Genomic DNA, 144,179 nt, shown 5'->3' with positions numbered 1-144,179 from the left:
AGTTGGTTCTGGTGGTGAGTAATCAGAAAAATGTAAGATGTGGCACAAAAAATATGAGTGAAACAGTTAATGAGATCCTAAATTTGACAGTCCAGACATCGACAAGTGCAAAAGCTTTTAGCAAAGCACATAAAAGTCATAATCATAAAGCCATTAATCTGACATAGCATGCAGAGTCTTGTCGATCCTCAGAGAATGACAAGGGTCTACAGCTCTGCAGCGTTATTACAGTTCAACTTGAAGTTAATTTTTTAGTGCAGATCTTGTGTCTAACCCTCAACATGTCTCACAGATAAATCTTTACACCAGAGCAGAGGAGACGGACAAGCTGATGTCCTGTAAACCAGCTCCAAAAGACTTGAACATCAGTCCGATCGCCTTTAACTCCAAAGGGCATCGCCTCTGATCAGCGCCCCTCCGAGACCACTTTGCCGTTGTCATCTGTCAAGTGTCAAGTGAACGCAGCGTAGAAGACCACATCCCTTTAAGACACTTGTGGAGAAAGAGCGAGAGCTTCAGGGGAACCTTTAAGGCGTTGGCAGGCTTTAGATCTCCAGAGATCCTGCAGAGATCCCTTAAAGGACCGTTCAGGCCTGAAGGAAGCACTTTCATAAAACACATATTTTCCATTTTCATGAATAAACTCTGACACATGTTGAGACCAGAACGTCCTCGTGTCAAACCCAGCTGTTATTTCTTCATGTTTTAGTCCAAGGTTTGTGCAGAAAATCGTTCCATAAAGACAAAATGCTTCATTCCTACAACCATCCCATTAAAACTTCAAAAACATCTTTGTGTTCGCACAATGCAAGCGCTGAAACTGGGGCTCCCTTAATTGGTAAAGTTAATGCCTAAAGTTTCCCCTCATTTGAAGGATTAGTGGAGAGGCTGCTTGAACAAAGCCTAAATGAAGTTCTTAAGAATTAAAGGAAGAGCAGAGTACAATAGACGGGTCTTTACACACTTCCTTTGTTTTAACAGAATTTTTTTTTTTTTTTTTTTTTTTAAGAATTTGTTCTCAGACTTTGTGGGACAGTGTTCTGTTTCTATCTTTGACTTTTCATTTTCAAATAGTGAAAAAAGACGTTAACAATGCATGGGCTTCGTCAGGAACCCGTACACATCCAGCTCCAGTCAGGTGAAACGTCGACGCAACACTCGACAGTATGTTCAACCTAAACATGCAACTCTTGAGCAATAAAGAGAATCTTAGATGGAGGAACAGGAGGTGGGTGAGTGGTGGGGGGGAGTTACCTTCCATGAATCTTTCAGCCTGGTGGAGCCAGAATCAGAGTCTGGTAACTCTCCACCTGGATAGAAAATACCTCTGCATCAACTGGATACTCCTCCAACCAGTAAGAGGCATTTTGTTGTAAACAAATTCAACTCCATGGCGTGGGAGGCTGGGAAGCTAGGGTCGGGTACTATTAGCCAGAAAGCTAGGAAGCTAGGATGAGGTATTTTTAGCCAGGAGTCTAGAAAGCTAGGAAGAGTTACTCTTCACTGTCAAGGCCAGGAAACTAGGAGCTGCTATTAGCTAGGATGCTAGGAAGCCATCAAGAGACATTCTTAGCTAGGAGGCAAGGGAGCTAGGAAAATATACTGTTAGCTGGGAAGCAAAGAAGCTAGGAAAAACTACTTTTAGCCAGGAGGCTAGGACTCTGTGAAGAGCTATTATTAGCTAAGATGGTAGGAAACCATCAACAGACACTCTTAGCTGGGAGGCTGGGAAGCTAGGATCAGGTACTATTAGCTAAGAGGCTAGTAAGCTAGGATGAGGTAGTTTTAGCCAGGAGTCTAGAAAGCTAGGAAGCGCTAGAAAGAGCTAAAACTAGCTAGGATGGTAGGAAGCCATCAAGAGCCATTCTTTGCTAGGAGGCAAGGGAGCTAGGATGAAATACTATTAGTTGTTGTTTACTTTCATAACTTCCTGGTTCTCTTAGCTGAACAGCCAATCAGAGCGTTGTCTCTAAACCGACTCCTTCCACTGCATCCAACATCTCGACTCCGTGTCACGACCCTGACATGAGCAGATACTGGATCATCAATAAGCGAAGAAATCCAGATGAACCACCATGTCGCTCCTCGCCCTCTACTGACCACAAAGGAAACACTAACGAGAGCGTTTAGCACGTTGAATCACGCAGCAGAAACATTTTGACCGTTTGCAACTTCCAGAAGTGTAACAGTACACCAGGATATTTCTGTACCACTCGATTTACATTCAGTCAACAGTGCAGCGGGTGTGCGAGTCAGAGTCACCATCATTGTTTCCCGACAATAGGTGAAACACAATACCCCTGCGACCCTTGAGGAAACCATGTACAGCCGGGAGAAAGTGCTGGCGAAGGTAATAAAGAGCTGAGGAGGAAATGTGGACGGAGTATTTTTACTCCAAGACAGGAACAAATTAGAGATTATTAGAGGCAGGACACGGGAGAAGGGCTGCATGACTCTGGGTTAAAGGGAGGCATGAAGCTTCTCTGCTGGATTTCTATCTGAACTTTCTTAAAACCTGAAAATATAAGTGTAGCAGTTTTATTTTTGTCTTTTTTTCCAGTCCAATCTTATCTTTGACACACTTATAAGTTCTACTTCACGACTTCTTGTGCAGCTTTAACTTCACTTCTGATAGCCCGGCCTGAGCAGGTGCTCTGTCCATATTTAGTAAAGCTCTGTGACAACCACACACTGTCCCCCTCCGCCTCCAAGCCCAGATTATTTTGGTGGCCAAAAATTTTCCAGACAGAAAAAAAACAAAAAAAAAACAGCTGCAACCAAGCGGGCGCCACGAGGCAAACACGGCAGCAGCAGCTATTTTGACTTTGTAACTGAATACGAGGGCGGAATTAAAACGCCGCCGCCGCTGCCTCTCGCTGGGTTATTTAGCCCAGATGGAAAATGTAAATACATCCTTGAAAGTGTTGAAATCCACATGTTCACACAAAAAAAACGGATTAATGACAGCCGACGGCACAAAGACCAAAGCGCTCCCGACGCTAGATTAGCAGACAACGGCGGCGGCGGCGGCAGGCGGAGAGCCATTATAATTAGATGATTGCTGCTCGTTGCGTGGCCTACATTGGAGGAGCAACTATTTGTAGCCTCATAAAGGAAACTGTGTATTTATCCATCTGGGCTTAAGTGTTTTTTTCTGCGACGGTGGAGGGGTTATTTCCTCAGGTAGTACTCTATCGCACACTTTAGTCCAGTTGTAGTTACTTGACAGATTCATATTTTTTAAACAATGCACTATAAAATACGCCAATCAGCCAAAGCTCTGAAGGTGTGGAGCTGTGGTATCTGGCTCCAAGATCCTTTAAATCCTGCTTTAAGTTGAGAGGTGGAGGACAAGTCAACACCTTGAACTCCAACCATTCCTGAAGCAGGGAGCATCATCCTGCAGAAAGCATCCATCAGGGAATCCTGTCTCCGTGAAAGGGTGGACATGGTGTGCAACAAAGCTTGGGTAGGTGCTATAGGTGGCACATTACTAAAAGTGATTTGCAGAAAGTAAGGGTTGCATTTAAAATGATTTCACCCACCGTTAATCAGTCGTGAATGTCGGCTTATGTCCTGTTGTCAGTTGGGACCAGGTGAGCGTTAGAAAAAGTTGTATATCTGGCGCGACTGAACTTACTACCAAGGTGCATGGAGGAGGAAAATGAATTGCAGAAAGGGCAAGACTCCAGCAGCAGTTGTAGCAAAGGGAACAACTTTATAGGACTGAGGCGTTTGAGCTTGTTGCCTTCAGGACGAGGAAGACCCTGATGAAGGGCACAAAGCTGAAACGTATCGGTCTAATAAATATTTAGTACAAGTGCTGCTGGAGCCTCAACCTGAGCATCAGAACTGCTGCACGACATTCATCTGACATCTGTCGTAGTTGATTGCAGATTGCAATTGCAGATTTGTATTACAGAATAGAGCCATAACATTGTGACCACCGACATGTGAAGTGAATAACACTGATTCTCCAGTAATCATGGCTTCAGTCAGTGGCTGGAACAAATTGGGGAACACGGTGAACACTTATTCCTCACTGCTGATGTTAAAAGGATTTGAGAGACTCTGACCAAAGAACAAAACTGTGAAGTCTAGATGACTGGGTCAGAATATTTCCAGAACTGCAGCTCTGATGGCTTGTTCTGGTCTGTAGTGGTCCAAAGAAGGAGAACAACCAGAGACAGCGTCATGGACCAAGGTCATTGATGCACTATGAGACAACGTGATGCTTTGGTCCATGTTCTACTTGGAGACCTCGGGTCCTTCCATTCATGTGGATGTTCCTTTGACTCGTAGCTCCTACCTCAGTATCGCTGCAGAGGCCATGTCCACGTGTTCAGGACCATGTTCAGGAATGGTTTGTGGAACAACAACAAGCAGTTCAAGGTGTTGACTTGTCCTCCAGATTTAACCAGATCTCAGTCCAATCCAGCATCTTGTTGGATGTTCAGGATAAAAACTGATCCATAGAGGCCTCCACCTCTCAACTTAAAGCAGGACTTAAAGAATCTGCTGCTATCGTCTTGTAATGTGCCAGTCTTGGTGACACGCCGTCAACATGCATTTAGGATATTAATGATTAATAACACAAATGTAGTAAAGCAAATTAAAAGGTCAAGACTCCCGCAGCACTTGTAGGCCACGAACGTTTTGGCCCGTGGCCTACAAGTGTTGATGGAGTCTTGACCTTTTCCTTTTCCCCCTTCATGCACCTTGGCAGTGACTTTGAGATCTGATTAGAAAGCATTCTTGTGTTTAAGTCTTTAAATGATCTGAACAGTACTTCAGCGGCTCTGTCATTTCAGAACCAAATATTTCCTCCAGTTTCTATTAACTCTTGGCGACACTTTAATGCATTAAACAGGTTGGATGACTGGTGCTAACTCAAGAGCAGATAAAAAAACAACAACTTGTGTGTCTGAGGTGGATGGGAGCGTTTTTAGACATCATAATTAAGCAGTCTGTTATATGAGCATCACAACCTCAGTCTCCAGCTCCACTAGTCCTCCTTTTTTTCCTTCTACTCAGCTCAAGAGAATCTCTGGCGCTCCAGCCGTCTCATTAGCGCAGCGTTTGACTGTGGGTTTTGACAGACCAAGAGTAAGCGCAGCGTGATATGTCTTTTTTTTTTCGTTTGGAGACGGAGTTTCATTTATTCAGAAGTGTGAAAATGAAAAGCGGCGGCGGCGGCGTAAAACGAGCGAGCGGCGACGTCTGCAAAGCGTGAAAAACCAAAGAGTGGCCCACGAGGAGTCCTGAGGCACTGGAGTGAGCAGCGTGATGAAAAACAAAGATGAGATAAAAGATGGCTTTTCTCAACCTGTCAACTAATTCTACATCACTGCAACCAAAGCACACGTTTGAACCTTCCCCCTACCTGGGAACATTACCGTAATGCACAGCAAAAACAGATTTTTAAGAAAGTAAAAAAAATGTTTTCTAGAAAATGTGTCCTATTTTTAGTCTAAAAAGAAGAAGAATCTTGCCAAGCATTTTCCACATAAGAAAAATAGTCTTATTTTAAGAAAATATACTGTATCTAACTTTTTCTTAATAAGATTTACCAGCTTATATCAAGCTCAATTCAGCTAGTAACAAGGTAAGGACATCTTTTGCAAATTATCCCAGCAAAGGAACAAGATTATGTTCCTTATTTTAAGATTTAGACCACTGGCGCAACTTCTCAATTTAAGAATCTTAAGAAATTACAGCAATATAAATAATCAGAATCAGAATCAGAATCAGAATGACAATACAGTTTGACTGATTTGGAAAAAGGTATTTAACAGTTCTGTGTTGCCCACTAAAATAACTTTTTGCCAAATTTCCATGACATGTAGATGTAGACGGCCAGGAGTAATGTGGTCAGGACAATAATCACAAATAATCTACAGACTGAAGCCCCCTGAGGTACAAACTGTAAAAACTATAACTGCAAGTGTCAAAGACATAAATCTCTGCGTATGTGAATCTAAGTAATTATTATTTACATGCACATTAACTCAGAATGTATGTGAGAATGACATGAGTTCAGCATTCAACAAATTCCTCTAAGCCGCTGTGGAGGACAGATCAGCAGTTACTGGAAATGTTGAGTTGCTGTTATTATTGCACAACTTATGGAAAACAATGATTTCAAAGGATTTATTTTAAACATTTAAATATTTTTTATACTCTTAACATATTTACTTTAATATAGTTTCTCTTGACTTATCTTATTCTATTTCTATTTTTGCATTTTGCACTGTTGTTGCATGCATCAGCAACTTCTTAATTTCCCCATGGGTAGAAATAAAGTCCTATCTTATCTTCTTGAATAAAAATATTGCAATAGAAGAATATTTCTGTTTCATTTGTTTGATTGGGTTCTCTTTGTCTACTTTCAGGACTTGTGTGAACATTTTTATTTATTTTTATGCAGAAACGTAGAAAAATCTGACACTAAAGTTGACTTAGAAGAGTTCCTTGCAAAAAAAAAAGATTTAAAGAACTGTATTGTCAATTCTCTGCACAGGACATACAGAAGAATAGAAAAAACGTTTCTTTCTCACCATAAAATAAACAGTTTAGATAAAAAATACACTAAAAAATATAGAAGTGGTAGTGCAGGATAATAGCAGCTTGTTGAACGTTCATAGACAGTAGTGCAAATGTTCAATACGGGTTAGGACAGATTACAGACTGTAGGAAAGTGGTGAACGTCCAACTATCTTGTGGGCAAATAGTAAAATAAAGTCTTTCAACATTATCCCCAGCCTCCAACTAGTATGTGACATGAAGCATTGATTATATATTTTGTATAATATGATTGTGTCGTGTATAACGGGACACTTAAATGAAATAACATGGTTGAATCATGTAAAATAACTGAGCCAGTACACCAAGGAGGATTCAGAACAAGGTGAGACGAGTGTTTCTTAAAATAAAAAGGCAGTAAACACAGAGCAGCAGCAGCAGCAGCAGCAGCACGACTCTTTCCACAGCCTGTCAAAACACAGAAATCCCACTCAGGATCACCGACGGGCAGAGAGCTGTAATTTCTTCTGATATCAAGCAAATGCAGACTGACGGAGCAGCTACTGGACATTTTGCCCCTGGCGAGGCGTTGCGAGCGACGCAGCAGGTGCCTGGAGGCGCCGCGGCAGTAAGTTATGTGGAATATGTAAACAGGAGGCAGGCGGAGGTAGCGGAGTCGTGTCGGCCTCTGCAGCCTCCAGCCTCCAGTCTCCAGCCGAGGCCAGAAACTCTCCTTCAGGCTCTGAGAAAATCGATACGAGACGGACTCTGTAGATATCCTGAACTCATTTCATTGCTGTTTGGCATGCAGAAAGACAGTCAGATGGAAAATGTTGGTAAAAACTCCCACGCACAGCTCAATAAATGAAGAAATCCTGCACAGTAAAAAACAATGGCTGAGAGGAGGAGGAGAGATGAGGAGGTCAAGAGTCTAACACTGTTACCGAACATCAAGGAGACCCAAAACTTTCTAAGTGAATGTTTGACTCATTTCAACAAAAACTCAACAACAGCTCATTCTAGGATTTACTCTAGAATAATCAGGAAAGAACTTACTGTAACTCTTCTTACCATTACACTATAGGTGTAAGGTATATTTTCCATTAGTCAATTAATCTAACGACTATTTCCAGACGAGTGGTTAATTATTTCTTTGGTTGTTGTACTTGTATGCTCATGTTCTGGTGCTCTGCGTCTCTCTGTCTTCAGGGTCTGTGATTAATTTGCTCACTTTCGACGTCTGGGCTCAGCTTTCAACATATTCCATGGAAAACAACATATTTGCATCCATAATCTGAAATGAATTGTGAATGTAGTTATTAATCATTTCCTTGGTGGTTTTGATTTGCAGAGTATTAATCAACTTTTCTTCAAACTGCATCACTATTTTTTCATCAAAGAACAACCGGCAACGAAGGTCGACTGTGTCCAGATTGTACACAGGTGATGTTTACATAACGTACAGGTGAGTTGTTAAGAGACTCTAGTCATGTGAGTCATGTGGACAACACCTACAGAGGTTATCATTTAAACCTCAACTCCTCCACTAGTCGTTTAAGACTTGATGAAACGTCTTAAAGGAAGCTGCAGACAGAGTTCACACTCTGTCGTAGCCTTTAATTAGAGAGCTTCAGAGGTGCTGTAGGTGGATTATGTTGCTTTATGTGCAGTTTTTAGACTTTATGCTAAGCTAACCGACTACTAGCCGTAGACACTGTACAAAGTGTGAGTGGTAATCCATCTTCTCGTTTAGAAGCATTAACACAGGTTTAGTGTCAGGAGGTGACACAGGATTTATCTCTGCTCTTTCTTCTGGAGACGCTAGTTTGAGTTTGTCAGAGTGAAAGCTCTCGCTGACTCTCCTCGCAGCATGTCAAGCCGCTTCCAGACGTGCCGATCGCTTCATTAACAGTCCAGTCACACTTATCGCTTCAAACTGACACAGCCGACGACAACAGGCACTCTTTCATGCATGCGAAATGTTTCGCATCAATCCGTCACAAGCTCCCGTCCTCAGACCTCAACAGAGTCTCGACTCTCTGGCTCCCTGACGGGGTTTTTCTTTTTTCTTTCTTCCCCCGCGGGACTAAGAGGAATTGATCTTTAGATTCAGGCTCCTGAGTTTCGGATAAATCATCAGTCACCCAGCGTCACTTTCCCTCTCCTGATGACCGCTCATTTTTCCTCGGCCCTGGAGAACGTGGCAATTTGTTTTGTGATTTCCAGAAAGAAAAAGTTAGCGGGCCGCACCTAGCTTTAAACCGAGCTCCACCTCAAACCCTGCAACATTTATTCTACCACAAAACACATTAAACATCATCTGACAAAACAAGATCCTTCGTCTTAACACGCTGCTCAACAGCTTTGTTGTCCGTCATTCCTCTTACAATATCTAGAAGTGGCAGCTCTCGACCCTTAAGAAATCCAAGCTCACATCAAGAAAAAAAGGAGCACTGAGGGGGTAAGGTCTCCCTTTCAACCTGAGCTGAAGAATAAATTGGGCCCTTCAGGAGAGCAGAACGGCCTTGAGTTCAAAAAGATTAAAAAAAATAAAATAAATGAAAGCGGGGAAATGTTCTCATCTGCCATGTGGTGAGGTCCAGGGAGGAAGAGGAGGAAGGTAGCTGTGCTTTATTCTGGCCTTATCTCACGTTGTTTGGCACCAAACTTCAATAAATCAGCAGCTCTGATGATTTTAAGCTTCAAGATCTGAGCGCTGGATGGAAACCAAGCGAGTGTGGTGGAGGCGATAGGACGGCAACTTTTAATCTCACTTTCGCTGGACCTCTGGACTTGTCTTCCAGACGTCAGACGGGTTCAGACAGACGAGACAGATTGACAGGACGGACGTTTGCTCTGACGGCAGGCTGCAGACAGCCGTGTGACAGCTCAGACCGATAAGAGACCCGTTAATTTTCCCCCCCAGCGCTCGTCTTTCTGCACTTTCAGGATGTCACTTTTTGGAGCAGATGCATCTCTGCTTTGAATCAGTGCACACCTTAAGGTCTGCAGGTCAGTGTCTTCTCTTTTGAGCATGAGCACCTTTTGCACAATCATCTCTTTTTACTATTTTCATGATCGACCGTCATTTGGATATCGCGACCACAGCTCCGTTTGCTGCCTCGTAGGTTTTATAACGCTGGCTGCAGAGTGGCAGCGTCTTAACATCGACTGTCTGCTCACTTATGTCGCGTTTGTTGCACCTGTAGTTCCTCTAACATCCCTGATCTAACCAGGTAATGATTTATTGACGTCAAAACGCTCAGAAGTGAAGGGAACTCCTCGACCTTCCCCCCCTCAGGTTCATCTGAGCACAACAAGAGGCTCCTGAGACAGGGAGGGGTGAGGGAAGGGAGGAAGAGGAGGACAGAATGTATAGACACATTTCTAGTAATCATTCCTGATGCTGTCTGTGAATCATAACCAGAGGTAGAACAAAGTGTTAAATAAGGTGCTTTATGCAAGATTTTGACTTCAATATGTACAGCAACAACTCCGACCTCAGCACTCCCCCCACCCCCCCACCACCACTACCACCACCCCCACAAAGCAGAGCACAGCAGAGAGTAGGCAGTGACCAAAATATCTTCTTCTCAAGGGAATGTCGGCTCAGAGCTCTTTAGATCCTGGATGAACAGGTGAGTAGAGTGGCAGCAGTCATGGAGCTGAGAACTGACGGCTTAAATACGCCGCTAAGAATGATGGATATGATGGATGTGTTGTTTGAAGGCTCCAGTACCAGTGATTAGGACCTGGGTGACCAGCTAATTCAAACTAGGAGGTAGAGCCTGAGTGAAGATGATGCTAAAGACAGATAGCAACCTGTAAGGACACGCACCTGTCACTTAAAGCTCTTCATTCTGCATTAATTTAAACTGTAGAGTTCTATAAACATTCTCCTGAAATTAGGGATGCACCAAAAATTTTCGGCCATGTTGTTTCGGCGATAAATGTCAGACCGAAAACAGCCCGAAAGTGCATTTTCAGTTTTTGGCCGAACATCTTTGGACTTTTATCGCTGAAACAACACATGCAACCAGCAACTGCAGCAACTATTAGCTGGGAGGCTAGGAAGAGCGACTACTAGCTAGGAGGATATGAAGCTAGGAAGAGCTACTATTAGCTGAAAGGCTATGAAGCTAGGAAGAGCTACTATTAGCTGAAAGGCTATGAAGCTAGGAAGAGCTACTATTAGCTGAAAGGCTAGGAAGCTAGGAGCATCCTGTTTCGGCCGTGTTATTTCGGCGGTAAATGTCCGACCGAAAACAGCCCGAAAGTGCATTTTCGGTTTTCGGACGAAAATTGTCGGACTTTTATTGCCGAAACAACACGTGGAACCAACAACCACAGCAATTTTCGGCCGAAATTGGCCTAAAAGTGCATTTTCGGTGCAAATTGTTGGTGCATCCCTACCTGAAATACAACTAAAGTACTACTGCAATGCATCTGAAAAGGCTAATGCTAACGCTAGGGGAGGAACTCTCCAAAACCTCTGGACAGCAGTCAGTTATCAACAAGGAGGCTGCACATCAACTATTTGATAAAGTTATTAGACCTTTAGCTGCAGTATCATCTAACAACATGCTGTGGAGTACTATTAAATGCCACTGATGGCGTTGAGGTGCTGCATGTTTTTATACAGGCTATACATATCTGCATTGCACAGTATCTAGCACATGAGCTGCCTGTTCTCAGCATATGGATTCAGGTCAAGAATACAGATTTCATTACTTTCTACTGGGTTTTTATTAGAGACGTCATCAGAGACTAGACTCTCATCACATAACAGTCGAATTTATAAAATGTGAAATCGTGCAAACCTCGGGCAGTAATTCGTTTTCTTTCCATAAATGAGTCATCCCAAAAACTGGAGAGAGAAAAAGCTTAAATGTCACTGCCGGTTGACTTTTGAATGACTTTAATTCTGCGCTGTGTGACAACAACTCACTGTCCTTCCCTCAGACATGGTTGACCTCCAAAGAACAAATAATTCCCAAGGCAACAGCTCGAACAGGCTCTTTGACTTGCTCTCATTGGTCAGGTCAAACATCTTATTTCATCTTCCTCCTCTCTCTCTATAGTTCCCAGACGCATCACACTTGAGGACACTTTCGGAAAATCCTCCCTGACAGGCACGGCGAGCGGCGAGAGTCAATCACACGCATCATTTCCTGTCGGACAGAGAGGCTGCCGCGGTGGCTTTGTCACATCTTACATTTTCTCTGCCAAATAGCGACCGTGACGACCTCTCCGTGGGCAGAGAGAGCAGGACAGACGGAGAGGAGCAGTGGGAGGAAGGAGGCACAAATCAGCTCCACGCCAGAGGCTACCTGACAGGTGACTGCAGCATGTTTCCCGGGCCCCGGGGTCCGCCGGGGGGATAAACAGACAGCAAGGAGGAAGAGCAGGAGGCATTCAAGTGACAGGCAGTTTAGAAGGGTTCTAGTTCAAGAGACACCTGGGACAAAAAGAGCAAACTTCCACCAAAGTTCCCTGAAGAAATGACAAACACGTAGTCAGAGGCTGATGAAATGCAACAAGTCAAACTGACCCAACTCTGCTCCAAACCATGAAATCTGCTCAGTAGAGGATATAAAATAAAATAAAAAATATTTAACATCATAACAATATGAGCAGCTGATGACTAGAAACCTGTGAAGACAACGGTCACTCAGACAGGGCAGCAGCAACTTGTCAACGTCAACCGTGACGTTCAAAGGACACAAAAGAGACTCTGCTCGTTGTCATCTTCAAAAACTGTAGACACCGATCGGCACGAATCAGGAGAGGACAACTCTGGATGATTGTTTGTAGCCATTCCTAGCATCCCAGCTAATAGTAGCTCTTAATAGCTTCCTAACCTACCAGCTAATAGTAGCTTTTTTCTAGCTTCATATCCTTCAAGCTAATAGTAGCTCCTCCTAGCTTCCTAGCCTTTCAGCTAATAGTAGCTCTTCCTAGCTTCATATCCTCCTAGCTAGTAGTAGCTCTTCCTAGCCTCCCAGCTAATAGTAGTTCCTCCTAGTGTCCTAGAATTCCAGCTAATAGTAGCTCTTCCTAGCTTCCTGGCCTCCCAGCTAATAGGGGCTCTTCCTAGCCTCCTAGCCTCCGTGCTAACAGTAGCTTTTTCTAGCTTCATAGCCTTCCAACTAATAGTAGCTTCCCCCAGCTTCCTAGCCTTCCAGCTAATGGTAGCTCTTATCCTCCTAGCTAGTAGTAGCTCTTCATAGCCTCCTAGCCTCCATGCTAATAGTAGCTCGTTCTTGTTTCATAGCCTCCCAGCTAATAGTAGGTCGTTCTTGCTTCCTAGTCCCGGTCCCTCATCAAGGAATTCAACGCCGATTTGTAACGTGATCAAGTTTCGGCTCCGATCCAACCGATCACCGGCCGCTCTTCTGTCTATTAGCAATTAGCAACATTAGAGAAGACAGTCGAAGAAAACTCTCTTTTTATTTCACCTTGTATGCGACGCACACTCTGGAGGACAATGGGATGTTTGCGGATGAGCTCCAACCAAAAAAAAAGAGAAATGAAAAGCGGAGCCATGAATGAGGTCTTTGTGCTCCATGACTCGTCCCGGCGCTTCCAAAGAGACCAAACAGCTTCCTAAACATGCTTTTGTCCGGCCTCATTTGTTCCCCTGTTGGCTTTAGACTGACTCCACTGTCCCCTTAAGAGGTTTACCACTGTCGGCCTTGCTCGTGGACCTGGAGCTGCTTTCAGCTTTATCAAAGCCCGACACCTTCACACACTTCCCCTCCATGCCTGCAAACACACACATGCAGCATAATGAAATTCAACGGTGGCTGATCCCAAGGCTCTGGCTTTGTTAGGAGGCTTTGAAGTTGCACTGATCGGCAGAAGGAATTCTCTTTTTTTTTTTTTTTTTGTTACCGCTGACAACACAGACGTGTCTTTGGAGTCAATTCCTTAGGTCCCATCTAAGCGGTCCATCAGTGACCTGGCTTTGATTTCGCTGCTTCACATCAAACGAGTGACATGCTCCCGTTGAAGGCCTCGGAGCTCGACACCGAATCCACATGTCGGAGGAAGCAAGAGGCCTAATTGGGCGATGAAATCAGGCTGTAATTACAGTGGTTATGTTGAATTATTGGCAGAGCTGCATGTCTTGTTCTTGGTTAATTAGATTTTGCGCTGATGGTGTTTGTATTTAAAGTACTAAATATTTTAATCTAAACACATTAATTTGCATATTGTCAAGGTGCTGCTGTGTGAAGCTGAACAAATCGTTTGATAAATAGATAATTAAATTGAAAATGAACAAATCGTGTTATCATGTTTCTTGTGCGTCCTGCACCTCAGTTGATTCAAAATGATGAACCTTCCTAGCTTGCTAGCTAGCTAATAGTAGCCCTTCTTAGCTTCCCAGCTGATATTAGCACCTAGCTTCCTGGCCTCACAGCTAATAGTAGGTCTCCTAGCTTCCTAGCTTCCCAGCTAATAGTAGCTCTTCCTGTTTCACCTTTTGAATGAATACTAGTCCTTATCTGTTGTAGGTATAATTCACATAGTGAGTGTACATAGCTATTTTTTATTTAAATCTACTTTAGCTTCAGTCTTCCTGACACAAATGGTTGTGGACCAAACAACCATCTGTGGAGGATCTTAGTTTGTTTTCAGCACACTGTGGAACGACATGTTTGTCCTTTCCTGAACACCTTCTCTGAATCCTCACCTTCTGGACAGCTTCAATTATTTCCCAAAACGTGGATATTATGCCGCTGGGATGAGGGCGGCAGCAGCAGGTTGCTGTTTGGCAGGGATACCCTGAATTTGTCCTAGGCATTGCCAGATGGAGGAGACTTTTGACCTTCGTCTTACAGATTTGCTGAGCCGCATAAGCCCTGTTCCACACTGACACTTATAGTCCGTTACAGGCGGTCATACCTGGCTGTCAGAGGCCAAATGGCCACCTGGAGCATTGGCAGGTTTTTTCTTCTGCGGTGAGAGCAGAAAACGTGGAGAGTAAGAAAAGAATGAAACGCCTCAAGCTGTTTTGGCAGAGTTAGTCCTCTAGTTTTCATCAGGGATCAGGGGAGGTCAGACTGTACGTGCACATATGCAGCCGCCACCACCACCACCACAGAAAACAGATTTTCTGCTTGGCTGACAGGTGTCAGAGTAAAATGCATGACAAAACACAAAGTGTATTAAATAATGGGTAGCGTTAGCTAGCCACGAGGTAAAAGCAAATACTCTTTACTCTGTACAGGACAGCAACAAAGTAGGAATACTACTGGGTTAGAAAGAAAAAAAACTTCAGGGAGGACTGACTGAGAGCTTTGAACGACAATTACCTGAAGCTCAATATCAGGAAAACCAATGAGTATGTGTTGGATAGCAGAGGAACAGAACAGCCCGAGAGACGGTTTAACATGAGTCTGAGGCTAGGAAGCTAGGAAGAGCCACTGTTAGCTGGAAGGCTAGGAAGCTAGGAAGAGCCACTGTTAGCTGGGAGGCTAGTAAGCTAGAAAGAGCTACTGCTAGCTGGGAGGCTAGGAAGCTAGGAAGAGCCACTGTTAGCTGGGAGGCTAGGAAGCTAGGAAGAGCTATTATTTGCATGGAGGCTAGGAAGTTAATGTAACCTATATTCGCATATATCCTTTAGCTCCTACAGCATTAAGAAGAGCTACTATTAGCTACGAGGACAGGGAGAGCTACTATTAGCTGGGAGGCTAACCCGAACCCTATGAAATAAAGAAATGAACTACAGAGGAGATAGGAATGGAGAAAAAATATACAAAATAACAAAAAGTAAAGATAAAACTGAAAGAAAAGGGAAAGAAAGGACGTCAGGATTTCATCTTGTTATGAAAATGAAACAGAAACAATTTGTTTAAAGAGCCAAAACCAACTGAAGGCGTCAGTGAGTGATGACTTTGTGTTTCCTTTAACCTTGAATCAGCTCCAGTTATCCTGATTTCACTCCTCTAGCTCATGTTCTGACCTATGAGCTCTAAAGACCGACTCCTTTGTGACTCACAACATATAAAATGTAAAATTTCCATCCATGACTTTCACTGTCAGCCATACTCTTCCTCCTCCTCCTCTTCTTCCTTCTCCTCCATTGATGTACAGCCCTGATGGAGCTCCATTGTTTCAGCCTGGCGTACTTACTGAAGGTCACTGCAGAGTTATTTAAGAGCTCCGCTAGTTTTAGCCTCCAGTCCCTGTCAGACAGCGACCGTCCTGCAGGGAGACGAGGAGACGAGGAGACGAAAAGCTCCACGGGGTTGTTCTTCTCTGGGACTCCTCCGACTGTAAACAGACCTCCATCACGGTCGTCCTCCTTCTGCGTCGCAGGGAAATCATTTGATCTGACAGCAAGACTCAAGAGTCACTTTGCAGAATCACAGCGCTCCACATTTCTTCTTCTTTCTACTCTTCCTTCTTTTCTGCTTCCCTCCATCCATCTCCTCACCCGTCACTCATTTGCGTCTCATTTTATTCTTAATTTCTCTTCTTCTTTCTTGTCCTTCTTGCTTCACTTCCTCAACTTTCCTTCTTTCTTTATTCCTCCAGTTTTCATTTTCCTCACTGCTTCTTCCTTTCCCTACTTGTCTTCTTACTTCCCTTCTTTTCTGTATTTCATTCCCTTTTGGCTTCCTACCTTCTTTCACATGTTGCCTTCCTTTCATCCTTAATTTTTCCTTCTTCTCTCCCCTTTGTGCTTTTCCTTCCTCGTCTTCCTACTTCCCTTCTTCCATTTAATCCTTTCCCCTTTGGCTTCCTATATTCGTCCTTTTTGTCTTTTCCTTCCTCCCTGCTACTCCTTCTTCCTTATTCCCTCCTTCGTGTCTTCCTACTTCTCTTCTAACGTTCATTTCTTTCCCTTTTGGCACCCTACACTCTTTCTTCCTTTCTTTCCTTTCCCCACGTTTCTAATTTCTCATTTCCTTCTTTCACATCCTTTCTATCTTCTGCTTCTTTGTCTTATTATTGTCCCTCTCTGTTTGTGCTCACAACACAAATAACACCACTGCTCTTTTTCCTTTTGTGTCGACCTCACTACAACAAGACAAACGGCGTTGTTACAAAAATAAAATAAAAGAGGCAATCTTAGGTAAGAGATGGAGGGAGCAGCGGAGTGTATGGAAGACTGATAAGGACGTAAAGGATGTGAGGGCTCTTTGGTTTGGCTCCTGTCATCCCAGACTTATTCAAACGTTTCTCCTGCCTCATTCACTTGACTTTAGACACACATAAAATACAGCTGAATGCCTCCGTCCCATCCTCCCCTCCATCCTCCCCTCCTTGGGGCTCAGGCCTGGTTGACTTCCCCTAATCCTTCCCTCTCTGAGTGGAGCTTTGGAGCAGAGAGAGTGAAAACCAATGAAGTGCTACCTTTGGCTTTAGACATGGTTCAGGTTCACAGCTTCATATCCTCCTTTTTTTACTCCTTCCTTTCCTTCCATCCGTCTTTGTTTCCTTCAGTCAGTCTAAGAAGTATGAAAACCCCCTCGCTCAGGTTCACGGCTCTCTAATAATAATTAATAATAATAATAATACAGCGATAATAATAATTAATTAGTTTGTTTTCAGGACATTAATAACTTTGAAGTATCTTTCTGCCGACTCCTCCAACTTTAATTAACACAGCCAGCGTCGACCAAAACAAAAACAAGTTCAGTTGATGAGCAGAGTTCCCGTCGGAGTGGGAAGTCACTGCAGCCCGCTCTTATTTACACCAAAGAGCTTCTGTGAGACAGGAGACAGATTGGCCCCCACCACTGACAAACTCGAAACTACAGCAGTGGCAATGAAATGAGCTAAGTTTTCAACGACAGTAGGGGACGTCCCTCAGGGGTCCCCAACTGACACAACAAAGTATAAACTACAGCAGTGGCAATGAAATGAGCTAAATTTTCAATGACAGTAAGGGACCTCCCTTAGCGGCCCCCACCTTACATGATAAACTTTGGACTACAGCAGTGGCAGTGACAGTAGGAGACCTCCCTCAGGGGCATGCAACTGACACAACAAACTGTAAACTACAGCAGTGGCAATGACAGAAGGAGACCTGCCTAAGGGGCCACCATCTGATGACTAACTTTAAACTACAACAGTGCTGATAGTAGGAAATCCTCTCTAAGGGGCCCCCACCTAACAAACTTTAACCTATAGCAGTGGCAATGAGCTAAGTTTTCAATGACAAGAGGAGACGTCCTTAAGGGGCCCCCACCTGACACGACAAACTTTAAACTCCAACTCCAGCATAAGAAACTCAGAGAGTTTTAGGGGTAATTTCTTAGCAGCCTACGCCTTAAGACTCATGTAGCTTTGGGCTCTCTGTAAATCTGACGCAGCTGCATAAATTTAGCTTCCTTCTTTCTTCTGTTCTTTTCTTGACGTCAGAAGACGCTCAGATCAAACAGCATGATCTTTAATGCGTTTATTTTTACTTTAGAAAGTAAATGGTTTGATTGAAGCTGCTGCAGAAAAACAAGCCAACGATGTGATACCGGTTCCACGGTTCAGCGTCTCAGAAATAAGAAGCCCACAAATATCAAGACTTTTAGTCCTCGTTACTGTGGCATCCTTTGTATGGGACTGGGCCCATTCGGGCACCTCGGCGCTCATTAAAGTCCCATCGACGTCAGGCGCTGCGGGGCAGGGAGGCTCCGGCTGCTCGGGGCCTCTTAAGGCTAATTTACAAGAGAAGCAGCAGCCTCAGGGTCATGTCTGACTCATCAGAGCATGCTCTATACTTTCTACTTTAAAACTTCCTGCCCTCTGGTGCTTTGATTCCCAGCGGAGAAGAGGACTTGGAACAGGGTACTGTGTAATTAAAGAGCCGGGAAGAAAACGCCTCCAGAGGATCAGTCGTCATAAAGAATCCGACACATGAAAAAAAAAACAAATGGTGGCGCACATCTTCAAGAGGATCGATTGATCTTCACATAAAGAGAGTGTAGGTTCAAAAGCTTTGTGCAGATGAAATTAGAGATCTGGCGTATTATACGAACGAGAGGAAAGATCCTTTTACTTTTTCAAACTTCTCAGTTTGGAGAGAAAACATGAATAATTCATAATGATCCTGTATTTCCACGCACTGCAGAGCTACAAAGACGAGGCCCTTTCTTCATCTTTCACATTTACATTTGATGGATACTCGTGTTCACAGAGACGTGACGTGTACGAGCCTCAGCTCCCAATAAACATGTTTTTCCACGATCTATCTTTTAAACACAGGCGATGACAAATCAAGTGGAAAGCCTCGTCTCGTGCATCCATGCTTAATCACGTCTTAAGACTGACATTCAAGAAATACTGCCAAGCGTGCATGAAAGAGGAACGTTTCAGTCCAAAGCAACACTGTTGCTGTTTAGACTCTATATTTCTAGACTGGTGGTGGTTTAAATGGCAACATCTGTGAGTGGTGTCCACCTGAAACTTCTCCAACAACCAGATACTCACCTGGCATTGGAGGGATTGTTCAGATACACCTGAATGGTGGTATGTGATGAAACAAGTAAAGAGTTCAGGGCCAGATTCTGCAAACAAGTATCTCTGACTTTAGGCGCCATGCTCTGAGTCAAAGTCTCAAAGTCTGTCCTTGCAAAAGATACGTATTTTATAGTTTGTGGTCACACCGCAGCCAAATAAACGTTGGCTAACAACCACAGTCCCTGACCTGGCAGCAGTGGGCCAACTCTTTTCTGGAGATAGTTTTGATGGCGTGGACCGGGGCCCAGATGCACGGAGCTGGCCTTCAAACTCTTCATGCATTGGATGTGGCTCTGGTTTAAGAAAGAGAGCAACGAGTTTCTTTCTAGATCCGGGGTGAGGTCAGGTTTGTCGCCACCGGGTTGGTGGGTGCAGAAAACATTGTGCATGTACTGTGTATTGATTAAAAACTCAGTTGGGTTTAGCAGAAGACGGAGATGAGATGGTCCCTGAGAGGGTTTGTGGCTGCATCTGAAATCACCTACATTTACTGATCACTCAGCGAAGCTTGCACCGTCAGAAGATCTTTATTAAGATGCATCTTAATGCTTATCCTCCAGAGCAGGGGCGCCCAATACATCGATGGCAATCGACCGGTAGATCGCACAAGTAGGTGCAATCTGAGATCCCTCCCTGTTTGCACGGAAGCTGCTGCAAAACTCTAGCCGGATAAGTAGTTAGCCTTCCGATTTGTAATGACTAAAGAAGGGCTATAAATGTGAGTGAGAGTGCTTAACCTAACGAGCATGTCTTTGGACGCTGGGAGGAAGAACTCATTGAACACCTTTGCAGGCACAGGATGAACATGCAAACTCCAGCCACTGAGTTTGGACCCAGAAATTGTAAAGTAATCACAGTCCACATGAAGTTGTTTGAACTTGTTTCCCACAGTGCATCCTAAATAGTAGTTTCCCATCAAGACAGTGAAGCAGCCGTAACAGAAACTGACACCTTTGTTCCTGCAAAAACAACAGAAGCAGTTTCCTCCTGTAACTAAGCCATTAAGGACCACCCTGCCCTCTGCAAACGTGGGGGTAAACACCTAATGACACCGGTCTCACCGTCACCTGCTGCACGAAGCCACTGCAACTCTTCACATCCACAGCTGAGTAATGCAAACTAAACAGGTTCATCTCCTTCTATAGATCATAATAATAACGACGCGGGAGGCGCGGAGCAATCAATACATGCTTGAATAACAGCGGTTCTTTATGACGGCTTTGATACGTCCTCCTTGCGCGCTCCATCGACACCGGATCAATACCTTATTAGGCCGAATCAGATGCACTGATGCTGGAAGTTAATGGGACACATGAGGAGTGCAGAGACTGGGGTTGAATAAGAAAAATACAAGCTCAGCCGTGATCCTGCTTTTGTTCCCGGGGGCGTCCGGGAATTTCTTAATTTTGCTCATCGGTGCATCACAGAGGCCAGTACGATGTCAGGAGACGTCTTGTTCGGTCTGTGCTTAGTGCAAAACTCATTTTTTGTCGCTTTGCAGTTTTCTTGGTGTTTATTTAATCTGCATACATAAATGTGACTACTAATGGTAAAATATGAGTCCTCCTCCAGCGCTGAGGAGCAGCTTCAGTGACGGACTGGTTCCCCGTCGCTGTGTGAAGGAAAGATTTAGATGGTCTTTCCTTCCTAACGCTCCTAATATGTGCAATATTATTACACCTCAAGGTTCTTTAATGCGTTTAAAGAAGAAGCAACACTACTATTTGTTATGTACAACTTCATAACCCAGTTACACCTGGTCCACTTGTGCTATATCTGACAATCACCTGTGCAATTCAAAACCCTGTATAGTCCATTGTACTTTTTGTATATGAGTATACACAAAAAGACTACAGTTTTGTATGCTGTTCTAAACTGAAATTTCCCCATTGTGGAACAAATAAAGGTGTTTTCTTAATCTTAATCACACTCTATAATGGTCTTCATCTGACCTTCAACCCCTCCTCTCTGTTCCTTCGCTAATCATTCCAATTTTCCATTGGTTTGGCCGAGTACGTGACAAACTGACACACTTACACCCCCCCTACCTTTAAGAGGCTTCGGGCCACAGCTTGGTCATCATAAGCGGACAGTTAAAGCATTACTGCTCTGTAACGAGAACCCAGCACCGTGAAAAGAAAACAAGGGGCCTGCCCCCCCTCCCTTCCTCCAATCTCCGTGTCGGTGGCTGCACTCAATAAAACCCAAAGCTGCCCCCATTTTCACCTGTTCCATTCAACTGGTCTTTTGTGTGAGGCGAACTGTGTCAACGCTGGCCTTTCCAGAGGTCACAGGGGGCAGCTTCTTTAACACGGCGGGGGCGTTTTAAAACCGAGGGCTGCGGTGCACAGCTGAAACGCGCCGCGAGAACCCGGGATTGATCCTCGCCTGACTTCCTTTGAGGAAATCTGTCTAGATCCAAGCATCCAAGCCATGAGCCGATCCCGTGGATGAATTATACTAATGATATTTACCGCCTGCAGATTTTTCTGCTTACACTTCACTTATGAACTAATCCCAGATCAGAATATCGGTGTTCGTTAATGCCCTGTGCAAGCACTCCGACACTAATAAGGATAAACCCTTATCAGGCGGAAGTCTCGAGAGCGGAGCTACAAAGATATCAAACAAAACAAAGATAAGCAATAAAAAAGTTAGAAATTGATTTTTATTGCCCGTCTTAAGAGGCCACTCAGAATAAAACAGGTAAAAGCACATTAAAATATCTGCCTATGAGGGCGAGTTTCAATTTAGAAAGATGACACGAAAGCATCACATTTTCTTTACTTTATGATCGTTACGGTAGAATCTCTCTCCTGAACCCTTAGGAGAAATAAAGACGTGAAGACAAGACGATATATGTCTGCACCTGTGCCACTGATAGAGGCTGATATTACCTTTTGTAAATGGATGCACTCCTGGACTGCTGATGGATTTTTTAGGATGTTTCTTCTTAACCATCCATAAGAGAATTGTAAAAACAAAAGAATGGTTGCTCTTAAAGAGGTGAGATACACATGAGAGATCATTTGAAGCTCTGCACATAAAACTCTTCAGCATTTCATGCAGTAGTCAGTCTCATTTGTAGTACCACTTTGACTGCTTTCTAAAAATGAAACAAGCCTTCAACCACGACACACGAGCATCTCAAGAGGAAACATCCGTTGGTTTACCAACCTCAAAACGACGATGCTAATGGTGATGCTAGCTAATAGCGGTGCAACTTTACACTCTGGATAAATTAGGGCCACAGATGCTCATCAGTCCTGGTTGCTCAGTGTGTCCCGAACCGTTGCCACTTGTCGGGACTTTTGTTGCCGGCTGTTTCTGACTGCCCAGCTGCTCAGCTTAGAGAAGCAGATCACCAGATGAGAAATGGTCGTAAAGAAAAGGACGAATCTCGACATTCAAATCCAAAAATATTTCCTCAACAACATGATGATCTAGAGCAGGGATGTCAAACTCATTTTAGTTCAGGGGCCACATACAGCCCATCTGATCTCTAGGGGGCCGGACCAGTAACATAATAGCAGAATAATATATATAAAAAAAACAAGTACACTACGAAAATCAACAATCATTTTACAAAACATTTTATGAACAACCTGAAGGATCCTTAGGATCAGCAAATACTTCCACAGCGAAAGTCAAGAGCACTGTCCTGTGATAGACCCCCCACCCCCACCAACTGGGATAGGCTCCAACCCCCCTTGCGACACTGTCGAGGACAAGCTGTTACAGAAAATAAATAAATGAGCGAGTTACTTTTCTTAAAAAATGTCAGTTAGCGTCTTCTATGTCAATTTTTTTGAAAATTCATCATGCGGCCCAGATTGGACTCTCGGGCGGGCCGGTTTTGGCCCCCGGGCCATATGTTTGACACCTCTGATCTAGAGTCAAAGTGTAGACCAGCTCAGCAGCTCATCCTTGCCTCCCGGCTCTCCCAGCTAATAGTAGCTGTTCCTAGCTTCCTAGCCTCCCAGCTAATAGTAGCTCTATTTAGCCTTCTAGCCTCCCAGCTAATAGTTAGCTGGGAGGCTAGCTAATAGCTAGTGGCTCCTCCTAGCTTCCAATCCTCCTTTTTCAAGATATTTGGAAGATCTTTTTTTTTAATTCATCAAAACATCAAAACTGTCCCCACTTCAGATGCAACAGGACGTCTAACTGATCATGTGTGTTCAGCTTTCAAGGATTTAGTCATAGTGCACTCACGACACCAGAAAGTATCTTGAAAGTAATTCTGTGACAGCGTGTACAGAATTCAGATCTTTCCACTTGTCCACAGGCTTCGACTTCTTGGCGTGAATCTGAGGAAACGGGTGCAAAGTCATGTGGATGATCGCTTTTAAAGAACACAAACACTTAATCTACGCCTGGTCTTTAATGTGCCGAGCTTCACCAGATCTGATGAGACTTATCAACTGACAAACCTCCTTCCTTCAGCTTCCAAACCGAGGTGTCTTCATGGCTGTGCAGTGAAGACAGATATAAGTGAAGGCTCAGAATAGGTCCCTGCTGGCTTCCTCCATCCCCTGGCTCAGAAATAATGATCTCCACAGGAAGCTCTTATTTCTCCTATTCATAGGCAGGAGACAAAGTCAACACGAGGACACTACTGCTGCTACTCTGTAGGCTCTTCATTAGTACCTGAAGTCAGCCAGTCAGAGGCCTCTCATACAGACTATTATCAGCTCGATCAATGTGGCTCTGGCATTGATCACAAGTCTTCCAACAATACATCTGAGAAGAAGACACAGAGAAGAAGCTCTCATGTCCCTGAGGCTTTCTCGCCATTGGCTTCTTTTGTTTCCTCCCACTACCTCTAGCTCCTTTCCGCCGGTGAGACAGCAGACATATTTCTGAACACTGGCGACCTGTATTTTTTGCCCACACATGCCAGAGAGATGAACGACTCAGTCGACTAATGACAGATAACGAGAAGCCCTGCCTCTTGTCTTTTTCCAGTCTGCGCGTCTCACCTTTTCTTTTTTTTACTGCCGCCATTCCCTCACAAATTACAGTTCAGGTCCAGATGTTGTGCGGCACCATCAACGACGCCCGGCATTATATCACGGCTGCACTCTGAACACTAAGTGCAGCATTGAGAGTTAAAGTGGCAGCTTGCAGAGCAGCTCCCTCGCTGTGAAATGTCTGCAGGTACGACTTAACTGCCTCACTGCGCGACCTGAGCCCCGACGGTTGTGATTTTAACAGCGTTCAAGCGTCAAAACTCTACTTTAAACATCAGCTGGAGTAAGGGTCCACAGTTTTACAGAGCTTCAGCTCATTGTTAAGCTGTCTACATGGAGAGTTTGTGGTTGTGGTTCACTTTCAGCACTCTCACAGTCATCTTCACACAAGGTAAACTATCTACTGTGCATCAAAGAGAAGCCAAGCACAAGTTAGTGAGCAGCTGGTTGTCGTGAGGCGAGAAAACGAGGACCAAGGCGTGTTACAAAAACAAGGAAGCATGAGTTGAAGCTGATAAAATTCAAAAGGTTTCAGGCTGGGCAGCAAAAAGAAACAACAAAAAGCTAAACAAGGAATAAAAGATAAGTGATGGGAAGATAAGATCAGAGTCAGTAAAGATAAAAGAGCTAAGTGACAACTGAAAGAGGCGTAGACCCGAGACATCGCTGAGTTTCACTGGAGCTGGAAAGTCCTAAGTCGCCATCTTCCTCCCTCCACCCCCCATAAGTCAAAGGATGAACCTTTTACCAACTAGGACCTCAAAATCCAAGATGGCTGCTCTGCACATCAACGCCTGGGAATCAGACCAACTTTCACACCAACAGATTTTTATTGTCCAACTCTCACAGTCCTACGAGCAACTTGTAGTCTTGATGATGTCACATCCTGTGTCTAAAGCATCAAATAACTAACTGGAGCAAAAATGGACATCGACATTAAAATTAAATTACCAACCTAAAATGACAGAAACATCCTTGAAAAAGAATTATTTGACGTGTACTTTAGTGTTTTAATTCAAGTCCCGCCCACTAACATGGAGGAGGCGGAGCTTATGACCTATACTGCAGCCAGACACCAGGGGGAGCTCTACTTGATTTGGCTTCACTTTTGAGGAGCTGTTCCATCGTCTATCTTTATATACGGTGGTTGCAACTAATGCATAGAAAAAAATACTTAAATTGGAAGTATTAAGGTTGTTCTGGAGTCTCTGATTATGCTCCAGCAAAGGATCTCCTGAACAAATCAAATCGTTTTGGGTGGGGCTTAATGTGGTGATGGCACCGCCCGTATCCCTGGGAACATAGTGTCAGTTTGGCCAACGCTGGGTAGTGGAGACGTGTTGTCCATATTTATATACAGTCTATGGTTGAAACCCTAATGAAATCCCAAAGGCGGGTTAGGGTTAGGGTCTACATTGGGCTACTGCACACAAGCATTAGTGAAAGCGGTGGATATATTAGCACCTCTTCTATTTGAAACTTTTGAATACTTTGACATTTTATTTATTAATCTTATCAAATAACCCCAGCTCAATACCACGATTTCTACTTCAAATAAATCCATTCGTCTTTAATATATGTCTTTATTATCAGTGTTCTTGTTCAAATCTTTGCTGCAAATTTGTGCCTGTGTTCTTGTTTCCTTCTGACTCAGGTGTGAGAGGAATGTTTCCGTCTGAGTGACACAGCTCAGGTCAAAATCTTTCATTTTCAATCATTCCTGTTCTGAAGCCCATTTATCTTTCATCCGGAACAGAAGACGACACCGCGTTCTCTTCTCACGCCAAAATTGAAGTCGGTACAAAAAAAAATAAATTGATTTTATGACATGATCAAACAGACTCCACAGAGTTGCTTCTTGATGATGATTTGTATCAGGGGCGGGGGGTTGGGGGGGCTTTCATGCCACCCATCCATCTATCTAGCTATCTGTCTCTTTATTCTTTTTTGTGTGTGTCTGAGCTCAGAGGGAAGCTCGGCGGCGGTCCTGGACGTTTGCCAACACAGACCTGAGCCAGAAGACAGACTGCACAAAGAACAAGGACATTCCTCACAACAAAGAGCCGGTCGTGGAGCTGAGGAGGAGGAGGAGGAGGAGGAGGCGTGAGGCCTGTTTTATTTCAACAAACTTTCAAATTATGGCCACAAAAAAACTTAAAATTAAACTTGAAGCGAAGGGCTGCTGCATCGTCGACCCCCCCGCTCTGTTATGTATTCTTTTTTTTGCATCTGTGACACCACGCTGCATGTGAGCACATGTTAGCGCTGAGCCGACCACAGGATGCATTATTCAGGTTAAAGAAGGCAAGCATGAGCAACTATGTGCAGTCATTCAAACCACAAGAGGTAACGGGAGGAAAAACAAAGTCAGCACAAAGCTGTGCGTGCAGAGGAGCTGCAGGAGTTAGAGGACGCCGGGGGAATAATCTGAAAGATTCTTTTTCATTGAATATTTCCTTCTTCTTTCAGTTATTGCTTTTTTTTTTCTCAAACACAGGAAACAATTGCTTTTTCTGAGTAAATGTGCTGTTAACTCTGTGGAAGAATCATTCAGCTTACGGGTAGACTCCAGAAAGAACATGGGAGCAGTGTTTAATCTTCTTTTAGTGTTAGGAAATCTTCTTAAAATAAAAAAAATTTAAATAATAAAAAAACAAATGCAATGAAAACTTTCCAAACCATGCCAGGGCAGAACGTATAACTTTTAACTTTGAATTATAACCAATAACATCTTTAGCTTTGTTGTTGGAAGGAAACCTCTTGGTTTTTTGAGATTTTCTTTGTCCGTTAAGATAAGTTTAGAAATAAAGGCGATAAATATGCTTCAAAATAAGACACTGAATAATTAATAAACCATCCTGCTTCCCACTTTTGCTCTATTACAACCTGGCTCTAAGGAAGGAAACTGTGGAGACCATATTTTTAAACTTATTATATTGAACTGAATGAAATGTGCGGTCAGTATATCACTAAGGTTTGTAGTGTGTGTGAGTTAATGCGAGAATAAGAGGACATAAAGTAAATCCAAGTTGCCTCGAATGTTCTCAATCATCTCGGTCATGGTATATCCAGGAAATGTTAAAGAAAGGCACCTGGGCTTGTAGAGTTTCTTGAAAACGTTTTATTTTATTTTTTTTTCCATCTCAGAAGCTACTTGGGTGACACACACCCAGGACACATGGAAACTTCCGGGTTTGGAGTCATATTAGTTTTGTGCAAGTCTCAAAAATAACCAACGTCAGGACGGACAATAACATCGTCATGGTTCTGTTCATGGTTCTGAAACAACAGTAGAGATCCATTAGAGATGGATGTGGATGTCGGTGTTTATTTACAGACAGACAAACTGAGATTAGATCTCAAAGGCTGGATGGGGACGCATGTGGAGACACATTTTAGCGCTGGATACTTGCCACTTGTGACAGGACAGCCCGGGGTGGACATTAATGTAAAGTGTGAACTGGGCCACAGGATAGCGTTCCCACCAACCCAGGTGTCGGCCATTACTCCTAATGAACCACTCCCCAAACACCAACAGGCGAGGAAGTTATTCTCCAGCCCTGGAAGCCGTCACGCTGTGGGATTGTCCAGGCCAGGGGATGCTTAAGGGACGTTAAAGTAGACGAGGAGGAGGAGGACATCTTTGCTGTAGCACCGTTTACATTAACGGCTGCCAGGCCTCTGTGTCGGGGAGGGTGAGACTGTGTTTACTTTAACTTTGAGGGTCTGCCGAGGCCCGGAGGACAACGAGCTATTTCCAGTGGACGAGATAAAGAAAGGATAAAGTCACAGTGCTCAGACGTGGGAGGCACGGGGCGCTGGGTAGCAGTAATTGTTCCTGTAACTGTCCCCCAGGCTCATTGGTGGCATTTTAACCCAGCGAGGACAAGAATAGCTCCTCCTCCTTCCTGCTTTTTTTTTTTTTTTAGTATTATTTTACTTTAGCATATGACTTTCAAGTCCACAGCAGCTTCGTCATGCATAATGCAGCGTATAATCTGCATCAGCGCCCATGCAGACCTGACAGATTGAACTAACGACCCGATGAAAAGCAAAACTGTTGTTAAATGGTTTCTTTACTTTACGACGCTACAGAAAGAGACAGAGAGAGAGAGAGAGTGGGTAAATTTACAACATGTCTGCTGACAAGGAAAATATTACTTTACAGTGGGTGATGCAAGCGTCATGGGGCTGCCATCAAACACGACAATGTGAAGACGTCATTCAAAGGTTCATAGACTGCCATCTTGAATTTGCCTCCATTCAGATTCAGATTCGGTGAGAGTTGTTTTTAATGCTCCTCCTGTGTGGCTATAGACCCCATGTTCAAATGCCCACACCGGTAAAAGCTGCAGCACTTATACTGCCAAAATTACAACCCATCCTGCAATCACACAGTCATTTTGTCTGTTTGTGCGCCATCACATTTATTTCAGAGTGGTTTCCTCAGCTGGAGACCCTTTGAACGTCTCCAGGAAGAGTTGTGCTGTTAATCAGGCCTCGTTAGAAACACATCCACCCATCCATCCATCATATCACGTAAGCGTCTTCATTAATCATCATCCGTTTTTTCAGATTGTCAGGGAAGGAAAATCAAGAGCTCGGATCATTGGACTAACGTCATCTGCTGAGGAAGATCATTTGAGACGATCGAACCATGCTGTTTCCCCAAAGGACCACCATTTGGATTTGGTTAGCATAATAATTAGCAACTCATTTGTGGTGTGTCCATTTTTTATCTTCATCTGACTGTTGCGTGTCACATCAACACATACAGTAACAGGATTTTCCGCATTTCTGCATACAAATTATTTAAAACATCACCAGATTTTCACACAAATCCTGAAAGTAGAACCCAATCAAACACATTTGGGTGGAAATATTAGACTAAGTGCCTCCTTGTTTCCAGTATCTGCTGTGACCTCCTTGTAACTAAATGTTTCTGGTAACTGCTGATCAGTGGTCTACAGCAGCTTGGAGGAATTTTAGCCCATTCCTCAGAACAGAACCACTTCAGTTCTGAGATGTTGGTGGGTTTCCTCTCATCAACTGCTTGCTTCAGGTCCTTCCACAACATTTCTATTGGATTAAGGTCAGGACTTTGACTTGGCCGTTCCTAAACATTCATCTTGTTCTTCTTTAACCGTTCTTTTGTAGAACCACTTGTGTTCTTGGTTCTCGTTGTCTTGCTGCATGACCCAGTTTCTCTTCACATTCAGCTCATGGACAGATGTCCTGACATTTTCTTTTAGAGTTCACTGGTAGAATTCAGAATTCATTGGTCCATCAACGATGACAAGCCATCCTGGTCCAGATGCAGCAGAACAGGCCCAAACCAGGACATTAGCACCCCCATGTTTGATGGAGGGATGAGGTTCTGATGCTGGAATGATGCAGTGTTGTTTCATCTCATTTAAACCAAACTATTCTACTTTGGTCTCATCTGTCCACTAAACATTGTCCCAATAGTCTTGTGTCTTGTGCACATGATGTTTAGAAATGTTCTTCTTGGAGAGCAGTGTCTTTGTCCATCACACCATGGTTGTTCAGTGGATTCATCAACATTAACATCAGCCAATGAGAGAGAGGCCTTTAGCTGCTTAGAAGTTCCCCTGGTGGCCTTGAAATGACCTTTTTTGGGAACTCACAGAAATGTAATATTGGCTAATATTCCTGAATAAACTAATACACAAGCATAAAATGTTTGGTTCATGTGTTTGATTGGGTTCTCTTTATCTACTTTCGGAAGTTTGAGTCATTTTTATGCAGAAACTTTTAAGCAGCACTGCAAATAAATAAACTTTAAACTACTTTTTTTCCACCATTAATGTCAACTTTTGTGTATTTGCTGACTTAACAGGAAAAAAACAAGTCATTCAGTTTTAAGATCTTGTGTGTCAGAATATGCCAAATATTTCGTCTGACTGTGTCTTCCTGGGGTTTCGTGACATTAAAAGTCTTCTGATGCACTGAAACCTACTTCCTGACCCCCACCCTCCTGCAGCCAGGGTTTTGTTTGCACGTTTCTTTGCCACTAAATGACGGAGACCCCTGCTGAGCGGCAACATTAGAGGAGTAGAAACCTCAATAAATCCCTGACAGGCCGCCGGAGACAGAGCTGTCAAATACCCAGCGGGTGTCATCGAGCGGGACAGCTGACTCAGCCGAAGGTGTCACCGAGGCAACAAAGCGGGAATAAAATGCGACCGTTTCATAAACAGGGATGTAAGGGCAGTGTGACTTCACACCGAGGATTAATTGCAGTTTAATGATTTGATGTGAATCTGTGCAAAGACGTCACGCCGTCAGACTCTGAGACAAATGCCCTCTCTTTATCACATTCAAACACACACTTGTGACAAAAGACATCCCATTGTTTCCCACACTGTACTCAAGTGAAAGGGACGATCAGCTACATGTTTTCACAGCACGCTCAAAAGAAAGAGAATAACAACAGCTTCTTGGTTTGTTCCTGTTTCAAACGCTCACAGGAATTTAAAAAATGTTTCGTCTTTGTCGCAGCCGCCGACGTCAAACTCATCTCAAACTCTTTACGGCTCTCAATAACGGCCGAGACAAAAGGGTCACATCGCTGGGACAACGAGGCGGACGCTTAAATAAATGTTTAACGCCGTCGTTCACTCATTTAGCGTTCACTCTCTCCCGGCAGGACAAAACAATAAACCGGGTTGAACTCGGTGTCAGCGCTTGTTCAGTCTGTAAATCAAATCTGGATGTCAAATTAGATTCCAACTAAACTTCCTCTGAACTTACCCCCTTTGGGTAGACCCTCTATCAAATCACAAAAAAAAAGACTCGAGGCCTCTCTTTATGTTGGATTCTGTCAACTCGGTTCTTTCCACAAAGACCCGAGAAGCTTTTAGTATTTACCGTCGTAAAACGAGTCCAGGCACACTCCCTCTCTAACTAAAGGCCAAAGATCACTCAAACAGAGCAGAGAGTACATGGTCGGCGTTAGCTTGACAAGCCTCTTCCCACAAACATGAGAGAAGGTCAGAGGATTATAGGCTTTCAGCTGACTGAATTGTTAGAAGAGTTCCCTCCTGTCATTTACTGAAACTCTGACCATGAATGACCATTGAATGTCTGGACACATAAAGACAGGAAAAGGGCAAAAGGGCGTTTAAGCTAACTTCAACACGAGCAGATTTGAGAACAGTAACAACACTGAAAGTCATAGATGTGAAGAGAGTCTTTACCTTTAAATTCCCAAACAGACCGTTGGGAAATATGTTCAGATGTTTAGAAAAACGTCAAATATATCAACAGCAGCTAGCCAGGTCCTTTATAATACAGTGTGGGTGTTCATGGTCTCCAGAAGAAGAAACCTTATGCTACGTTCACCTTTGAGCACCAAAACAGTCGAGCAAGCAAAGCTGCATCGTTGGCAAGTCGCATCTGAAATGTTCAATCCCAGGTTGACACCGTTTTTTGTTGTTTCTCACATGATTGACCTGGTCTTAATCTAAATGTGTCTCCACATGCGTCCCCAGCCAGCACTTGAGATCTGATCTCAGTTTGTGTGTCTGCAAATAAGCAGCGCCATCATGTGGTCAGTAGAATATTGTACCAGCTGCTGTCTGCCGCTGTTTCAGAACCAAGAACAGCTGGTTGTTGACTTGAGGACATGATCCAGATTTTGGAACAAGATGGAAAGTATCTCACATGTTAAGTTCTAATTTATTTTAGAGACAAATGGAAGTAGGGAAGGAAAGAGGGAAGAATGGAATGATGGAGGAAAGGAGGGAAGGGAAAGAGGAAGGTAGGAAGGACAGGAGGAAGGAAGGAGGGAAGGAAGAAGGTAAGAAAGGAAACAAGGAGGGAAGGAGAGGAAGGAGGTAAGGAAAGAAGGGAAGGAGGAAGGTAGGACAGGTTTAACTCATCACTGATTCATGTGATCATTTCTAATAGTGGTTGAGGTTGAATGAAGGAGTTAAACTCCTCTTCCTCAGATCAGCCCTGTTGAGTAGGTGGTCTTTAATGTGACCCAGGACTCATTGTGTGTTCACACTACCAAAGGAAGGAGGTCACGTGTCCCAGACCACCTCCACATGTGGACTGACACCAGATCAGTGTTCACACCTGGACCGTACACTGGCCCCTTCTGATCAGATTGCCCAGGATGGATGTCAGTGCTTAGTAAATCACAATGATGATTCAATGAAATCCATGAACATAAACATAATATCCTTATAATCTTTGGGGCATGATCCTGGTTATTAAATGCCAAATATAATCTTCTAATGCCCACAATACAGTAACACCCATGACAGGCTGTTCCTATAGCGACTGGTTGAATGAACAAACAGCGGTGAGTAATCCATATCCAGCCACTTCAACTCAATACCCCACAAAAGGACATAAACAAAACGTCGGCAGAACGTCGGGACAAATTACATAATATCTACTTGCCAATGATGAATCAATTCCCAACAACACATTTCATGTCCAGCATCAAATATGAGGCAGGAAGTGAACGAGACAAAAGCCTTCCACCCCGATCTTTTTATTTTCCTCCTCTCTTATCTTGTCGGGCACGGAGCCAAGATCTGTCAGAGGGATCTGTGCAGCCATCCCAACTTCCTGTGGGGTCGGATGACTTTGTTTTTCTGCTGATGGAAGCAAAAGGTATCCAGGTAAGAGAGAGGGGAGGTAGGGAGGGAGGGGGTGGGGGATTAAGTCATCGTCAGGCTGGGCCAGGTCTGACTTCAAACTCGTTAGCCCGAGGCAAACATCCATCTGCACCTGTCATCATCAGCTTTATCTTTGGGGCTCCAATTCCACCGGGCTCCTTTTAGTAAAAGGTTAACAGTGCAGGGTAATGAGCAGAGACTCACGGATAATCATACTGCGCTCATAAAAGTCTCTTTGACAGACTGGGCCACAATTACGCCACTTAACTTCAAATCTCAAGGAATTTCACATCGAGGCTTTTTCTGTCACCGATTTTAAGGATTTATGCCAATCAAACACTAAAAAGGTCGTCTGATTATCTATTCACATCAGGAAGAGGAGGCGACGTCGTCAATTTCATATTATACGGCAAGGATTTTAGAGTATCTGCGCTTCATCAACAGGTAATAGGATTTAAATGATTCGTTTAATGATCACTCCGAGGACCTGTCCACACGTTTAGAGCAAATGTCTGGAAAGAAAACTTTAACACATGAAGCTACAAAGAGTCTCGGGATCAATTAGCAACTAACACCTCGGTCTGTGAGGTCACAACACACAAAGCAGGTGTCGCGGCAATGATTTTATTTTAAGTGTCAAGACAAAACGATCAAATAATGACTTCAGATGTGTCAAACGTGTGGAAAACTACTGCAACCTAATCAGTGGTGAAGATTTATACGCTGATTAATTAGCTCAGGAATGATCCCACCAGGAGAAAAACATCAGTGAGGCAAAAACACTTCAAAGCAAGGTACGGCTATGAAGATAAAGACAAGTAAAATATCAAGACTGGTGAAGCCAGACTCCTTTTTGGATTTCATTATAGGGCATGTTTCTATCAGTACAGAGGGTAAAAAATACCTCTGGACGAAATTGGATAGTTCATCAACGAATCGGAGTCATTGAGTTGTAAACTACTTTAAGTCTAGGTCACTCAGATAACGTGTTCGACTACGTTGCTGGCTCTGCAGATCTTTGCAGAAGCATAATCAGTTCCGAATGGAGAGACTCCACAGCAACTTTCCACCACAAAACATTTGCTGGCTAAAAAAAGACAACTGTTACGGTCTTAAACTTTAGGTAGTGACCAAGAGTGACCATTGTGGTTAGAAGACGGCGAAACTAGGTTCCTAGGCTCAGTCTTGGAGATAGGGCTGAGGAGCTTGGATTAAAGTCTTCACGTCAAAAGGGACCAGCTGGGGAATTTGTTGGAGGGATTTTTTTTTTTAAATATGATTTATTTATTGAGTTTTCAACAAAAAGAGCATACACAGACCCTTGTATACAACTGCGTGAGAGAGAAACAACAAACCACTGAATGAGGAGAGGTAAGCACTAATAGCAGAATGTGGTGTTACTGAAAACAAGAGGATAAAGTTTGTCAATACCCACACAGAGTTACAAACCTGGAAACACATAATACCAATAGAGGGGGGGGGGGACTGAAAACAAAACAAGACAAAAAGAAAAAAATAATAATAATAAAAAAAAACAGAACACGAGACACTTAAAAGACACTAACAAATGAGACATACTGTGTGCTGCTAATGCAGGGAGAGAGCGTAAGCCCGTCAGGAGCCACGGGGAGGTGCAGTCCAGAGGGCTGTTTAACCAGTGGGGGGAGTATCCAGCTGGAGGGACAGGACATGCCCCTGAAAGGGTTGCCAAATCTTTAAAAATTTTTCATTGGATCCACGAAGGGAGTGTTTGATTTTCTCTAATTTCATAAAGGATAAGGCATCCCTTATCCAATGGGTGTGGGAGGGGGGAGACGGGCTCTTCCAGTGCATGAGAATAACACGCCTCGCTAACAAAGTAAGAAAAGCCACCAATTCAGTGAAGTAAGATGGCAGTGGGTTGGTAGCGGGCAGGACACCGAACAGGCCTACTAAGGGTGATTGGAAGACTTTGGTAGAAGTGATGGCCGAGAGTGAGTCAAATACAGAATTCCAAAACCGAGAGAGAGCGGGGCAGGTCCAAAACATGTGACTGAGGGTAGCTGGTCCTAAGTGACACTTATCGCAGTTTGGATCAGTGCCCGGATAAATGCGAGCTAGTTTACTTTTAGACCAGTGGACTCTATGAATTACTTTGCACTGCAAAACCCCATGCCGGGCACAAATAGATGATGCATGGACCCATTTCAGAGCGCGCTGCCAGACCTCAGGCTCTATCTCTATATTAAGGTCTTCGGACCAAATAGTGCGCAGTTTATCAGAGGACGAATATTGGTGTGAAAGGAGAGTGTAGTATAGCCCTGAGATGGTACCTTTGAGGTAGGGGTTAAAATTCAAAATAGTGTCAATCAGAGTAGCAGGAGGAATAGCAGGGAAGCCAGGGAAGCGATTGCGAGCAAAGTCTCTGACTTGTAAATACCTGAAAAAGTGGGATCTCTGCAAATTGTATACACCCACTAGTTGGTCAAAGGATGCAAATATTCCCTCAATGTAAAGATGTTTGACAGAAACAATACCATGATCCTCCCAGGCTGCAAAAGCCCGATCATTAATAGAGGGAGTAAACAGAGGGTTAGCATGAACAGGAGATAAAAGAGAAATTGACTGTAACCCCAAATGGCGTTTCAATTGAGTCCAGATCTTGAGACAGTTCTTTACTATAATATTACTGGAATAAGATAGTGGTGATAATGTCAGGGGGAGGCACAAAAGGGACCTTAGAGAGGAGGAGCCACATGAGGCAACCTCAATCTGCAGCCACGGTGGAGGCTGATTGTTAATGTGATACCAGTGCAGTATAGATCGAATATTAGCGGCCCAGTAATAACATAAAAAGTTTGGCAGAGCTAGTCCACCCATCTCTTTGGATTTTTGTAGAGTGTCTTTCCGAATTCTGGGAGGTTTTTTGTTCCATATGAACTGAGAGATCAAGCTGTCGAGTGAGTGGAAAAAATGTTTTGGAATAAAGAGGGGTATAGATTGAAATAGATAGAGGAATTTGGGAAGCACATTCATTTTAATACAGTTTATCCTGCCAGCAAGAGATAAAGGTATGAGAGACCAACGGTGGAAGTCTTGAGTCAGTCGAGCAAGCAGAGGAGAGAAATTACATTTGAACAAATCAGAGTAGTTTCTGGTTACACAGATGCCTAAATATTTAAAATTACTTAAAGACGTCTTAAATGGCAAGCCCGAAAGGGGATAAGCTGTGGCTGCAGCGTTAATGGGCATGAGCTCACTTTTCTGAAGATTTAGTTTGTAACCAGAAATTTGCCCAAATTCCTTCAGCATGGCCAACACAAGGGGGACAGAACTGTCTGGGTCAGAGATGAACAGTAAAAGGTCATCCGCATACAACGAAAGTTTGTGCTCAGCACCTCCCCTCCAGATGCCCCGGAACCGACTGGACCTGAGGGCCACTGCCAGAGGTTCAATGGCGATGGCGAACAGTAACGGGGAAAGTGGACAGCCCTGCCGAGTTCCACGATTGAGGGGGAAATAATCAGAGTAATCATTATTTGTGCGGACACAGGCTAGGGGGGATGTATATAAGAGCTTAATCCAGGAAATAAATGTGTTGCCAAATCCAAAGCGTCTTAATGCATGGAACAGATAGGGCCATTCGACGCGGTCGAATGCCTTCTCAGCATCCATTGAAATGACTAATTCTGGAAAATCCGAGGACGAGGGTGAGTATATAATGTCAAACAGCCGTCTGACATTGTGAAAGGAGTGTCTATCCTTAATAAACCCTGTTTGGTCTGTGGAAATAATAGTAGCCAGAACAGACTCTAAGCGTTTTGCCAGCATCTTAGCCAATAACTTGACATCTGCGCAGAGCAGAGAAATAGGGCGAAAGTTGCTACAGAAATGGGGATCTTTGTCCTTTTTTAATATAAGAGAAATAATGGCCTGGCGTAGTGTAGGGGGGAGGATGCCAGACTGTAGTGATTCATTGAACATGTTTAGCAGAAGTGGAGATAGCTTATTAGCAAATGTTTTAAAAAATTCGGCTGGAAAGCCATCGGGGCCTGGGCATTTCCCACTCTGCATGGACAGCAAAGCTCCTTTAAGCTCGTCCACTGTAAAGGGTTCATCCAGGTCAGAAGATGTTTCAGGGTCAATGGAGGGGATGTTTAAGGACCCAAAAAAATTTTCAAATTGTGCCACGTCAGACGAGCTCTCAGAAGTATATAACGAACTGTAAAAGTCCCTGAATTGGTCGTTAATGGTTTGAGGATTAATAATTGTTCCAGTGGTAGTGTTAATTTGGGTAATATGCGTTGACGAAGAAGATTGTCGGATTTGGTGAGCGAGTATTCTACTTGGTTTATCTCCGAATTCATAATAATTATGCCGCGTTTTTAAAAGAGATTTTGTTGCCTCATTAGAGGCCAGGATGTCGAATTCTGCTTTTTTCATGAGCAGTTCCTTAAAAAGATCTGCGTCAGGTGAGTCTATACATTTTGTTTGTAGTTCTGATATAGCACTGGAGAGACAAGTACCCCTTTCAGCAGCAATCCTTCTATGGTAAGCCGAGTAGGATATTACTTCTCCCCTTAAATAGGCTTTGCATGTCTCCCAGATTGTTGCCGCAGACACAGCCGGGTCAACATTAGTGGAAATAAAGAGGTCAATGCGACTGTTGATAGTATTAACAAAATTGGAATCACGAAGAAGTAGTGAATTAAAGCGCCAGGGAGATCGCGAGAGGGATCTACCAGGAAGGCAAATGTCAACTATGACCCCTGCATGGTCTGAGATTACTATAGGGCTATAGGAGCATGAGCTGACAGAGGAGAGTAATTTGCTGTCAATTAGAAAAAAATCAATTCGGGAGAAAGTACCATGGACAGGGGAGAAGAAAGAGAACTGCCTGGCGGTAGGATTGAAAAATCGCCACACATCTGAAACTGCATATTGCTCCATGAACAACTGAATGACTTTGGATGATTTAGATTGGACACACGGCTTGGTAGACGAGCGGTCAAGTGAGGGATCAAGACAACAATTAAAGTCACCACCGAGGATGAGCTGGCAGGAATCTAAATCAGGGAGGGAGAAAAAAAAAGTTTTGAAAAAATCCTCATTGTCCCAATTTGGACCATACACATTCGCCAGAGTCAGATTATTACCACAAATTTTACCTGAAATGATAACAAAGCGACCATTGGGGTCTGATATGACCTTGGATACAGAAAGTGGGACTGATTTATGGACAAGAATTGCAACACCACGAGCCTTACTTGAGAAGGAGGAGCGGTAGAGCTGGCCTACCCACCCTCTACGGAGCTTAAGGTAATCTGATGGCTTGAGATGAGTTTCCTGTAGAAAGGCAATTTTAGTGTGTAGCTGTTTCAGATGGTTAAGCACTGTGTTACGTTTTACAGGAGAATTCAGCCCCTTGACATTCCAACTAGTGAATCTTAAAGCACCCCTGGGTGTTGTCAAGGAGTTAGAACTTAACATACAGTGATATTAGGGGGCCTGGGTGGAATTTGTACCAGTACACCTCCACCATGGTGGACATGATGCCTGACCAGACTGAGAATGCCAAGTTGTAGGCACAGCACATAGGTAAAAACAAACAAACAAACAAAAAAAATATCAGCAGACAATAAGACGGGACACCTAACAGAAAAAACATCAAACATACAAGCCTCCCCGCACCCATCCCCTCCCCTTAACCCAAACCTCAGTGAAGTTGCTGCAAGGGACAGCAACCCACAACTCTCTGATACGTAGATCAGCATATCTTAATACTTCCTTAATCCTATCGCTCCATTCCCACAACATAATGTAAGTGAACTTTAAGAACAAAAGTTAAACCTCTTTAAATACCTCGAGCAAAAAACATTATAACAATCATAACAGTTTCACATTAAGGCTCAGCTAATGTAATGGCCAGCTGAACTTGAGCCTACAGCAGTAATAGCCTAGCAGTCAATCCGTTGCAAAATATACACAGTGGTAGTGGACATCCCTTCCACTTCCAGTTAGTCAGGCTAGTCAGATGAGGGAGAGAAATAAAATACTACTAATAGCCGTAGACTTCACTGAAAAGATAACAAGAGGATAAAATAACAAGAGGAAAATATGCCAGATCGCTTGCTTACGGATCTTTGTGTAAACCCTGCACAAACTTGACCGCTGCTGAAGCGGACAGGAGCCAGGCCTTCTCCCCGTCAGGCATGGTGATGCGCAGCTTCGCCGGGTAAAGGAGAGTCGGCTTGTAGCCGCGCTGATACAGTTCGGCCATGGAGGACTTGAACTCGGCGCGCTGCTTCAGCACGTCGGGGCTGTAGTCATCATAGAAGCGGACCTTATGGCCTTTGTAGGACAGATCACCACGTCTGCGAGCCTCGCGGATCACCAAGTCCTTAATTTGGAAGCGGTGGAAGCGCAGGATGACGGGCCGTGGTCTGCCTCCCGGCGCAGGTTTGGGTGCGAGGCTCCGGTGCGCCCGGTCCAGCTCAGGGGGTGAAGTGAGGGTCTCTGTGCCAAGGACATCAACGAGGAACTGAGAGAAAAAAGCCGATGGACGAGGGCCCTCGATCGACTCAGGCAGGCCGATGATGCGGATGTTTTGGCGCCTGCTGCGCCCCTCCAGGTCCGCCACTTTGGCTGCGAGTGCCTTGTTATCTCCCTGCAAAGCGGCGCAAGCAGTCTCAAGTTGTTGAAGCCGCTGGTCAACCTCGGTGGCGTTAACCTCCAGAGAGCTGACCCGCTGTTCGTGGTCCGTCACAGTGGAGTGGATGTTATCCAGCGTGGATGTCAGCGTGTCGAAGGATGACTTGAAATCAGCCGCCAGAGCCGCCCTGTGCTCCTCCAGTAACAAGCTAATCTCAGACAAAGTTATGCTAGCAGCCGGCGAAGTTTCCTTGTCCTTTTCAGCGGTTTTTCCTTTAGACTTAGACATTGCTACTTAGTTAGTTCAGCTCTATAAACCTGTTGTAAACACTTTGAGAGAGAAATACTGAAAAAGTCGAGGTTTAAAAAGGCAATTAAAAGTGCGTTAGTGGGAGCAAAATGAGCACGCGTCTACCCTGTGCGTCTCATACCGGAAGTCCCCTTGTTGGAGGGATTTAATACCTCAGCTGGCTGGGGTACGCCTTGGGATCCCTCCTGAGAAACTGGAATGCATTGCTAGGGAGATGGTTGTCTTGAATTCATCGCTTACCCTGTGGTCACTGCAATTCGACCTCGGGAACGAGCAGAAGAAAATGGATGGATGTTATGTTATGCTAGCTATGCTGCTATAGGTCTAGGCTGCTGGGGGACTTCCCATGATGTACCGAGCACCTCTAGACTCTCTTGCTATCCATACATTCGTACCTGGTCAGCCTCAAGCACATGGGTCCCCCCATATGAGCCAAGTTCTGTTGTTATTGTTACAAGAACATTTTCCTTGCCACCGTGGCCTTAGTGCTTGCACTAGGGGCTCAGTAAAGCGTCTAGAGACAATTTGAATTGTTATTGACGCTATATAAATTGAATTATAGCTGATGGTAGCCTTACCTAAGAGTTGTTTTGAGATTCCTTTTCCTTGACTCTCTGTTCGCCTGGTTAAATATTTATGGCCCCCTCCCCCACCCTTTCACACCTCAAACTACCTCGGAGACTAGTTGGTCAGATAAAATCAGAAAATCAAAAAAGTCAACGAGGGTTCTGGAAAATAGATTTTCTTACTTGACATTTCTGACATTGTAAAGACTAAACTATTGAAAGCATATCGACTTTTTACCGAGACCTTTCTTCACAGAGCCTCCACATGAAGGGTTTGTTATTGCAGCAGCCCCCTGAACATCTTATAACTCTGCCTGCAGTCTGTTTGGTTTCACCTCACCTGCTTCATCAATAACCCAGACAGACACAAAGGAAAATGTGATTGACTGGTGATTGACTTCCTGGAAGGAAACAGCTCCAATGAGGAGGGGGAAGAGGGGAGGGAGGGGAGGAAGGGGGAAGAGAATGAATCACTGCTATTGACGGCAGATGATGGCTCCTGCCAAGCACAGAGGAAGAAGAAGATGGGAAACATGACAAGGAGGGTTCATCCTTCTTCAAGACGCTGGACATCTGATTGGATGATGGGCATCTATGAACTTTGCATGAAATCCCTTGTTGACAAACTAAAAGGTTAAGGCCTCCCAGAGGGCCACAAGGTTACGATTATTCTAGTGTCTATTGGGGCCCGAGGCAACATTTCCACACTAGGCTTGGTCACATACACTCTGCTCTGCTAGCTAACTTAGCTAATGCTGACCGCCAAAGAAAGAACAAACAAAATATGTTGGGAACCATTGTGACACTAAGGTAGGTCTCCCACTGTCATGGAAAACTCAGCTCATTGCCACTTCTGTAGTTTAAAGTTTGTCGTGTCAAGCGGGGGGTCCTTAAAGAGGTCTCCTACTGTCATTGCCACTGCTGTAATTTAAAGTTTGTTGTCCCTCTAAAAGAGGTCTCCTACAGTCATTGATAACATAGTACATTGTCACTGCCATAGTTTAAAATTTGTCATGTCAGGTGGGTACTGTCACTGCCATTGCTGTAGTTTTAAGTTTTGTAGCCCCTGAGTGAGGTCTCCTACTGTCATTGGAAACTCAGCTCTTTGCCACTACTGTAGTTTAAAGTTTTTCGTGTCAAGTGGGGGGCCCTTAAGGAGGTCTTCTACTGTCATTGCTACTGCTGTAGTTTTAAAGTTTGTTGTGTCAGGTTGGACCCCTGACGGAGGTCTCCTACTGTCATTGCCACTGCAGTAGTCTAAAGTTTATCACATAAGGTGGGGGCTGTAAAGGATGTCTCCTACTGTCATTGCTACTGCTATACTTTAAAGTTTGTCGTGTCAAGTGGGGGGCCCCTTAGGGAGGTCTCCTACTGTCATTGAAAACTCAGCTCATTGTCATTGCTGTAGTTTAAAGTCTGACAGCTCCCTGACTGGCTCCCTACTGGCCTGGGGCCCCAAACAGTTACATGTCTTGCCTTTAGCAAAGACCAACACACATCAGCTTTGTCCTTGCACTTAAACTCTCATATCATATCAAAAGTGTCTCAGAAATGCAAAAAATAAAATGTCGATTTAAGAGAAAAAGTTTAATAACTCAGACGATGAATCCATCAGATGAAATAACACGGCACAAAGACACCAAAGTCCTTCAGGTGTGAAGGGTATTATCAGGTTTTATGCGCTGCTCTCTCATTAAGCTTAATTCTCGTGCTGGAGTGATACTCACGTCGCTTTTCAGTTTATTTTTCAGGCTGATTAGAAGACTTTGTCCTTCAGGGAAAACATAAAAGATTCAAACTTAATAAAATAGAATTTTTATTTCTCACGATGTTTCTCAGCAAAGACCTCACAGAACCATTCATCGTGAAGTTTTCTTCTGTGTTTCATTTTGTAACACAGGAGAATCAATAAACATGAAAAACCACCCAGGAGAGCTTTCATTCTTTGTGGCTATTTGAATTCCTTCAGTCTTCTCTCCCAGACAAAAGGATTCATTTTTTTAAGAAGTCGTCCCTGGAGATGTCCTCATTTCTTCTCACTGTATTCAGAACAGAAAATAGGAGGGAAACTCCAGGGCTAATTCTGGAGAAAAAAAAAAGAAGCCCTGTGGATAGGAGTTTTGGGATCTGCTGCATGTGTGAACACGGCCGTCAGAGCCGGCGGGGACAAAAGCTTGGCTCACTTTAACTCTCCTCTGTCTAAACACTTGTAGCTCCAAGAGCCTGCAGGCACAGACGGAAAAAAAAAGTAGAGCAAGAAACACAAACCTTCCAAGGCTTCGGGGCTGCATGCTGGTATTTACAGATAAGAGGCAAACTGGCTTGAATGGTGAGCTGGGAATTAAAACGCTCTGAATGAAGTGAGAGACAAAAGAACAACAACCTCCCAGACCCTCAGCGATGACACTGTCAACACCACCACCACCGGATGGCCTCAGGGGGTCGGGGAGGTCAGGGGTGGGGGGACGGGGGGGGGTGGCAGCTAGCTTGTTTGTTGGCCTATTAGCCTAGCAGCTGGGTGTTTGCCAAAGGTTGTACCACTTCACTCCAGTCCACAGCCCTGCATGTCTGCAGAGAGCTGGAGGGGAGAAAAAAGGGCTTAGTTCCAGTCAGGGGAGCATGGCGAGCTCTCATTTAGCCCTGGCAGCGCTGCTAAGGCGTGGGATAGTGTCCCTCTGAGACAGGATTCATGAAACAAAAACATTTGACTTGGTCGTGATCAAATGGTGATGATTAATGCATTATCACAATAACAGGTTCACACTCACAATGAGCTGCAGTAATTGCACCATTTACCTGTAATTAGCCCTCAGACTCAAAGACGTATTACTCACACCGGACTTCAATGATCCTTCTTCACACCTCTGCACGCACCAACACGTCTGCACAAACAAAGCCGTTTGCACTTTCCTTTTGAGAATGCACTCCTGTTTTCAGTTTGTCCCGACACAACCATCTTTTTATTCGAGATCCCTAAACAAGTTCTTCACCTCATCTGCAACCCAGGTCCCGTTCAGACCTGGTTATCTGAGCAGTCCCATCACAAGTGTCTTAAAGTCCAGGTGTGAACTCATCCATTTGTGAGATCCAATCTCAGACCACATTTAACTGCATTCCTTTGGTAGTGTGAACACACAATGAGTCCTGGGTCACATCAAAGACCACCTACTCAACAGGGCTGATCTGTGGAAGAGTTTTGCCTCATTCATTCATAAAAAAAATACACACAACCCCTATTATAAACAATCACCTAAATAAATAACAAATTAATTGAATGAATGAGTAGGCCGTGTGCAGAAAATATCGGAAGCGTATAGAAGCCTCCAGCCTTAGTCTCAGAAACATGTCTGCTTTCAGCTTGGTCCAAAATCTGGATCATGTCTCCAAGTCAACAAGCAGCTGTTGATGGTTCTGATCCAGCGGTAGGTAGAGATCCATTAGTGACAGCAGCTGCTACAATATTCTACTGACCACATGATGGCGCTGCTGATTTACAGACACACAAACTGAGATCAGATCTCAAGTGCTGGAGACACATTTACATTAAGACCAGGTGTGAACTTAAAGCTGTTAACCAGCTATCAGATTTGGATGATAGTCTGAAAGAAACTTAAAACTTAAGGGTAAGTGGTTGTGTTTTCTGGGTTCAGTGTGATTTTGCAAACAGTTTACAATCAGATGTGGAGACGCATTTAAAACGCCAGGTGTGAACAGAGGTTTGACAATTTTCTTGTAATTTTCTTTTACATAGAAACGTTGAACTTTGTGTTTCTTTAACAGCCACAAACATAAAAACAGATGTATTCACACCTTAAAAACTAAGATATAACTTGAGGACAGTGAAGACAGACAGATAAGTTCTCGTGCAATCTAAACCAACCACAGTTTTCATATATTGCAGTATGAAGTTTCTCCCTTCGGCAAAAACAAACGGGAAACTGCTGCTCTGGCTCAAAATAACTTAAGAGACTTTACAGCTTGATCCAAAATGGTTGACATGTCCCCAAATCTTCATGTCATGACGCTGGTGGCAGTTCTGATACAACGACAGCTAGAGCAACATCACTTTCCACAGCTGCTGCAGTTTGACAGTTTTGGATTTGTCTGATGTTTTAATGGTTTTTATCTTTAGTTGTATACAAATATCAATCTTGGACAGTGACCTGACAGTTAAAATGTTTCCACAGCAGCCACAGTTATTCTTTTCTGAAAAAGCTTTTCCAGACTTCACCACAAATATAAATACAGATGTTTTCACACCTTTAAGAACAAGATAAAACTTGACGCCAATGAACACGGACAGATAGAATCCAGGAGAAGTGCTGTTTCACGTCCTGAATGAAGATTTTAAGATTTAAAGAACCGTACCGCCTCGCTGAATAAGCCTCGGGTTGTGCTGCTCCTGTGCGATCTAAGCCAACCTAAGTGATGGACGTGAAAATGAAATAGCACAGTTTTCATATATTGCAGAATAAAGGTTTCTCCCTCGAGCACTAAAAAAACAAACGGGAAACTGCTGCTCTGGCTCAAACGTACGGACGCCTTCGAGATGCGAGAAGCAGTTCGGCTTTTAAAAGCATCTTGAAAAGAGCAGCCGGTGTCGGCACTTCGCAGCCTCGGGCCACTTAATAATTCAGATGTGGTACAGCAGCGGACGGCGAGTCCTCAAACGATCTATTTCCGTGTCCCGGGCCACGGTGCTTTTGAAAAGCCCCTATTCTCCTGACGTCGGTGCAGTCGGTGCTCATCTCATTACGTTGGGAAGTTCACACATCACAGGAGCAGGAAAAAGCTCTCAAAGGGATAAACAGAGAGGAACGGTATTTGCCGGCTTTGGAGTGGAGCTTAATTTGAAAAGAGATCAGAAATCTAACGAATGAAACTACTAAAAAAATAAAAAACAAGACTTCATCCGTGACCTGACGTGAACTGTCAAGATGACTGAACTTCATCCTGTTGACGCTGACCAATAAATAACCTCCAGTGGAGTCTAATCTCAACAGTATCTCTGAAAGAGATTAAAATATCTACTGGTTTCTCTCTAGTTTATAATAAATCCATTCTCTATGCTCCACGTGGACTAAACATCAGGTGAGGAGTTTCCAGGAGGAACAGAAACATGGAGGTAGAAAAACAAGATGAACCAAGATGGAATCAATGTGGACAGAGACAATGGAGACGTGGAGACATCTTGGTCGTCTTCTAAGACTCTAGACATTCAGGACTGGAGGAGGACATGGAAGAGAAACAATACTTCATCATCTTCTCTTCTCCTTCTTGGTGGCCTCCTTATTTTTCCTTATTCTTTTCCACCTCCATTCTCTTCCTCCTTCTTCTTCTTCTTCTTTTACTCTTCATCCTCCTTCTCCTCCTCATCGTTCTTCCCTTCCTCCTCTGTCTTCTCCTTCTTTGTCCTTCCTCCTCTGTCTTCTCCTTCTTTGTCCTTCCTCCTCTGTCTTCTTCTTCTCCTTCTTTGTCCTTCCTCCTCTGTCTTCTCCTTCTTTGTCCTTCCTCCTCTGTCTTCTCCTTCCTTTTCATTCCCCTTGGCCTCCTTCTTCTTCCTCCTGTTGCTCTTCTTGCTCCTCTTCCTCCTCATCCTTGGCCTCTTCTTTCTCCTTCTCTTCCTCCTTCTTGTCCCATGTCCTCTTCTTCCTCTGGCTCTTTTTCATCGTATTTTCCTCCTCCTCCTCCTGTTGTATTTCTAGTAGATTAGACACTCCACAGCAGCAGAACCTCTTCATCGATAAAGTTTTCCAGGGACAGATGTTCACATATTTCTTTCAGCGTCCATGGAAACAGTTCATCTCTGATCAGAATCGCTCATCAGGCTGAAGAGCTGCATCTCTTACAGGTCACAGAAAATATCAAAACTTTTGGCAAAACATTTAAAATATTGATTTTAACTGCATCCTCATTTGCAGAATCCTTATCCTAACACCTATGCTGACTTTAACTGGTAACAGGCGTAGAAACTTTACCACTTTTTTATTATCTGGTTGATATTCTTTGCAGTGCAGGTTTAAATCTGATTCATAGTTTAGATTTTGAGCCAGAAATACTGCAACGTCCATCCAGTTTCGTTTGCAGCCTCCGCCCCCTCCCTCCTCTGCTGATGTCAGGTGACCCTACCTGTCCAGAATTTCTTATCAGGCTGGAAGAGGAGAAAAACTGCTGACTCTGACTTTCTGTCTGAAATGACTCCGGTGAAGTCGGGTCCCTGCTGTCAGTTTTTCCCCAGACATCCTTCCTCTTGACTTTGCCTCGTCCCAAAGTGTCATCCTTCAAATCGAGTTTCGCCTCCTCCTGCTTTCTCCAGCGTTCGCCTGTTTGGACTCACTCCTGCAGCCGTGAAGCGTTCCGGCGGGGGGAAGTCGACTCCCGAGGGAGGACGCGAGGTTTGATTTGGTCCGAACACATGGATGGTTTAGGGCCCAGTGGGGGGTTAGGGGCAGTCGTCACAGAGGAATTATCGCCACAGCTTGAGCATTAATCCACCGAGGGCCCTTGGAAAAAGGCAGTTTCCACTAATACATATTCTGTCTAGCAGCAGTCACATCCTGTTAGTGATTTTAATATCATACTTCACCATGGAACCCCGATGGGGACAATGTGGAAGGAAATGAATGTCCATGCGGAGGTGGATACCCCCCCCCCCCCCCCCCCTTGGCACAGAAGCAGTCAGATATAGGCTTCTTTAAAAGGAGCTCACTGTATTTGCCATCAGTGTACTCACATTTTAATTTGAGTTTGAGCTGAAGGTTTTTTATTTATTTTTTTTTCAAGTCATCAATCTTGAGTCGTGAAGCGTATCGAGCCACAGCTGCAATCAGACAGACTGCTGAGATTGTTTTTCTGACGACGACTGGAAATGTTCTGCACAACTATTTTTTATTTATTTTTTTCCTGAGAGATCACCTTGGAGCGCTGCAGTCGCATACCAGCTGAAGAAGTAGAAGTTTGACTATAGAGAAGAAAGTATCAAGTTTAATACAAGTTATTGATGTTATTCATTCCATTAAGAAAAGATTAAGTCACGTTTTACAGCATTTCAGTCAAATATTTAACCATTTTTCTACATCAATGCTGCAGGTATGGGACGCTGTTTAACTACAGCTACACTACAGAGGCTTCACAACAAGTTAACAGTTAACTCAGGCCTCCTTCACACCTTGCATGAAACCGTCCAGCTTAGAGTCCAGATGTGAAGCATAGACTGTATATAAATATGGACTCCACGTCTCCACTTCCTTGTATTTGACCAACTGACTCTCTTTTCCCGGGGATACGGGTGGCGGCATCCTGTGAATTTGGAGCCAGAGTCTGATCAGTACGGTCTGAGGGTGGAGCCACGTGGAGCCGTGATATTGATGCCCCGCCCACACTTCCTCCAGACTCTACCTCCACCAGTTACAAGGAAATGTTGGATTATACACTGGACTTGCTGTTTTATTTTTTCCCCCAACTCTCACAGCCCTATGGGACTGCTTCATGGACCGGTTGGCATGGCAACTTGTAGTGATCGTGATGTCACTTCCTGTTTATGTAGCATCAAATAACTAACTAAAACGAAACTTCTCAGAACACGATTAACTACCTAAAATGACAGAAACCATCCTTGAAAAATATTTATTTGATGTGCATTTTGATGTTGTAGTTCGGCCCAAGTCCCGCCCACTAACATGGAGGGGGCGGAGTTTATGACCTATACTGCAGCCAGTCACCAGGGGGAGCTCTACTTGCTTTGGCTTCACTTCAACCTGGATGCAGATTCAAACCCATGTGACCTCCTTCCTTTGGTAGTGTGAACACACAATGACTCCTGGGTCACATTAAAGACCACCTACTCATACCTGAAAGTTTTCTGGTGAGGTTACGGCCTGTGTGGATATTTTTAGGGTTCACTTACAATCCAAACTTTTTCTTTAAAATAATTGCGGAGATAAATGTGTGAATGGATCATGTCTCCAAGTCATCAACCAGCTGTTGATGGTTCTGATCCAGCGGTAGGTAGAGATCCATTAGAGACAGCAGCTGGTACAATATTCTACTGACCACATGATGGCGCTGCTGATTTACAGACACACAAACTGAGATCAGATCTCAAGTGCTGGCTGGGGACGCATGTGGAGACACATTTAGATTAAGACCAGGTGGAGACATGGGGACTTCAACCTTTTCACTTGCGATTGGATTGACCAGGTCTTGGATTAACTTAAGGTCTGATTAAAGAAACTAAGCTGAACATGTGAAACAAACTTGCTGGGTACGTGGTCGTGTTTTCAGGGGTTCATGACTGAGATCGCACTGAGCCAGTTTGCACAAAGTGACGTCCAATAAAACGTGTTTCTAGTTGCTCCAAGTGGCCACACTCCGCAGATTATCAGCTTCACAGAATCATTTTCCATGTCAGAATGTGAAACTGATCGGGGACTGAAAGTAATTCACTTTTTATTACGGCACGACAGTTGCTTTATGTGCTGCAGCCATTAAAACAAATGGACACTGAACCATAACTGCAATCCTACGGGGTGCATCAGTAAAAGCACACGCAAGATAAAAAAAATTACCTTTTATAGTCTGCTATATTATCAAGACTCTACATGAGCAAAAGAATTTAATTTAAGCAAATGACTGTCAGTAAATGACTGAGTGAAATGATATGAAACTTCTTGATTTACAGAATTTGGACGTGGGCGTCTGTGGAGACGTTCACAAGCTGTGCACAGTTACTGATCTCATGACCCATCATGGAGCAGTTGGGTACGTTCATGTAGCAGCTCCAGTACGTCCGGTCAGTCTCAATTAACAACAATTAGTTCTGCTTGTAAAGCGTGACCTCCGACTCCCAGCGTCTGCAGGAGCTTTGGAGTCGTACCAAGACACTAAACTACAACCAACACGGCCTCAGCTCCTGTACAGGTTGACGCTTTGATAAACCCAAGCTCTGACTCTTTGTAAACCTCGGTCGTTAATGCCTCCGTCCCGATGGTGCCCTACATTTTGATTGCGTTGAGAACGGTGGCTTGCAATGCCAGGAATTCAAGCCTTGAGGGGCAGGTGATATATTTGGACGTAGCCGAGAACTGTCGGACCTTCACTGCAGGATTCCTCGGCCCGGTGGCACGCTCGCACCCACTGCCGTATTTAAATCATGTTGTACTCGTTACCCACAATCCCTTGTTACTCCTGGTTATAGGAGGACTCATTTGTTCTGCGTTGAACTGAACTGAACTAGTCAACAAATCTAAAGCAGAAACGATAAATCAATCAATTTAAATCCTACAAATCATCAAAAACTCCAGTTATTTGTTCGTTTCGGTGTCTAATGTGTGGAGATCTGCTGCCGTTCCTCTTTTTAAAGTGATTTTTTAATTGCATGTTTTTGAGTGGATTGGGCTTTGACGAATTAATTAAGGACATTTTCATTTTAGCGTCTAGATAGTGAATAAAATCTCAATGGATCCATCAATACTTAACTGTTAATTGCTGTTTACAGACATAATTTGGAAAGACAAACTGACTTCCGCAGTGTTAAACGTATTTGACGGAAAAATCCATCCCAAAAGGAGCGTTTCCTGTTCTCCTTTAAGACTCTGACAGCCACCTGCAGCCATGTTTAGGGTTAGATATGACAAGACTGGGATGTTTAGGATGAGCCCAGGGTGACGTGGCTTCACACTCCTCCGTTTTCATGCAGATGATTCGGGTTCCTCTGATTCATTGGGTTTGCATCTGAGACCGGCTGACTGGTGAATGATTTAGGGAGGATGAGGAGCCTCAGCCAAGCGCCATCTGCCTTGGCTTCTCGTCAGGAGAAACCAAACAAGCGAGAAGTTCTGATCAAAGCGAACCAATTCTGCCGCGAGTTCATGCCACATGTGAGATCAGTTTTTGATCAATATGGATTTCTTTGAATATATTTCTTTTATAAAACCCACAGAAATATCTAATTTATAACCCACACTCACAAGAATCGAGGCGTCCTACTAGCCTCGCTCAGCGTGGTGACTCCATCGCGTCTGCAGAGCCGACACTGTAAAGCGCTAATTTTAGAATCGGGACAAATCTCCCGCAGATCGGCTGCAGTTTTTAAAAGCTCGACGCTTCAGGGAGGTGGTCGGAAACGGCTGACTCATAACCGGCAGGATCAACGATCAGGCTGTCGGATGATCGGACAGATTTTGGACGGCCGTCTGGGGGTTTGAGCGCTTCCTCGATCCGATTTCCCATATGGCCGCTGTCAAAAGAGCTTAACTTTAAATTCACTCGGAATCTGCAAAACAGGCAGAACATATTGTCCCAGCCATCTGTGTGTCCACATTTCCTTTTCTTGTCCATCAAAAAAAATAAAAGTTGCATTGTTGCACCCTGGTCTCTGTTAATCTACATATAGAAACCTCTTTCTGTGTATTAATGATTAAAGATCTGTGTGAGCCTTGAATCCAGCTGTTCTGGAGTTACTCCCCCTGCATGAAGATTTCATCAGGCAACATGCAGACATCTATAAAAAGCCAATTAGAAACCTGGTTACCAGTTTGAATTACCAAGAAATCATCGTTCTACCCTTCCCTGCTAATTCTGATTATGGGAATCGGGTTTCAATTTCTGAAGCGTATGTAAACGTGAGACAGATGAGTCTATACCAGTGACCTAAACATAAATATGGACCCAGAGGTTTCCTGAAACGTGGGTTTTAAGCTCATCTTGGCCATGCAGGACTCCACCTAACTCAAAGAGGCGAAGCGTAGCGTCCAGGCTAGTTCGGCTCAAAGCAGCCACGGCCTTAGTTCTGCTAAAATTTGCAGCCTTGGTATAATTTAAAAATTCTCCCTCTACACTTAGGGCTTATTTGTCCCATAAAGCTTTTAACGTGGAGGTTTTACGGAGATTGAATAGCTTTTGGAGCTATCAGCCTCTAGTGGTCATAAGAGGAACTGCAGCTTTTGACACTTCAGCGTTGGCATCCATCTTTCATCCCCTCAGCGGTGCAGTTAGTTAGGTTAAGAGTTAGTTCTTTGTTTAACCCTGACACAAATTATCTCCAGGTTCCTCCGCTGCAGATAAACCAGCTCGGATTGGTTTTAAACTCCTTCCAGCTCACATTTCTAACTGTGTCTCTTTTTAAACTGAGCTGTGATGAATGTTCAGAAGAAGCTCTGATCGTGGACTCACAGAGCTATTATTAAATGAAGACATTAAAGTCTGGAAACAGAAGAAAGAGGAAGTTTCTCATGTGCGTGGGAAGATGATCATCAGGCTTCAGTTCAGACTTGTACTTTAATCTTTTTTTTTTACCCCTCTCCCCCCTTCTCCCTCCCCTCCATTTGTTCCTATCTGCCCACCACTCCAGGTGTTGGGAAGGACCGGTTCTTCACTTTGAACTCCAGGAGGCCCCTTTCTTCCCCCAATGACTATGTTCAAACATGCTGGGACATCCCACCTGTCTCCTTGTCCTCTCCTTTTTTTTCCCACAAATCCCTCTCTTCCTCCTCCTCCTCCTCCTCCTCCTCTTCCCTCCTAAACACCGACTGAACCATTTGTCATTACATCGCTCCACCACAAATTATCCGTGCCCTCTTTTCAAAGCTGGAGGAAAAGTTACGCGGCGAGGCAGGATGTGCTGGTGTGCATTTACAGGATTGGAGGGATGTTGCTGCGCTTTGCTGTAATTATGCTCACGGCACAGCGGGAAAGAAGCCGGGCTTCATCGTTATTCTGCCTGGGAACCACAGCTCCACTGCAGAGAGCCGTGTTTAAGGCTTTTTAAGAGAGATTACCAGTTGTTGCGAGACACAACTGGTGTTTTTCTAAAGTGCAGCGCAGCAAATTTCATTCCTTTCTGCTTTAGGTCGGACCAATAAAAGAAGACGTCCTCAGGCTGAAGCTCCCCAAAGAGCAACCTGTGCTGGAGTTGGATGTATGTAACTCTCCAATTAAAGCCGGCGGAAAAAGAACTGATAAAGCACTAGTTAAAAAAAAGAAGTGTATGCTGATGAGCCAAAATATTATGACCACAAATGACAGAGGATGCGTTCACTCCATAGACTGTATATAAATATGGACAATACGTCTCCACTTCCCCTCATTGCGCAAACTGACTCTATTTTCCCGGGGATAAGGGCGGTGCCATTTTGCGAGTTTGGAGCCAGAGTCTGATCAGTACGGTGTGAGGGTGGAGCCACGAGGAGCCGTGGTATTGATGCCCCACCCACACTTCCTCCAGACTTACGTTTTCGTTTAATTAATACTACGCTCTGCTCTACCTCCACCTGTTACAAGGAAATGTTGGATTATACACTGGACTTACTTTAAAAAATAGTTTTTAACAACTCTCACGTTCCAACGGGACTGCTTCACAGGGCGGTTGGCATGGCAACTGGTGGTCTGCATTATGTCACATCCTGTTTCTATAGAGTCAAATAACTAACACAAAACTTATCCAAACAATTGACACTTGAACATTCATCAACATTATATTAACAAATTAAAATGACAGAAACCATCCTTGAAAATAAATTCTTTGACGTGCATTTTAGTGTTTTTGTTTGGCCCAAGTCCGCCCACTAACATGGTGGGGGTGGAGCTTATTTTGTTCCAATTCAGGGACTAATCCATACAGTATTTTACAGTATTTTGCACTTAACCTCGAGTCGAATCGAGATGAACTTCTGGCAAACCCTCAACGCTACGTTCTTGCAGACAGTTTTGTGGATTGGTCATAATTTTGCAGAAAAAGCATCATCAGTGAGAGTGGGCACGGACCTTTATAGCTGTTCTGCTGCAGCCAGACACCTCTGTCAGGTGTTCACTCATCCAGAGACTCATCGGGTAAACTATAGTGTGGTCGTATCAGTCTGTGGATGACTTGTGTCCACACTAAAAACGAACCGCTCTGAAAAAACGTCTGCAATGAAGTCTGAGACCACCCTCTCTAACCAGGCTCAGCTCGGTTCATTTGCTCCAGTGTCATTGTTATGTTCACACCAGAACAAATGAACCGACCTGAGGGATAAACCATCCTAGCATCAGAGCAAAGACCCAAATATTCTGCTAGGCTCTTGCAAACTATTTGAGACATAGCAGGTTCATGGTTCGTCCACTCATACATCCCCAGACCCTTGTGTGTAGCATTGTGAGGTGAAAAATCTTCTTTTCTACAAACTAAACGGTGAATTTTCAAAATGTAGTCATAAAAAGTTGAATTAAAATGTTTGCTCATGAACTCTGGACAATCAACATTCTTGTCCAGTCTCCGAAACTAAAACTAGTTTCACAACACTTTCCCTGGCTCGGCGTGGAAGGTCTCGACTCCACGGAGCGCTGACCTCGACCTTGTTCTGCACCTGTGGGAGGAACTGGAAGGCTGCCAGGCCTCCTCATCAACGCACGTTAAATATTAAAAACCAAGCTCTGAAATTTGTGAGAAACCAGAAAGAGTGGAGGAGAGTGCTCTGGTTTGGGTTTATAAATTCTGTTGGTGGAGGAATGAGAAGGCCGACGCCTGGAGCCAAACACCTTGGACTTTAAAATAGCCAGGATGTGAGTATCCAGCAGCAGGGTTTAGAGAATATAAAACAAAAACACACCTCCTGAGTAAAAACCCTGGATGTTCGCCAGTGCCCAGCAGAACCTCGGGGATAAAGCCCGTCACAAACTTCTGTCTAAGTCTGAAAACCTTCAGGAGTTAGCGGCTCATCTGTGTCAGCCCCATCAGAGTCTCTCATCGCCATTATCATCCACAAAGTCAGTATCCAGCATGCATTATAGATGAGAGACATTCCCTCAGATACATCTCAGGCAACAAGAGGATGTGCAGGGATCCTCACTGATAATACATCCTTTTACCACCTATCTCTGCACATATATACACACTGGTGATGGCCCAGCCTCCCTCCCTCCCTCCCTCCCTTCATAATACATGAGCAAATCCCTGGGAGGATTTACAAACAGAGCAAAGACAGCGAGGAAACCGTAACCAGCGATAGTCGAGAGGTGAAAAGAAGAAGTGTTGATGCAACCTACCGCGTGCAGCGATCCCTCGTAGAGACAAGCACCTAGAGCGACATGGAGATAAAGAAACACAGCGTTAGACAGTGCAGTCATAATCACACCGCTGGTATTGATATGTCATGAAAGCGTTTTATTTATTTTTTTTCTTCTCCTCTCAGGGATTATGTAAATCTGTCATTATAATTCCTGCAGATGCTCAGGTCAACCAGCAGATCAGCCTGGTGGAGGATGAAGGAATCAATCAGCGCCCTGCTCCGTGTACAGTGTGGGTTTCTGTAAGCCCTCGGTGTCATGAACGCTCCCGAGTCGGAAAGTGATTAATACGTCTGCACAACACTCAGGGAAAATGTCAGATGCATCCGGAACAGATCCTGAATCCTAATGGGAATAACAAATATTCAAACTCTTCCCGGCTTGAAGATGAAACACAGTTTTACATTTGTGTAGGTTTACTGGAGTTTGTTTGAGTTCAGTTTCACCTTTCTGTTTCCCTCAGGTTGTGCTTTAAATATTAAAACTCGCTCAAAGACAAAACTTTCTCACCTATATCACTTCTTATCAGGAAACGGCTACTATTAGTTAGCAATGTAGGACGAGCTACTGTTAGCTGGGAGGCTATTATGCTAAACAAGCACTACTATTAACTGGGAGGCTAGGAAGCTGGGAAGAGCTACTATTGGATAAGAATGTAGGATGGACTACTGTTAGCTGGGAAGCTAGAAAGAGCTACTATTAGCTGAGAGGCTGTGAAGCAAGGAAGAGCTACTATTAGCTGAGAGGCTGTGAAGCAAGGAAGAGCTACTATTAGCTAGGAATGTAGGGTGGGCTACTGTTAGCTGGGAGGCCATTAAGCTAAACTAGAGTTACTACTAGCTGGGAGGCTAGGAAGAGATACTACTAGCTTGGAGGCTAGGAAGCTAGGAAGGACTAATGTTAGCTGGGAGGCTAGGAAGGTATGAAGCGCTACTGTTAGCTGGGAGGCTGGGAAGGTGGGAAGAGCTACTACTAGCTGGGAGGCTAGGAAGAGCTACTACTAGCTTGGAGGCTAGGAAGAGATACTACTAGCTTGGAGGCTAGGAAGCTAGGAAGAGCTTATGTTAGCTGGGAGGCTGGGAAGAGATACTACTAGCTTGGAGGCTAGGAAGAGATACTATTAGCTTGGAGGCTAGGAAGAGATACTATTAGCTTGGAGGCTAGGAAGAGCTACGATTAGCTGCAAGAAATCCTGGAGGAGTTACTAATCTTCAAAAACAGCTGTCCTCTCCTGATTCATGCAGATCAGTTGGTCTAAATCTAGGTTCCCCTAGTGCTAATGGTGCGGGACACAGAGGAAAAACAGGGGTCACAGATGTTGGCAACAGCCGACTGCTATCAGCTTGGTGTGTCATGGCACTTAAACTTCAGTTTCTTTCAGTGTGTATATCAGTGAGACTCTCACACACACTATACAGGATCTGCCATTAGCCGGGAGGCCATTAAGCTAAACGAGAGCTACACCAGCCAGCAGATGAAAGCTTGCAGCACTGCCCTTCATAGCTATAAGGCTGGCACTCAGCCTTTCAGCTACGAAGGAAGCTCTGTTGTCAGTAAAAGCTAAAGAGGCTGCTGTTTATCATGGTCAACACAACAAAGAATAATCAAAGTCCATTAGCATACTAATCCCTCCTCAGTTGTCAACAACGAGTAGCACTAAACCAAGGCAACTTCACACTTAAGACACTGTGTTGCTCATTAAGACAAACAAAGACACGCAACCAATGCCCTTTCAAGGCTAACAATATGCTAATAGCTAACTAACTAGCATTTTGCTCAAGCTGGTCATCACCGAAAAACTGTTTATCTTGATACGCCAACATCACGCAAATTCTCAACAAAAACCAATAGAGACTAACTCGTCTACTTCTTTAGCTGCAACACTAAAGATAAAGAGCCTTTATTTGTCATTATATTATACAAGTATCATATAATGAGATTGCATGGTCAGACATGGAGGGTCAGTCCTGAGCCGCTGCACTTGCGCGCGCTGCCACTGTGGGCCAACCTGGCCGGTGCCTAACACCTAGCATGTTTTGATGATGGGAGGAAACCGGAGTGCCCGGAGAAAACCCACGCAGACACGAGGAGAACATGCAAACTCCACACAGAAAGGCCTCCGCCCCGGGGATTTGAACCAGCGACCTTCTTGCTGTGAGGCACCAACGCTACCCACTGTGCCACCGTGCTGCCTAGCACTGATGCTAAGCTAAAGTAGCACTGTTTGCCTAAGAACAGTCCTTGCAGCTAGCTATTAGTCACTACTCACGTGCTTTGCTGTTTCTCAAGAATGCCCTGGTATGATCGAGGAAACCGGTGGGTAACTGGCTGCTAACATGCTAATCTGCAAAACTATCCGTGTAAGCTAGCTCTCACCTGTGCTACCTGAACACCTGATTTAACCCCTCCCTTTTTGTTTCCGCTGCTAGCCAATCAGAATCCAGCATTTGGGTTTATCTCTTTAAACTGAGCATTTATATTCAGCGCCAACCGTTGCCATTTTATCAACTGCAGAACTAATCATGCAACATTTAGACTGAAATGTCAAAGCGCTGCATGATTTTAGAGCTAAATGCTACGAAAACACGAGCAGATGGACGGACAGACGTCTCAGCCCGGACTGACTGCCGGAGCCTCGTACTGCCAGGCAGCAGAAATGTGAGACGCCTCAGGGGGAAAGTACGGCAAGAGGTAAACATTGACCATAATGGTCCAAATGGGAAAACAAGAGTACAGTTACAGTTCTGTCCTCATAAAAGATGCCTGACAGCGACTCTGCACAGGAGGAGGGGAGATTACTCTGCAATATAAAATCTGGCAGTTTAATCAGTTTGTGGCAGATACACAGGAGCGGTCTACTCCAAAAATCAATTAACGGTTCAGATTTGCTTCAAATGACTCGTCGCATGTTGGCGTCTTTTTAATCAGAGGATTAATTTAATGTGTTCACAGCTCAACTTCTTTAAAGGTGCATCATTTTAAATTAAACTGATGTACTGAACAAAAAAAATAGACATAATTTCCTGCAATTAAAGAGAAGAATATGTTCATCTGACTTTGGAGACGCTGCAGGAAAGACGCAGCTGCTCGTTTCAAGACTTCATTGTTGATTTTAAATCCTCATCAACAACTAAAACTAATCACCTTCGTCTTTGTTTGTCCACAAGTTTATAAGCAGGAGTAACTTTGAGGAAACTCTGAAAACGTGCATAGTTTGAATGGAGTCTGGTACGCGGTGGATGGCCTTCACCCGAGGTGAGACACAGCGCTCATGTTTAGATTCAAAACCCGTCTTCACGAGAGGAATCATTAACAAAACACAGTTTCCAACTACAGTTAGAGTTTTCTTGTGATCAAACCTTAAACGTCTCATCTGGCCTATGCACATATTTCACCACGGCATTTGTTTTTTGATATTAGACGTTGAAGCTGTGATGAGAAACGTCGTCTTTTCTCTCACACCTCAAATTATCTGGCAGTGAGCGTAGAGGAAGCAGCACCTGTTCTCACAAGAGTCTGTTTCATTTCTAGTGTCGAACAGAAAGCATTCATTTGCTCATTTAACAAGGTTTTAAATCCAAATTTTAGTGACTGTATTCAGACCTGTAAAATAGAGCTGGGTTTATCGTTTCATAAAACTGTTTTTTTTGGACTGGGTTCTGCACCACAACTCTCACAAGAACACGCAAAAGATCCAGAACACGACAGAAGCTCCAGCTCTGAGAGCACCGTCTGATCTGTCCTGTCCTGCGTTTGAGAGATGAGTCCATGTGTTCACACGACAGGACGTGCTTTTAGCTTCTAACCAAAGTTTTTTTGTTTTTTCCTGTTCTTCACAAACACCTCAGTTAGAACTACTTTAACTCTCCGTGGGCCTGAACATCACCAGATCAGAGCTTTGTTAAGTCTAAACAGGAGACACATCCTGAAGGTCAGGGAGGTGATGATCTGGTTCAGTCCCTGAGAGTAACTCTGAGGAGTTTCTTGAAGACGTGTCGCCACTCAGTCGATTAGTTCCTTCAGTTCTGAAGTTAAGAAGAACATCTTCAAGAAACTCTACAAGTCCAGTTGGTCTTTTTTAATGTTTTTGGATACATCATGACCTGGATGACTGAGAACCTGCACAGACAACTCTGCAGATCTTCCCATTCTCGTCCTTTTGATTCAACCTTCAGCACGTGAACATTTCCAACCATTTTCTCTCCATTTGCCACCGTGCCAGACCGGACGGTGTCTAATCAGAGTCTCATCTTGCCACGTTTCAACAAGAAGCACCTGGACTCCTTCTGCAGGTACGAGATCGATGAGCCCGTCGGCGCAGGACCGGGAAACGATAGTGAAGCTTTGCACAGAACCCGCTTTAGTTCCTGCTCCTGGTGCAGCGTAACTCCTCTGATGGGATTACTGCAGCTGGCACCGAGGCCACGAGCAACAATCCGGTCAGGAGAGCGGACGGCAGGTCGACTCGGGCGATGGGTTCACTCTACTCTAAGAGCTGCTTCTCTCCATGAGGGAGAACCAGGCCTCACTCACCCTGATAATGAAACTCCATCAAACCGACTTTGAAGTTTGGTTTAAGAACTCTGGACTTAAAAAAAAAAAAAAAAAAAAAAAGGATTTTAAACTTTTAAGCTTCTCTCTGCAGGAGCTCAGTGAAATCTAAACCCTGAAATGCTGTCAGATATAAAGTTTGGCCCAGTTTTAAGAGTCTCGCTCATTCACATCATCTACAAACTGAAAAACAATGCAGAACTCTGCAACACAAACACTTAAATGTCCACCTAGTAATGAACATTGTCTTGAGATTTCATCCCAGGCACAGCGGGCTCCTTCAGAAATGCAGAAATCAAACACATGCTCTCTTTAAATTCCCTTCTTTTCTATTTTGGGAAACACTGTAAAGTCTGATTCTTGTTCAGCAACCCTGCAGGGCTCCTTCAGAGAGCACCAGCTGCTTCATTAGTCTGAATTACACTGAGTGGTGGTTGGAAATAGTTTGAAAGAGAGAAGATTCTCAGTGTCCTGCTGTGTTTCTGTGCGCAGTCTGGACAGATTCCGGATTTAAATGTGATCACATTCAGAAAAGAAACAACACATGACACAAGTGAAAAGAGAGCAAACAATACCAACCATGTATCCCGCGGGGGGCGGCGAGGATCCCGGCCAGAGCGCCCACAAATATCCAGCACGCAGCCATGGTCGGAACCAAAGAGAATATTAAATCCAAACCCAGTAAGGGAGCAGAAGGAAGGAGGAGAAAGTGTGTCCGTGTGTCTCTAGCTCGGATCAACGCGGTCCTCTTTGCGCATAACTGACGCTCCGGGGAACGAACAGAAAAGATCCAAAGGCAGCAGCAGCAGCGGAGGAGGCACGGAGCGCGCCGGGTCCGGGTCCTGGCTCCTGGCGCCGGCTCCTGAGCGCTGCGCTCCGGGCTGGAATGCGGCTCAGTCACGGAAGCCTGGAAGGAGTCCGAGAGGAGGATCACCTCCTTCTTCTGCGCTCCCTCCTCAAAAGTAAAACAGAAACAAATCACCAAATGCAAGGTGGTTCGTCCTCTACCCTGCAGCGGGAGCAGGAGCAGAAGCAGGAGCAGGAGCAGGAGGAGCAGCCGGGACGCGTTTCGAAGCGGAGGCGCATGAGGCGGTCAGAGTTTCCTGCGCTCCTGCAGCGAATGTTTCAACTCACTTCTCACCGGCGGAGCGGTCTTCTTGTCTCTCCCCCCCTTTCTCTCCACTTCTCTCCACTCCCCCCCGTCTTCTTCCCCTCCTCTCTCTCTCTCTCTCTCCAGGAGGACGTCCCACCTCTCTCCTCCTCCTCCTCCTCCAGATCTCCTAATCTGACCCTCTGACTGTCTCTCTGCTCGGATTAAATCATGAGGCACAGAATTAGTTTGGATCTCGGATCATCTGAGGAATTCATCGTTTTAATCCCATTTGCAGCTTTTACACAAAAAAGTATAAATAAAATTCCCACATCTAATGTCTCCTGTGTCCTGCTCTGATACCTGAACACACCTGCAGGGTCTCTGCAGCCCCCCCACCTGTTAATATATTAACATAGGTTTAATACAGTGTCTCTCTTTGTCTTTAAAGTGACCTTAACATTCTCTGTTGGTCTTTTATTGGTGCTGTTGTGTAATTATCAGCCTCTTGCAGTGAGTTTATTGTGACTTCTCTCACATAATGACTCTTAATGAAAGCTCTCTGAGCTAATTAGCCTCTAATTAATTCAGATTATTCACATCATGAGGCAGGGGTCAGGGCTCTAACAGGGGCCTTCACCAGATGAATGCCAGGCCTGAATGATTCAAATGCAAACGGTCTTCACAAAGCGCATTAATCAGCCTTAACATTATGACCACCCGGGTGTGGGGCCGTGGTGTCTGGCTCCAAGACGTTAGCAGCAGATTCTTTTTAATCCACAACAAGATGCTTTTAATCTGGATTTGAGATCTGGTTTGGATCTGGACAACAAGTCAACACCTTGAACTCCAGTCATTCCTAAAGCAGAAGGGTCTATCAGGGAATCTTGTCTCAGTGGAAGGGTGGACATGGTCTGCAGCGAACACACTGCCTCCATAGGCTTGACTTCTTCCCATAATGCATCCTGGTCCCACGTGTTCACCTGGTATTTGATGCACCTGACCATCCATGTGATATAAAAGATGATTTGTCCTGCTTCTAACTTTGACTCTGAGGAGAAAATGTTCACATGCTGCCTGATATATCCACTGATAGGAGCCGTAAACTCACTTCACCTGTCAGTGGTCATAATATTATGGCGGATGATTGTCTAGTCCTTCTAACACACTTTTGTTGGTGGTCTCTTTCTTTGTTCATTAAACATGAAACATGTTCTCAAAATTATTTCTTTCTGCATCAGATTTAAAACCAGTTTAGAGAAAAGTTTAGTTCAAAAGTTTGAATCCAACACATTTTTTCATTATTCTAATGATTCAGTCTCCTCAGAGTGATCTAAGAGACTTTACGTTATAAATTATTTAAAGGACTTAAAATAAAATAATCCCCCAATGAGATGAAATGTGTAAATGTTGACCTTTGACCTCAGATCCTGACCTCTGCAGAGTCACATGGTCACGGAAAATGAGGAAATGTTCTATAAACGGAAAAAAGAATAAATAAGAACCCTTAACAGGAATAAGTGAGTACAGAAGATGAATGAATGAATGAATGAATGAATGGTTTTAATATTAATTGACATATATCCATAATACACGTCCAAACCATCAGAGTGTTGATGAAAAAAATTAACAAGAAAGTTAAATGTACTTGTTTTATGAAACAAACAAACAAAAACCTTAAACACAAAAGTATTTAAGTACATTTAAGACAAGTTTTATTTGTCACATCCACAGTTACACATAGTACAATGTACAGTGAAATGTATTCTTGTTCCTGCAGCCAGTAGTAAAAAAATACTACAGTAAAGCAGTAATAATTCCACATAGAACACAACGTAAACAATATAAGAATAAATGTATACCTGAGAAGAATACAATAAAATATAGACTGTAAACTTGAAATGTAAACTTAGAGGGGGTACCTCGTATATATATATATATATATATATATACATTTACTATATTTTAAAGCAGCTCTGTAATTAAACACAGCTGCTTTCTGAAACGGAAAGGTGACTGGGCTGTTTCAGGATCTTCTTGACCATTGATCTGCAACATTTAGTATAAATGTCCTGCAGGTTGGGGAGGGGGTTCTGATGGTCTGCTCCACAATGATGGGCCAGGACGTCCTGCCTGGTACAGTTTCCCATCCAGGTGGTGATGCTCTTAATGGTGCAGGTGTAAAAGTTCCTGAGCACCTTGAGAGGGAGCTTAAAATCTCGGAGGAGGAAGAGACGCTGTCTGGACGTCTTCATCATGGTGTTCAGGTGATGAGTCCATGACAGGTCCTGTGAGATGGTCACTCCCAGGTATCTGAAGGTGTCCACTCTTTCCACCTCAGAGCCACAGATAATAAGTGGATGTTAGTCCCTCTGCTGTTTCCTGCTGAAGTCCACCTTCGTTTTGCTGACGTTCAGCAGGAGGTGGTTCTCCTGGCACCAGTCCTCTAGGTGGGACACCTCCGTCCTGTAGGCTGTCTCATCATCGTGGGAGATTAGTCCTACAACAGCGGTGTCATCAGCAAACTTGATGATGATGGTGGAGTCTGAGCACACAGCCCTGGGGGGATCCGGTGTTGAAAGTGAGGGGGGCCTGGACCCACTCCAGGCCTCAGATTCCTCAGTGTCACATGGTGGTAACTTGATCATACCTCGGCCTCTTTCGTCCGCTGCCAAAAACCAGGATCAGAATCAGTTTTCTTTCTTCCTGTTAATACCTACCTCCACCCGACCGGAGCTCCAGATTTAACTCCACACTAACGTCACGTCACCAGGAGTCTGCTGAGGTCAGATTCATCATCTCTGGTCAGAGGAGTCGTAAAGTTCTTAAGGCTCAGTCTGGAAAACATTTCTCAGACGCTGATGTTCTTCGTTCTTATCGATGCAGAGTGTTGACTGAAATTATTACTGTGAAATGTGCAACAGGAGGAAACTGGTAGATAAGAGGAATGAAGAAGGAGGATGTGCAACTCACTGGCCAGTTCATTAGGTACACTATTGAAAAGATAAATCTGGTCTTCATGATGGTTCTGGTGTTGTGTCATATGTGTCATCAACTACATCCTCTAACAATGATCATCCAACGTCACTATGTCCACTCAGTGGCAATAGAGGGAATTTAGTAAAAATTAAATGGCTTCATTATGTTGTCAGAGTGACAGAAAAACTAAACAAGGCCTGACAAATGAATCTAACGATATTAAAAAGAACAAATTAAAGGTTAAACTGTCTCATCTAAGAACAGGCGTTATCAAAATACACAATAATGTAGTTTGTGGAACCATTTGTTCCAAAATGTGCATCATCTCCCCAAGTCGTCATTAAAAAGTATGCGTCTTACAGTTAAACTCCTGAGAACTGAAAATAATCAAAAGCTTTTATTGTTTTTACAACCTGACTCAAGTAGAGACATCAGACGTTACAACAGTACATTTATATTCTATGAAATAATTGTTCCAAAATATGGATCAGCTGTTCTTAAAATTTATTGAACCACAAGGGAAGTTGCTCAGTCACAGCAGTTCTAGTTGCACATAAAAAAATAAATAAAAATAGTTGAAGACAGTTAAAAAATAAAAAATAAAATAATTTAAAAATAAAAATTAAATTAAATTAAATATAAGTAAAACTGTAGTAAAAATAAAATAAAATAGTATAAACAAAAAAATTACAAAATATATCTTATTACATATTTTACGTATTTTTATTGTTCTTGGTTCTGATACGACAGTAGTTAACAATAATAATACATTTTATTTATTTTATTTATAGGCATCTTTCAGGACATTCAATGTCACCATACAAAATTGTTAAAACACAATTAAAATTACATGAAACATTTTTATTATTCAAAAGTAATAAAATGACTTGTCAAGATGATGCATATTTTGGAACAAGTAGTAAAGTTTTGTCTCGTTCACTGAAAACACGTTAAGCCTGTTTTTGATTTTTTTTTAAATTAAATTAAATTTCACCAGAATAAACAACTCTAATGTCTCTCCTTGAGTCGGGTCATAAAAAAATACTAAAATCATTTGATTATTTTAAGAGAATTTGCTGCTTTTTCTCTATTCATTTACCTGCAAGGTTTTTTTTTTTTTGTTTTTTTTTAAGCAGTGCAGTGCAGCTTTAAACGTATCCTCCACTGTTTCATAAACTTGGAGAATAATATATATAAATCCAAAACGTGTGGATAAACCCTGTTTTCGTTGTTTAGCTTAGCCCACTGACTAAAATGGGGTTGCCAAAATAATAGGAACAGGATTCGGTACAACACTGTTCAATAGCTCCACAGACCAGAGGCTCCAGAAGGAAAACATAGTTGGATCAACATCTCTATGAGTTATTTGAAACTAAAGCTGAGCACCAGAACCACTAGTGTACCTAATGAACTGGCCAGTTAGTCGTGCAGAATAATAATCTGAAACAATCAATGAAATTAGAATAAATAATTACAGTTATATATAGACTTCAGAGTCAACAAGGCCCCACAGCAACAACAACAACAGAGAGGGAGATCACCAAGGTCCTGCTCGTCAACAAGAAACTCATTAACGGCAGCTCCAGCGTCAGTTTTCTCTCTCCTCTCTCTCTGAATCTTGTTAAATTAGCTGCTGCTTGATTTCCCCACGGGGACCAATAAAAGTTCCATCTCATCTCAGTCTCACAGCTGAACGTCAGCTCTGGATCTCTGAGAGGTTTCTGAGCCACTTCAGAACGAGACGCCGTCGCTGCGGCGGCCGTCCTCGACACGGCGTCTGCAGAATGTAACGCATGAAAAACAGCTTTTAGTTAAAGTTTCAACTGGAATTAATTCAGTTCACGAAAGAAAGACACCTGGATGACGGAGTTAAAACGCTGCTCATTAACATAAGTCGCTGGTTTAAATGCAAACAGGAGCCAAAATGGAGTCACTTTAAGTTTGGTGCAATAATGTGCATTAACATGAACAACTGGAGCTGGATCAGTCTGTTAGAGAATGAGTTCCACTGTCCCTCTATAGTCTGGTGGAGTGGATCAGATGGATTGTCCATGATGGAGAGTAGTTTGTCCAGTGTCCTCCTGTCCCTCACTGAGACAAACGTCTCCAACTCTCTGCCAATAACATGACCAGCCTTTCAGATCAACTTGTCAATCCTACTTATGTCCTTCCTGCTGGTGCTGCTCCCCCAACAAACCCCAGGAACTAGAGTCTACTGAGGTCCTTCTTGTCCACAGCATCACTGTTGTCCCTCCAGTCCAGTCTGTTGTTCATGTGGACTCCACTACTTCCACCTCCAGGTCCTGGATGGTGGTGATGGGCTCCACTGGTGTCCTCCTGAAGTCAATGACCAGCTCCTTGGTCTTGTCCACATTCAGGAGTAGCTGGTTCGCCTGGGACCACTCAGTGTCCTATATACTCCACCTCCTGTCCATTTCTAATACACCAGAGAACTTCTGCAGGAGCAGAACCCAGAGCTGGACTAGAAATCTGAACAGGGACTCGAACCCTGGACCTGATGCTCTACCGACTGAGCTATCCCAGGCTCCAGGCAGATCTTTGGGTCATTAGAGAACCTCTAATTTGAGACAAAAACACACAGAACAGTGTCTTCTAATTACAGGTGTGGCTGTTAACAGACTCTAGACATGTGAGGGTTCAGGTGGACACCTCCCACAGATGTTGAGACTTGAACGTCATAAAAAAAATAAAAAAACCTCAAACCAGTTGTTTTCCTGCAGCTTTTGCTTGTCTGAACATTGAAGAGTACTCTCCACCTCTATCCAGGACGGGCCCGTCAATAAATTCAGTCTCAGACAGTTGTCTCCTCTCCTTCATGTTATCACCAGTTATACAGGATTACAGTAGGAAATCCTCCTGGAGCTGAATGTTGCTTTAAAATAAGTGCGTTGCTTGTTTTTCCTTTTTTAAGCTTCACTATATAAACTATGTGGGTTCTGATTATGTCTTTGGGACGGATAATCCTAAATAACCCACAGAGGTTAATCCCAGTCAGATGTTGGTGTCAAACCAGGTCCAGGTGGAACAACCGAGAACATTGAGGATTGCTGCAGGAACACCTTCTAGGTTCTATTGCGCTTACAGTGGCTGTTCAAGGGTGTTTAAATGCAGTGTGAACTTTACTGCAGTTTGTCATGTGTGCATCATTTAAATTTAATTAATCAATATATGTAAAAGATAAAAATCACTTCCTGTCCTCTTCCTCCTACCAGAGAAGGACGGGGACGGAGGACTCTAAGTGAGACCATTAAACCTCTGCTGTGTTTTATTTCTCTTTCTTAATCTAAATAAATATTTGTTGCATCCTCACTTTCCCAGAACTTCCCACAGACGAGAGACAAACAGGTTGCAGAGCGTTCTCTAAGTAAACACTGACTCCTGGTGGTGGGTGGAGGTATTACACCCGAGCAGGATTAACCTTTAACCTTGAGGTTAAAATATGTTGCTTGTTTCCTATCGACTCTCACTAGAGCTTAATTAGTTCCTGAAAATCAAATCACCATTTTCTAATTCATTCATCAACAAAACAAACATTTCATTTACCACAACGTGTGTCACAACGATTTAAGATTTTAAACTTTTATTTCTAAAGACAAGAAGTGTCTACGTTAGATGCTGATGAGGAGAGCCTCTACTCTGCAGGGAGACAACATGGGAAACAGGGGACAGGAGGAGGAGGAGGAGGAGGAGGAGGAGGAGGAGGAGACACAGCAAACAAGAGCTGAAAGAGATGAAGGAGGAGGAGGAAGAAGAAGAAAGGAGAAAGAAGGAAATTGAGGAGACAGGAAAGAGGAGGAAAAGAAGGAAGAGATGGAGGAGACAGGAGATAAGGGAGTAGGAAGAGGAGGAGGTAGAGAAAGAAAAGATGGAGGAGGAGACAGCAGAGGAAAAGGAGGAGGTAGAGGAGGAAGGGAAGAAGGAAGAGATGGGGGAGACAGGAGAGAAAAAGGGAGAGGGGGACAAGAGGAAAAGAGGGAGACAAGACAGGAACAGATAGAGAGGAGATGAACAATGAGACAGAGGAGGAGACGCAGAAAGAGAAAGGAGGAGAGATGTAAGGAGACAGAGGAGGAGGACAAGCAGGAGGAGAAGAAGAGGAGAGAGGAGGAGATGAACTGATTGAAAAGGAGGAGGTTCAGATCCTGATCATTTCATAACGAGCTCATTTAAATATTAATGGACGGACTTAAATAAACAAACAGGAAATGATTTTAAATACAAAGTTGATTTAATACGACATTTAAATGTTTTAGTGGACAGTCACAGCCTCCTCTGATCAGGTCACTCCTCCTTCTCTGGCTTCGGTAAAACGTCCTCACTCCTGAACCGCAAGGCTTCACTGGTACGACTGGAGAGGATGGCTCGCTCCACGAAGGGCCCTGAGAGGAGGAGGAGGAGGAGGAGGAGGAGGAGAAGAAGAGAGGAGAAAGAAAGAGGAGAGAGGAGGAGGAGGAGGAGGAGGAGAAAGAAGGAGGAGGTATTAAAGTCTGTAAAAGACTCAGATCAGCTGCTGCTTTCACCATCACATCCTCTCATTCATTCCTTGTTTAACTTATCAACATTTATTTACAGGACTCTCTGTTCTCCTCCACCCATTCAGACTGGGTGGGGGTCTCACTTCAGTTTTAAACATCTTGAAGTTAATTTTATTTTCTATATAGCACCAGATCACAACAGAGGTCATATAAGGTTAGCTTTCCTATGGAACAGGTCTGCATTTATTATTCTCTTCTGCTTTCTCTACTGTCCTGCCAAAAATGAAAACCCGTCCCGTCCCGTCCCGTCCCGTCCCTGGGGGCTGATGTTGGTGAACGTACCCAAACTGGCCGGTCGGTGCGAACAGACATCCATCACGATGGCCTGCATGTTGGCTAAGATGTGTTCAGTGGGCATGTCGAGCTGAGAGGAGGAAAAAGAAAAGCATGAAATCAAGTCTTTAACTTACTGATTTATTTATCTGGTGAGGACGGTTCTCATTAACTAACACTTAGAAAATACCTGACGTAGTGTATGAATGCCTCAGACATACATGACACTATATAAAAGCAACAAATCAGAAGATTTCACCTGTAACTAAACAGAATGTTTTAATGTTTCTGTGCAGCAGACGGCCGTGGGTCATTCTCCTCAGCGTCACACTCCATCAGTCTGATCCTGTTCTTATCTACTACCTCATCCTGAGGCTCTGGTTAGAAAACCAGAAGCTGAACACTTCCTCTACAGTAAGTTATCACCATCACCTTTACTCAGTTCATCATGACGTACCGTGGCGATCTGGGTCCTGACGTAGCACTCGTTCTCCACCAGGTACTCGTGACCCGTTTTAAACAAGTCCAACATCTTGGGAATGTCCATCCCGATGGAGCCTGAGTGTCAGCAGAGAACGTAACACATCATCACTGAAGTCCTCTTAAAAACGACCAGGATCATTTAAGAAGTGTCCTAAACCTGTGTCTGTGAAGGTTCTCAGTCATCCAGGTCATGGTATAATCCAACAAGCGTTTAAAGAAAGGCAGCTTGACTTGTAGACGTTTCATCCCAGTAGCTTATTCAGGGAAGTTTGAGGTTTAAATAGGAAACTCTGTGGATGACCAATCAGAAACCAGCTTGTTTGTGTAAACAACCAGAAACTGGTGCAGCTAATTCCCATCAACAGTTAGATACTTACCTGTCATTGAGCGGGGGACTGTTTGTCCCTGTCCTCTATGTCCCTATGAATGGTGCTTTAACAGCTCATTATCAGTCAGAGTCTCCAGTCTCAAGGTGTGAATGGGGCTGAAACTTCTTGGGGACAGAAGTTAAAACTATATTTTAAATTGATGGCAGATTAAATCTCAGTTGTTCCAGTCTGACATAGATGGCTTCCTTTACTCCTCTTTCAAACCATCGGTCTTCTCTGGCTAAGATCTGGACGTTGTCCTTTGTCCCTCCTGTGTTGGTACATGTGTTTGTGGACGGGTTGTTTGGTTTCCCCATTGTATAAGTCTGTACACTCCTCACTGCACTGAACAGCATACACCACATTACTGTTTGTACCTGGGTGTTTTGTCTTTAGGGTGGAGTTTAAATGTATTACCAGGTTTGAAATAAACTAGAAAGCAGTGTTTTCTGATGCGTTGTACTCACAGAGTTTCCTATTTAAAACCTCAAACCTCCCACCAGTCCCTTAGAACTGGAGAAGCTACTCAGATGAAACGTCTTCTCAAAATAACTCTACAAGTCCAGTTGTCTTTTTTTAAACACTTGTTGGACATGTCCTACACCTGTATTCTTGCAAAACGTTTACAGGCTTGATTTTCGTCTTGAATAATACAGCATGACGTTCATATTTACAGAAAAGTAAAATGTAAAGAACTGCATAGCTTGTATCTTGTATATTTTTGTTTATACTATTACTACTTTATTATGTTATTTTATTATTATATTTTAGGTTATTCTAACTGTCTTGCCCCTGTATTTATTTTGCCCTTGTGGATAAATATCCAAGTCTACCTTATGATTGACAATGTGTCACCACAGCAACCCGTCAATCAGGACGGAGGTGCAGTAATGCTAATCTATTCTACTCTGTGCAGCTCAACGTGCAGCGGTTCATCCGTAGGTTGAAATAAACTCTATTCTAACCCTCGTCTCACCTCTCTTGGCCTTTGGAAACTTCTTCCTCAGTTTGTTCTTTAGTGACACGAGCTTCGTGACTATATCTGGAACTGCTACGTAGAAATCTGCCGAAATCTCTTCATCCAAGATCTGGAATTACACAGGTTTCTGGTCACTGGAGCTGCTGTTTAATCACAGCCAGCGATCTCAATCAATCTCAAACAAAGTAAGCTCGGGTTTGAACTTCCTGTGTGTGCTTTGACTTTGTTTCACCAACCTACCGGCTGAATGAGCTCCACTCCTCCAGCAAACGCGGCTCCGTTCTCCAGCGCGACTTTGGCTTGATTAGCATCCTGCAGATAAAGACACAGAGGCCAAGCGTGACCCGTTTAAATCTGATCTGGGGCGCGTCAAAGTCTGGCAGACCCCGCCACCGTCATTCATTACGGTCGTTAACTGGAACATCTAAGTTACAACCCGCGACCTGCCGCCGCTCGACAGGAATATTAATCAAATCCTGCTGGCATCGTTCTGGGATTAAATAAATAAATAAATAAATAAAAAGAAAAGGCAGCCTGAACTGAAGGCCATTCATTACAGACAAACAGGCTGACAAACAAAATGTGCTGCACATCTGAATCACGCTCGGGCAAAATTAAAACGATTCATCAGCGGCAGACACACGATGAGCGATGAAATAAAGACCTGGTGAGAGGCTGAAGGGGAGGAGGGGGGGAGACGTTACCTGGGTGAAAACTAAAACTTTGTTCATCTCCGTCTTGAAGGGGTACGGTAGGTGCAGGGCGCTGACGAAGGGGTCCACTTTTTTCTGCGAGGAAATAAAAAGATGTATTACGATTCTATCACTTAACAGGCTGCAGGGAAATACAGAAAAAAAAAATGCAAGAAAAGGGACAGATCCTAGTCTGGATGTAGATAATCAAGCATTAAATCTCTTGCCTCATCACTTCAGATTTACATTTCTCTGGTGTGATGATGATGATGATGACAATAATTCATCATGCACAGGGACATTAGTTCTGCAGCGACAGACGGATGCAGACTCTGCAGAAACAAACTTGTGGAGGTTTTCAGTCCTGTGTTTCGCTCTTTTTAGCTGATTAAGACTGACGCAGCCTACACTACCCGGCCAGTTCATTAGGTACACTAGTGGAAACATGCTAATATAACAGTCCTGCACTAAATCTTGTCTCCATGGAGGTTCTGGTGTTCAGAATTAGTTTAAAAATAACAGGAAGAGCTGTTGATTCAACTGTGTTTTCATTTTGGTAGTGCTGAATTGTAATAGTTTTACATTATGGCATATGCTCCTGTTATTTTGACAGCAGGCTTGGCGATACGGATTCACAAAGTCCAGATTGAATTTGATTTAACTGAGTTATTAAAGAGATTTTAAGAAAACTAACGCCGTCAAAGATTTGTGTCGTTTATCTCTCTCATCTTTCATGTGGCTTCACTTTAAATCTAATCAGCTTTCAGGGCTGACGGAGCTTCTGTCATGTTTTGGATTTCCCTCACATGTGGACTCATCTCATCGCAGCAAAGTTTCTAACCAGAGGATGCAGGGAGTGACATACATTTAAAGAAATCGAGGATTTTAATTAATCAGTTTCAAGTAAAAAGGCAGAACAGGAGTTAAAAACTAAAAACACACTTCACATCTAGCTCTCCAGCGGCTCATAGCTGCCTTTACCTTCTTCTCCAGTTTCATGTCCAGCTTCAGGTCGATGTAAACGGGCTGACTGCGGGGAGTGAAGTCCAGCTCCTGGAACTTCTTCAGCGCGTCGATGGCCTCCGCGGCGCCGTAGACGGGCTCGGGGTAGTACCTCATAACGTACACGTCGTCCACAGGCGTCCATGCCGTCTTACCAAAGGGCTTATGTCTGTCTTTGTCATCGATGAAGGGTCTCTCTTTCTTCACCACCTCCTCTTTCTTCTCTTTCTTTTGTGCCCTGTCAATCAAGAGGAGAGATGTTAGACTAAATTAAATGTGCAAAACTTTTTAGAAATCCCTCCTGAGATTAAGATTTAAGAGTTTTAAAACAGTTTTTTATGAAATTTAAAAGTCTGTAAACTGACTTGACGGCCGCGAAAGTCCTGACAGGGGGATTCCTCCGTGCGGTCTGTGAAATACTCGAATAAACGGGATGAACGCCGCCGGCGCTCAGCAGCTGCCTCTGACATCCTGCTAAAACTAGAGATGAGAAAAAAAAAGCTGCATGAGAGATGAATGCAAACAGCTGATGACCTCGATAGAACACAGGCTGTGGGACACGACATCAAACTGAATAACAGAGCACGAGATGTTTTCTGAGAATTTTGCATAAACCAAGTGCACCAAGGTACATTCATTTAATTCCACCAGAAGATGTCATGATGCTGATCACAAGCCTTTGGCATGACTTTATCTCCCATGCAAAGACAGCAGTTTGAATCAAGCTTTAACTGAGGCAGATCACATCCAGTGTTTGAGTTCCTAAAATTATTATTTTATATAATTGATGCTCTTTGGTGTCTGATATCTTCCACTGACAGCAAAATGAATCTTTCCAGCAGACAGCAGTCACTCACCAGTTTATTGTTAAGAGACTAACTATAAAATGCAAGTTTCCACTTGAATTCGGCATACACGTAAGCTACCAAAAAACACCTGAATACAATTAAATTACAACTTCTAACCTGCTCGTTCTGGCCCTCCACAGCTCAAGCTGAAAACGAGTCATTCTACTAATTTAAGAGGTGTCTGGTTAAAAGTACTAAAGCCGAAAGTAACAAAAAGAGTTAATAATTATGATAAGATCTTAACCATGGTGAATAATGAGAGGAATGTGCTTATATAAGAAGGAGTATGCTAAAATGTTATTTTTTTTGCCAAGTGTTTGGTAATAAGGTAAGCTAGCGGAAGCTTGCTAGCCAGCAGGCTAGCAAATAATACATGTTTATATTTTTCTTTTAATCAAACAAATAAACCAAACACGGACTAAAAATTAAACACATTTAATATCACTAATAACAACAAAATTAACACTAAAAACAACTGACCTTTCCACACACTACGCGTGCAGGTTGCCATGTTTGGGAACGCTGCTGATCCGTGTGAAAACAGAGGCACGATATAAATGGTTCCGCTTTAGGAATTCGCTCAAATCACCGCTCAAAAAATGCCAAATTCTAGTTACTGTATCTGTTGTGAAACATACAAAGTGTGCATAAAAATAACCTGTATCAACTCATAATCGATGAGGTACGTTCTAATGTTCGGCATGCGTTAATATTTCCTTGTTATTTAAAATGCTATGCTTACATTAACAACCGTCTTTTCCAAGGTAGTGAGAAAACTGAGAAAACAAAGGTTTAAACGAACAAGAAAATTCGCGAGGCACATTAACCTCGTGCCGAATTTTTAACAATCTTTTATATGCTCTTAAAATAGTAAGTTATGTTCCATAATATGTGCTTTTACATATGCAAACCATAGATTTTGATGTAATTTCCATATAATACGATTTAAACCGCTTTAAGCTTTTTAAATATGTTATTCACAGATAGAATTTCAAATGACAAGTTTCAAACGGTGTAACACATTTATTTATATTCAAAAAAATCAAAATTTTGTGAATGGAATTAAAACAGGGTTTGTTTTCATTGTTTTCGGTCAACTTGAGCGAGTAACGGGTGGCGCGCGAAGCACCGCGGGCGCGCACGAGCGGAAGTCGCGTTTGTTGTTCTTCCTTCTGTTTCCGAGACGTTCAGGGTCTGAACGGGTTTAACAGCCGCGTCTCTGCATGCCTCTACCGATTCCCCCAATAAGTCGTCTTCTACAGCCGCCGAATGAAGGTAATGTCAAGCCCCGCTTTCTGTCTCTAACGCCGCCGCCGCCTCCTCCTCGGCTCTTCCGGGTTAAATCGGGCAGTTAAATCCGTTTAAAACCCTGCCACCCCCGCCCGGCAGTCCGCCCTCGGTGAGCCGCCCGCCCGGACGGCGTGCGCCCCGTAGCCGCTAGCCAAACAAATCCAGCGCCGCTGCTTCCAACGGCTCAAACCGTTTTGCACTTGTTGCTGTTTTAACACGTTTAGCATTAGCTTGTGGCTACGTACACGCGTCCTGAGGGCGTGTTTACCTCGTTGTCAGGTGTGACAGCTGGTCCGGGCCACCCCACCTCCCCACCTCCCCACTTTCTCCCCCCCTGCCCCCCCCCCTCCTCCTGTCCCCTCCTGGACGGGCCCATCCTTTTACGCGCTTGTCACTTTTGACATTACAGCTATGTTTGGACACTCTCTCCTCTCAGCTGTTGGTGCAGTTGCCATCGCCACATGTCTTTCTCCATTTGCAAACACCTTGCTAAAAACAAATCTAAAATAAATAAATAAATAAAGACATGGGGGGGGCATTTATATTTATATTATTTATCCTTTTCTCTGGAGTCATTTGAGGCATGTGTGCAGCTCCATGTGGCCGTGGTATGAACCGAGGCCGGTGGAGCCGTTTATCTGCCGCTGTCGCCGCTCACTTGTGACCCAGTAGTGTGTAAACAGGTTATGTAAGACTTCTCCAAACTTGTCCCCCTCCTCCCCTCCCCTCCTCCCCTCCTCCCCCGCCCCCATCCCAGCCAGGACAGGCAGCTAATCTCATGGCAGCGGCTGCATATAAATAAAACCATGCACCGAGTTCATGCACCTCTTTAATTAATGCACATGTGCAATAAGTTATGCTGCATCATTATTATCATTATAAGTTTGTTTTATGGCTCCAGAGTTGAGTCTGTAAAAGAGGCTCCAGCTTCTCACACACTTTGTTGATTGTATTCACCAGTCAGCCATAACATTATGACCACTGACAGGCAGCAAGTTGAACATTTTGACCTCAGAGTGGAGGTCAGAACGTCTCCAGAACTGCAGCTCTGGTCGCCCGTGTTCCTGGTCTGCAGCGGTCCGAGGAAGGAGAAGAACCCGGAGACAGGATCACGGACCAAGGTCAAGGCTTGCAGGGCTGGTACAAGTGGTTCTGATCCAACACACTGCTGAAGAAGCTGATGCTGGTTCTGATAGAGAGGAGTCAGATCTCAGACCAGTCCGTGCTGACCCCTGACCTCTGATGAAAGCTCCTACAATGGACACATGAGAACTGGAAGAAGGTGGTGGTGGTTCTGGACGCTTTATGGGACTAGCCGGTGGAGACGCTGTGATGATTGACTCGTAGCTCCGTGCAGAGACCATGTCCACTCTTTCATGGAGACAGGATTCTCTGTTGGACTCTTCCCGGTTCAGGAACGGTTGGAGTTCAAGGTGTTGACTTGTCCTCCAGATTCAACCAGATCTCGATCCAGTCCAGCATCTTGTGCCATGTAGGACTTAAAGGATCTGCTGCTGACATCTTGGTGCCACAGCTTCACACCTTCAGAGCTCTGGAGGAGTCCAGGCGTGACCTACACAGTAATAAGGAGATGTGTGATTTAAAAATGCTCTTTCTACAAAGACGCACGTGTCTCTGATGTGCAGCTTTGTAGAAAACGTCTCGTGAGTCGAGTCAAAGTGAAACAAGAAGACAGAAGTGAAATAATCAAACTGATTCTGCATCAGATGAGTCCAACTCCTGAAGACAAGCGTCTTAATTATTAATCTGGCTGAGCTTCCAGTAAAGGAGCCAGTTTGATCAGGCACTGGAACGTGTCCACCTGAATTTAGTTTTTATGAGAAAATAAGATCTGGACTGATCACGTCAGAGTCCCGGTGTCACTGCCAGTTGTCCTCCAGGTGCTTCCTCTGTGGTTTTGCCGGTTTGACGTTGTCTCGCCGGGTTTTGGGAAATCACCTCCGCCGCTGTCCAGCAGACACGTGCCGACGGCAAACTCTGTCTGAGGTGTCGGATTTCAGAAGCCTTTAAAAAAAAAAAGCAGACGCCTGTTGATGTGGTTCTTTGGGTTTAGAGTTAAACACAGAGACAGGTCTGGGAGTAGTCTCTGAGTGGATGTTGTGTGGAAAACACAACTTTACGTCTTTTCTGTCACTGTGACTCAAACAGAATAAGTTTTGCTTTTAAGAAAACAAATCTTTTAAACATGTTATATTATTATATAAACTATAATGATCTCAGTCTGACGGGTTGTTTAGCTCTTCTTCAGTGTAAGAGGTTTTAAAGTTGGATCTCTTGTTTTCTTGCTTTGTGTTTCAGATTAACAGGTATGCCAAAGGAAAAATATGATCCTCCAGATCCCCGCAGATGTTACACCATCATGTCGGCCGAGGAGGCGGCCAACGGGAAGAAGTCTCACTGGGCTGAGCTCGAGATATCTGGTCAGTCCAAGTGAAGCATGACTTGTTCTCCTCATGAGTACAGCTCTCCTACAGCTTGACGGAAGGAAACTGCGTCCAAAAGTTGTTTTATTCATCTTGACATTTTTATCTCACTCAAGCTGAATCTGTGGCCTTTTATCTTGTTGATAAGTGCAGGAAAAAACCTTGGTCAGGGGTGTTTTTTCTTTCTGCAGCTGCGTTAATGTGAAACTGAAAGCTGTTTAAAAGTCTGTAATAAACCAGGTGTTCATTAAGTTTTGGTTTTAATTAGTTTAAAGCAGAAAGTTTCTTTTTGACAGAAGCTGCAGAAGTTCAATTAATGCACAGTAGAGTTTAAAACCATTGAAGTCTGCCTCTAGACTTGGATTGTAGCTGAAAACCTGAGTTTAGTTCTTGTATTTTTAAGATATTTTAATATTAAAGGACGTTCTGGTGTTTGCAGGGAGGGTGAGGAGTCTGAGCAGCTCCCTGTGGACGCTCACCCACCTGACAGCGCTGCACATCAACGACAACAACCTGACCCGCATCCCGCCGGACATCGCCAAGCTGCCCCACCTGGTCTACCTGAACCTGTCGTCCAATAAGCTGCGCAGCCTGCCCGCCGAACTGGGCAACATGGTCTCTCTCAGGTAGGCCGGAGGCTCCTCGGACTCTGGAGTCAGATCAGAGTCACAGTAGAAACACAGTAGAAGCTCAGCAGTAGCCAGGATGTTTGCTAAAAGCCACGATTCCCAAGACTGTCATTACCGGAGGGATAATAAAAGCGCCCAGTGCTTTGATTTTATTTTGAAAGTTTGCCAGACTTTCAATATAAATTTTCCAAGATGCAAATAGGAGCTGATGAAGCCAGGATTTAAAAACAAATAAGCATAAAAAGGTCAGAGACCAAAGGGAGAGTCAATGTCAGATTTTCAATATAAAAAGTACCAAACTACTAAAATAAAAGCATATAACAGCAACCGGAACCTCATAAGGATGCTGCATAGAGGCCACGCCTTTCAAACAGCCATCACCAATGACTTTGTGTAGGTTATAAAATAAAGAAATAAAGAAATGACCTGGAAAAATGTTGGACTTCCAAAATAAAACCTTTCCCAAATGTTAAAAGTAGCTCATGTGCATTCGGCCAGAATCTTGCTCATGATTTTTTATTTGTACTAAACTTTCGCTTCACTTTCTCTTCTGCTTCAAACTATAAATTATTCCTCGGATTTACTCAAACCGTAGAAGAAAAGTGAACACAAACACAACGATTAAATGGTTATGAAAAGTTATAACACAGAGAAAAAGCTGAAAAAGCAAAAATGAGACAAAGAAAATCAAGCCTGAAACTAAACACTGCTCCTGTTTTGTTTTTTGTCTGATCTCTTGCAGGGAATTGCTTTTAAACAACAATCTTTTACGAGTTCTGCCTTATGAACTTGGGAGACTTTTCCAGTTACAAACCTTGGGGCTAAAAGGTGAGATTTTCTGAAGGTTCTCTGTCATCCAGGTCGCTGAATATCCAAAAACAGTAAAATAATGAAAACAAAGACCAGCTGGACTTGTAGAGCTTCTTAAAAACGTTACTACTCGGGTGAAACGTCTTCTCTAGAAACTCTAAGAAAGTCCAGTTGCTCTCGTTTTCAGCTTTTTTGGTGAAATAATTTCACCACTAGTCATTAAGACACTTTCCTAAAATGTTCTCATCAGATGGCGGCTGGCGATTTAAGAAGAAAAAACATTTAAGGTTGTTGTAAACTGGTTGTTTCTGCAGGAAATCCTTTGTCCCAGGACATCCTCAATCTGTACCAGGAGCCCGACGGAACCAGAAAGCTTTTGAACTACATGCTCGACAATCTAGCAGGTGAATGGCTCGGCTGGCTTCAAACTCATGAATAATGAACAAGCGGTTTATTGTAAACCTGCACAGCGCAGGTATATCGTAGCAGGTGCACCACTGTTTCTAATTATCCTTATTTCCAGTGCACCCGGAGCAGCTTCCCCAAAGACCCTGGATCACTCTGAAAGAGCGAGACCAAATGATGCCCACAGGTGAGTTCACGTTAACCACCATCAGTTTAATCTGATGCCACAATTCAAAACTGCAAAAAATGAAATCTGAGACTGAAACAGTGATGTTAGCAGGTGTACAGTTTCATTTGGTTGGTGCACTAAGTTGCCAGGTAGCATAGAAGCTCAGTCACGACCTCAGCGTAATTTAAAAAGCTTTGGCCTTTTTAAATGCATCATCTTATTCTAATTCTTGGCCCTGGGAGGCTGATGCTTTCTCTTTGTGAATCAGAAGAAAAGGTTCATTCATGGAAGAGTCGTGTACAAAATATATGCCTCAGCTGAATATGCTGGAATATAAAAGTCACGTTGCAGATATGATTTCCCAGTTTTTATTTAAATGTATCTTTATTAATTTAACCTTTAATAATTCTGATTACTCTGATCACCGTCCAGCGGTGTTCACGGTCATGTGCTACAACGTCCTGTGTGACAAGTACGCCACGCGGCAGCTCTACGGCTACTGTCCATCCTGGGCCCTGAACTGGGAGTACCGCAAGAAAGGTATCATGGAGGAGATCACCAGCTGTGACGCCGACATCATCAGCCTGCAGGTAAAGCTCACATCGGCCTCGTGCTGGTTTTAGATCCTGAGATTTATCTGAAAATGTCAAAAAGCACTCTAAAGGACACCAAGACACCTTCGACCACTTTAAAACTACACCAAGACCCCTACGACTGCTCTAATGAACACCAAGACACTTTTGACTACATTGAAGGACACCAAGACACCTTCGACTACTCTGAAGGACACCAAGACACCTATGACTACCCTAAAGGACACCAAGACAACTTTGACTACTTTAATTGACACCAAGACACCTTCGACTACTCTAAAGAACACCAAGACACTTTTGACTGCACTGAAGGACACCAAGACAACTTTGACGACTACTATAAAAGGACACCAAGACACCTTCGACTACTCTGAAGGACACCAAGACATCTATGACTACCCTAAAGGACACCAAGACACCTATAACTTCTCTAATGGACACCAAGACACCTTCGACCACTTTAAAACTACACCAAGACCCCTACGACTGCTCTAAAGAACACCAAGACACTTTTGACTACACTGAAGGACGCCAAGACAACTTTGACGACTACTATAAAAGGACACCAAGACACCTTCGACTACTCTAAAGGACACCAAGACAACTTTGACTACTCTGAAGGACACCAAGACATCTATGACTACCCTAAAGGACACCAAGACACCTTTAACTTCTCTAATGGACACCAAGACACCTACAACTACTATAACTCAGAGGAGTTAAGAGCTAAAGCAGCTGAGATAGGAGAGACTCCACATCCAACAACTGTTTCATTGGTTCTTCACCAGTCAAACTTTATAAAAGAGAACTTAAATCTCAAGAGTTCATCCAAAGTGAACTTTTATAAGCTGCTTCTTGAGCTACAAAACTTTTACGCCAAGAATATTTGGCTGTTCGGCAAAACTATTTCATAACAGAAATTAATTGGAAACTTATGGATCTGCTGATGTTAGTTTTCCCAAGAAAGTTGTCTTCAAGATGGATCAACCTCACCTGGATAATCCCTTCCTGAAACCAGACTGTTATATTTCTGAGATTTAAACACATCACAGTTGAAATCGCCTTCACACATCAACTCTTTTTTTTTTATTTTAGCTGACATTTCTTGCCCTGTGCCTCTGCAGGAGGTGGAGACGGAGCAGTACTACACCTTCTTTCTGGAAACGCTGAAGGAGCGCGGCTACGACGGCTACTTCTGTCCAAAATCTCGTGCCAAACTGGTTTCCGAGCAGGAGAGGAAACACGTGGACGGCTGTGCGGTGTTCTTCAAGACCGAGAAGTGAGTTTACAAAGAAGACATGTGTAGGATGTGGTTTTATTAATGTAGGAAAAAAAAGCTTTTACTTTGCTTTTTTTATGGACATGTCCTCGTCTTTGTTGATGTTTGTAGGTTTACTTTGGTCCAGAAACACACTGTGGAGTTCAATCAGGTGGCCATGGCCAACTCTGAGGGCTCAGAGGTCATGCTGAACAGAGTGATGACCAAAGACAACATCGGGGTGGCCGTTCTCCTCGAGGTCAATAAGGACTTGTTCTCCACTGGTAAGAAGCGACAGTTAGTATTACGACCTCCCACTTTAGAGATCGGGGGCAAGTTTGGAACCCAGACCAACTCCCATGCCCACAAATGTTTTGTGGCTTAAAGTTGAGTTGCTCCGTTGAGTCAAGAGACATTAGACGCATGTTGGGTTTCAGGACAGGATAATCCAGATGAGTTTTTACTGATTTATGGATTAAAACAAAGGTTCCTAATCTTAATTTGTGCATCTTTTAAATTCCCCGCTGGCACACTGACATCCTTCTACACTTCTATCACAATTGAAAGAATTGTGGATAAAGTACAAAACTGCACATGATTTGCGCTCCTTCATAAAATTTACTTTTTGTTCTTCTTCTGTTGAAATGCGCCTTGTAAAGAAATCCAAATCTGAGTCTGGCTACACCAGGCTCCTTGTTAAATACGTGAATATAACACTGACATCAGCAGTGATGCGTCTTACCCACAAGGTGTCACTCGTGATTTTCATAAGAAATCAACTGAATCAACTTTATTCAGTGCAGAAAGAATGAAAGAGGGACATTTATAGAGTTTTTTTAAAAGCGTCTCATCCCTCACCATCACATATCATAGGTCTGTATTTAATATTTTATATGTTGCACTCAGTATTAATCTGTATACTCTCTGAACTGATCTTCTTTTTTTATAATTTTGCTGCCTCAGCTCTTTTTTTTTTGGAGTTTCTGTTCTGGAGTTGCATCAGAGCTCTTGTGTTTTTCTGAGACCAAAATTAAACCAGGATCAGGATTTATTTGTTAGTGGGGGTTTCTACAATCCTGTTTCACTCACATGAAGTTTTTGTGTATTTTTGCCATCTATATATGTTTTTTTGGGAGGGGGGGGTCAGTCTGGTTTCACTTGTTTAATTTCTTTGGCCACAGTTCAAGTCAAAAATTCAGCTGTTGTTGTTTTACATGGGTCAGATGTTTCTGGTAGCCTTCCACAAACTCCTTACAATTACATGCATGAAACTGACTCAGGACTGACTCTCAAACAAGTCTTCTGTTGGACTGAGGTCATGGTTTTGTGTTGGCCACTCCAATACCTCAACTTTTGCACAACTTTGGAGTCATGCTTGAGGTGATTATCAACTTAGAAGACCTAGCTTTAACTTCCTGGGTGACGTCTTGAGATGTTCCTTCAATATAGCCTCATAATGTTCTTTCCACATGATGCCATTTATTCTCTGAAGTGCACCAGTCCCTTTCCAAAACATGATGCTGCCACCCCCGTGCTTCACCGATGAGATGGTGTCCCTTGGCTTTGTACGTAACGATGGTCAGCTCAGGTTTTGTTTCATCAGACCAGAGGACGTTTCTCCAAAAAGTAGCATCTTTCTATTGGATTGAGGTCAAGGTTTTGCAACTTTGCAGTTACTGTTGGGGTCTTTGTCCAAAATTTAACTTCCCGGCTGATGTTTTGAGATGTTGCTTCAATTTATTCGTTAAAGTCCACCCATCATAATACTTTCCTTCAACTACAGATGAGTATCTGGTCATTAACAGACCTTAGTGATGCCTGTTCATGACGGACAACACCTCAGATGTTCATGTTTAAACCCAGACTGAAGAACTGAAGAATGGATGCAACATCTTTAAGAAACCCTTGCTTCAGCTTGTTTGTACCTGGTTTCTGAAGTGTTCTCAGAAGGTTCTTTCTTGTTGTTCTGGGACTGATTTGTGCTTTAGTTTGGAAAACTTCGTACATTAGATGTCCTAACCTAACTGTTCTCTGCTCTGTTTTCCAGGCATGAAGCCACCACAGGAGAGGCAGCTGATCCTGGTGGCCAACGCCCACATGCACTGGGACCCCGAGTACTCGGACGTGAAGTTGATCCAAACCATGATGTTCCTGTCGGAGCTGAAGAGCATCGCCGAGAGGGCCTCGGGCTCCGTGGCGACGGGCTCGCCGACCTCTGACCCGTCCTCCATCCCCATCGTCCTGTGTGCTGACCTCAACTCACTGCCTGACTCTGGTAGGACCGTCTTCACCTGTTAGCATGAGCCCGTCTCGGTTTTACGTTGTTGTTGAAAAGGCCGTTTTGTGCGAAGCAACTTTTCCAGACACTCCAAAGGTTCTGGGTTTACGTGGTGTCCTTTGATCCAGGTGTGGTGGAATACCTGAGCAACGGAGGAGTGGCCGAGAACCACAAGGACTTCAAAGAGCTACGCTACAGCGAATGTCTGACCAACTTCAGCTGCAACGGCAAGAACGGCAACTCAGACGGGAGCATCACACACAACTTCCAGCTGAAGAGCGCCTACGACAGCAATCTGATGCCTTACACCAACTACACATACGACTTCAAGGTAAACGACTCCTTTTTGAACAAAGGTTTAGACTTAAGGGTGTAGTTTTACTTCAGTTACAGAAGACCATTGTTTCCCATTCATTTCTGTATGGTAGAAAACCTAAAAAAAACTCTTAAAACGTGCTTGGGTTGTGCAATTTGGTTACGTTAAGCAAGTTTCAAAGACGGAAGCCCTGAGACAATTTGAAAACTAACTCCTTATATAGATTTTTTTTTTTGATGTTGAAATCCTGGTTGATAAGTCTAGGGTTAAAAAAAAAAAAAAAGAACTACTAGCCGAGTCAAAGGTTAGGATACATTTATTTGCATCTGTGCACCAAACCTTATTTCATTTTTACATTTTATTAGAATATATACAGTGACATTTCTTTTGCCTCTTTCAAAAATTTCTAAATTTCTGCACAAAAACTGCTCAAAACATCAGAGGGAAGTAGACAAAGAGAACCCAACTCAGGACTTTGACTTGGCCGTTCCTAAACATTCATCTTGTTCTTCTTTAACCGTTCTTTTGTAGAACCACTTGTGTTCTTGGTTCTCGTTGTCTTGCTGCATGACCCAGTTTCTCTTCACATTCAGCTCATGGACAGATGTCCTGACATTTTCTTTTAGAGTTCACTGGTAGAATTCACAATTCATTGGTCCATCAGTGATGACAAGCCGTCCTGGTCCAGATGCAGCAGAACAGGCCCAAACCAGGACATTAGCACCCCCATGTTTCACAGACAGGATGATTGTTTGCAGTGTTTCCTGTCATTTTCCTGAATTGACAAAAGTACATTTTTGTTACTTGAGGTTTTTGATCGGGTTCTTTTCGTCTTCTTTCACAATCTGCTGATGTTTTTTTTATACAGAAATGTAGAAAAATGGGTTTTACGCAATTGAAGTACGCAATTAAAACCTCTTCCTGAAGTGACACAGTGTTGGCTTTTATGGTTTGTTCATTCACATTTCGTTAGCCTCATGGCATAATCGCCTGAGTCATTTGTTGTCCACTATTACAATATCGATAAAAAAATACCCATGTGCTTGCTAAAAATTGTGCTTTTTCCAATTTTCCGAAAACGTGAAAATATGACAACGAGGCTAACGATACGTGGAATCATTTACGAGTAGTTTTGCTGAGATAGCAACCAGTGGGAGATGAACGCCGCTGAACCGATGACTTGTTTTACCCTTTAGAGTTTCCCAAAACAACAACATTTCTACACTGTTTAGATGTTGGTGACGAGGCGTATTACCGTACTTCGATTTATCTTGTGGGTTTTTTTAGCGCTGGTTTCGATGAGTCATGCTGGCATCTGTTTTTTTTCTGCTCCGACAAGGTTTTACCTCTCAATAATAATAACTCTCCATTGCCGACTGATCCTCCAGATGTTTCCGGCGTCTTTCTGGAACTTTTGAGGGAATCTCCGTTCTGTGCTGACGTTTCATTTTACTTGTGTTTTCGCTGGATGCGTCATCACTTGCACTGGTGCACATTTTTTTAAACAAATTAACTCCTACGTGGACTTATTAGTGTTAAGAGAAAAATAGAGCAACGTGAGTCATTAGTGTTGATGCAACCTCCATCAGTAGTGATGAAAGTGCATCAGACCGCAATTTAGTTGGCATTCACCAGAATTACGCCAAATAGATGAGTCTTGTGGTTTCACAAGGTTTTTTTTTTTCTTCATGCAAACATCTGCAGGAACTGACAGAACTTACAAAAATTACCGAAGTCATTTTCATGATTTGGTCTAAATCCGCTAACGTTTCGAGTCATTTTCATGCAGAATATTCGTTGTGTCCACAGGGTGTGATCGACTACATCTTCTTCTCCAAGACCCACATGAGCGTCCTGGGCCTCATGGGACCGCTGGACAGCCAGTGGCTCGTAGACAACAACATCACCGGCTGCCCCCACCCGCACATCCCCTCGGACCACTTCTCCCTGCTGGCCCAGCTGGAGCTGCACCCGCCCCTGCCCCACCACCCGCTCAACCCCCTCAACGGGCTGCACCTGCCGGTCCACAGGTAGTGCAGCCTGAGAGAGCCCCCCCGCCCCCACCCCCACCCCCCCTGCACCTTTTAAACATTGTCCTCCTCCTCCTCCTCCCCCCTCCAGCTTTATACAGGACCCCTGTACAGTTTACCCACCATCCTCTAATCCTAAAACACCCCCACCCCTAAAAGGAGTGAAGTATTTGCCCCGTATGTTGCTCCTTCTTTTCTGTTTTTGCACACTGTATGTTTTTGGTTTTATTTTTATTTTCCCACCTTTAAAAAAAAAAAAGGCTTGATACCAAATGTTGGGCTTGGGATGAAGTTGTCACAATAATTCCCAATGTCATTAATTCTTTTTGCCTTAGCCCCCCCCCACCCCCACCCCGTCCCACAAAAACAAGTTTTAAGATAACTCACCACACGGTGTCATGGAGGTGTTTTAAACCACACAGCCGTGAAATAATCTTTTTTTAGAGTCCACATCAGTGCTGCGCCGCCACGTGTAGGTTGTGTTCAAGTCCCAGATTAAATTGACGGGTATTTTAATAAAAAGGAGAAACACTACGAGCACCTGGATCTAAGTTATGAATGTTACACGAGGAGGTTGGGTTTTTTTTTTTTTGTTTTTACATCAGCACGTCCATCTTTTAAACTAATCAGCCGACGCAATTAAACCCCTGCATTTTTTTTTTTTAAAGAGTGTTTTAAAAGTTTATAAAATCATCTCATGTCACACACAGGGTCTTATCACTCTGATAATATCGATAATGCCTTTTATTTGATTTTATTGAGAAGCTTTCAGATGGATTCCTGCTTTGTGGAAAATGCTGGATGCTATCCTGTGTTCTGGATTAGATTTCCTCCAGATGATTTCAGATTATGTTGCCTGGTTTCCGTTCTTTTAAGAAAACAAAAGCCACCTGGCAGCGCTGCATGAATGTGACCGAGCTGCTCAATAACACAGACCTCTCTTTTATCATTTCTACTTGCAGAGGCGACTCGTGAGTTTTCTGCAGCTAAGTAATAACAATCAAGTCCGGGCCAAATGAGTGCAAATCCTGTATTTTTTATTTTTTATTTGCAAGCACTGCATCCAAAATTAACTCTTTGTATATTTTCACACATTTTTGCTTTCAAACACCCGCCGTCTTAAGAGAGTGTCGCCCTGTTTCCCAAAGAATCTCCACTCAAGCGACGTGTGCTCTACTCTAATAATAATAATAATAATAATAATTAATCATTTTTATTTATTGGTGCCAGCGGAAACTAAAATCCTGTGAAGAATCGTTTCCCGATTCCCGACCGGGAGCTGAATGTATTTACCAAAAGGCTCGTGGTGGTGATTGGTTGTCGGAGCCTGTTGACGCCAGATTCCTGTGGACTCTAAACTTTGTATATTTGTGTCAGATGATTAGAACCAATAGCCCTTTATGGAAGCTGTAACTCAGGGCTATGCTATGCATCCAGCAGTACCTCTCACACTAAAGGCTCTCAGAGTTGCACGAGCAGCAAAAACCAAACAGGAAGCTACCGTTCTGAAGATCCTTCATAAGCACAGGTCTTGTATGTACTTCCATACATATGTGTTTTTGTTGTAGTAAGTCTTCGTGCATTTTTTGATAATAACTACCGATGCACTTTGGCTCCAATCCCAGACAGGGTGACCTGGGGAAATTCAGTCTAAGAAGATGTAGTTTTGTTGTGAGGCTTTTTTCTTTTTTTTTTTCTTTGACGAGATAAATGATGCAGACGTAGGGCTGGGTATCAACAGTCTTCAGTGTCAGCGCTGAAACCGTTTTATCATGTTCTGAGAAATTAAAGAAGAATTAACAAAATAAACTATTATTTTTTTCTCAAAAACTACTCACTTTGTCAAATGTTTAATGTCAAACGAAAACACATCTGAATGTCCAACCAATCCAGTTCTTATCAGAACAAAAGTCTGCTAACACGACATGTGGCTTTCACTAGGGAGCAGGTTTTAGTTGAAACTATTCATGTCATGTCCGCAACTCTTCACAACAATAGACAGTATAAAGATGGACAACAGAACAGCTCCTCTAAAGTGAAGCCAAATCAAGTAGAGCTCCCCCTGGTGGCTGGCTGCAGTATATGTCATAAGCTCCACCCCCTCCATGTTAGTGGGCGGGACTTGGGCCAAACTAAAACATTAAAATACATGTCAAAACTTTTTTTTATCAAGGATGATCTCTATCATTTCAGGTAGGTAGTTAATATAATGATGATGAATGTTCAAGTGTTAATTGTTTGGATAACTTTACTTTTAGTCCGTTATTTGACGCTATAGAAACAGCATGTGACATAATGGCGACTGCCAGCTTCATAAAGCGTCCCAGTCGGACTGTAAGTTGGAAAAATAATGTTTAAAAACAAGTCCAGTGTATAATCCAACATTACTGGTGGAGGCAGAGCAGAGCGTGGTATTAATTAAATAAAAACGCGAGTGAGTCTGGAGGAAGTGTGGGCGGGGCATCGATATCACGGCTCCACGTGGCTCCACCTTCTGACCGTACTGATCAGACTTTGGCTCCAAAGTCGCAAGACGGTGCCGCCTGTATCCCCATGAAAAGAAATAGCATCAGTTTGACCAATGAGAGGAAGTGGAGACGTGTTGTCCATATTTATATACAGACTATGTTCACGATGCACACGCGACAAACAACGCTGGTCGTAGCCGATCACACTGACCTCGCTGTCACTCTCTTGTAAATCATCACATAAACCCGCCAAAAAATAATGTGGTTTCTGCAGCTCTTTGCACTTTCCTCTACAAAAAAAAATAATAAATTGTGGGTGGAGGAAGTTAGTCGGCTAATTAACACTATTTTTCCACAGTACAATCATGGAGCCATCTGTATTAGTAATATTTGCCATGCAAGCTGATAATGTTGTTGTGGTTAGTTCATGTGCACAGTAACTTTTTTTAAGACTGATGAGAAACAGAATTTAAAACTATTTAGTTATTCTGAACATGGTCGGGATAACTTTTACAAATATTTATTTCAGGGACATATCTCTACTATTTTCTTTTGCTATCTCTCATGTCAGTAAAAATATGACCTGCTCATGACATGTCCTGTTTTTAATTTGGTAAATTTAGATCAGGAACGATATGATTCAATGAATAAATGGAAAAATCTAATCAGACACTCGATTAAAATTATTGTGCTTTGATATCCAGCCCTATCTATGCACACAGACTTGCATACATATAATCTACGTATATTATCTGCCTGCACATGCACTCACAGGCTTTAACGTGTTTGCACACCCCGACTGTTGGAGATTGAATTAGTCGAAGCAGTATTTGAATAGAAAAGCCATAATTCTGGGATGAACCTCAGCTTTAAAGTCCGTTGGATGGTTCAGATGAGGAGAACTCTCAGTGGAGCATTCTGAGGCCTATACTTCACTCCTGAACTAACCTCACAGGGTTTTTCTGTACGTTGATGAAACCGTCTCTGATGACAGGGCGTCGTCCCCCCCCCCCTTTACTTTTCTTTTGTTGTCTCTCGAATCAAAGATGTACTTTTCTGTCTTTGCCCGGTGCACTAAGATCTGAATACAACCTCCACCTGTCTCTGATGCTCGAGACCAAACATCTCTGTCCAGCTTTGTTTGTTTTTAGTTTTAACATGCAGTCCTTCAGTCGGTACTTTGTACAATTCACAAAGTTTTTCCAGAAGAAGATAAATGTTCTACGTTTGAAAGCGCTTCTTTTGTCTTGATGGCTTTTCTTTCTTATCTCCTCCAGCAAAATAATTTCCGTTCAGACTTTTCTCCCTCCCCTCCCCCCGCTAAACAGGTTTTGCAGATTTCTCATCGCATGCATCTTATTCACCAACAACAACCTGTTGATTTAGTCTCTGTAGAGCGCTCCTCACATACTTTTTCTACAAACAACGTGCCTAGTTTGTACAGTTCCTCCAACAGCAGCACTGCCCATGAGATCAAGACGCTCAGAGATTAACCCTGCCATCCGTTCACCCTGTCATCCCTCCAAACTAACTCATCTTGTGGATGAGACGGTGAAAAACCATCGCTCACCTCAGACTGGCTTCCATTTTATTTTATTTGTTCTGTTTTTATCAACCCTCCTTCGTTTCTTTGAGTGATTTCTCCGGTTTCCGACCATCATCATGCCATCGTGTGGTTTTCTGAATGTAAAGCTCCTGTCGGTTGGTTTTGGGTTTTTATTATTTTTTTGGTTTTTGCAGACGGAGGCCATGACGCCGCCCGTTGAGGATTTGTTCTTATTAATCTGCTCTGACACGTTGAATATGATGGTCGCTGCATCCGAACCTTTAAGAATGCTGCATACATGTTTATCTTCCCAGTGTGTTAACCTGTACAGAAGAGAATTTAAAGAACAACGCCAAACAAATGAATGAATAAATCTTGGTACGGCATATTTGTTCATTTATAATGCTGATGCACCGGTTAATGAGGCCACTATTAAAAACTGTGTTACTGAAAATGTGTGACACAAACAAAGAGCGTCCAATTCGGCAAAACTGGTTTGATGAAAACAAGCGTCTGTGCATTTTTATTTTCTTTTGGTATTTCAAGTTTGCTTTTAAAACCAAAACTTATTCTTGAATCCAAAAATTGAAATAAAATAAACCTTTCTTTTTTCATTCTGTAGTCCAAAACAAAAAAAGAGAAAGTTGATATTAGACTTTCTACTATTTTCTTTCTACTAATGCGATTTAAAATAAAAGCTGTATTTTCCTTTAATGAAACAGGAAGTAGTCTACTCTACATCTGGAGTTTCCAGGTCTCTCTGGTCCAGGAAGTAGTCTCCATGGTGACCACTAGTCCAGGTCTCTGGTCCAGGAAGAAGTCTCCATGGTGACCTCTGTTCCATGAAGTGGTCTCCATTGTGACCACTGGTCCAGGTCTCTCTGGTCCATGAAGTGGTCTCCATTGTGACCACTGGTGCAGGTCTCTCTGGTCCAGGACGTAGTCTCCATGGTGACCACTGGTCCAGGTCTCTCTGGTCCATGAAGTGGTCTCCATTGTGACCACTGGTGCAGGTCTCTCTAGTCCAGGAAGAAGTCTCCATGGTGACCACTGGTCCAGGAAGTAGTCTCCATGGTGACCACTGGTCCAGGTCTCTCTGGTCCATGGATCATTGTGTTCAGCTCTAAATAAACCTGGTTCTTCTCCAGATTCAGAGATAAATCCAGATGACCAGATACCTTGAGTCAGAAAGTCTAAAATTACATCTGAATATTGTTCCAGAGTCATGACCATGCTCCTTTAGACCAACAGGAAATATTTGAAATCACTGATGGAAACTACTACTTCTTCTTCTTCACCTACATAAATGTTTTAAACTTGTCTAATAACCCTAATAACCACTGGTTTCATAGATTAACGGACAAAAGGTAGATTTTCTTGTTCAGCGTTTTTTGTTTTTTTTAAATGAAAATTTGAATTTTTCTTTTCTATTTTAGAGCCTACAACCAAACTTGAAATACCAGAAAAGTACACGGACCCAACAAGGAATGCAAGGCTGTTATTTCTGGAAAAAAATAATCTTAATTCCTTTTTGCATTCCTTGGAAGTGTTTTTAATATTTCTGCACATTTGTTTTATTTAAGTCGTTGTAAGTGAAGTAAATCTGGCCGTGGATCTTCAGCCACCAGCAGACGCCAACAGCGGTGCTACGTTATTTCTCTAAGGGAATTTTAAAAGAACCCGACAAAGAAGTAAAAAAAAAAAAAAAAAAAAAACAGTCAACAGTCTTCACCACGTTTGATCCAAACATCCTCTGCGTTTGGTTGGAGGGAAAACCTGTGGGTTTGTGGTGAAGAGCTTTTAACGTTAAAACAGTGCGAATCAAAAGGTGCAAAAACTGCAGCAGCACGCGTTTATCCGCCTGCCTGCAAAGACGAGTGGAAGTTTGTCTCTCCGTGGGCGGCGGTGCTGCCTTTGATTGTGTTCCTCTGGTTGATCTATCCTTTGTAGAAGTTCACTCTGCAAAGAATCAAGTTTCCTTCTGTGAAACGAGTGGAATCTGAATCCACCTCCCACTCAAGAATAAAAATCAGTGAATTTAAAGTTAAAGATTGCACATTTTTTTCAGCCGCAACATTATGACCAGTGACTATCTGGTTCTCATGGCTTCAGTCAGTGTGTGGGATGTATTGGGGAGCAAGCTGAACATTTAATCCTCAAAGTTGGTATTAGAAACAAGAAAAATGTTCAAGTGGAAGGATTTGAGTGACTTTGACTAAAAGGACCAAACTGATGTTTAGATAACTGAGTCAGAATATCTCCAGGACTGCAGCTCTAGTGGGGTGATCTATCAAAAGTTGTCCAAGGAAGGAGATGAACCAGGGCTCATTGTTGTCCTAACTGATGTTCTGTCCATGTCCCCGGGATCCATCATGGAAAGAGAAAGACTTACAAGCTTTTCTGATTTTCGTGCAATGTTATCTTGCTGCTCTGTCTTAAAATCCTGGATCCTGGGGCTGGACCCTTTAGGTCACTCTTTGCCCAAGTCTGGTCCAATCACATGTTGCATTTACCAGGTTAGATGTCATTTACAGACTGTCACACACAGTTTTCTTTCTTAAGTTACACTTCAAACTTTGAAAACATGTTTTGTGCAGTTTCAGATCACAGCACAACGAGTAATACTCTAATTCGGATGAATGACATTTTATTTTATATCATATGGGTCACTTAGGGATGCATTATAGGAGGAAGACAAGCCAGTGAAAGCAGTGTGATGCTGGGAGACCTTAGGTCCTTCCATTCATGTGGATGATCCTTTGACTCGTAGCCCCTACCTTAGCATCACTGCAGACCATGTCCACCCTTTCATGGAGACAGGATCCCCTGATGGCCTCTTTCTGCAGGATGATGCTTCCTGCTTCAGGAATGGGTGGAGTTCAAGGTGTTGACTTGTCCTCCAGATTCGACCAGATCTCAAGTCTAGATCCAGCATCTTGTTGGATGTTCAGATCTGCTGCTAGTGTCTTGGTGCCAGATACCACAGCTCCACACCTCCAGAGGAGTCTGGGCCTTGCTGTCATAATGTTACGGCTGATCGGTGTAAAATCTGATTGTGTAACAGTGATGCGTCTATTACAAGTCCGGGTTTTATGTGCTTTACTAAAAGCTTTTTTTGGGGGGAGATAATAGATGATTAAATAAAATAAACTGTCAACCAAACAACTTGAGGTATTGGAGCCTTAATGGTTCCAGTCTCATTCACTTCTAAAGAAAACTAATCTGTCCACGTTTGAGCAGCGATATTCTCAGAGAACTTCTACAAAGGCTTCTACATCTGAGTTTCTTATGTGAGCAGTTAAACCCTCAGTTGGAAGCAAACATGCTCAGCAGCACTTGTATCATCTCTGTCCAACACGGCCCCGACTCCCCTCCCCTCTGTTGGCAATAAAATGTCGTTTTTAAAGAGTTTCTCTGCATCTGTGATTTATTTCTTTTTAAAAAAAAAAGTCATGCATAAGACAGAAATTACAGCACCAGACGAAATGAAAACAGCATCACAGTCACATTTAATATTTAGAACAACTTTATTTCACAGAGGTACAATTTGCTAGCTTAGAAGAACACGTCAATGATAGTACCATTACTTTAAGAAAATGATCTAAAAAAATTACAAAGATGCATAGTTGTATAAACCGTTGTTCAGCGTCCAAAGGTCGGTTTCCTGCTTGAATATGAACTTTTGCCACAAACTGATCAGATGTCAGATGCGGAAGTAGTCAGAGTGGTTGGAGTGGTTGAGTTGGAGGTGGCCTGAGGTGCCCTTCTCCTGCAATCACAGAAAAACAAAAGGACGTTAGCATCTGGAGGCTGAGAAACTCAGAGAAGCCGATGACAGAAATGCTAGCTCAGTGTTTTTTTTGTGTGGTGATCAGGGATAACGTGACGACCAAGAGGGGAGAAAAAAAAATCTAAGTGCAAACGTTTATTACCATTATTGAAAAAAACGATGGTGAACACAAGACGTGGAGCCTTTTCTGCCACAGCCCCGCCGCCTTTGGACACAACAATATACCGGTAGTGAATTACACATTCTGATTGTTTGTTTTCAGGACACACAGAAGAAGTTTTTTGGTCAAAAATTTAAAAGTTGTTTAGTTCAAATATCTTCTTTAGTTCAAAATCTTGACGACACATCTCCATGACCACCACTAACACTGTAAAGTCAACCATCATCATTTACGATAAATCTCACTAAGACTAAAGATGAAGTGAGAAGTTTACATCCACTTAGATTTCCTGTTAACAAGCTATACTTCAGGTAAGTCTACTTTATGGACACAAAACTACTGTTTAGAGATATATTACTTCACTTATAATTCACTGCATCACAGTTTCAGTGGGTTAAAATTGCACCGTCCCAACTGCGAAGCAGGGAGGTGGCAGCATCATGTGGTGGAAGGGACTGTTCCACTTCAGAGAAAATATGAATTTGTGGATATATTGAAGCGACATCTCAAAACATCAACCTGGAAGCTAAAGCTTGGTCAAAAAAGAGAAAAACATGCCTCCAATGAGTCCAATAGAGATATTGTTTTTGACTGAGGTGGAAGCTTGTGGAAAGTTACCAGCAACATTTGACCCAAGTTAAACAATTTAAGAGCTACTAAATACTAAATACTGTATGCAAACTTTTGACCCACTGGGAATGTGATCTAAGAAGTACAAACTATTTCACGTTCTTAAAATAAAGCAGCGATCCAGACTGACCTAAGACAGGTGATGTTTACTGGTATTTCACATTTAAGAGACTTCTTCAGAGAGATACTGGACACTTAAATAATGTTAAAAGTTTCATTTAATGCTCAGTGCAATTGCTGGTAAAAAAAAATATAAGTGTTTCTTACTCCTGCAGGGCTCTGAGGAACCCTGGGAGCCACTCGGCCTTTGGGTTAATGCAGAACTTAGTACCGCTCCATCTGATGACCCTGTGGAAAATTAGAAAGATTATACTTTAAATTTATAAGGATGCACACAAATTTAAGTCGATCTGCTGTTGGTGTTTGGAAAGGAGAGGCTGACTAGACGCAGGTGAAGACACAAAGGAAACGATGCCGATCAAAGTCCAGTGCCAAGAAGCAGGAACAAAAAGTGGATTTTAAGAAGTAGTGCCAGTCATGTGCAGTTTATTGTGTCAATGCGTATTTTTCCATTTTGCACAGTTGTGTGGTTTTGCCATGCTCCTTTCACTTTTGCTCTGAGTGCAGATCGATGCCAACGGGACATTTCAAAGATGCACAATTACCCTGACGTCAGACCAGATCTTACTCAAGTCGGCGCAAAAGCTGCCAGGCGAGCAGCGGCGCAGAGGAGATTAGCTTAGCTTAGCTAGCATAAATAAAAGAAGCAGTGGGGAAACGCTAGCATGGCTCGCTTTGAAAATATATTAGTTAAACATACGATGTGTTAGCTAGTGAAGGATATGCAGAGGCTGCAAACTCAGCTGCTTCCCCCCTGCAGTCTTAATGCTAAGCTAGGCTAATATCTTCCTAGCTCTGACTTGAAAGATTGTGATTGGGGTATTTCTCCAACTTAAGTGTTGTATTTAAGGATCTTTGACGATGAATATGTATAGTTTCAATTTGTGGCAAAAATAAATAAAAACATGCTGCTTATTAATTAATCAAGTAACACAGAACATGTTTGTTCTTCATAACAAAACTCAGTATTTTCTGTTGCTACTTTTACTTCTAGCAAAGGATCCCAATATTACTCCAACAATATCTGGATCAAAGTCTTAGAGACGCACATTATCCTGATACCAAATTAAAAGTGATGGACGTTTTGAATCAATCTTGACTACTCACAGAATTTCAGGATTGCGGCAGTGTCCCGACACGGGAGTCACCTCGATTCTCTTGACGATCCTGGGAGGAATACGATTGTTGACCGTGCTTCGGCAGCGACACCCTGCGAGAAAATCAAACAGAAAAAGAAATGTAGGTGTGATTCTTAGTCTGCGGCTTTTCACGACAGTCTGATTATAGTGAAAAGTGACAAGTTTTGACCTCGAGAGCACAGAGTTTGTTCTATGTCACAAAAAATACCTAACATGGGCTACGAGTATGGAGTTTTAGTTAAATAAACAAATTCAGTCAGTGGGGAAAGGCTGCAAAATGCAGATTTCAGAGATTTCTTTGGTCACACTGTTTCAGCGTTAGACATCAACTGTTCTAATATTAGTTTAATAGTTTTTTACTTTAATAATAAACATTTTGAACCATTTTAAATTAACAGTTTAGCAAAGAAGAATAAAAAAAAGATAATGGAAATAAGGGATTAAAAAATTGGAACAATTGTTCAGAAAATGATAAATATGACAACTGAACACTGAAAAATATTTTAAAAATGATGTGCTGTATTCCCATGAAAAGAAACAAAAGCTTGTTCGTACCATGCAAGGTGGTGATACAGCAGCAGAGAGTCACGGCGACCAGCAGAATCAGCAGCTTGTTCATCTTCCTGGCGGTTGTTTTGATCTTTCAGCAACAATGAGGATGTGAGAGAGTTTTGTGAGAGTGAATGGAGTAGAGTCCGTGTTTATAAAGCTGCAAATGAGGAAGTGTTGTGTCATCCTGAAGTCTTGGGGTGGTTTCTAAAAGTCTAATTTTGGGCTTTCCTTCAACGGGTTGAGTTTTGCTGATCAATCAACCAAAGCTGCGTAATTACTGCAAATACATGTACTTTTTTTGTCTCACTAATGTCTCACTGTCCAGCACTGATCTGTATGCTAAAAATAACGCTGATGACGAAGGAAACTGGAATATTTAGGTTTTTAACTTTGAATGATAAACTAGCTTCACTAGATGACAAAATTACACAGTATCACGTCCAAAGTTGAGGAAAGGTGCAGGAGTTACAACTATTTTTATACAAACTCAGCACATTTTCATTGGCAGCAATGCTGGATGATCTCAAAACATCCAGATGTGAAGAAAACTTTACAAGAGATAGGCAAATCAATAAAAAGGGAAACTTCACAAGGGCTACTTCCCCCCTGACCTGTCTAGACATGGACTCCTCTAGACCTCTGAAAGTGTGGAGCTGTGGTATCCGACACCAAGACATTAGCAGCAGATCCTCTAAGTCCTGCTTTAAGTTGAGAGGTGGAGGCATCCATGGATCCATTTTATCCATCTGGTTTGAATCTGGAGGACAAGTCAGTACCTTGAACTCCAACCATTCCTGAACCAGGAAGAGTCCGTCAGGGAATCCTGTCTCCATCAAAGGGTGGACATGGTCTCTGCAGCGATGCTTGGGTAGGAGCAACAAGTCAAAGGAACATCCAGCAGAACATGTTCCATCAGAACCAGAACCACCATCCTCTGTGGTGCAGTTTTCATCAGAGGTCAGCATGGATATCCTGATCTGGTCTGAGATCCGCTGAGGGTTCTGACTCCTTCAGAACCAGAACCACACGGGTCAGAATCAATGGCAGTTTGTCCATGACCATGACCATGACCATAGTTCTTCTCCTTCCTTGGACCATTATTGATCATCATGCTGACCACTGTAGACCAGGAACCCCACCAGAGCTGCAATTCTGATGATGTTCTGACCCAGGTTGTGTAGGCGTCACAGTTTGGTCCTTTCAAATCCTTCTTATTCTACTCACTTTTTACTGCTTCTAACATCAATTTTATAGACAAGATGTTTAACTTGCTGCCTGATATATCCACTAGCAGGAGCCATGAGAACCAGATAATTAGTATTATTCACCCTTCAGTGGTCACTGATGAGTTTATGTGGACTTAACTACTAGTTTTTGCTAGCATGACCTCACTGGGAGGTCAGGCGTGTTTATAGGCAAAGTGTCCTCTAGGTGGAGTTGATGTCTAGACCAGACTTTCTGTTTCGAGGTAAAATAACCGTCACTCTCTTAACTTGTCTGTGGCATCCAGTTATTTAAATCATGCTGTTTATTCTGGTAAGACAGTTTATGCATGGCTTTTATTAGCAGAAGTAGAGTGAGTTAATAATCACTTCTGCACAGCCAAGACTTTTATTGCAGCATTTGAAGCTTTGAAAAGAAAAACTAGAGCAGATGCAAAATAAAGTCATGTTGAGTAAAGATATGGCAGGCGAGACCGAAGCAGACTCATGAAAACCTGGTCCAGAACTGGGTTCAACCCGACCAGAATCAGGAACAGAGAAAAAAGAACAGTAGTCGAGCTGCTGGAGAGTACCCAGAACCTAATTTGAGCAGGTTGCTTAACTTCTGCATTTGTCTCGGAGGTCCCTGGCTGATAACCACATCCTTTTCTGGTAAGGAATCAACTGGGGGAATTGTATGCCCACCCCCCTGCCCTCCAAAATTAGACTGTATTTCTCGTATATGAAAATGAGATGAATATTATAAGATTAGATTTAGATAAGATGAGTCATGTACAGTAAACACTGAAGCCTGCTGGGTTCAGGGTGGCGGTGACCCCCGAACCATCAAGCTGCGTCAACATGATTAGATTTTGCATGTTTTTAATTATTAACGCTCCAGACTGTAAACTGATACAGGGCTCTGGAGGCCAACGTTACAGCTCTTAGTTTCACTGCAACTGAATAAAATTGTTGAACGGGCAAGAAATCAAGGTCAATATAAAAATCTACATAACCTTTTGTACCATATCTAGAAACACTCTCATATTCAGCATTTCCATTTCCCATTTCTTCTCGGCAAGAAATTAACTCTAATTATTAAGAAAGTAGAGAGCTAACTCAATCGGATGCAGCTTTTTCAAGTTCCTGTTTCTTCAAAGAAATGAAATGAAGAAATAAGGGACTGACACAGTTTTGCATCACACAGTTTCTGGCCTATGTATCACTTTTAAAAGGCACCTGGGGGTTCAGCAAGACCGAGCCCCCAGTTGCCTTTTAAAAGTGATACATAGACCAGAAACTGTGTGATGCAAAACTGTGTCACTCCCTTATTTCTTCATTTCATTTCTTTGAAGAAACAGGAACTTGAAGAAGCTGCATCCAATTGAGTTAGCTGTCTACTTTCTTAATGGGTTCAGGATACTTCGGCATGTGGCACATACTGGGGATCAAACCGCTCACCCTTTGGTTTGTGGACAACCAGCTCTACCTACTTAGCCACAGCCGCCCAGATTAGATTTGGGTCAAACAGGAGCACTGATGCGTTAGCCAACTGCTAGCGACAGAGAATGACCCACCTCGACCCCAGTTTGTGCTCTACCCACATGCCTATTTTTGGATTATGCGAGAGAGGTGGCGCCAAGCACAGCCAATATGGTGGCCGCCATGTTTGAGCTTCAATCTCGACCTTCAGACTTCAATGCATTACATCAAGCAGGGTTCGTCCATCTGTTTTTATACAGTTCATAGTTCTGACTCCTTTAGATGATAACAGTATTGTGCTGTGCTGACACATTCATTAAATCCAGACATGAGGTCAAACCACTCTGAAGTTGAGTTTGAAAGTTACCATTTTGGAACACAACATCAGTGATGGACCCCAGAATCATAAGGCATTTCGGCCATTATCACTAGACACCCCCACCCAAGGGAGGCCCTGCCGAGATTGATCTAGTCTCATAGTCCGTTTCATAGCCAACTGAAGCAAGATTGAGGGTTAAAGTTAACTGGTAGCCAAGACTGCTGTTTGCTGCTTTTTCAATGCCTGATTTTTGTTAAAATAAAGCTTTGAGCGGTTTTCTGGCTTTAGTCAGTTAACTCAGCTTCGGCAGTTTTAAAGTTATCAGTGAGTTTACGTTGGTCCAAGGAGGGCAAGCTGCAGTTCTGGAAGTTAAGTCCAGCAAAGGCCAGTCAGGCCATTTAAAAAGAGAAAGCTTAAATTTCAAATTTCTACTCGCTTGTTTCAATAAGTATGCAACATCAAGGAGATCAGTTGATTCAATTTAAAGTTTCACAGACAGTAGTGAAGATATTTTATTCTTTGGACAGGTCAACAGGAGAAGAGAGAAATTGACTCACCATCTGACCGACATAAACTGGTTGGTAACACCGCAAGGTAGCCCCAGTCCAGCCAATCAGAGCTGAAGTCTGGCTCCCCCAAAATATCAGGACAATCCTGTGCTTCATACACCGCAGAGCCCCAGGAAAAGGTAAAACACCATGGTGGCAGCGATGAAGAGAGAGGGTCACTGCAGGAGAGGCCCACTTCAGTCATGGTTGGAACTTTATGTTGGACTTCCTTAAGTTTACGCTAAAATTCTGGAAACAGCATGATGAGACAAGGCTGACAATATATAACACTTTGATGTTTAGTCAATCTACACGGCCACAAAAGGCAGAATCTTCAGTTTCCCAGAAGTCAACAGACCAGGAAGTGAAGGGTGCAGTCAACACTCAAGATGATCCTTTAGGAAAAAATAAATAAATTTAAAGGACTGCTAGCGAAAAAAACAAAAAAGTCCACTGGGGGGTTCAGGGGCAGGCTTTCGCACGGCTGAATAACCTGACTTCTGAAGGTGCCAAAGAGCTGCTAGTTTGCTCTATTCCTACTAAATCAGGGTCCGGCTTTCCAACAGTGCCACACTGAAGGTCGGATCCAAAGTCAGCGCCAGGATAAAAGGACCAGGGATGATTAGGTTTTCTGCGAGAGTGGTTAGGGTTAGGGCAAGAGGTGTCAGGAATAAGAAATGTCAGATGTGGTTGCAACTCAACCACCAACCTGCCCGGCAGTTTCTCCCTCTCCTCTCAAATGAACCCTTAAATGGGCAAGCACATGTAAAAAATCTGGAAAAATAATTAATTGCTGTTTTCTAATGTATCTAGGCTAAAATAACACAATTTCATGATTTTTTTTTTTTCAAAATATGACCTTTATTTTCCATTTTACAGTTTGTATCTCCCAGGATACATTGCCCGTTTAGGGTATAAATTTACCATTTTCCAATTATTCAAATATTTAATTTGTAAACTTTTTGTAAACATATTATAAGCAATTCATACTCTCTTTCATGTCTTGCATGCAAAGTTTCAAAAAAGTGGGGGAAAAAGTGAACACAAGTCTTTTACTGTGGTTTGCTCCCTCTTCTGCCTCATCACTTGAGCTATCACTGAGCTGGTCACTGCTGCTGCTGTCCTGATTCTGGCCCTCTGTATATAATTCATCTACCTCATCTTCTTCACTGGTTCCTTCATCTGAATCAGATGAACCATCAGGTGGCAACACAACAGATGCCACCTCTCTCTTTCTTGTACCATAGAAAGTACTGGTAGAAAATCCCTGAAGACATATGTACACTGGTGAATTAATCAGTAATACACATTCAAGAGTAAAATGAAGTGTAATCAATATTTAACACATTTATATTATTGATTATCTGTAGAGTATAGGCTTCAAAACATAAGTATATCTGAGAGTGATTATGCCTGTTTTTATGCCCCTATCTGGACAACGTATCCCCCAGGATACAGACATTCAATGCCTGTTTATCAAAGATGTGTAAATATAATTCATTATTTTTCAACAAGAATACATAAAATTATGCTTAAAGAACAATATTTTCAAAAACAAATCCCCCCCAAAACATAATTACAAGAAAAATAACAACTCTTACCTCATGGTCAGTGTCTCTGTCCACGTAGGCTGCCATTTTGGAGTTTGACATGAATGTACCAGTTTAGTTTTGAATGCTGCCATGAAGTCACATGACTTGGGTACTTGACCCATCCCCCCTTAAAACTTTCTCATGATATTAAGTGCAGATACTTGATGCCCCTCCCCCCTACAGCCTGCCAAATGTCTGTATCCCCCAGGATAGAGAAACCAAGGGCAAAATTTGTAAGAGAGTATGAGGAGATGAAGTGGGACCAAATTTTAGTCTAAAAGGACCCTGGTAGGGTTAGGGTTAGGTTTAAATGTCTTTTATGTTGAGCCCACCAATGAAAATCAGGAAATAAATTCCAGTAACGAAGAGGCCACAGTTTGCTCAGTAATACCTAGAAACTGTGTAGGTCAAAGCATAGAAAGTGTGAAATCTTGAAAGTAATGCTGCACAGTTAACTCAGCAAGAATGACAACTGACACAGATTCACTTTTTTTTAAAAAAAAAAAGAAAGAAAAAGGAAATGCACACATTCATAACAGAAGAGAGTGAGGGGGAACATCACGTGGAAGAGGGAAGTATCCCAATATTTGTAAATGATGACTCAAAGCATCAGATCCTCCGAAAGATGAAGATAAAGTTAAGTGAACTTAACTTTCAGAAAGATGTCAGAAACTCATTCAACTGGATCAACCCTTAGAAAGACGGCTTCAATTAATCAGCAGAAAGTTGTTGACTGAGCATCAGATGATGGAGGCTGAAGGTTTCTAAGGAGGTCAGTGCATGAAGCTTTAGAAAGATCCATTGGATCCAAAGCTCCAGCAGAAGCTCAGAACACATCAGGTGCTATCATGGACTTTCCTCCACAGTTGCCTGAACATTGTTGGAGACTTGAGGAAAACATTTCTGACCTTAAGAGACCTGACCTTTTGAGATAATATTAGCTAATCAGCATCTATGCAGCTCTAGTGTTACTGCAACACTTATCCTGCTAGATAAGCCTTTAATCTTTGTGAAACATGCTGACTAACTTGTATTTAAGACAAACTTGACAAAAATACACAATACACTGTTTCATTTCTCCTGAATTTCAAGATAAGACGATACTGTTTTCTTTGAGGTCTGAGTCTTGCATCAGAAGCAAAAGCAGTGCAAAAGCATCCTGCAGAGAAAAGAAAAGCAAGAAAATGACTGCAAACACTTCCTCATTGGCAGGCATTACCAGCCTCACCGCATAAACCAACTTTCCATTCTATTATTGGCATTTTTAGCTGACTATACAACCCTTGAAGTGAAACCCATCTGTCTACCAATGAAGGAAACCACAGTGTTTAAATTTCCCGACAGAAAAGGTCAGTAAATAGTGACCCTAAAAAAATGTTTTCTTTTTTTTCTAAAATAAAAAAACATCTCAATCCACATATTTGAGGGAAATACAAATTCCAACAGTTTATTTTTGAGTTTTCTCATTAATAAACTTAAATTAGTGACAAAATAATTTAAGTGTGTCATTTTTGGAACAAATTTAACACCGTTTCTTAAATAAAAATATTAAGAGTCGTGGGACCTTCCTAAACCACTGTCCCCGTATGCCTGTGCAGAATCACATACTTGGGTCAGGTTATGTGATTCATTATAATGTTATAATATTTAAAGTCCAGCTGGATGTAGTGACAAAAAAATGATATAAATGTCAGTAAATTCATGACAGTGCTATGGCCACCAATGAAAATCAAGAAATTAATTCCAGTAATGAAGAGGCCACAGTTTGCTCAGTAATACCTAATAACTGTGCATGTCAAAGCACAGAGTGTGAAATCCTGAAAGTAATGTTGCACAGTTAAGTCAGCAAAAATGACAACTGTCACAGACTAACATTTTTTAAAAAAAAAGAAAAACGAAAAAGGAAATGTACACATTCATAACAGAAGAGAGTGAGGGGGAACATCACGTGTAGGAGGGAAGTATCTCAATATTTGTGATGACTTAAAGCATCAGATCCTCTAAAGGACGAAGAGAAAGTTAAGTGAACTTAAAGAAGTGAAAGATTTCAGAGGCTCGTTCAACTGGACCAACCCTTACAAACACGGCTTAAAGTTACCAGTAGAAAGTTGTTGATTCAGCATCAGAGGACGGAGGCTGAAGGTTTCTAAGAAACAAAACCGATCAATAAAGACTTCAATTAGCAGACGTCCTGTCAAAAGAAGGCTGTCTAGTAGAGTCTCAGAGGACGAGTAGCGTCTCCAAAGACGGGGCAACATTTCATGATTCTGATTAATGAGTCCAAACACACCTCAGCCAAGAAGAAGAAGAGAAGAAGAAGAAGTGATATCATGGACTTTCCTGCACAGTTGCCTGAACATTGTTGGAGACTTGAGAAAGGAAAATATTTCTGAAATAATATTAGCTAATCAGCATCCATGCAGCTCTAGTGTTGCTGCAATCAAAGCAAAAGCAAGGCAAATAAAAAGAAAAAAATGCTCTGACATGTTCATGCACATTTTCCAAAATTCATCTTTATCTTTTTTTTTTTGACCCTGCAATGAAAAAGACAAAATTTAAATGCTTCAAGATAAGCCTATCTTTGTGAAACATGCCGACTAACTCGTATTCAAGACAAACGTGACAAAAATACGCAATACACTTTGTTTCGTTTCTCCTGAATTTCAAGAAAAGACAATACTGTCTTCTTCTTCTGAGGGCTGAGTCTTGTATCAGAAGCAAAAGCAGCAAAAAATCAAGAAGAAGGAGAAGGACTGCTGGCTCTCAAGGACTTTCCTCCACAGTTGCTTGAACATTGTTGGAGACTTGAGAAAGGAAATTAGCGTCCATGCACCTGTAGTGCTGCTGCAATCAAAGCACATGGAAATGTTCATGCACATTTTCCAAGATTCAGCTTTATATTTGATGCATTTTTTTTTTTGACTGTGCAAAATTTAAATGCTTGCTAGATAAGCCTGTCTTGCCTAAACATGCTGACTTAACTTGACAAAAATAGGCAATACACTTTGTTTCGTTTCTCCTGAATTTCAAGATAAGACGATACTGTCTTCTTCTTCTGAAGCCTGAGTCTTGCATCAGAAGCAAAAGTAGGACAAAAGCATCCTGCAGTGAGAAAAAAAAAAAAAAAAAGAAGAAAGAAAAAGAAAACCTCACCGCATAAACTAACTTTGCATTCTATTGTTGGCATTTTTTTAGGACTTTTTTTGGACTATACAACCCTTGAAATGAAACCCAGAGAAATACAAATTCCAACAGTCTAGTTTTGAGCTTTAAACTTATATTAATGACAAAATAATTTAAGGGTGTCATTTTTGGAACAAATTTAACACAGTTTCTTAAAAAATATTAAGAGTCCTCGGACCTCCTTAAACCACTGTCCCTGTATGCCTGTGCAGAATCACATACATGGGTCCAGGTCAGGTTATGTGATTTCTTATAATGTTATAATATTTAAAGTCCAGCTGGATGTAGTGACAAAAAAAATAAATAAAAATATGTCAGTAAATTCATGACAGTGCTATGCTAAATGCTTTTAAGCCAGTGTCCCCGTATGCCTGTGTAGAATCACATACTTGGGTCCAGTTCAGGTTATGTGATTTACTATGGTTTTATAAAATAAAGCAAGTTTTAGAAAAAAATAAAATAAAAAAACATGATATAAATGTAGATTCATGATGGTGCTATGCTAAATGCTAACACCATCGTGCTAACTTGCAAACAATTACTAAAACATATTAAATACACTTGTACTGGTAGGATACAAGGAGGTTTATTGTCACCACAGTCACATATATATCCACATGTATATCCTTCAGCACAATGTAGTTAATATGTACAAGTAATAGGTACACTAGTGAATGCGTTCTAATAAAACAGTCCTGCTGTAAGTCTTCTCTTCATGAAGGCTCTGGTATTCGGAACTAGTTTCCAAAAACCAAAGAGAGCTGTTGATTCAGGTGTGTTTTCATTATACGTCCCTCTGCAAAACCACTGGCCTCGATGAGTCGACCACAACCTAAGGAGGTGTGGATTAAAGAGCACCATGCCTCACCTGTCGCACTATTGTTTTTGTGTTGTTTTTTTATTTTTCTAATTTAATAAACCCTTCATTAATATAAATCTGTCGTCACATCTTGACTATATGTTGTGGCCCATGAGACGCTTTTTCAAATCTTCATAAAAGTTGTGTTTTTTATATCTCAGTATGTGCTTTCTAAATCTCATTACACTGCTGTTTAACCTAAGTTAGAGGAAGAGAATTTTTATTTTGGTTTTTATTTAGGAGAGGATGAGGTTTCTAAAGTGTTTAGATGAATTGAAGTTTTTGCAGAATCTTCAAGAGTAGTATGTGCTCTTTTTAGAGTTTGTGGAAGTTGACGGAGGGTTGATTTTTCTCCCTCCTCAGTTTGCTTCTCGGTTCGAGGAAACTCAACCACTGTAACTGCCAGTTTCTGATAATTGGCACTGTTCACAAGTGGGACGCTTGACTAATCAGAAACTGTGAACTATTTTCCATATTTTACTGCCCCACACACTAAAGCTGTCAAAATCGAGGCGATGAAAACGTGTCGACGTCTTCCTCATTCTCAGGTGTCAACCACAAGCTTCGCATCAATGCACAGTGAGAGTGTTAGTTCCAGTTCTACTGTAAGAGGCCCAGGTTTCAAGTTGCGCATCAGGACCGTCCAACAACGCGACGAGACCTCTGCAACCATCTGTATGTTTCTGTTAAAATGGAAAACAAAATAAAACCTCCCACATGTATGTGCTAAAGAACCTATTCAGCAATTTGCGCCTTTTAATGTCATGACAGTTTTGGTTTCGGTGCTTATCATCATCACGTTCTGCAGCATCAGCAATAGTTTTATGATAATATAATATAATATACAGAAGAATAGACTTTCATCCCTCAATCCAAACGAATGAGGCAGTTTGGGTCAAAGGTCACAAACTATAAACCAGCGACTGGTGTCCATGTTGACCAATGATGACACAAAGCTCTATGATTTCAGACCACAGACTGTATATAAATATGTACAATACGTCTCCACTTCCTGTCATTTGTCAAACTGAAGCTATTTTCCCAGGGATACGGGCGGCGCCATCTTGCGAGTTTGGAGCCAGAGTCTGATCAGTACGGTCTAAGGGTGGAGCCACGTGGAGCCGCAATTATTTTTTAATTAATTTTTTACAACTGTCCAATGGGACGTTGTATGGAGTGGTTGGCATGGCAACTAGTAACCGCCATTACGTCACATCCCGTTTCTTTAGCGTCAAAAAACTAAACTGACACTTGAACATTCATCAACATTACATTAACTATCTAAAATAACAGAAACAATCCTTGAAAAAAATTATTTGACGTGTATTTTAGTGTTTTAGTTTGACCTATGTCCCGCCCACTAACATGGAGGGGGTGGAGCTTATGACCTATACTGCAGCCAGCCACCAGGGGGAGCTCTACTTGGTTTGGCTTCACTTTAGAGGAGCAGCTGCACTGTCCATCTTTATACTGTCTATGTTTCAGGCGCGTTACTTGTTTTAATGGCGATTTGGGGACTATCTCCACTGATCAGCCATAACATTATGACCGTTATGACAGGTGAATAACGCTGATCAGTGGATGTATATGAGGCAGCAAGTTGAACATTTTATCTTCAAAGTTTGTGTTAGAAGCAGGAATAATGGTCCAGCAGAAGGATTTGAAAGGAGTAAAACTGTGACGTCTGGACAGAAAGAAGAAGAAGAGGAGGAGGATCAAGAAGAGATAGAGGAGGAGGAAGAGGAAGAAGAAGATGAGGAGGAAGAAGAGGAGGTAAAGGAGGAGGTAGAGCAGGACGTGGAAGAGGATTAAGAGGAGGAGGAGATAGAGGAAGAAGAGGAGGGGGACGAGAAGGAGGAGGAGGAGGGGAGGGGAGAAGGGAGAGGAAGAAAAGGAAGTATAAGAGGAAGAGGAGGTCGAGGAGGAAGAGGAAAATAAGGAGGAAGAAGAGGTAGAGGAGGAAGAGAAACAAGAGGAAGAAGAAGAATAGGAAAAAGTAGAAAAAGAAGAGCAGGATGAAGAATAGGAACAGGGACAGAGGAGGATGAGGAGGAACAAGAGAAGGAAGAGGAAGAGGTAGAGGAGGGGGCAGGAGGAAGTGGAAGAGGAAGAGGACGAAGAAAAAGAGCAACAGGAGGAGGACGAGGGGAGGAGACAGAGGAAGAAGAAGAGGAAGAAAAGGAAGGAGGAGGAGAAGGAGTAAGAGAAAAAGAAGAGGAGGATGAAGAAGAAGAGGAACAGGAGGAGGAGACCTGTGTGGTTCTGGTTCTGACAGAAAGGAGTCAGTGGATCTTAGACCGGATCAGGGTGTCCATGCTGACCTTTGACCTCTGACGAAAGCTCCTACAATGGACACATCAGAACTGGACCGTGGAGACATGGAGGAGGAAGGTGGTTCTGGTTCTGGTTCTGATGGATCATGTTCTGCTAAGAGACCTTGGGTCCTTCTGTTCATGTAGATGTTCCTTTGACTCGTAGCTCCTCCCTCAGCATCGCTGCAGAGACCATGTCCACCCTTTGATGGAGACAGGATTCCCTGACGGACTCTTCCTGGTTCAGGAACGGTTGGAGGTTAAGGTGTTGACTTGTCCTCCAGATTCAAACCAGATCTCTGGTCCAGGTCCTTTATCATTTCTAGTTTGACATATAAATGAACTCATTAATGAGTCCTGGGATGTGAAAACCAACAGCGCCATCTTCAGTCCATCTGCTGCACGTACATGTTTATATGTTTACAATGAACCAGGAGCTGATGTTGTGGTGGGAGGGCGCCCTCTGCTGGTGGAGACACAGAATCACAACCAATGTTGAAATGTGTAACAAGTAAACATGTAACCTGATAAATACAACACGTGACTGATCAGAAGGGTTTAGATCAAATGTCGCGCCGCCACCGTCCAGGATTTAAAGATGGAAAAAAAAAAAAACTCCTTGAGCATCAAAGAGCCTCCTGGAGCCAAGGATGCTTCATCAATGACCCTGTCTCCTCCTCCTCCTCTTCTTCTTCTCCTTCTTCCACCTGCTCCTCTTCTTCCTCCCCCTCTTCTTCTTCTTCCTCCTTCATCTTCTTGCTTCTGCTCTTCCTCTCCCTCCTCCTTCCTCCTCCACCTCCTTCTCATTGATCCATGACTTCCTCATCCTCTTCTTCTTCTACCCCTAACACTTACTCCTCCTCTCCTTCTTCCTCTTCTTCTTACTCCCCTTCTGCTCCTTTTTTCTTCCTTCTCCTCTTCTTCTTCCTCCTCCTCCTCCTCCTTCTCACTGATCTTTGCTCCATGACCTCCTCCTCCTCCACCTCCCCTTTTATCTCCTCTTCTTCATTCTTCTGCCTCTTCTTCCTCCTCCTTCCCCTCTTTTTCCTACTCCTATGTCCTCTTCCTCCTCCTGTCCCTCATCCTCCTCCTCTTCTGCCTTCTCACTGATCCTTGGTTCATGACCCTGTCTCTGGTTCTTCTCCTTCCTTGCACCGCTGTTGACCTCCTCATCCTCTTCTTCTTCTCCTCCCTCCTCCTGTCCCTCATCCTCCTCCTACTCTTCTGCCTCTTTCGCCTCTTCTTCCTCCTTCTACTCCTTCCTTTTCATCCACCCTTTCTTCCCCTCCTCCTTTTCTTCTGCTTCCTCCTCCTGTCCCTTCTCTTCCTTTTCACTGATCCTTGGCCCATGACGCTGTCTCTGGTCCTCCACCTTCCTTGGACCACTACAGGCCAGGACCATCCCACTAGCTACAGCTCTGGAGACTCTAGACATCATAATGTTTTGGCTGATCGGTGCAGTTAGACCACAAACATTACATTAAAACCCGTGAGACGCCTGAAATCATAGAATATAATCTCAGTTTTGTGTCATTAAATTAGAAAGATTATAGATTTGATTCAGAATAAATGAATAAATAAAAACACACGGAGACAAACTCAGATTAGTTTTTTTTTTATTTGTCATTTTGGCTGAAAACAAACCAAAAAAAACAAAAAACAAAATATAAATCATAGTAACTACGTGTTGATTGGACGAACGGCTCCAATTCTCTATAAATTTAGATTATATACTAGCTCTGTTACAATAGAAATCACTTGTTAGATTTACTAAGAAGAAAATAAAAAAAATAAAAATAAAAGCTCGGGGAGGTGAGTGGTGTGCATAGCTTATAATCTACCTCCTGACAAAAAATAAAAATAAGAAAAAAGGAACCAAAAATATATAAATAAATGCTTTGAAAGGGACAGAAAAAGGCCGTGGTAACCCAAAATCAGATTATACGTTCAGTGGTTCAACCCCAACTAACGGTGTGATTAATAAACAAGACGTCTTATTTAGTGTGGTCACAAACTAAAAAGAAAAGTTGATTAAAAAGCCTTTAAATCTCAATTTCTTCTTGTAATTATTTCATTTGGTTCTGACGTCGATTCGTTGCTGCAGAAAATTAAAGTTTCAGGACTTTTATTCTCCACTTTTTAACGTTTTGCTTCGACAGAACAGATTCTCAGACTCACTTTGCTAAAAATATTCAGCGAAACGTGAAATACAATCGACAGAAGCAGTTTATCTCTTAATTATCTATATCGCCAGTTCATTAGGTACACTAGTGAAGGCACTAAATCCTCCTTCATGACTGCTCAAATGCTGAAAAAGCACCAGAAATGTGGACGATTCATTTTGCAGGTTGGAGTTTGTGCTGCAGCAATAAACTGGATTGAACTGCCAAAATAATAGGAACGTCTGTCGGCACAACACAACACAGTTTAATAGTACTACAAACTCTAAATACCTTCACGAACCTTCAAGATGAGATTTTGTGCACACTATTGCTATATTTAAACGTTTCCACTAGCGTACCTAATGAACTGGCCAGTGAGCATAGTTGGCCTACTCTCATAGATAATCTGCAAACTGATTTTGCACAAATTGTGATTCATGATTCACTTTAATTACAAAGAGAAAACTGAGATTTCAAGACTTTTTGTGTTGATGGAAAAATCTGCTCCATCAAATTAAAAGAAAACAAAAGAAAAAAGACAAAACCAGCCAGCTGGTTTTTTCCCCCATCACCATTTTTCTTGAGACTCAAAGTAAACATCCGTGTAAACGCCAACAGGGCCCAGACTGGTGCAGAAACCCTCCGATGCCCCACCAGGAGGCGACGAAGGGTTATTCTCCCAGCGAGTTAAAAACCAGAGGAGCTTGTACCACAGAGCTCGTTAGTGTTTTACGTTTATCCGACTCTGACTTTGTCGTGCAAGGACAGAGAAGAAGGAAATGTGTGATTCCCACTGATGAATCCAGTAGCTCGGTGACGAGGCATGCAGTGAACGTTGAGTTATAACAGAGCTGAGCAAAACAAAAAAACCCAAAAAACTAAAGAGGAGGCAACATTTCTCTCCTCGCCATCACCAGCACTCTCATCACAGTTAGTCACGGTGCCTTTGGGTCATTTAAGAGAAACTTTGCAGGCACAGAGTGGTTTGACTGACACCCCCTCGATCAACAAGAGGGAATAAACTCAGTGGTTTTAAACTCCTGCTCACATCCAGAGTTCACCCGCCTTAAATCTAAAGAACGAAATCTAAGGTTTTGCACGAAATCTAAGGTTTTGTCCAGTTTCATATTTTGGACCAGATCACATTTATCTTGACAAAACTGTGCAGAGATGCTTCGGATGAATTTGAAAATAAAAATCTTAACAGACAGGCCCAGGTAAGTACTAGAAGAGGAACTGTTTTTAAGGCCGTACAGGAGGAAAAAGCTTATAGCAGATTGGTCAGTTTGTAGAAATGAAAACCGTTACCATCCATGCGTCCCCAGGACACGTTATAAACGTTCAAGCTGCTTCAAAAGGTCACTTTAAAACTATAAACACAGAGGAAACAAGTCTGCTTTCTAAGTTCTGTAGATAAGAACTGAAGGGACGATGCTAACACTTGCTAGTACCACACACCACATGCTCACTAGCATCACATGGTAGTATGCTATCATCACACGGTCGTTTACTAGCATTACACTATGCTAGCGTCACAGGATATTTTGCTAGTATCGTGTGGTAGTATGCTAGCATCACGCCGTGGCTTGCTAGCATCATGTGATGGCTCGCTAGTGTCACACGGTAGTTTGCTAGCATCACACGGTAACTTCTTAGTGTCACACGGTAAATTTCCTAGCGCCACGTGGTAGCTTGCTAGCGTCACACGGTAAATTTCCTAGCGTCACGTGGTAGCTTGCTAGCATCACAGGGTAACTTCTTAGCGTCACACGGTAAATTTCCTAGCGTCACGTGGTAGCCTACTAGCGTCACACAGTAATTTGCTAGCATCACATGGTAGCTTGCCAGAATAAAGTACGGAAAATGGAGGACCTGTTCACAAGTGTAAAAATCTAAATTACCTGGAGGTTTGGTCGTGATTCGGTTACACTTACAACATTTACTACAAAAACAAAAATGAGACTTAAATATTTTGGGGAAAGTGTAGCTTGCTTTAATAACTGCAGTTATTGTTGGGATGTAGCCTAGAGCCAAGAGACACCATACCATTAGCATTATCTTCGGGAAACCGAAGCAGCTCTAAAGCTAATGCTAATGCTAGTGGGTTTTCACCAGTGCAGCGTTAGAGATGAAGCATCAGAATCTCTGGGGACACATGGATGATTCTGATGCTTTGTCAGTTAAACAAGTGACCTCTTAAAAAAAAAAAAAACAAGTTTGAGTCACAGAAACATCTCAACGGAGTGCAGACGAGAACTGCCACAAACTTCACATAAAGTGCAAACCGACGGAGGGTTTCCTCGCACGGCTTCAGACCAGCTGAAGCTCCCGGGAAACCGCCAGAGACGCGAGACGATCCACAGGTCAGCAGCACGCCGCCTCTGCTTCTTCTTCTTCTGCTGCTGCTGCTGCTGCTGCTGATGATCGCTTTAATGGCTCTCTATCACCACAGGCTCGTAGCCGCCTGCAGACACCCTGCAAACAAGGACGACAAAGAATATTGATGTAAAAAGATTAGTTTCCAATGCAAGGTCTGAACGGGGCCTAAGTGAACTACAGGGGTCACATAGAAACATTCTGATGCTCAAAGTTACGTTTCTTCATTCTTGATTAATCAAAACTTTTAAATTCCTCTGAATCATCTGCTTCTGGAGGTAAATCTCACAGTCTGCAGACAGTTTTATTGAAAGAGGAAGAGAAAGCAGCGTCCAGACGGTGACACAGCGCGGAGTAGCGTCTGACCTGTTTCCCAGCCTGATGCCGCTGAGCGCAGTGGTTCCATCTCTGCTGACGAACAGGCGCAGGTTGCTGTCTGAAAAAGCCAGAAATACAGGAAGTGAGTCAGGAAACCAAAGGAGGCGTCAACTTTCAGATATTAACCAGAGTCCCAGGAAGACTTGAGGCGCTCTCGGTCCAAAGATGGAGCAGCATCAATAAACTGCTGTCACATTAACCATAAAAGCTTCACGTGAGAGACTCGAGCGTAAACAGACAAGGCAAAGCTCAGGACAAACCTACATGTTCTTCACTTGTAAAGATTTGTGGATGCTCATTGGCAAGTAGCTCGTTTGTTAGCGAGCATGCTGGCTATGAGCTCCTCACAAACCCATCACCACAGAACCCGGTATCAAGTTCAAATGTTTTTCTTTCTTTCCGATATCAGATTAGACCAAGTTGTTTTTTGTCGCTTTCTACAGAAATAGACTTTCTTTAAACAAAGAGTTTTTATCAGTGTTTAAACATTTCTTAAGCTAGTTCCTAACAAGGTGCCCGGTGGCATTCCCAGAACAGTTGAGGTTTAAATCCAGTTGGCCGATTTTGGGTCTACAACAAGGGCCTCCCCCTAGTTGGTAGTTCCCGGGAAACCTCAAAAAGGAGGCGCTCAAGATGCATCCTTACCAGATTTCTGAACCACCTCAACTGGCCACTTTCAGTCCAAAGAATAAGTGGTTCTACTCCGAACCCCCTTTTGCCCCCTTAAGAATGAACACCTCAGTGTGGTGGAGAGGTTTTTGTGTCCCCTTTGAACCTGGGAACTTGAAGTTGTTGGAGGTAGAAGGGACCTAAAAGGGTAATCAAGGTCTATGAATTGCTCATTAAATGGCCACCTCCCCTGAGACCAGTTTGCCTAAAGAGACCGTACCAGGAACCTTTACCCCCCAACAACATAATTCCCAGTTCAGTTGAGGTGGTTCAGGGTTCTGCCTTCCTTAGGGGGTTCACAGACATCTGAGAATGCCATGGGAAACCTCAAGAGGAACTAGAACGTGTTGCTAGGATGAAGGACATCTGAAATCTCATGCTTTAGCCTTTGCCAATCTCAGATAAGCAGACAACAAGGAATGGACATGTTTGTAGCAAAGTCCAATATCATTAAACCCTTCAGCTATACTGTACTGGTGCCAGGAGTGAAGCTGTAAAGCAATAACTCCTTGGATTATATTTTGTTTTATGGTTTTACATGCAGCTGCACTATGGTTACCAGCCATTAATCCTAACAACTGTGTTTGTACCTTCAGTGTTGTTGATATCCGCAAAGTTTTGGCTTTGGACGATTTTCTCCACAATGTCGTCAGCATCTATACGAGTGTCGTTTACCCAGGATGGGTGACTCTCCACCGAGTCCTGCTTCCTCCTAAAATACAGAGAACAGAAGAAGAAAGCGAAGCTGGAGTAAATAAGAAGCTCAATATCAATCCCTCTGATGAAAGACTGAACTCTGGCGTCCGCACCTGGACAGTCTGTTAGGGGGTAGGACAGGCCGCGGTGGTCGAGGGGGTCTTTCGGGACGTCCAGCATCCTTCTCGGCCTCTGGAGGTGTGTCGGTGGTGAAGGCCAAGCCTCCAGAGGTGCTGCTTCCTGTCGAGGTATTCCTGCGATGAGTGAGGTCCGACAGGCTGGAGGAGCAGGAGTGCTCGGTGCTGTAGCCTGCAGGACGGCAGGGACGCAACGAGGCATCAGAGAAGGGTTTTAAAGAACTGTTTAGAAGGTACTGCATGCTAGCATCACACGGTAGCTTGATAGCATCACACGGTAGCTAGATAACATCTCATGATAGATTGTCATGTCTTATTAGATCTACGAGACACCTGACTTAATGGGTTTCCTTATTTTCTTAATAGCAACTGATGCTGGAAAGAAAGGAAATGAAGATTTATTTTTATTGTACTAGATTTGTTTTTATTTTTACTCATATTTATTTTAATTTTATACATTTACTATTTTAATATTTTATTTTATTGTACTAGATTTTTTCTTATATTTTATTTTTACTCATTTATATTATTTTATTAATTTATTATTTTAATATTTTATTTTATTGTACTACATTTTTTCTTATATTTTATTTTTACTCATATTTATTTTGTTTTATTAATTTATTATTTTAATATTTTATTTTATTGTACTACATTTTTTGTTATATTTTATTTTTACTCATATTTATTTTATTTTATTAATTTATTATTTTAATATTTTATTTTATTGTACTAGATTTTTTGTTATATTTTATTTTTACTCATATTTATTTTATTTCATTAATTTATTATTTAAATTTTTTTTATTGTACTAGATTTTTTCTTATATTTTATTTTTACTCATATTTATATTATTTTATTAATCTATTATTTTAATATTTTATTTTATTTCATTTTATTTGTTCTTTGTACCTTATTTTTTCAAGAGTGTTTTCATGTGTAACTGAGGTACAGTGATCAATCCATTTCCCCTGTGGATGATTAAAGTCTCTCTAAGTCTAATTAGTTCCCAACAGACAGACTACACACCAACTTTCCACCACACAAAAAAAACATCGGCAGACAGGGAAGTTTGTCTGGTTTCCAGGATATGCAACAGTTTAGTCCAAACACAGGAGACAGCCAACTCAAAAATGATTCACATGCAACAATAAAACCTCGCCGGTGAATCTTGTACCTGAGATTTTGCTGTGCTGGCTGGCGTAGCTGGAGTTACGAGAGTGACCGGACTGGAAGGATTCTGGAAGACCGGACTGGTTCTGATTCGCATCGGGTCCTTCGAGGAGACCTGGAGGCAACCGGAGGAAGAAAATATACCGTCACCGCCTTCATGTGTACTTACTACAACACTTCGGCATGATCAGAAACGTCCAAACGTTCTTTAAATAGAATCTAAACTTTCTCCACCCCACACATACAGAAGGTGTTTTGGATTCCAGCTCCTGAACCAGATGCAGACATCGTACATAATTTCTTCCAGGGAGTTTTGGAAACATCTGGCCCGATGGCAGCAGAGGGAAGGCTGCACCAAGATCTAATGTTTCATTCTTATCCTGACCTCTTGTTTTTTCAAGGAGATTTATTAATCATATCCAATTTTTAAAGTGTTTGCGTCGTACGTTTGACGGACGAGGAAGAAGTGTTCTTTAATAGTCTTGAGACAATTATGATGAACGATGGAAACTCTGGAGTCCCTTCAGACTTAAACTTCGCTGCATCTGGAAACTGGTCTTTTATTGTATCTGGCAGCGAAGCCTTTAGTCTTCACATCAAAGCTATTCAGGTTGAAATGAGACTGCAAGGAAATAAAGATTTAATTCAGGACATTACTTATCTCTCTTCTTTATCAGCAGTTCTCAAACTTTATCGCATCAATTGAAAATAAACAAAAAGACACTAAACCTCTAATTAAACTGATCCCAGCGCTGCGTTCACAGTGTGAGCATCAAGTTAATCTGGTTTCTATTGAAGACAACTTGTTGCTGTTCGTCACCAGCAGTGTGAACTGCCAGATCATTAGGTACACTAGTGAAATGCATCCATCCATAAAAGTCTTGCACTACTTTGAGGAACTCGTACTCTTCAGTATTTCCACTTCATGCTTATTTTGTTTTTATTTCTGCTTCAGTGCAGTTTGCAAGAAAATACTGACAAAGTGCAGACGTCAGTGTCGCTGTCGCTGCCGTGCTTCAACTTTTAATTAAATAAAATATCTGAACACTTTTGTTTCTACCCTTGTTCACAAAGAAAGCAGGTCCCCTTAAAGGACAGCAGGAGGAGCTGTTGGACAGCAGCTTCTAAACGCTCATTCACACTCACTCGCCAAAACATTAGGTACACTAGTGAACGCAAATCTATTCTAACGTAACAGTCGTGCGCTAAAATCCTCCCTCGTGACTCTTCTAGTGTTTGGTTGAGGTTGAAACGGCGCCGGGAAGGTGGAGGATGCAGAGTCTAACTGTTTACAACTCTATCATAAAACACAAGGAAGTATTTTAAGAGAGCTAAATGCTTTTATGGGAGAAAATGCAACAATAATCCAGAGGACATTTACCTACATGTCCTTCTGGAGCATGTAGTTCAGTCATGTTTTATTTTATTTTAAACTCATGACATATCCTGGATCCTCTGGTTAGATATAACACTTTGGTCTCGTTTAACTCGTGGACTGATCTGGTTGTGTGGCGTAGTCATGTGTACGCAGGGTCGTGCATACTCCAGCCTTTCACCAGGGTTCCTAATAAACTGGCAAGTGTGTGCGTGTCAGGCATGTCTGAACAGTTTCTCTTTCATTCCCTTCAAAGACCTGTCGATGTGGCGCTCATTGTTCAGTCAGAGCAAAGCTTTCACTTTACCTGGTTTGTTCATTTCTCTTTCATGAAATAGATTCTTGTGAAATAATTTATGAGGCCCTGCATCGCCTCAGGGGCCCGAGGAGGCTGGAGCCAGATCCAAAACACTGATACAACTCTGATTTTCTTATTTCTTTTCCCGACTGCAGCACTGATCTTTCTGCCCGGACGCGTCTCGTACCCGAGTTGATGATGGAAGGTCGAGGCTTCGGGGCTCGGCCCAGAGAAACCCCTCCCGCCGGCCCGGGCTCGGCCGTTCCCTCCCCCTTACAGTCCAGCTGCAGGGTGTGCTCCTGTCCCGGGATGGAGATGGACTTTGCAGTGCTGGGAGCCCTGCAAGAGGGTGGGCGGGGAAACAAAAGAAAACTGCTTATCAGTCTGGAACAGATTAAATGAGCAGAGCGGTGCAGCTCTGTGTAGCTTGGCAAGCTCGGATAAGATTTATTTTATTGACAGAGGGAGAACTGAGTCACTGTGGCAACAAGAGGACGGAGATTTAAATGGTTAAAAGTCAAAGTAAAGGGTTAAAATTCACCTTAAACCTCAATGCAACAAGTAACATCTGTAAAAACCCATTCGACAAATACACGACTGTGCAAAAGTGTATCATGTGACTGAGATGAACCAGGTTTAAGATTAACAAAAGACTGAAGGAGATCTCAAAAACAAAAACAGGGAATAAAAACATTTCTTTATCATTTTAGTTGCACATGCAGAGCACTCACGTTTTAAAGCAGGGATCTCCAGACAGGAGGGTCATCCCGATGATCACCTTTAAGAAACAAAACATGATGGCGTGGAGTTAGACATGATCACATTTTATATGTGCAGGTAAAAGGAAATGATGTATACGAGAAAAACAGGAAGAAAGTAGAATGATTGTGGGAGTTAAACGGTGAGAGTTATTGAATACAAGATACGAGATGTTGGGGAAACGAAGCATGTTCCTAATATTATGGCAATTTGGGTAAGTTTGGTGCTTAACTGACTAGATAATTAATACACTAATTGATTTATTGAGTATTTTTATCATTAATGAATAAATCAAGTCTTCAGGAAGGTTTTTATGAAATCTCTGCAGGTTTACGGCGTCTCCTGGCTTCGACCGAAAAGTATTACACTTAGAATTAAAGCATTTGCTAATTAGTCATCGATTAGTTGATTGAACTGAACTCGAATAAAGGAAACGAGTGATAAAGCAAATCATCTGCAGCAGATCTGTTTCAACTCTGTATTATTTGACATTTTGAAAACTTTGAAAACCTCTGATCACAGCAAAACAAAGGTTATCTGTCCTTTAAAGATATTCATTCATTCATTCATTCATTTTCTGTAACTGCTTCTCCTCTGGAGGGTCGTGGGGTCTCCAGTCTATCTCAGTTCTTCTTTTAAAGTTTTGTTGAAGATCTTTTACAACAGACACAACACCGAATTCTAAACGTTTGCTATTTTGTCGTAAACAAATTCAACTCCACGGCGCTTAATCCCTTAATGTCACATATACTTCATTCCTCTAACTGGTTGTTGGACTGTCCAAATGCGTGCGGATGCAATTTTTGGAGTTGCTTCCAGGCCAAGACTCTACAGCTTGTTCCAAAATTTGTGTCATGGAGGATAATCGGTTCCTAACGGAGAGACTCCAGACCAAAATTCCCCTGATAAAATCTTGCAGGGTGGCTTCCTGGCTAGACATGGATTATAACTGGACTCAAGTGTAGCTGTTGAAACATTAAAAGGTAAAAAGTTGAAGGCTGGAAGCAGCAGATCTCGATTTAGATCCAGAAGCTACGAAAACAAACCAAAACTCAATAAAACATTCAATAAAAAGTTCAAATGTCAAGAGTCAAAGTGTCTAAGTTAGATTCCCAGACTCCTTTGTTTATCTTCTCAGTGAATGTCCACTTCCTTACCTTCAGTATGGAGTTGTCCTGCCGTGTGTTCTTGGTGTCGTATCCCTCCAGCAGACAGCAGCGCGCGGTGGAGCCAGAACCCGCAAACTCCGCCATGTTGAGGTCCGCGAAGCCCAGCTGAAGGAGGAGTAACGCAGCAGGAGTTAATTCTAGACTCGCTTAATGGAGGGTTTCACTGCTCTTTTATTTCTGGCACATGTTTAGTTGAGAGAGAGAGAGCGAGCGACACCCATCATTTAGCACGCGGGGGCAATTTCACATCGTTAACGTCACAAGCTTTTTGAAGGGTTGGCGTATGACGGGGTGCAAGAACCGCTCGTTAACATTAACAGAACAAGAGTGAACTTTATAAAGCTGCTTCAGAGAAGAAACTGGAGATACGGAGAGTAAGCAGGTGTAGATTTCTCTTCTTATGCCAATGTTGGACTGATTTAGAGCAATATACACCAGTCCACCACAACATTATGACCAGGAGAAGTGAATAACATTGACCATCTTGTGACAGTTCAATGTTCTGCTGGGAAACTTCTGGACCTGGCATTCATTGGTGTGAATGTTACTTAGATGTTAAAGTTTAGATTATTTCAACCTCAACCACATCTCCAAAGGTTTATTCCTCCCATCATCACTACAACTGTCTGAAATTCCATTTGAAGGCAACACAAAACATTGGCCCTGGGAACAAGTTAGCAAATATTAGCTGACATTCGTTTGTTGAGCTAGGTCTAGGTCTTCCTTCTTCTTCTTCCTTGGTAAACTCACTGCTATCCTCTTCCAGTGCTTTTTGTTTCCCTGTTTATCAGTGTTGACACATAACTGTGCGCTTGTTTGACACATGGTCACACCCAATAAACCAGTTAAATTTCCTGTGAGAACATTTCTTTGCAAACCAGATACAAAAGCTGCTGCTGGTTTGTTGACACGTCTGCAGAGGTAGAGGAACGCTCACCGTCAGAGATTCCTAACATAGCTGGCCGACGTGAAGGGTTGTTCACACATGGCTGCTTATAACTACGACTGCTGGCTAAAGCTCAAATGTAAATGCAAATATCAAATTCCTGTGACTCGTCCATCACTCCAGAGCGACTCTCAAAGCGGGTGTTGACCAGGACCTGTCAGGTGTGTATTGTCACTCTTTAAGGGCAGGCATTTTAACATGTGACAACATGCAAAGGACATGTTGACATATGAGGTGTGCATTCCACTTTTGCACGCTTGTTCATTGTCATGGCTTGCTGGGATGCAAAGCTGATTAATCATTAACGTCATTCTGGCTTTTCCTGCTGTATAAAGTCTAAATGTCTGCAGTGACATAAGTACTGGGTGGATCAGGCAGTAGAAGCATTAAAAATACCCAGAAAATGCACACTAATCTTAACAGGTACTGGAAAAGCTGCACATTCAACGCTAAAACATGCTGAAAAATAAAGCTAACTGCAGTTCCTCTCATGTCCACTAGATACTGGCTCTAAAAGTGAGTCAATCCCCCACAGACCTCCATGTTAAAATGTTCAGCTTCACAGCAGAAACAAACATTATATCACAAACTATTTTGGTCTCTATGGCTACTTTCTTCATGTGTGTCAACTTTTGTATATAACTCACCTATTTAATTATATCAAGGCTTAAAGCTGTGCAGAATTAAGTGCGTGACTGCTTTAATTGACAGGCAGGTGCCCTCACAGGTTGCTAGCTGCCTAGATGCTACATATAGGCTCCATTTCTGAATTAGTTTTGAGTTGAGTCAGGCACTTCCAAAATGGCGACTACCATAGACGCCACATTGAGCTTCAAAACCACTCTTCAGGATTCGTATATCTTTAAATACAGCAGCATCGTATCAAGCTCTAACGTGATTCGAACCCCTTAACTTTGAATCTTGTCGGACATCTCCGTCCAAAACACCACTGACAATATTTTAATTATTCAGGAGTTAGCTTGAGTTGGGGACTTGCAAAATGGCGACTACCATAGACGCCACATTGAGCTTCAAAACCACTCTCCAGGATTCGTATATCCTTAAATACGGCAGCATCGTATCAAGCTCTAATGTGATTTGAACTCCCTGAACTCAAACTTTAACTTCTACTCGACACCTTGTCGGACATCCTCCATCCCAAACACCACTGTCCAGGAGTTAGCTGGAGTTGGGCAATCCCAAGATGGCGACTACCGTAGACACCACACTGAGCTTTAAAACCACTCTTCAGTAGCGCTGTATCAAGCTCTACCATGATTTGAATTTTGAATCCTGTCAGACATTTCATCAAAAACACCACAGAGCATCTTTTAATTATTCAGGAGTTAGTTGGAGTCGGGAACTTCCAAGATGGCAACTACCATAGACATCACGCTGAGCTTCAAAAACATAAGTGTGATGCCACGGAGGAGGGTTTATCCATCGTTACGTACAGACTGTGGCTAAGACAGGCGTTTAACATCAGAACAATCCAGTGCCGAGTTGATTTGATTTCCAATTTTGTGCTTTCCAATATGAAAGTGACTAGAAATCAGAGCAGAGGTTTGTTTAAACCGTTAAACAGACCCACTCTTTGTCTTTTTCACCTCCACGACTGCTCTCATATAGTATTTTTAACCTTAGACCACCTGACAGTCAAGAACTCCACTCAGCATCTCAAATATAAACTCATGAGTTCGAAAGGCATCATTATTCTTGTGGTTCTGGCCAAGCTGTGACAGTCTGAGAATGTGCGGCTTATTTAGAAAGCTCTGCTTACGGTAGTAGGTCAGTTATTGCTGAAACCCTGTTCAGGACGCTTTACCTCCAAAATCAAACCAGGAGGAAACTGCCTTTGTCCTAAAAATTTTATTTTAAATTAACTCTCAACTGTTGATATCCGGAGAAAACGGTTCCCATTCTTCTTTCTCCAGGTTTCCCCTTGAGAGAGAATAATTATTATTTATTTTAAATGGAGCTTCTGTTTTCATAGGTGTGTATTTAAGGAAGCCAACTTCTAAGGAGGGAAGCGAGGTATATTTAACTGAAGGAAATCTAAAACGAGAACGGGGGGAACACAGAGGAAGCGGTTCCTGTCCGGCAGCAACGAATCAACAGGACTTTAACTTCACGGCGGGGTTTGACCTTCAGATTCATTCACAAGACGTGACTCATGAGTCAGGAGGAGTTCCCGTTACCGTTAAAGAGAGGTGTTGGCAGGATGTTTTCGCATATTCCAGGCAGTCGTGAACGCGAGGCGGACAGGTTTTTGATTTATTTCTGTGCCCAGCTGATGGCAAAGCGATTCGAGAAATGCTAATATTTACATGACATGGCATCAGTGTTTACAGAGGCCGACAGAAGCTCAGAGAGGCGAGGCTCTTACCTTCGTGTATGTTTTTCCTCCTTTGAGTTCCTGCAGGGAAAACAGGACGACAGTAATTAACCCTGTGATCCAACATTTATATTACAAGGCTCCTCCAATTACAGGGCTTTCAGCGAGACGGATGAAATTACAGGCCGAGACCACACTCGGTGGATCCGGTGCAGCACAGCCAACATTCACATGGGAAAAATTTGAAATATCCTCGACATATGATTTTGAATCCAAACCCATTGTTAAAGCCTGTCCTTTGGTAAATTTAGTTTGGATGTTGTCCTGCAGGTGCTGGTATCATATAAATACCAATAACTGGATCAAACCCAGCCTTCCACATCCAGCTAAGTCATAAAAATGGCTTTTAGGCGTCTACGTTACGTCTTGTTGGCACAAAGTGACAACAGGATCATTTTCAAGCAAAAATACCAAACATTTAAAGGTTCCAAGTTCTCTAATGTTAGGAATCTGATGCCTTTCTTTGTATTTCATGATACTAAATTGGTTTGGTTGGTTTTAGAGTGTTGGACGGACAAAATACGATATTTGTAGAAGCAACATTGGGCTTCAGAAAGGCTACTTTCTGGCATTTTACTATTAATTGTTGGTTAAAATAAGCAGATTAACTGAAGATATTTTGGCCCTATGGAATATTTGTCTTTTAGAAAATGTAGTTTTCAATTAATCAAAGCTCACAGACATCTTTAACATGTACTCCAAAATCACACTACTTGACGATGGAAATCTGGAACAGTTTCATAAAAGTGGTGCTGGGAAATGTTGCACCTTTTATTTAACTTAGTGAAACTAAACAATCCAGAGGTTGAATTTGTTGTCTGACTGCAACAATCTCCCAATACATGATCTTTATATTTGAACAGAGCAATGAATATTGTTCTCAGAGAACAACCTCCCTTCACAAACACATTGTGGTAAAACTATCTTCAAATTAAAGTTGAATATTGTTTCGTCTTCACAGAAAACCATCCGGCCGCCTTCATTTCATCTGTTTCTTTGTTAATAAAAGCACTAAAGTACAGTCCATCTCCTCCAGACTCAAAAGAGAGGAGGACACCGGCGGTCGTACCTTCCTGACAGACACCCTGCAGATGGACGGGTCCAGGACTCCAGTGTGAGGGTTGGCGCTCAGTTTCGACACAAAGGTAAACCTCTTCCTCCAGCGGACGCAGTTCTCCTGAACCTCCAGTCTGCAACACAGAAAACACAAAACAACACATAAATCTCTGTGATGAAACATTCTCATGCTTCATTAGGTAATGATGCCTCGATTTCTGCCAGCTCCTCATCCTTGACTTGACAAACAAAAGGCTCTCAGTCATCCGGATCATGATATATCCATTAAGCGTTCAAGAAAGGCGACTGGACTTGTAGAGTTTTTTGAGAAGACGTTTCATCCAAGTAGCTTCTTCAGTTCTAAGGAAAACTGAGGTTTATGTAAGAACATTTGTGGCTGTAGTCCATCAGAAACTTGCTTGACTTGTTTCTGTCCTCTTTCCGTGTGAATGATGCTCTAATGACTCATTATCAGGCAGAGGCTCCAGTCTCAAGGTGTGACACGGGCTTGAAAACGTCCCGTTGCCTTCCTTAAACGCTTTTTGGATGACAAATTAATATGTTTCTAACTTTCTGAAGTAGTTGTGACTCTGCCTTGAATTAAACACACTTCCCAAACTTTATTTTAGGTCAAACCCGAACATTTCTGGAGTTCAAAACAACACATTACTTTCCAGTTATGTCATCTCGCAGCCTCATGATCACCCCGTCCACTGAGGCTCAGACTCATCAGAGCCAACGCTGAGAAAACATGTCGTGAGCAAGTTTTTCCACAAAAGCTTGACTCATGGCTTCTGACATCGATTACTGCGTCTTGTTTTTGGCAGATTCTCCAGAGGATTATTAGAAGTACGTGCAGCATTTTGTTTGGAGGATATTTAACTTGACCCCCGCGGCCGCTGATCTAAAGACTTCACCGAGCATGTAACTGACCAACTCTTTTCAAGGAAACCGTGTACAATGGTCAACAGGCTTCTGTGAAAACACTTTGCTGTGTCAGACGCTCCAGTGTCCATGCATCCTGATTAACAGAACAATGGGAGTAAAAACAAACCAGGTCACAAATACGTTGCTTCCAGAAAACAAACACAGATACGATCAGGAATCAATCGACAGATTCCTGAAAGACGCTGCAGCAGCAGGATGAGGAGGAGGAGCAGGAGGGGAAACCTAGATTTTTGTCTTAATATAGCACTCATGACCCATGCACTCTGTTGCCAACACAAGATTCCCATTGAAATCTGATTTTCCTGCAGCCTGACATCTATAAAAAGTAGGCAATGACACTTTTGTTCTATTTTAGAGCGCGTGTCGTGTATTTTGGGCGACTTGGAAAATTTTATGTGCAAAACAAAAGCAACTGCTACAGCTGAGAGTTTGTTGACGGTGATTAGAGAAGAAAATGATCCTTAGTAACGTTCTCAGTCATCCAGGTCATGATATATACAGAAAAAAACAAAGAAAAAAACAAGCTGGAACATGAGAAACTGGACTTGTAGAGTTTGAGACGTTTCATCCAAGTCTTCAGTTCTAATGAAGTGGTGGAGGAGTTTTAAATAGGAACATCTGTGGGTGTTCCAGGAAAACATGATTCTTCCTCTTCTTCTTCCCTTTTTCCTTATCCTTCTACATCTCCTCATTCTCTTCTCCTCCTCCTCCTTTTTCGAGTCTTCCTCATCCTTCTTCTTCTTCTGTTCTATTTCCTTCAGATGTGACACTCCTCTTCATCACTAAAAGTTCTCCAGTGACTGGATGTTTTGATGCAGACCATTTTATTTAATCTCCATGGAAACAGTTCATCTCTGATCACAGTCATTGATTAGTGTAAACGTTGGAGCTTCTGATTAACATCCCAGAATAAAAAAAGATATAAATATTTAGTTTTTAGCATTTTAATGTCAGCCTGGACCTGGAGTAAACCTCTGACTCATCATTGACACAATTAGTTGATAAAACTGTTAATTTCATGACGTTTAATTTAAGATTAGGATTAAACACCACCCTCCTTTATGTTAATCAGTGTTTACCAGGACGTCCTCTAATGAGACAAAAGCTCCGTCCACTCCAGCAGCTGCTCCTCCTCACACTCCCCTCCCCCTCCATCTCATTCACCCTTATCCACTTCCCACTTGCCAGTTTATTAGGTACACTATTGAATGCAACCTAATGTTCAACGTCGAACATTAGGATGCATTCACTAGTGTACCTAATAAACTGGCAAGTAAGTGTCCAGTTTCTTTTTGTTTGTGTTTGGAACTAAAAAGATTGACTGCTTATTTGTTTTAAGTGGAAATACTTAATGTTTTTTTTTTGTAAAAATGAATAAATGTCAATTTAATCACTGAATAGATGTTAAAATGTCTTTGCTCTGGAGGATATTTGTTAATCCACCAAAGTATGGAAACAAACCGGCTTCCAAGAAGTACAGAAACACGAGAACGCACGCTCCCTCTCAGCTCTTATCGGGACCCTTTTGGTCGTCCAGTGTGTAAGGTGGAGCGTTCCCAAAACCACATTCCTCAGTCCAGATGGCTTTGTTCAGGCTCCATGGAAACCTCTCACTCGAGTCCACCGACGCTCTGCCAGCAGCTTGTTGCAGGAGGAGGAGGAGGAGGAGGAGGAGGAGGAGGCGCTCACAACAACACTCTCTCTTTCAGCCTCGGACGTTTTTATAAGCAGTTTGTCTCCTTTCTCACCTGAAACCTTTGAATCTGCACCACTTGGTGTTTTTACTCTCGGCGCGTCGGGACTGTATTCAACGTCACAGACAAATAACCTTAAAAAAGAGGTCACTTCTTCTTCAATAACTGATCTCAATAGTCCAAACACTCAAAAACAAGTAAAGATACATGAATGACGAAGCCTCAACAAGTTTAACACCACATACGATGTATTATAACCATACCACCACCCTAAATATGACAGAAAGCCTTCAAAAAACAACCTGTACCATACTACTCATACACCACACTATTGATGCTACATGCACTTACTGCCTATTGCACTTCTGGTTAGAAGCTAAACTGTATTTCGTTGCTCTGTACCTGTAAATATGAAATGGCAATAAAGTTGAATCTAATCTAATCTAATGTTGTATGCAGCAGTAATTTGTAATCATACAGCTGAACTTTAACTGAGAAAATTGATGATTCATTCATGCATTTGCAGGAATTAATGGAATAAAACTTCTCTGAGGACCGATTATGTTCAATAAAAACTGGCTTAAGATCCAAAAACATTTGCAGACAGTTGGCGACTTCATTAACAGGTAAACCTCCTATTTCATAAAGGTAGTAATATCTTGGTACACTTTGGTGTAACACCCTAAACCTACGTCCTAAAAAGTCACTTTAAAAGCTTGAGACGTCAATGACCAACTACTATACCGCTGTGTCACCATGTGACAATCTGAACTAATGAAAACTGATGTCCAGTGTTAGTCGAGTGACCTATCATTCACACTGGTTTCAATTTTAGCTCCTCAAGAACATCTGGTGACGCCATCTGAATGCCTCGTGCAGCCTAAAGCTTCATATATACTCATGCAACAGGTCTGCAGAGAGCCTACGCTGTAGCCAGGTATGCTAGTGTTGGAATTTATACTTGTGCCTTGGTATGTCGGAATTGTTCTTCAACTACACCCCTAAAACGTCCAGTCCAGAGCTATGCTGTTAGTACGCAAGCGACAAGGGACCGTAAATCTGGCTTTATGTGTTAAATGTGTAGAATATAAGGCAATGGGAGTTGATTATGAGGCGTGCATCAACCGATATAGAGAAAAATAAATACCTCTGCACGCAACTGGACAGTCCTCAAAGTAATCAGGGTCATTTTTTGGTAAATTATTTCAACTCCACAGCGTTCAGATGTCGTGTATGTCAACTGTTACTCTTCTGTCCATTACTACATTAAGCCCCGCCCACATGATCTGATTGGTTTTGTAGATCTTTGCTGGAGTACAATTGGTTCCCAACAGAGAGACTCCACAACAACCTGGAAGTCTCTCGCTTCAAATATTTAGCTCAGACATTAGCGCTTTAGTTTTTGTTTTGCGGACACAGGACGAGGATTTCTTAACGTCGTGGGACTCTGGGGGGTTGTCAATGTCCAATAACCTTTCTCCAACTTGAATAAGGAGCCAAGACTTCAGAGAATTTAATGTTGTGCAAAGAATCTGGACTCATCAAAGATATAAAAGTACTGTGAGGTAACTGCAGATTACCAAGAAGATGTGAATATAAAGGTAATCATCCCTGCAGCAGCAGTTAACCAGATAAAGGACTGTGAGATGAGGAGCATGTCTCACCTCTTAAATTTAATCCATTATCACCAACAAATTTAAACCAAATCATAAAATGACAAACTGCAGCAAGAGAAGAAGAAAAACAGGCTTCAAATTCCAACGTAATCAATAATTACACGCAAACATTCGTGTAACTTTGATATCCAGGAGAGATTAGGAAGCTGAAGGAGAGCAAAGAGAGAATTTATTTGTTGAACAAAGTAAGAGAAGGAAGGAAGGATTGTGTTTGTGGAGACAGAGCTGAGGGAAGAGACAGATGTACAAGAGATGCACAGCTGGAAATAAGAATGAAATCTTGGTTAGTTCTGGGAATTTGAAACACTAACTAATAAATTCTTTGCATTTTCAACCGCGTGACGAATGTTTATAGCTTTAGGGTTTCTGGACTTTGACTAGGGACTAATTTATTTATGACACAGCAGTCATATTTCGTCTAAATATGATTGTGTTATCTGTTACATGTCTTGGCCTGAAGGACGCCCTTGGGAACCCTTACTGACATAAAGAAGGGGAGAAAATAAGGACAGAGTGAAAGAAAAAAGGTTTTGTTTTGAGCATTTATAGCCTGTTTCACATTCTGACTCAGCCCGAGAGAGATTTCTGAGGACTGAAGAGGTTTAGACTCACACTGACTGCTTGGAAACCCTTACATAATTAAAGTAAATCCATCATGCTGAGCTAAAGTTACAGGAACTGGAGTCAGATTTTGTTTTGACCTTTTCCCCTGGCTGCCAGAAATCTGCGATCTGGCAAGACAACAGGTTGTTAAGAACACTGTCCAGTAATTCTCTTTAAAAGCCTCGGCTGCCTTACGCAACAAAAGCAACGACACATTTCTGCAGAACGGTTAGAGTTGTGATTACTCCCTACAACTTGGCCTGAAAAGGCTGGTGCCCATGATTTTCAGTTGAGCTCCCACCCACCGGAGGCCAGCATGTGATGACTCAACATGTCGGCAGTGCGGCGGTGTGGGATCCTTATCTCTCATCCTGGCTGCGTGGCGGCACAAGAAACACAAACAGGGACGACCGGGACAGGCCTGGTCGGGTCGGGTCGGGTTGAGGGCTCAGATAAACAGGCCGAGAGCAGAGTGCTGAGGAAGCAGATAGATGCTGCAGAGAGCACGGTGACGTCAGGACGACAGAAAGTCATGGGGTCGATTCTCGCCGTCGCTGACGACCTTTACTGTAGCGTCAAAGGAGCTGGTATCGCTACAGATTTCCTGAATTGAAAGGTCTAAGTTTGATTTGCCTTTGTGCAGCTCCTCTCGGTCTGATTAAACCCAATCAGCTTGAAGGAGTTGGAGCTCTGGTGATTATTTTGGATTTCCCTTCACAAGAAGACTCATCCAAACAAGTCTCAGAGTGGGGATGTCCGGGGAAGACGCCCCCAGAGGATGCATGACATGTCATGTATATTCAAAATAATGAATCCATGTTGAATCTTTTAAATGAAGATCAATTTAAATAAGAAAATCTATTTTATAATTTTCTAGTTTGTTTATGTCTCGACAAAAACCAAAGAAAGGTACGCTAACGTGTTTGGAAACTTACGGATGGCTTATGATGCTGTAAAAACCAGTAATCCATCATTTTAATGTCAAACCTGGAATCAAACCTTCAAGTCAAATTCATTGCTCGAGACTTTGACGCAAACTGCTTTTTGTAACGTGTTTGGTTGGACAACATGAAAAATGTGCCGCACAAACAAACCAATAAAGAAACCACGAGTTGACCTTTGCGCCTGTAATAATGAAGCGCTATGGGAGTATTACCAGTTTATTCAATGTTAAAGAATTTGACCAAACCCATAAACAATCATAAAACTTCACGAATGAACACCAAAGTTGGGAACGGTGATCACAAAAGCTGCTGTAGAGTCCAAGTTCTGCATTTATGAGATTATACAGCGTTAAAGTCAGATATCAGCAGTACACTCAGCATGTGACTGAACAAGGGGAACTTATGCAATTTATCTTTAACTCAACCTGCGGCGGTAATGTTAACCTACATGACAGCATTCGTCCGTTCACGGACCATGCACCACAAAAACATGGAGATAAAAACCTTTAACAGAGAGAATTCAATAATCGATGACAAAGGAATTCCCCCACGAACGGAGGAAGTTCATTCTGATTACCTGGGCCGATACCAGAGGAATACATAGACCCACACACACCTCCCCTCGTATCCCACCAAAACGCTAACGGATGGAAAAGTGAGATGAAAACAGGAAACAGCTGCTTCGTCCCAATTGACTTCCAACTCTCCAACGCACACAACACTCGCTCCTCTCTGGACTTCTTCTTCTTCTTCTTCCTGCCTTGTTACGTGTCCCTTTCCTTCCATGAAAAGCTCTGCAGGTACATCTTGTTGAGAATTTGCTAACTTAATCATGGGCCACTACTATTTCTTTGCGTCTAAAGTGTAGTAGAAGAGAATCTCGTTTTTGGACAGATTCCTTTTCGCTGACAGATTAAATCACTCGTCTCTACCCACACTTAACGTCTTCCTCTACTGTCGTACTACAAGAGGAATTTCCAAGAGGAAGACTCACTTTAAAACTTCCACGAGGCCACTGACAACAATTCAGACGAGCGAAGTGCCTGTGACGCCTGACAGCACACAGTCAGGAAACTCTGGACAACTCCACCTAAATGGTTTGTGGTACCTCTGAGGATCCTGGGAACTAGACCCTTAAACTGCTACTGGGAAACGCTGACCAGTCCTTGAGCACACCATGAACGAACAATGACATATAATTACATACAATTGAGGAATGTACCGGTTGTAAATGAGTATACTTTACACAGAATTAGATTCACAACCAACAAAAACACAGATATGTGCCACCTGGATATGTTTCTAGAAGTCAGAAGATCTTAAAACTAGGTGTTAATGACAGTGACTAAATAAAAATGCACATTTGTGCAGAATATGTCGAAGCGTTGTATGATTTTTGTCTAATCAGATGCTTAAAAAGACTGAAAAGGCTTGAACTTTAGAAATGTGGAGACTTTTTAAAATGAGACCCAATAGGTGGGACGCCTACTAAACAGTCCACCACTATAGCACAACTGCTACTTAAACCTTATATAATAAAAATAATCTTACAACAAGGTCCATTAAGTAGATGTTTTAAAGCTTGACGGTAAAAAGGTTTGACCGGTTTTGAAGCTCAGTGCAGAGTCACAGGTCGTTGCCATCTGATTCCACTTAACCCTTAATAATCCATAACTTTAATCCTTGATATCATTTAAACGGGTCAGTTATATAAACTTCTAGTTGCAGTATATTTATAGAGAGCTACAATGGGTTTTGTATCAGGATGTAAACATGATTATTTCTGCTGTAAAGTAGAGGTCTATGAGGAGTGAGTTGTTTTTGGAGCCTTAAAAGGACATTAGAGGAATTGCATAGCTGCATTCGATTCTTACCAGAATACGAGTCTGGTAACAATCCATTTACATTTCATTATGTGTTTCAACCGATACAGAGAAAAGAAAATACGCAACTGAATAGTCCGACATCCAGTCAGAGAATTCTCAACAGACGCCTTAATCGCCGTTAACTGTTCGTTCTTATTTCACTATAAACATCTTTTTGACTTTTGCAAGACTATAAACGTCTCGCTTCTACAACGGCAGCCGTTATGTTGTAAACTAATTCAACTTCACAGTGCTCAGATGACGTGTACGACTACTGTAAGTTTTCTGTTTAACACCACGTAAAGCTCCCAAAGTTCCCAACGGAGCGACTCCAGATCAACTTTATAACACTAGGCCCTGATGTTGCTCCTTGGGTAAGACTGGAAGGGAGGATTCAAACACTAACTAAGAGAGAAACAATTAACCATCTTAGCAATGCAACAACTGCAGCAGAAACAACCTGCACTGACCAAGAAAAACCTTTTAAGTGGCTTTCTTGCATATTCAGCAGTTACAAGAGTTCAATCCAAGTCTAGGTTTATGGACCAAACAGCTCCCCATAAAGGCCCATGAACCCGAGCAGACCTGGAAACTCAGAAGATGATTTCCTGGAAGGCACATGACCTCATACGTGCTAGCATGCACCTGTGATAAATGTGAAAACAACCCGTCAACGCATCTATGGAGGTTCTCAGTCCAAAACAAAACACGAAAACAAGGGCAACTGGACTTGTAAAGCTTCTTGGAGACGTTTCAAGCGGCGAAGGTTAAGAAATGTCAGACGCACCTTGGATAAAAACACTAACTAAAAGATCTAAAGTGCAAACTCTGAATGTTCAACTAAAAGAAAGATATGGCTGATAAAGCTGGAACTTGTGCAGCACGGAAAGTCAAACCTTGAAACCGTGAAAACAAGGGCAACCGGATGTTTCGAAACGTCTTCAAGAAACTCTACATGTCCAGTTGCTAGTTTTCAGCTATTTTTGCATCCGTCAACGTCACTACATCAGAAATATCTCAAAAGTGGTCCGTTTTACTTTGCCTTCCTTCACCTTAGCACTTTCTGAAAACTCATCCATCTCTCTGATATCAATCGCACATCGATCTCAGGTGTCTTCAGCCTCCAAACACTACAACAGCCCTGTTTTCTCCACAACCTTTGAATGCAAAAATCCCCTCTATCTTGTTCCCTTAGCTCTTATTTCCATTCTTGGCACTCGTCTATCAGATGTGATCACTGCGGAGGAATATTTCGTCACGCCCACTGCCGGGTTTGTGTTTTAAAACAGGGTTCGTGTAGAGTGGAAATATCAGAGGCACCTTGGGTTAAAAACAAATCTGCTAACAGATCTAAAGTGCAAACTCTAAATGTTCGACTTAAAAGAAAGACACGGCTGATAAAGGGTGAACTTGAGCAGCAGTTAAAGTCAAACCTTTGGGGTTTCTGCCAAATCAAGATGGAGGCCATCTGGTTTCTAAAGCTGCAGAAAGTGAAAACACATTCTCCACCAGCACATCTGACTGGCTGCGCTCGCTGTGAAAGCTGGCTGGAGGCTTGTGGACACTTTCCAAACTCAGGTTTTTAGCATCTAATGATCGCGGAGTTAAAATCTAATTTAATCTAAAGCCACGTTTTTGATTGTTTTCGATATAAAACCAAGGTCGTCTAACGGAGGCTTGGCCTTTAAGGGTTTCTGGACTAACTGCACATTCCTGTTTAGAGATCTGCGTGAAGGCAAGTTTACCCTCGACAAACAAGAGATAAGATCAGCGTAAATGCAGAAATTCTACGACTAATGATACGAGCTGTCCTTTCAACCTTTGTGAAACTTCTGAGAAGTCGACCAAACATTCACTTGAACGTCATTTCCCTTTAGCCTTTGTTTGCCTAACGTCCCCATGTGATCAATGCAAGTTACATCACTAAAACTGTGAAAGCACAAGTTTTGCCAAAGGGATGAATTACGTCGAAGTGGTTATATCACCAGGAATGAGACAGGCTGCGTCTAAATCTGCTTTTCAGTCTAAATATTTCAGCCAAAAATGTGTCCTTTCTTTAATTTTATGATACGTCTATTCGGGGGGTGGAAAAACAAGACCTCTTTCTAGATTACTACAGAACACAAATACAGCGTCATAATGATTTATTTAGTCTCACAAAGTCAAGGATTTGTTTGTTGTGTCTCTTCTGCATTTAATTCAAGCTAATGGTTCAAGCGATTTGACAAAACGTGCATGTTCATACTAAATAGGACATTTAAAGACCTTGAGAATTTCTATGTTTGCACGGGGTAAATATAACTGAGCAGAAAAAGAAGCTAAAACTATTATCTGATATTTGTCTCTTTCCAAAACTCCTGCGCAGTTTGAATCCTGGTACAAAGCTTGGTCTGTGCTCACTGGTTGAATTCTCCGGGACAAACGAGGCCAAGTTGCAAACATAGTTCTGTACATTCATGCATAGCTGAGTGTTTTCCTGCAGCAGCTGCACCTCCGTCGTCCCACAGATATAGAAGACACTGATGAGTGAAGGCTGACACTGGACGGGACAAACAAGCACTCTGGTCTGAGAGCGGGACGGTCACATTCATGCCATGTGATCCAGACTCGTAGCCAACCGCAGGGACTCTGGGGGATAAGCCCGTTGTTAGTCCCCCCCCCCCCACACCACCACCACCACCACCACCACCACCACCACTGTTCCCGACCCACAACAAGGCGAGGCCCCCCGGTCCGGGCCCCGCACAAAGAACGGGTTTGTCAGATCTGTGACATAACGCTAATCTCTGGGAGCCTCCCTGTGCCGTCGCGTCCTCCTCTGAGAGAGAGCCTTGTTTTCGGCCTCAGAGATGATAACCGAGATGGGAGGGAGGGAATCTGAGCTCTTACATAACCACCGGGGAGGAGGTTGACCTCTGGGACAACAGAGGCCTCCGACATCTCTACCCTGGCTGCAAATGATAGGAGCTGAGAGGGAAGGGAGGGAGGGGAGGGGAGGGTGGCAACTTTTAGTTTGCAAGAGTTTTACTTTGATAAACATTTTAATGTGAGCTGTCGTCCTCTGGAGGCTGAGGAAACACCCTGGATCATGATCTGAATTCAAGAAAACCAACCAACTGGGAGAATGTGGACAGTGTGTTTTTTTTAGAAATATTAAGTTGTTTTATAGTTAGGAATCTAATCAGCACATGAAGCTTTGACACAGATTTAAAGTGAATCAAACCTTCAGCTGCAGCTCTGAGAAGCTAAAAGCTAACGTGAAGCAACGTTAGTAGGTTTTATGACCCGGTGACCATGAATACCTCTACTGGTGTTTATTCAAATGATTTTAGTACTGGGAGAAAAAATATGGAGGCTACTAAACTAATGCAGAACAGTTTTATAAACAGATGAACATTAGCCACATTAGACATTTAGCATAACAGAGGTTAAAAAAATATCTGCATTTATGATCAGAATATGACTTTGAAGGGATTAAAAGGTGTTCAGGTTATTGTGCATGCTTACGGCAACATACTCCAATCAGGCATAACATTATGACCACCTTCCTAATATAATGTAGGTCTCCCTAACTTCAACTTAAGCTAACATCAACATGGCGACATATTTCTGCTGATATCGTGCAGTTCATTTAAAAATTGTTGAGACATTTAAAGTCAGGGAGATTCATCCTCTGGAGGCCATGAGTGGCTCCACCAATTTTCATTCCAATCCAATATTTTTCTTGACTAAACTGGTGCCTCCAAAACAGTGGTGACTCATCAGAGAATAGACATGGTCCTTCTGAGGGTGTCCTGTTGTTAGTGGGGGGGCCTTTGAGGGGAGGGGCCTCTGTGGATCATCCCACAGATACTTGATCAGTTTGGGATCTAGTGAATTTGGAGGCCAGGTCAACACCTTGTGCTGTTCCTCATGTTTTGTTGTTCCTAAAGTGTTTTTGTGTGTGTGTCTGTGTCAGGCTGCATCCTGCTGTCGCAAGATGGTTTACATGTTATTCACTTCTCCTGTCAGTGGTCATAATGTTGTGGCTGACTGGTGTAAATCAGATATTTTAAATGTGAAGCAATCCTCCACCAATTCTCAACAAATATCCGTCCCATTATTTTACACTCAACTAAACTGGTGGAACGACTCCCCAAAAATAAAATATTAGCCACATTACACAACTAGCATTTAGCGTGGCAGACATAATTTAATATCTGTAAATTATACAGTGATTAACCAAAAGATTAATCAACCACACGGAAAATAAATCAACAGATTCAAGCAGCACTGGCTTGAGTTGAGCTTGTGGACTTTCAGAGGGCGTTTGACTTTTACAGACTAAACATTTAACAAAAGGCACAATCCTCAGATTAATAGTTAACAGAAATAATCTACAGGCCTAAACACGAGCTCCACAACAGGTTTTTCTCCTGAGATTATCTCCCAGAAGCAAAGAAGCTGCTTTTTTTTTCCCCCTCGCTGATGATGAAAGGTAAGGAAACATCTGCTGACAAGAACCCCGATCAAGAAGATCCCCATCGGTCGCTGTGTTTACTTTTCCCCTCCCCTCCTCCGGACCCTCGGCGAGGAAATCATCCTCCACGTACGCATCTGTCAGCCGAAGCTCAACAGGCCTGTCTGAACACGAGGCAGAAACACAGGGCGTGGACACGTCTCAGGGAAAGAGAGAAGAAAAAAAGAATACGAGGCAGAGAGAGATTGAATCCTGAATGTGTGTGGGATGTGGAGGGATTCACTGCCAATGAAACACCGACGCCGCTAACAGAGCAGCGCTTCGTGTTGTTCTACACACTGAGGTCAGTTTAGTGGGTCAGCGTCTGTCCTCAGGCTGGAAAGGAGACACGAGAGACGGCGTTTAGCTCAGGCAAACACACAGAAATGACCCGACGACGAGCTCTCACGGTCCACTCCTGATGTTTAAGCTGCAACACGAGCGCGCAGATGTTCAGAACATCTGGCGCGACAGGTTTCTGAGCTGTCACAACAAAAGGCAACGAGGTCCAACTGTCTCCGGACACTCGAGGCTTTTATAATCTCATCTAGAGAATCAGGGACAAGGACGAGAGAGGAGGTGAAATCAGCCGTCCTGGTCTTAGGGAGTTCATTCTCAGCGTTCATGTCCAGCTCAGTGTGATGTTTCAGGTGCAGCTTGTTAACACCCTGTGTTTAAAAGTGACTCAGCGAGAAGCAGCCTCTCATTAAAGAAAACGGAAGAAGAAACAGGCTTTAAAACGCCACGAAAATCACCTTTAAAAGGCACCAAAACAATAAAATGTTCACTGCAGATATTTTGGATGACTATGAAACAATAAACCAGAATCATGTAGACTTTAAAAAGACTCAGAAAATAGGAAAACTCAATCTATAAAGCTGCATGGCTGCAATTTAAGCTCTTTTAAGTTACTTTTAAAAGGTCAGACTGTCTTAAACATCTCTGAATGTACATTTAAAGGCACCGTGAATTTAATATGTTCTCTGCAGATATTTTGCACTAATATCATTAAATAAAAAGGATCCATGTAGAATCAAATCACTGCACAATTGCACTTTAAGGTCTTTAAGCTCTTTTGAGAACATTTAAGTGACTTTTAAAAGGAAAACAGCCTGAAAACAACCACACAAAACATATTAACTGCAGATATTTTGCATGACTATCAAACAATAAACTTGAACCATGTAGACTTCTAAAGACCTGAACTGTAAACTCAATGAAAACTCAATCTATAAAGATGCATCTGTAGAAGTTTAAGCTCCTTTAAGTGCATTTAAGTGACTTTTAAAGGGAAAACATCCTTAAAACCCCACTAAAATTAAAATCACCTTTAAAGGAATGATAAGCACAAGACATTCACTGCAGATATTTAGCATCACTATCAAACAATAAACAGGAACCACGTAGACGTTAAAAAACTCAAAAAATAGGAAAACTCGCTCTATAAAAGCTACATTTAAGTGACTTTTAAAAGGAAGACAACCACACAAAAACAAAACATATTAACTGCAGATATTTTGCATGGCCATTAAACAACAAACTGGAACCAAGTAGACTTCTCAAGACTCAAACTGTATGAAAACTCAATCTATAAAGACGCATAATTAGAAGTTTAAGCTCCTTTAAGTGCATTTAAGTGACTTTTAAAAGGAAAATTGTCTTAAAACATCCCTAAAACCACCATAAACTTATAGATATACTCTTGGCAGAGATGATGCATGAGTCTCATTAAATAAACATGAACCATGTAGACTTTTAAAAAGCTCAAATAATAGCAAAACTCCATTTAAAAAGCTGCACAACTGCTCTTTAAACTCCTTTAAGAGCATTAAAAAAGGAAAACAGCCTGAAAACAACAACACAAAAGGATAATATATTAACTACAGATATTTTGCATGACTTTCAAACAATAAACATAAACCATGTAGACTTTTAAAGACTCAAACTGTATAAAAACTCAATCTATAAAGCTGAATAGCTGCACTTTAAGCTCCTTTAAGTGACTTTTAGAAGGAAAACATGCTTAAAACATCCCTAAACGCACCATAAAGTTAATATATCAGCTGCTGATATTTTGCATGAGTATCATTAAACAATCAGGAACCATGTAGACTTTTAAAAAGCTCAAAAAGTAGGAAAACTCCACCGAGAAAGCTGCACAACTGGACTTTAAACTCCTTTAAGTTCATTTAAGTGACTTTTAAAAGTACGTGTGCATTCAGGTTGTGTTAAACTGCAACAAATGGAAGTTTTGCATGTGTTAAATATTGTTTAAAAGGTGTTTCTTTTCTTTTTTACCTGGAAGAAGTAGCGACGAAGTCTCCGTCCAGCAGCCGCAGTTTGCAGAACAGGACCCCGTTGACAAAAGGCACCGCGCTGAGCTCCTCCAGAGTCAGATGCGTCTGAAACTTGAATTTCTTCTTCTTCGCAAAGAAAGCCATCCTTTAACTTTTAGCTCCGCCACGTAGTATCTCACAAGTATCTATAAATATATATATTTTTCTCTTTGCTCCCACTAAAACCCAGACTGCAGCCACACAGACAGCTGTTCTTAGTTTGTGTTTTCATACGAGCTCCGCTTCTTCTCCAGAGACGATTCAGCAGCGAAATCTGACAACAAATCAAAGAGTTTTTCGGTCAATAACTCGTTAAAAACGAGGAGAAAATGTTCCGCTGAGAGGTTTAAAAGTGAGACAATCGTTACCTGGAGACATTTTCGGTTCTTGTTGGTTCCTCCAGCTGCGGTTCGACAACAGAAAATGACAGAAAAAGACGCTTCAGCTTCAGTTTTACTCTTTTCACCAGCGAGAGGAGGAACTTTGAGCTAGCGGCGTCAAGCTGGCGGGGAGTCATGTGACTTCCGGGCGGTGCCTTTCAGAATAAGACGTCTTATTATGAAAGGTTTTCAAACAAGTTTAACAAAACAAATTAGTAATAGTAGTAAGTAATGATCTAAAGTTAGTAAAAACTAAAAAACAAATGTCTCATCACAGAATATAGAACTTCCTGCAAAGAAGCAGAATTATACCTATGTCTCAAATTTAATATTATTATATTCATGACTCAGTGAATTAATAAATAAACCATTTAGACTTTATTTATCCACAAGGGAAATTTCTTGGTCACAGTAGCTTAGTTGCACATAAGAACCAAGTAAAAAGAACAAATACAATAAAATATGAGTAAAAATCTAGTAAAAATAGTATAGTATAAACAATAATATACAAAATTTGCATATGAACAAATGTACAAGTTGTGTACAGGAGTAAATATATATCATATAACTCAGCTATGTCGACTGTATGTTTTAGAAAATCTTAATAAAATAAAAACAAATAAAGCTTGTTTTAACCCATAACATCCTGGAATATCAACAAAGACTAGTTTAGCTTAATTTCATGATATTTTATTTTATTTTAATATCTATTTAAACCATTTGATCAAATTGTTCGTAAATACGTGGATGTGAAAATAACGTCAACAGCAAATCATTGTACTTCCGGTTTTCTACTGTCTCATCCTTGTAAACTTGACCCAGCCAGTAGTACTGCACCGGACAGCAGCGCCCCCATGTGGCGATGGATGGAACCGCTGCTGAGATCAATGATGATGATGATGGTGATGCCTTCAGGAACTCCTGAAGCTTTGACTTCTCAGGACCAAAACTAAAAATGCATTGGAACATGTCCTGAACAGTTTTGTGTTTTACTTCTAGACCCCAGCTGAGATTCAATGGTAAACAACAACAACAGCTGCTGAGATAAATGAAATAAAACTATTTAATTAATTTCTAGTTCTGTCAGGTGACTAGACAGGACGAGAGGAGGTGAATCCTCAGCACACTGTCACTGCTGTAGTTTCTAGAGATAAACACGTGTTGTACCTGCTTAATCTAAAGTTTCTGACGAAGTAGATAAGATTCAAATATTTAACACTTCACCAACAGTCTGTATGTGGCCACTTTATTAGGTACACTAGTGTCTTATCTTCACATCACTGAAAATAAATGGGAGAGAATTTGGACTGTTATACTAACTCTCTCTGTCTGTCTTTATAGAAACTTGAACAACTGATGTTAAATTAAAGGAAAGAAATGAAAAGTGGAACAGATTCAGATTCATAAACCCACGATTAAGCTTCATGCATGAAAGAAAGAAAGAAAGAAAGAAAGAAAAAAGAAAGAAAGAATAGCAAAGTACTCAAAAGAAAAGAAAGAAAACATGGAAAATGAGAGGAAAATAAAGGAAAGGAATCCAAGGGAAAATATGTATAAGAAAGAAAGAAAGAAAAGGAAGGAAGGAAGGAAGATAGGAAACAAACAATGGCAAAGTACTCACAAAAACAGGGAAATGAGAGGAAAATAAAGGAAAGGAAATGAAAGGAAAGGAAACAAAGGGAAAGTACTTACAAGAAAGAAAGAAAAGGAAGGAAGGAAGGCAAAGTACTAAAAAAACAGGGAAAATTAGAGGAAAATAAATGAAAGGAACGGAAACAAAGGGAAAGTACTTATAAGAAAGAAAGAAAATATCAGGAAATGAATCAAAGGGAAAATATGTATAAGAAAGAAAGAAAGAAAGAAAGAAAAGGAAGGAAGGAAGATACGAAACAAACAATGGCAAAGTACTAAAAAAAAAACAGAGAAAATTAGAGGAAAATAAATGAAAGAAACAGAATAAGAAAGAAAGAAAGAAAGAAAGAAAGAACATATTAGGAAAGGAAAGGAAACAAAGGGAAAGAAAGATAGATAGGAAAGGAAAGGAAACAGTCCCCCGTCATCTGTCTATTTCTGTCCCGTTACAGGACAGTCTTTCCTTTGTGCCCGGGGCCGCATCAGTGTGAGTGGGAGGGGGGAGTATGAGGGGGAGGAGGGGGGAGGAGGAGGGGGTGGACGGGGCTCGTCGGGTCGCTGGCTGCATTTCTGCTCCATCTCCTGGATTGAAGCGGCCGCCTGGAGGAATGAGAGCGGAGCGAGCCGAGGCACCCCCACCATGCAGCCGCCGACCTCCACCACCACCTCCACCACCAGCAGCAGAAGCAGCAGCAGCAGCAGCCTCCACCCGCGTTCTCCCACCGTATGAGCCCAGGGGCTTGTCCGTAGCTCGCAGAGCGGCGAGCAGCAGCGTGCTGTCCCGGCGATGACACCACTGTAGGCCTCGCAGCAGCTACGTACGGGATAACGACGACGCTCCCAAGATGGTCCGCATCGCCAAGGCCCTGGGTCTGGTGATCCTGTGCGTCGCCGTGCTCATCCTGTCCCTCATCAGCTACGTCTCTCTGAGGAAAGACAGCCTCTTCGCCTCCTCCAAATATTACATGGGAGGCCCGAGGATTATGTTCCACGCAGGCTTTAGGTGGGTAGCCGCCGTCGTGTCTTTTCCGCAGACGCAGGTCGGTGTGGATGTAAACATGTGGCCTTGTGTGTGCGCCACGCAGACTTAACCCGCTTTACCTCCAGCATCCTCCGTGTCAGTCACACCGTGAGCTGTCCACGGTGCTGATGCTGCAGCCGTGGACCGAGACAGAAGATAGATGAAGATCAACATCATCATCATCATCATCATAAACAGCCTCACAAGAAGGATGGGCATTTAATTTACAGTGAGAGGGAAAAGAAGGGAAAGGAAAGAGGAGGGGAAAAGGAAAGGAAATGAAAGGAAGGGAAGAACGAAAAAGGTAAGGAAAGGACATATGGAGAAACTACTTGAAAGAAAACAGAGAGAATCAAAGTGGAAGAAGGGGAAAGTACAGAAAAGGAAGAAAGAAAGAAAAGACTAGAACTGGAAAAGAAGTGGAAAGAAAAGAGTGGAAGAAAAGGAAATAAAGGGAAAGGAAACAGACAGAAATGAAGCACGCTGATGGGACCTTATTATATATATTTTGATCTTCACTGATGTAACTTCTCAACATTTCAGAGATGATCACTAATTAATAACTGTACCCCAGAACTAAAACTCATTTTAATATTAAAGTGCGGTTCAGATAATAAACATTGACGTGTCAGAGTTAGTTTCATGTGTTCATAACCATGACTCCTTCCTGTCCTGTCTTGTGTTGTGTGTTTATTCCAGATCTCAGTTTGCCATGAACTTCCTGGACCCGTCCTTCATCCCGTTGACCAACGCTCTCAACGAGGAGCTGCAAGGAAAACCGTCCAAGTGGAGGTTCAACAAGACGGCCTTCTACCAGCAGAGGTACCAGCTCACCTGTCCTCTGCTCTGGAGACGGGTTTAGAGGCACCATATACAGTATTCATGGGTTTCATCAGGTCCCTTTCCGCAGGTGTTTTAATCAAGCACCATGCAGTCTACATTCATAATCTAGGTGCTTGATTTTAAACACCTGTGGAAAGGGACCTGGTGAAACCCATGAATAGTAGTAGTATTAGTAGTACTAGTCATAGTAGTGGTAGTAGTAGTAGTACTATAGTTGTATTTTAAAGTTGACTTTTTCATCTCCTGTCTTTAAACTATCTGTTGCTGAAACACCACTGATGTCTCAGTCTGGGATGAATGAAGGATTATGTATCTCTTGTATCTTCTCTCCCATCTTGTATCTTCTCTTCCATCTTGTATCTTCTCTTCCATCATGTATCTTCTCTTCCATCTTGTATCTTCTCTTCTATCTTGTATCTTCTCTTCCATCATGTATCTTCTCTTCCATCTTGTATCTTTTCTTCTATGTCTTGTATCTTCTCTTCTCTCTTGTATCTTCTTTTCTGTTTTATCTCCTTTTCTATCTTGTATCTTCTCTTCTATCTTGTATCTTTTCTATGTTTTATCTCCTTTTCTTGCTTGTATCTCTTCTTCTATTTTCTCTTATATCTTTTATATCCTCTTCTGTCTTCTATCTTCTATCTTTTATCTTCTCTTCCATCTTTTTCTTATTTTCTCTCTCCTCTCCTCTTCCATATAACAGTTAAATCTTCCATATTTGCTCATATCAGCCTCTTCCTGTTTTTTATTTATTTTATTTTATTTTTCAGGAAAGACATCTTCAACTACATCGACATTCCCAACAACTTCTCCCTCACTAAGAACAGCGTGCGGGTCGGCCAGCTGATGCACTTCGACTACTCCAGCCACAAGTACGTCTTCTCCATCAGCAACAACTTCAAGTCCCTGCTGCCGGACACCTCCCCCATCCACAACAAGCACTACAGCGTGTGCGCCGTGGTGGGGAACAGCGGCATCCTGACGGGCAGCCACTGCGGCCCGGAGATCGACCAGGCCGACTTCGTCTTCCGCTGCAACTTCGCCCCCACGGAGGTCTACTCCAAGGACGTGGGCAGGAAGACGAACCTGACCACCTTCAACCCCAGCATCCTGGAGAGGTACTACAACAACCTGCTGACCATCCAGGACAGGAACAACTTCTTCCTCAACCTGAAGAAGCTGGAGGGGGCCATCCTGTGGATCCCCGCTTTCTTCCTGCACACCTCGGCCACGGTGACCCGGACCCTGGTGGACTTCTTCGTGGAGCACAAGGGTCAGCTGAAGGTGGAGCTGGCCTGGCCGGGAAACATCATGCACGATGTCAACAAGTAAGATCTGACCTGTAGTTACATAACAATGCATGCTACCGAAAACCTGGACCTGGTGGATAGTTTTACAGACTGATTTAAATATTTAAAGATAAAAATGCAAAGCAGGAGGAACAGATATCAAGATTGCCATTTAATTTAACATAATACTAAAAATATCCAAGTCATGGTTATTTTAAAGCTTTGCTGAATCAAAATAGAGTCTGAGGTTAGAAAAACAATTTGTGGAGAACCTTTACAGGTTCTAATCATAGACTGTATAAAGATGGATGGTAGAAATACTCCTCTAAAGTGAAGCCAAAGCAAGTAGAGCGCCCCCTGGTGTCTGGCTGCAGTATAGGTCATAAGCTCCACCCCTTCCATGTTAGTGGGTGGGAATTGGGCCAAACTAAAACACTAAAATACACATCAAATATTATTTTTCAAGGGTGGTTTCTGTCATTTTAGGTTGTCAATATAATGTAGATGAATGTTCAAGTGTCAAATTACACTATTTTTGCCATGTCAACCGCTCCGTGAAGCGGTTCCATAGGACAGTGAGAGTTGTAAAAATAAAAATAATAATAAGTCCAGTGTATAATCCAACATTTCCTTGTTACTGGTGGAGGTAGAGCAGAGCATAGTATTAATCTAAACGGAAATGCGAGTAAGTCTGGAGGAAGTGTGGGCGGGGCATCGATATCACAGCTCCACGTGGCTCCACCTTCAGACCGTACTGATCAGACTCTGGCTCCAAAGTCGCAAGATGGTGCCGCCCGTTTCCCCGGGAAAATAGCGTCAGTTTGGCCGATGACAGGAAGTGGAGACGTTTTGTCCATTTATATACAGTCTATGGTTCGAACCCTGTCTTGCTGTCGAGGCAATAGTGTTAGCCACTGTACCACCGTGCCGCCAGTATAATAAAAAGAATAAAAATAGTATGAAGCATACGGCCCGCGGGCCAAAAGAGGCCCACCGGAGGGTCCAATCAGGCCCACAAAGTGCATTTCCTAATTTGTTCACTAGGGGTCGCACTGTTTTAGTCAGAGTTGCAGATACGGCTACACTGAGACACAGAGCTAAACAGCAGATGGCAGCAATGAGCTTAGGTTGTTCATAAAATGTTTCGTAAAAGAATAATTCATTAAATGTAAATACTTTCTTGATGTTCTTCTTTGTACTAAAACGAAGGTCATTTATTGGTTATTATGCTGTTATGCTCTAATTTTATGCTAAACTAAAATTAGTTTAGAAAAATACTGATGATTCTAGTATGGGGTGAGTGGTTATTCAATTCTCTTCGTCTTCCTCACAGATACTGGAAGACTAAAAACCTCTCGCCCAAACGTCTCAGCACCGGGATCCTCATGTACACGCTGGCCTCGGCCATATGCGACGAGATCCACCTCTACGGCTTCTGGCCCTTTGGCTGGGACCCCAACACGGGCAAGGACCTGCCTTACCACTACTACGACAAGAAAGGGACCAAGTTCACCACCAAGTGGCAGGAGACCCACCAGCTGCCCAGCGAGTTCAAGCTGCTCTACAAGCTGCACCGGGAGGGCGTCATCAAACTCAGCCTGACGCACTGCGGCTAGCCGCGGGGTGGGGCGCCGGGTCGGTCTCCAGAAACACCGGGACCCATGTGCATCAGCTTTAACTTCAGTTGTGACACCATTAGCATGGTACATATTAAGGAAATGTATTATCATCCTGCAAAACACACACACACACGTCACGTCACGCTGTACTCTCACACCACGATGTCAACGCCCACTCGGGTTTTAAATCACAGCTCCGTTATTAATTCCTCACATTCGTTGTGTTCAGTATTTAGGACTCTCATGCTGCTCAGTCGCTTCCACATCTCTTCCCTCTTGCATGGCAGCTGTGGATAAAACGGCTCGAACGGGAACAAGCTTCCACTGTAACCCGAGGCCGTCGGAGAGTCGGCTGCAGAAAAACACAAATAGTCAAATCTTCCAGTTCCACTCAGCACCGATTGATTTATAACAGTACGCTGATTCTGTACACTGAAACCACTGCCTAATCTCAGGGACCGAGTTAGATCAGTGTTTTTTTGTATTCAGATTCAATGCCTCAAGAGAGGTGCAGTTCCTGTTTTCAGGCCTTCTCTTTTTTCCCCCAAATGAGGTGTCAGACAATCTGCACTGCTCTGGAAGATGGTATTTGTTTACAAGACTGTACTCTATATAAATAGAAATATATAGAAATATATATATATGTGTGTGTCTTCAGATTTAGTTGAGATTCTTCAAATTTTTGGAATTACAAGGAACATTCCAACAACAAGCCATAAATTCGCAGACAGACGACGGAGCGATGTCGTTTCAGTACCAACCTGCAGAGAGCGGTGTCGGCCTACATTAGGTTCTGAGAATACACGACAACAGCTACGCTAACGGCAGCATTTAACGTCACAGAGCTTTAATTTACCCCCAAATAAATACAAAAAAACGAACATACATCGATCAGACACAACATTATGACCACTGACAGGAGAAGTAAATAACATTGACCATCTTGTGACAGTTGAATATTCTGCTGGGAAACTTCTGGACCTGGCATTCATTGGTGTGGATGTTACTTAGACATGTAGCACCCACCTAGACCAGACCAGGCACCCCCACCCCATAGCAATGACACTCCTTGATGGCAGCAGCCATCCCCAGCAGGATGCAGCCTGACACAGACACACACACAAAAACACTTTA

At 42.6% G+C, this 144,179-nt stretch overlaps 6 protein-coding genes across 6 annotated transcripts in view; 2 read left to right on the top strand and 4 right to left on the bottom strand.

Moving 5' to 3' along the window:
• Positions 1–15,975, bottom strand: part of fras1 (Fraser extracellular matrix complex subunit 1) — a gene marked incomplete at its 5' end in the record, with an annotated part of 98,747 nt that extends 82,772 nt beyond the window's left edge. The window contains 3 exons of the mRNA XM_084552345.1: positions 14,431–14,481; positions 15,620–15,860; positions 15,965–15,975. Of these exons, the coding sequence (XP_084408471.1) occupies positions 14,431–14,481; positions 15,620–15,860; positions 15,965–15,975 (303 nt within the window). The remainder of the gene's footprint in view (positions 1–14,430; positions 14,482–15,619; positions 15,861–15,964) is intronic.
• A 50,563-nt stretch (positions 15,976–66,538) lies between these two features.
• mrpl1 (mitochondrial ribosomal protein L1) lies at positions 66,539–72,808 on the bottom strand. The gene is made up of 9 exons (XM_084551163.1): positions 72,465–72,808; positions 71,502–71,616; positions 71,116–71,374; positions 70,147–70,230; positions 69,683–69,754; positions 69,440–69,551; positions 68,070–68,170; positions 67,622–67,703; positions 66,539–67,183 (listed from the first exon to the last, which is right to left on the bottom strand). Exons 1-9 carry the CDS (start codon positions 72,493–72,495, stop codon positions 67,086–67,088), a joined length of 954 nt encoding a protein of 317 aa, XP_084407289.1. The 5' UTR covers positions 72,496–72,808; the 3' UTR covers positions 66,539–67,085.
• Positions 72,809–72,876: 68 nt separating this feature from the next.
• Positions 72,877–91,591, top strand: cnot6l (CCR4-NOT transcription complex, subunit 6-like). The gene is made up of 12 exons (XM_084551162.1): positions 72,877–73,259; positions 75,594–75,715; positions 76,158–76,344; positions 77,090–77,175; positions 77,472–77,561; positions 77,681–77,749; positions 78,164–78,321; positions 79,449–79,603; positions 79,715–79,866; positions 81,630–81,857; positions 81,989–82,191; positions 83,986–91,591. Exons 2-12 carry the CDS (start codon positions 75,604–75,606, stop codon positions 84,208–84,210), a joined length of 1,665 nt encoding a protein of 554 aa, XP_084407288.1. The 5' UTR covers positions 72,877–73,259; positions 75,594–75,603; the 3' UTR covers positions 84,211–91,591.
• A 150-nt stretch (positions 91,592–91,741) lies between these two features.
• cxcl13 (chemokine (C-X-C motif) ligand 13) lies at positions 91,742–98,194 on the bottom strand. Its single transcript, XM_084552170.1, has 5 exons — positions 98,172–98,194; positions 94,615–94,699; positions 94,028–94,130; positions 93,068–93,148; positions 91,742–91,989 (listed from the first exon to the last, which is right to left on the bottom strand). The coding sequence occupies exons 1-5, from the start codon at positions 98,172–98,174 to the stop codon at positions 91,917–91,919; spliced, it is 345 nt and encodes a 114-aa protein (XP_084408296.1). The 5' UTR covers positions 98,175–98,194; the 3' UTR covers positions 91,742–91,916.
• A 9,574-nt stretch (positions 98,195–107,768) lies between these two features.
• Positions 107,769–136,725, bottom strand: eeig1a (estrogen-induced osteoclastogenesis regulator 1a). Its single transcript, XM_084550721.1, has 12 exons — positions 136,630–136,725; positions 136,224–136,535; positions 121,711–121,831; positions 120,633–120,662; positions 117,289–117,405; positions 116,104–116,150; positions 115,560–115,711; positions 113,704–113,814; positions 112,503–112,698; positions 112,284–112,405; positions 111,013–111,082; positions 107,769–110,745 (listed from the first exon to the last, which is right to left on the bottom strand). Exons 2-12 carry the CDS (start codon positions 136,364–136,366, stop codon positions 110,700–110,702), a joined length of 1,155 nt encoding a protein of 384 aa, XP_084406847.1. The 5' UTR covers positions 136,367–136,535; positions 136,630–136,725; the 3' UTR covers positions 107,769–110,699.
• Positions 136,726–139,097: 2,372 nt separating this feature from the next.
• Positions 139,098–143,274, top strand: LOC311492850 (alpha-N-acetylneuraminate alpha-2,8-sialyltransferase ST8SIA3-like). The gene is made up of 4 exons (XM_084551268.1): positions 139,098–139,276; positions 139,994–140,116; positions 140,908–141,465; positions 142,760–143,274. The coding sequence occupies exons 1-4, from the start codon at positions 139,119–139,121 to the stop codon at positions 143,040–143,042; spliced, it is 1,122 nt and encodes a 373-aa protein (XP_084407394.1). The 5' UTR covers positions 139,098–139,118; the 3' UTR covers positions 143,043–143,274.
• The last annotated feature ends 905 nt before the right edge of the window (positions 143,275–144,179 follow it).

This window comes from Chelon labrosus (assembly GCF_963514085.1).
Source record: "Chelon labrosus genome assembly, chromosome: 9".
In the NCBI taxonomy this organism is placed as follows: domain Eukaryota; kingdom Metazoa; phylum Chordata; class Actinopteri; order Mugiliformes; family Mugilidae; genus Chelon; species Chelon labrosus.
The sequence above is the reverse complement of the archived record's forward strand: the minus strand, read 5'-3'. Positions and strand labels throughout refer to the sequence as shown.

Coding starts and splice junctions, on each gene's coding strand:
- eeig1a (XM_084550721.1), bottom strand. CDS start 136,366: ATGGCTTTCTTTGCGAAGAAGAAGAAATTCAAGTTTCAGACGCATCTG. Junction 117,406..120,632: donor GAGGAAAAACATACACGAAG/GTAAGAGCCTCG, acceptor CTCCTCCTTCAG/CTGGGCTTCGCGGACCTCAA. Junction 113,815..115,559: donor ACCTTCCATCATCAACTCGG/GTACGAGACGCG, acceptor GGTTGCCTCCAG/GTCTCCTCGAAGGACCCGAT.
- cxcl13 (XM_084552170.1), bottom strand. Junction 94,131..94,614: donor CTGTATCACCACCTTGCATG/GTACGAACAAGC, acceptor ATTTTCTCGCAG/GGTGTCGCTGCCGAAGCACG. Junction 93,149..94,027: donor TGCCGCAATCCTGAAATTCT/GTGAGTAGTCAA, acceptor AATTTTCCACAG/GGTCATCAGATGGAGCGGTA.
- cnot6l (XM_084551162.1), top strand. CDS start 75,604: ATGCCAAAGGAAAAATATGATCCTCCAGATCCCCGCAGATGTTACACC. Junction 76,345..77,089: donor GGCAACATGGTCTCTCTCAG/GTAGGCCGGAGG, acceptor GATCTCTTGCAG/GGAATTGCTTTTAAACAACA. Junction 79,604..79,714: donor GTGTTCTTCAAGACCGAGAA/GTGAGTTTACAA, acceptor TGATGTTTGTAG/GTTTACTTTGGTCCAGAAAC.
- LOC311492850 (XM_084551268.1), top strand. CDS start 139,119: ATGGTCCGCATCGCCAAGGCCCTGGGTCTGGTGATCCTGTGCGTCGCC. Junction 140,117..140,907: donor ACGGCCTTCTACCAGCAGAG/GTACCAGCTCAC, acceptor TTTATTTTTCAG/GAAAGACATCTTCAACTACA. Junction 141,466..142,759: donor ATCATGCACGATGTCAACAA/GTAAGATCTGAC, acceptor TCTTCCTCACAG/ATACTGGAAGACTAAAAACC.
- mrpl1 (XM_084551163.1), bottom strand. CDS start 72,495: ATGGCAACCTGCACGCGTAGTGTGTGGAAAG. Junction 69,552..69,682: donor GAGTGGAGCTCATTCAGCCG/GTAGGTTGGTGA, acceptor GTGTAATTCCAG/ATCTTGGATGAAGAGATTTC. Junction 67,184..67,621: donor GCACCGACCGGCCAGTTTGG/GTACGTTCACCA, acceptor TCCTCCTCTCAG/GGCCCTTCGTGGAGCGAGCC.